Source organism: Poecile atricapillus, chromosome 3, assembly GCF_030490865.1.
Source record: "Poecile atricapillus isolate bPoeAtr1 chromosome 3, bPoeAtr1.hap1, whole genome shotgun sequence".
NCBI lineage: Eukaryota > Metazoa > Chordata > Aves > Passeriformes > Paridae > Poecile > Poecile atricapillus.
The window spans coordinates 57215557-57329302 of NC_081251.1; the positions used below are offsets into that span (position 1 = coordinate 57215557).

General features: G+C 36.6%; 1 protein-coding gene across 3 annotated transcripts; it reads right to left on the reverse strand.

The window, feature by feature from the left end:
• Positions 1-11870: 11870 nt before the first annotated feature.
• Positions 11871-102619, reverse strand: AHI1 (Abelson helper integration site 1). 3 transcript variants are annotated; one of them, XM_058836447.1, is made up of 27 exons: positions 102477-102561; positions 101572-101624; positions 100228-100263; positions 98030-98101; positions 96379-96500; positions 89946-90556; positions 89223-89380; positions 88684-88897; positions 87455-87644; positions 85880-85975; positions 84217-84402; positions 83144-83281; positions 82006-82138; positions 80895-81018; positions 78478-78707; positions 77343-77446; positions 76421-76539; positions 73257-73387; positions 71852-71992; positions 69787-69989; positions 57687-57801; positions 36419-36477; positions 30908-30973; positions 28444-28606; positions 26921-27021; positions 16522-16601; positions 11871-13035 (listed from the first exon to the last, which is right to left on the reverse strand). In XM_058836447.1, the coding sequence occupies exons 4-27, from the start codon at positions 98037-98039 to the stop codon at positions 12798-12800; spliced, it is 3732 nt and encodes a 1243-aa protein (XP_058692430.1). In that variant the 5' UTR covers positions 98040-98101; positions 100228-100263; positions 101572-101624; positions 102477-102561; the 3' UTR covers positions 11871-12797. The 3 variants fall into 3 exon arrangements, with proteins under 3 accessions (XP_058692430.1, XP_058692432.1, XP_058692431.1); XM_058836449.1 differs by lacking the exons at positions 101572-101624; positions 102477-102561 and adding an exon at positions 100680-100696; XM_058836448.1 differs by lacking the exons at positions 100228-100263; positions 101572-101624; positions 102477-102561 and adding an exon at positions 102574-102619.
• Positions 102620-113746: the final 11127 nt, after the last annotated feature.

Below are 113746 nucleotides of genomic sequence, written 5' to 3' on the forward strand. Positions count from 1 at the left end.
TTGCAGCAATGTTAACAGTAACAACAGATAATTACCCTCTAATGAAATGGAATGGCATTTAGAAATATCAGCCATTAGGAGACTTCAGCTGAAAGGGAGCGGAAGTATGACAAAACCTGCTCTCTTAAGTGTAATATTTCAGGACTTAACTGGATTCACACTGTTAAATGGAAATTCCACAGCAAATGGAATTCTAGGCTTGCAAAACAACTTCCTCCCATTTATAAATCGTATCACTTTGCATATATTTGAATGGTCAAACATCTATTTAGTCCCTGGAATTATTTGTTCTTTCATTAATGGAGACTAGATGAAAGCTGCAGATAACAGCTAATAGTGATTGAACATAAAGTAAAACCTCTTTTATTGTACAGGCTCTGCAGCCCGAGCACCATGGCAATAATCTAATGATGCCAAAACTTGGATGCCCTTCAAATGCTCCAGAACAATAGGTGCTGCCAGCATGACCTACACGAGGCACCAGTGGCTGAGGAGCCAGACTCCAAAGTTGTGCTTTGACTCTGCGGCCCTGGCAGCACGAGGGCAGCGCCCCAGGGGCACCCTGCAAGGGCTGTGCCTGCACAGAGCTGGGCAAGGGGCCAGTGCTGCTCAGACCCAGCCTCTTGGGGATCCTTCTGGTTTACACCCTCCAAAGTCTCACCTCCCAGCTGCCAGGACCCAGGCAGAGGTAAAGTGGAGTCCTTGTTCAGGGTATTCCAGAGCAGGGGAGCCCAGCAGCGCACGTGGACTCCAGCAAGGCTTGCCCAGCAGTGAAGCTCCTAAACAACTCTGCAGAACTTCTACATTTTAAAGTTGACAGGGGCTTGGTCTGGGTAAGGTGTGTGAGATGAAAGTTGCCCCTAAAGCTACGCCAGCACTTTGGAGCCTTCTCAGGGACAAGCGTGCAGCACGCTGTGGACGATTAAATGCACTGATTGTGTGCACTCAGCTGTGCATCAGCAACTCCTTCAGAAAAAATGTCCAGCTTCCGACATTTGACACCAAAACCCAAATTATTTGAATGGTTGGTGGGATTATTCATTGTATGTGCCATAAAATCCACACGTACTCTATGCAGCATGAAACTAAAACACTGATGGAGAAAATACATTTTACTAGCAAGCAAAAAGTCATTTCTCAGACTAACACCTGGAGTAGATTTGGTGCTTTCAGAGAGTTTGTGGGAATGGGAGAGGGTAGGGAAAATAACAAAACCAAAATATGGTAACATAGTGTAGTTAATTTCCTGGCTATTGTTTCCCTCTTGTTCACCAAATGGTTGTGTTCACGGACTACCTAATTTCCTGAAGAGAAACCTTCTTAATTCTGAGTTGTGGAGAAAGAGTCCCCCACAAAGAAAAAATGTGAGTACATAAACAATTCACCAACTGGAATCACAAAAGAAGAGAAATGGACAGGGAAAAGGCCAAGTTCTTCAATAGTGAGACATTTCCCTGTGGTAATAATGTACCACAGTATTATTTTCGTTAAAACATATGGTTCAGTGAATAAATGAAATGAAGGTGCAGAGGTCAGGACCCACCAGAAATACCATCCTCTATCTGCTGTCATCATATAAGTCTGCATATTTTTCAGAAGTCTGCGTGGTCACAGCTTCTATTGGTCCTGTTTCGAAGTAAAGATACTTCCACTCCTTAATCAGAGAGTGCTTACAATTGAGATAAATACTGGATTTGCAGCACAACCCCCCTAGCTATGGATAGGACATTATTATCTCACGTTCTGTAAAATAATCAGGGTCTCCTCAACTACTTTTTAACACATTTCTGTTCTGTTATCAAATGGAGACACCATCATATGCACTGAGCAGGCATTCCTGTTTGTAGAGGACAGAAACTTGGGTCCTTTTCTTGCCAGCTTATCCAGCATTTATCTTTCCTCTCTGTTTAGATTGTAATTATCACTTTTGGATGCATGAAACCTTAGGGGATAAGTAACCTCTCTTTCCTTGCCATGGAACATACTTCAAGGCTTTCAGTTTTTCTGGCCAGACTCCCATTCCAGATTTTTTGAGCTCCACTGGAGCTTGCTCTACTATTATAGCTGCCAGGAGAGTGTACTGTAATAAGTTATAGTGTCCAACTACAGCTGAGTAATCCACCTTTACAAACAAAGGCCTTTTCCAGAGCTTTTTCCTCTCACGCCTGGTAGTGCCAGCACCAAAAATAAAATAATCAAAATTGCCTTTCCAAGCCATAAGACTGAAAAAAATGATTTTGCAGAAGTACTTAAAAAAATCCTCAAACCCTCAAAACTTAGTCCCACCATAAATACAGACTACCTTTCAACTACTGAGTCATAGGTATGTGACAGCTAAAATTTTAAGATTCTGCTTGAGGACTGGACATTGTCAAGACAGTCGTACACAGATTAACTCTCAGGCTGTCCACAGGAGAAATATTGGTATCTTCAGCTAAAGACAGCGAAATTGAGGTGGAGGTTCAATTTACCCAAGGTCATGCCATAAATCACTGGAGAAGCACTATTAAAACTGAATAGCCATGGGCTCATGAGTTCTGGAGAAAGATTCAGGGTCAGGACTTTTGCTCCAGCTAGAGATTTATGACAGAGGAGATAATGAATAAAACATTTTCACTGCAATTTTCCTCTCAAAGAATGGTTGTTATGAACCAACACTGATCTAAGTGAGTCTTACAAATGCTATTTTAGAGGAAGAAGAAGGCATCTAATAATAGTAGATGTAACAAAGAGAATGAAAGGAAATATATGATCATATAATTTAAATAAACCCAGAAATGCATTTTTTTGCTCCATGACACTGTTGCAAGATAAAACTAAACTTTTCCATGAGAGAGAAAAAATTATAAGCTTTGTAATGAAATAACATGGGCAAAGATTGTACTGAACAGAGCTGCCTTACTTCCTGCTTTCTGTAAAAACCTTAAGCACCCCTATTATGTGTCCCAATCCTTTCCTCTTCTACACTAACAGTTCCAATCCCTTGCACATTTTTTGTAGGTTTCTGAATCTCTTGTCATGCCTACTGCTGTTCCCTGAACCATATTCAGCTTGTTTGCCAGCTCCAGTATGCAGCGCCCAAAATTAATGCCAAGTATTCCTGTTGAAGCTTCATCAGCATAACTTGGTAAGAAGTAATAAGCTTCTGATCCTACACACTTCACCTCTGCTAATATCACTCAGGTGACCTTTTTTTCCAAACAGACATAGTGTGTTGATGATTCACTTAGTTTTCCTTTGAACCTGTCACCTTTCACATTTTTCTGCAATGAAACTGAAAAGTCACTTTACATTTTTGTCTTTGGTTCCTTCTTCCTCTAGCACAAATCTTACTGCCTCCTATTTTATTGATTTGCACCATTACTTCCATTTTCCAACATAATTTTTAATTCTGTTCATGTCCTACAAACAGCCTGCAAACTCCTGGTGTCACGCACACATTTTATAAATACAACTACATCATCCAGCTCATTAATGGAAATAGTGAATAGAAGTGACAGAGAACTGACCTCAGGGACCTCACTTGCAATATTTCCCTGGTATGATAACTAAACTTGGATAACTCTTTTTTGAATACAGCTTTTCTTTCTTAATTAGTTATGCATCAACTCCTTGTGATAGTTGACCATGTTTCCCTTCCTTTGGTAATAAAAAACATCATATAAGACTACGAAAAATCTTACTGAAATCAAGTCATGTCACTTATTATGTACTCTTATTCATTTAGACCAGTTTTACTGCCAAATAAGTGAGTTCATTTGAATATCCAACATGAGTATTTTTCATAGGAAGACTTTTCCCCAAAATGGTCTTTAAATAAGCACAGAATTTCTTTGTGAAAAACTGTCAAAAATATTTTCAATATCTCCTATGACAATGTAATCCTATTCTTTTTAAAATTTGTAAAATCACTGCTGGTATTTTTTAGTAAATACTGATAAAATATAGCTAATGAATTAGGTCATTGAGTATTTAGACACAAGTTTCAGATTAAAGTTAACTAATCTGATTTCAGTTGAAACTCACAAAACCAGCTGTAAATTAAACTCAGCAAAGTGGAAACAAATAATCATTTCAACATCTTTTGACAGAGCGTTTTCTTGGTTTTCAGACAGCACTAAGAACCCAGGCCACAACTTTAAATTTAACTTTCCAAAGCATTTCCAAATGCTTTTCTTCCTAGAGCAAATACTTTAGCACCTTAGGACAGAAGAAACAAAACTTAATTCTACTCACACCTGTCTAGTCAAAAAAAGTTGTAATGACAGAGGCAAATCAGCAGCCAACCTGCCTACACAAAAAAAAAGGCCAGCCTTCAAAAGGGCTGAAAAACAAGGCAGTGATATCAATATTTGCACAGATTTTTCCAGGAATGAGTTCTTTGAGCTACAGGAGGCACGAGCGCCTGAAGAAGCGAGTCACCCCGGGGATGGAGGGCAGGGCGCCCGTCAGAGAGATAAGCAGCGCTTGATGCCCGGGCAGCTGGCATGCTGCCACCCATCCCATCTCTCCATTTCAGCTGGAGCTTTACACAGGAGGCAGGAGGCCAGCAGGGAACTGAGGGCAGCTGGGAGGGAGAATGGGAGCAGCACCACAAATTGCATGTCCTTCCAGGAGTCCTTAATCCCGTGTGACATGTGCCACTGCTTACAAATCTGCATAGAGCCAGGCCTGTTTTCCACACTGCTGCACTGTGCAGAGAGACTGCCAGTGCCCTGCTCAAGCACTTCTCTGCTGGCACTGCACAGGTTCAAATGGCAGCAAATTCTCTTTTCCTCTCTCTGGCTGAGTTCTTAGTCAATTTACAGGATTCAGTCTGACCCTGTGAGACATATTCATGACAAGAAACTCCACACCTGAACTCTGCAAGTGAGGTTAACCAGCCTCCAGCTACTGTTGCAGGCACAAACACGTGCATCTTCAATTTGGAAGCTGTGCTGGTCCATTGCTGGGTCCTAAGAAAGCAAGTATCTAAATTTAGCTAATTCTAGATCTAGGATAATATGCTCTGGAAAAACATACCAACAGTTCAAATGAATGAGGAATGAATTTCATCAATTATATAAATTTCCAATGTTTTACCACACATTTAAAACAAAAAAAAGAGGAACAAAACCACTAAAAAAAAAAAGAAAAAAGATAAAACAAAACATTCACAGATGTTACAGCACTGATCTTAGTGTGGGAAACTGGTGGAGTTCAAATGACTCAATGAAGAAACCTCTGCCTACAAAAAGACCAAGACTTGACAGTGTTTGACCAATATCAGCCCCAATGTGCTGAACTAGTCATTCTTTTCTCTCCTTGCAAAATGTGTCCTTAGAACAAGCAACCTGAGCTAAATATTAGGTTTATCACCTTTGGTGGCAGGCCTTGTATGTACATTTAGGCTGCAAGATATTTGAGTCATACAGCTTTCTTCTCCTAGTTATCAAGGCTCAGGAGAAATCTTTGTTGATAGTGATGTTGGTAATGGCTGTCAACATAACTTGTTCTATACTGCCTTCTGTTTCTGGCATGAAAAAACAAACAGTGCTAAGCACTGTTAAAAATATTCACTCTCCTGACGAAGCAAACTGAATCAAGCTGTTGCTAGATGATAGCCCAAAACCATCAGAAAATTGCATCTTAGACTGCGTCTACACAGGTCTCTTTCTCCAACACAGAACTTGACTAACAATCAGAACCTCAGAATTATCAGACAATTTTCTTCCTTGTGAATTTAGACTACTCAGGGATCTAACTGGAGGCAGCCAAGTCTCTAATTCTTGTCCCACAAACCTGATGTCAAAAACACTGCCTCAAGTAAGTCTCAGCAGAAGCCAGGTGCCCAGGTTCCCAAAAATGACTTGAAAACCCATACTATTGTGTTGACAAAGAAAGGGCAAAATGCCAGAGACACTGAGGCTTTTCTCTGCTTTCAGAGAAAATCTAACCTTGACTGAAAGAATAGCAAGAAAAAAACAACTATAGTTGCCACTTCAACCGAGTGTGAGGCAAAAGTGCCGTCTAGAGCTTCACCCTCCTTCCCAGTGCTGGCTCTGTGACTGGCACTCATCCCTGGGGAGCAGGAAGCCTGAGCCCTGGCCCTGCTCAGTGCCAGCCCCTGGGGAGGGTGCCCTGGGTGCCCTTGCTGACCCTAAGGGCAGCCCATCCTTCTCATCCAAACCTTTGGATACAGGCAACAAATTAGGAGCTTTGGGCTCTAAACTAGGAGTCCTGATTCTGGGAAGTTTCTCATGGAAAACATCCTCCCAAGGAGAACAGGGCCTGCAAGGTCCAGTGAAGCTGTACCCTTGGGAAGAAAGCCAGGGAAGGGTCATGTGTTGCTCCACACCTTCTGTGTGCCTGCGCACATCCACGGTGCATGACCAAGGAAAGCCTCCCCGGGACGTTCATGGCTCTGTAGCTCAGCCTCAGATAACAGAGGAGACATTTTCAGTCACCCTCCATTGCAACCTGGACCTGCTCACTCCTATTCACAGCTCTGCTCATGCCGTTGCTGAAGGAGGAGGGATGTCAGGAGCCCTTGGCCACACTGCAGAGCACATTTACTGCTCCTTCTGCCCTTTCCCTGATGTCACTTTTTTATTATGACATTATACCAAACCACAATGGGGATTAACCACCCCCGTATAAGCTTATTATAGGCTTATGCAGGCTGCTAGAGCTTGGCTTTGGATGGCATTTATTTTAATGAGCCTCGGGCTGATGTCACTATTACACCCATGATTGTATATCCCCATCAAGCGCTAAAATGAATGCGGAACATAACATGAAGTTGCTTTATACAGTGTTTATACAAAGGTGTCAAAATCCTGATGACATACACTGAAAAAAGTGGGTTGATGATGCAATGGCAAAATAAAAATGTTGGGGTGAAACTACAGGGAATAATTATGTGCCATAAAAAAACATCACTGCCAAGTGAATAGCACTTGGTGACGTTAACTACTTGCGTGTACTCTGCACTGCTCACTGCAGCAATGGATATGCAAAAGTTTAACTTGTGCAGATTATAACACACAGTGCAAGCAACAGAGCAAACCAGTCTATTCTACTTATCAAAATTTGGAAGGGGAGAAAGAGGATTTCTTCAAATTATACAGTTGCACCGCGCTGAATTTGCTATGTTTAGCTGTGGATTAATGGCAGGATGTTCAACACTGAAGATGATCCCAAGAAAAAGATGAAATTCAGTATTTATTTTACTTGAGAGCTGAGGTAATGAATTTAGGATAAGCAGCTGAATGGAAGGACAACCTGTTCTAGTCACCTCTGTAAGAACAAGAGACATTAAAAAACTGCCTTGTGAGAAATCGGCACTAATTCTCTTTGCAACCCACAGACAATTTCATTGGAACACTTTCACTATTATTTAACAAAACCAAGAGTCTTAAACACAGGCAGAAAAACAAATATAGACTGACCAAGAAGAAAGTTAAACCAGCACTGAGTGTCTCAGCTTCACTTACTAACTTCATCACCAAAAGACATGGCTAGGCCTGCGCTGACTCAGAAAATGTACAAAAAGAGGCTCCTCAGTCAAACATGCCCACAGAACTTCATTAACTCTCCTTCTGATCCCAGAACAGTAGGATCTAAGCCAATATATTCTGCAACCATTTCCTTCCCAGCTAGTGCAGGCAGAGCACTGACTCTGCCACATGCACTCCAGGATGCTGGTGAATGTCAGTCTGGTGAAAAATTTCTATATAACGGAGAAATGATGGTAATACTGGGCTACCTTTTTTTTCTTTTTCATTTAATACCTGCATTTTATGTGACTACAGAGTTTTCAAACAGCTATATCATAACAGTCTGTTGCAAGCGTATTGGGTGTTTCAGTTTGCCAGACCTGTCATAAGAAATTAATTACAGGATGTTGCAGAAGTGGCTGAGTTCCAGCAGCATCTTGCACAGTTTAATATAGACCTATTTCCCCATTTCGATGTATTTGTGGTTAGATAAATCCTCAGAAAATTTACAGCTGCTACACACTAGTTGATTATATTCCCTGCCTTTGCAGGCAATATAAATGCAACAAAAATTTGAAGTCTGCTCAGAGCATAGATTTTACTGATATTGCTTTACTGGTGTGGAAACATTTTTTCCCCTAAAAGTGGCATCTGCAGTTTCTGCTGATTGTTTGCATTTGAGCATTACACAGGACCTGTAAACTTGCTTGTCAGCCAAACACAGTGAAAATTTGTTTGGCTTGACAAAGTCCTCACAATCAGGTGGACGAAGTTTTATGTGAAGTGCAGAGCTGACATCTACAACTGCGAGAGAGAAAATGTTTTCCCAGCCTTTAAAGTCAGTATACACTAATTGCAGCCATGATGTTGTGGCTCAAAGCCTGTTCCTTGCTGATTTTGCTGGAGCTTTGAGTATAGGGGTCCATCTACTCCAAGCAGCTTGCAGGATGGGACTCTACATAAACATCCCAGTGCTGGTAAGCAAAACCTTCTGAAGGGGAGGGCAGCAAGCAACCTGCATACAACAGATGAACAAAAGACAAAACTTTTGTCAAAACCACTGTGAGCAGAACACAATTTCACATAAGAAAGTGATCATATGACATTAAATGTTAGAAAGAGCAGCTTGATTCTTGAAGTTCCAATCTCTGCTGCAGCTGTTTTGCACCAGATGAAGTGGCTGGAGAGGACTGAATCAAGGCAGAGGTGCCTATAACAACGGACAAATCCAAAGTTGCCCCCTGAAAACCTGTACCAGAAATCAGGGAATGAAAGCTTCATCTCTCCTAAGAGCTCTGCAAGTCATAGACTACACAAAACTTTGTTGGCTGTATCTCAGAGTTAGAACACCAGAGAGCTAAGTTACTGGAGAGACATAGAATGTTGTTCATGGGTTCTGAGAGTTCATCCAGAAAGTTTCTGTAAATGGCACCAAACAAATGTTTTAAAAAGTGAAGTGGTTAAATATCTGAATTTCTAAAGTCTAAAAAACATGACTGAAGCAACCAAAGCTCTGCTATAACACACCTACACGCTATCTTCTGTTCCTTCTTCTTAAGTTCCAATTTCTAATTGCCACATTTTTGCAAGTGTCCCCCAAGCAGCAGCTTTCTTCTCAAGTTGCTTATTTCCCTCTCTCAGACCTCCTCTTGTTTCTATTCCCTACACACAGTTTTGTTCCTAAAGCATGTCTGCTAAACTCCAAGCAATAAACCCCCTTGAACTAACAGAGTATATTTTCACAAGCCCAGGTGTACAGCTATAAGTCAATTTGTTTGAAATACGCTGTATGGACATTGGACAGAATGCTAAGGGAAAAACCCTGGAGTACCAACCTTTACATGAATCTTCCTGGCCCCCCTCCACTAGTCAGCAAATACTTCTTTCCCCTCCCAGTTTCCACATCCATAAAATAGGTTGCACTGCATACATACTAATTTCATACGTGCTGGAAAAGGATCATTAAAAAAACCCATCACTCTTTGTGTTTACCAAACAAGTGTTTTTGCTCTAGCCTGTTCCCGCCTTAAACGAAGTATTTCCTATTCACCTGAGTAATTAGAGCAGAAGGATGTAGTGAATGAAGTGCCTCATTATCAAGTTTGCATCCACGGTCCCCGCAGAATGACTACCATGCCGGCTATTTTTCATAGCTGTCTGCTTTTGCTTGTAATGGGCCATTGTTAACCCTAAATGATCCTGACATTCAATTCTCTGTCAGACAATTGCGTCCAGCCGGCAGATTTAGTTCACTAGTCAACAGAGACTTTCGGTTGTCATGTTCCTCTGTGTTCTCATTAGCCCTTGTTTGACTGTGATCCATCCCCTACTGCCTTCTGAATTAAGTGATGCTACAAATACACTTATTATGTTTTATGATGTCTGTTCCTCAAATTATTTTAAGGAAAAAACTAAATGCAATTTGATGGCTATTGGGAAGCACAGGAAAAACAGGGCCACACATTTTCTTCTGCGCTGCTGATTTACACACGGTTCTCGATATCTCTGCTCTATCATAAAAACATAATAGCAACTCTATGGTGTAACCACACACACAAAACCTACAAACACCAGAACAATGAAAGACTCACAACGCTGCTATCGCCAGGCAGCTATAAATATCTAATATTCCCACTTTTTAAAACAACATTTTATCTGGTTTGTTCCAGCAATGAACTTGTGTCTCCCTCTAAGGAAGTCTCACAGAGACTTTCATAACTCTTGCATTTTAATTCATACATTGTAGCTCAAGGAGCAATTTTGCAGGACACTCATAATGCTTCATTTAATAAAGAGGAAAAATTTTCAGTAGGCAATCTGGATCCTTCTGGAATTCTTTTCTTCCACTGAAATTTAAGTCCTCTAAGTACTTAGAAAATATTCAGCAAATGTACATGATATTCATTGTAAAGTGATTTTAGAAAATATGTAGATTGCATCATAGAAACAATATGCAATATATAAAGTTTTTTAATTAAAACCTTATTTTTAAACCATTATACTAATCTAAAGTGTTTAAAAGTTTTATCCTTTTTTGTAAATTTAAAACACCAACAGCAATGCCTGAAGAATAGACTACTAATACCAAAAAGCAGTTTTTCTAAAAATGAATGTATCAACCGTATTTCTGAATAAAAGGTAAAAACTGTCTTTGACATTGTGCCATGCTCATAATTTGTTAAAGAGATTTTAGGGTGAAGGCTCTAATTTTAATACTGAAGGATGATAGACTTTTTTAAATTTCAGATATTTTTGTTCCTTTTCTGTTCAGAAAACTAGCACCACAGTGACACTGTGTATAAAGGAAAAGAAGTCTCTAACCAACCTTGTGGTAGGGAAAAAAAATTATAGAAGCAAAACAAAAGCTATTGCAATTACAAGAAAACATTATGAAAAGTTTATTTTCAACTCCTGCATTTTCATGTTTGGCTCTTATCTGATTCCTTCTGCTTAATTGTTATTTGGAACTGTGCCTTGGAAGACACTACTGCTGCCTCTCCTCTCAATTTGGAAAGTGTGGCAAAGCAGCTCTATTCAGCTTCAGAGCAGTGAACATAATTGGAGCCCTAGTTCGCAAGCATGAAAGGAGGTGCTGTGCCTTTGATTAGAACTTCCATCTCTCTGTGGTGTTTATCTGAAGTGTTATTTCTGTCTTCAGTGTCGACAATGGCAAATTAACATTTTACAATGCTTTCCAATGAGCTCCCAGATCTTGGCTACTGCTCAGCTCTCCCTGACGTGGAGCCTGATGTCACACTCTGCCCTTGTTTTAAATGTGACCCAGGACATTTTAAGAAATGTAAGATGTCGAGATTTTTCCCCTTTATAAAATTCCTAAATGCCACATGTCACAGAGGATGATGAGCTGAAACACACTGCAGGGACATTAGAGGTGGGGAGTATTGACAGAATCAGGCAGCCCCAGGACTGAGGTAATTTTACACCACCTCTGACCGGGGAAAGAGACATTACTAAGTTTCCAGTACACCTATGCAAGCCCTGTTTAGGGCAGGGCTCCCTGCACACACTCCAGGCAGAGCAAAGTTAGGACTGCTGGCAAATAACAGCTACCAGTGGGGTGAAAAGAGATGATTTGCTGCTGGGCTTTACTTGAAAGAAAAAAGTTTACAGATTTTTCTGGCTTCAAAACACGTGAAAGGAAGATATTACAATATACAGCAACTAGTCTTCTGCATCTGGGTGCATTTCACACATCAGTGCCCACCATTGTTATTTTCACTTCTTTTTTTAATGGAATCAAGTGTCCTGTCTACTAAATAAGGGCTTTCTAATTTTATGTTATTTATTGCTTCAGAGGGGGAGGAGAAAGAATTTCCTAGCAGAGTAAAAATAAACTGGACATCATCAGCCAAAAAAAGTACCAATACTAACTGATAGAAAGTGTTTTGTTTAATATAAAATATAAATTATTTAACACCATAGATAATTAGTGAAGTCATTCGTAAAAGTTCACAGAATAATACTCCAGTAAAAAAATAGATTAATGACGCTTACAAGTGAATAAGGACTACAAGTAAAACAAACAGCATGGCTGGACATGAAATATTTCATTCAGACAAAAGAAAGTATATTTGGCAAGACTGCTGCCAAAGCAGCCAGGAACTCTGACAAAACTGCAATGAATCTTTACTATGTGCAGTACACCTCATTTGAAAAATACAACTGCCTGGAATTTGCAACACTAATTTATTTTGATAAGAACAAGTAGTCCTACTGAAGACATAGTTGCATAGGTAGTTACTCCACAGTTCCCTTCAGAGCTGCAAAATGCAGTCCAAACAGATTTTTGATGTCAGGAAAATATTTTTTGAAAGCTTGTGTTTTCAGGTAGACCTTTATGTCAGCACTCCTTTGGTATTTTACCATTGTGAATACTCTTCTATTTTACTTACAGCACATTTTAAAATGCAAATTTAATAACTTACATAGTGGTTGAGCTTGTTTTGCTCTAGATCACACTTTTTCACTTGATTCTTTTCTCCCAATGGATTGATCTACAGCCTACATAAATGCCTAAGAGAAGGTTTAGTCAGATACGAAATTAGGAAACATTTTATTTGACAGTTTCAGTTTTTTTTCCAGTCCAGTGAGGAGCTGAACCTCCACGTTCTGTTGATTTCAAGGAACCCAGGGCAAAAGTCATCCAAAACAGGTTTGCACCATTGATAAGTCACAACTGGTACCATTTTGCATATTTAAGTATTTTAATTTCTTTGTTTGTTGTTAATCCTAGAAGAGAGATCATAATTGCAGCCTTCAACGCATGTAATGAACATTGCCCCAGTATTCAGAAATAAATTATGCCTCTGCGTCATGGCACTCGGGCTCAAAGGCAATATTTGTCCTTCCATTTGTGCTTAAGTTTGAGCCTCTCACTGCCTTTTTCTTCTTCTTCCTCAATTCCACCCCATGGGATGTAGGTTCGTTTTCAACACCATTAGTTGTAACTGATGACAGAGGAGTATCGACACTCATTAAGTTGTGCTGATTTTCTCTCTCATTCCTTTGTATTCTTTTCTTCTTTTTCTTTGTACCTCTAGAGGAAGGTGGATATAAAAAGAGTAAAAGAAACACAAAGTTAGCCCAAATTTAGAGCTTTTTCCACCTACAGCTGATGTGTTAGAGCAATTGTCTGCCTGTCCTCTTGAGCACAATGCTGAAACAACTACAAAAACTACTGTTCCACAGCAGAACAAAGACAGAAAAACCATGAAGACAAAATATCAGACCACTCCACTAGTCTACTTTTTATCATAGCATTGCTTTGAAAAGAACAGCTCATGATCTTAAAAATCAGTTTGTCTTGATCAATAGACAACACATGTAATTAAAAAATACAAATTTCCAGTCTCCTCCTCTCATAAAAGCAATTGCACTTGTTTTTTTTTCACTTTCCTAAGCTCAGACACCAAAATGCTTACAATTAAGGAGAGATTCTTGGTTTATTTATGCAACAAGAATGAGACAGGCAAAGTACATAAGATTAGTTTTTCCATTTTAATTTACCTGAATGAGGACAGTCAGAAATCACTTTAATGTCTATTTATGCTACAGTGCCAAAAGGACCAGCCAAGCTCCTGTATCCCAGCTGATGCCTCTAACTGGTCTTGCACATAATGGCAGAGATTTTGCAGATGTTACATCACGTCTACCATGAATTCCCACTCTTGGCAGAAAATGTAACTTTATTTAATTATAAATATAAATATGTAACAATACTTCAACTCTAACCTTTCAAAGGAAGGTATTGCCTTTGCTCGAAATTTGCTTTGTGCCTAGCACAAAAGTGTCTTGGCTTATGACCTGAACTGTTTAATGCTGCTGAAACACATAAGCAAATGGATGAATCAAGACTGAAGAATGTAATGTGTGTTTTTTCCACAGAAATGGTGTTACAAGTTACACTGCTGATGACACTGTCCTAATTTAATCAGATTTTATAGATGAAAATGCTTACACATTAGCCTTGCTAATGAACTGATGAATATCTGCCTGTAGTTAGAACTGGTTTTTAAGCTAAACTGTATACTTATGAATATGGGGATTGCTGCAGCTCTAGTACTGGAACATCCTAAGGAAAAGGTTTGGGAGTCTAAGACTCTCTGTGTAAGGATTCCTAGAACAATTTGAGGAGTATTGCTGCATGAGGAAATTAGGGTACAAAGTCATAATTATTCAGTGTTATAAGTACCAATGTACCAAACCCAGTTTTCAGCTGGGTCTTGTGTAAATTTATGCAGAGCACTACCTAGTGCAGCTCAAGAAAACTGTAAAATAGGAACATACCTAAGGACATATTGGCTGTGCTGACAAGTAGCAGCTAATCATTAATATTCGAAGGGTAAGGTTACTACACTATTTCCAACATAAAGCTACTCTAATTTTGAGAAGCAGTTTTCATCTTTTTATTATTTGAACATCAGATGTGATGATGTATCAAAACTTAGATTAAAATCAAGCAACATAATTTCTCTGTTTCTTCTAGAATCTGCAGAAGACACATCAACTGCTTGGCTAAGATAAAAGTCTACTACCATCTTGTATAAAATTTGTTTTCCTATTGCAAAACTGTACTTTGCACCCAGAAGTTCTCAAAAAATAGACATTTCATAAGGAACTTGCCATTCATGTTCTTTTACAGCAGGTATTGTGGCTGTAGCTCTAACTAGCAAACCAGCAATCATTCATTTGGCTTAGTGAGTTGTGCAGGAGTTAAAGTTTCACTTCTCCATACTGGAAGTGTGTACTTGGCAAACTCTTAATTCTTAGGAATAATGCAGTAAATAAATTTCGTGTCATATACATCAATGTGACATGAATATTCAGTGTATTTTCATAGAAAACAGGAAAGTAACAGCATGTTTTAGGTGGAACAACTATAAGTACAGATTGGACTGGACCTCAAGTCATGTTGATATTGCTGTTAGATACTGAAATACAAACTTTTTTCCAGTTAAGATGGCAACACTTGCATGTATGTAAATTTTTAAGGATATTTCAAGACACATTGACTGCAGTGAGCAAGAAAACCAGAGTCCTGGCAAGTCATGTTTTGGTAAGAGTAAAGTGAGAGTTTTCAGGAAAAAAAGGCAGCCCTGTTTCTGAGCTGTTTTATTATCTGATGTGTGCTGTATAAATACCTATAAACAGAAATACTGACATCAGCAGTGTCAGAGGATTCTTTCCTAGCTCTCAAAATAAGGCAACAGCTTGTAGTCTTTTCTGAAAAAAAACCTGGTACATTTGGTCACTGCTGAAGAGCTATGACACAAAGCATGAATGAATGTAGACTGGAACGTCCATGATGCTCCTGCTCCCTACACCTCAGGATGAAGGAGCACATTCCAGTGACTGCATGTAGATGTCCTCTCTTACCTTTTTAAAATGTAACGGAAGCAATTTTTGGGCTCTGTTCCTCCAGTGTGACATTCTCTCAGGATAGCCCTAGTTTCCATTAAAATGAACATGTGTATTTGGTATGAATCAAAATTCTTAAATTTTCTTAAATTATTTGTGATTTCACATTTTAAACCTGTGGTCCCACATTTTTCAGTGGATGCCCTGGAAAGATCACTCAAAATAATTGTTTCCTGAAGTCCTACCAATGGGAGTTGAGTCATCCCAAATTTTTGATACTGACTTCTAACAGACTGTATCAACCGTCACAGCAACTGTGCTTTCAAGGCATTTCCTTCCTTAATGTATGTACAGCTAGAATAGTTGTGTCCAAAATTCAACACTGAATTTTGCCAATGCGTAGTTGTACAGCTCGCTCCTCATCATACTTGAGGGTTAAACTTTCCACTCACAATTTATTTTCAAATCTAGATACAGCTGGAGAAACTAAATTTCAGATTTAAAGGCAGGTTAAAATGAGGTATGTATGTGCATCTTCAGTGTAATGTACAAACTATTTATATCAGGAAGGAACCAGTCTGGAAAATGATCAGTGAAATAACTTTGGTTAGGTGACAGATACAATGGCAAACATGGGAAGTATTTTCAGATATCAATTTTTGAAGCAAAAATGATTGCAAAAGTTAAAGATATTGTGGGAGCTCCTGTTCAAAATGCTGAGATCTAGTCTGATTACAAATTTCATGCACCAGAGAGCTATGATTTTTAAGAAATGCAAGTGCCACCAGCAAAGGTGCTGCTGGCATCTTCTTAGAATGTGAAAACCTTTTGGAATTTACATTAATTAACTTTCAGAAGGTGCAAAAATAGCTTTCAGTCACCAGCAATAAATCCTAATGCATAACTAAGGGATGCCAGTGAGCAACCACATATCCCTGAGTTTTGACTGTCATGTACATTATAGTCCTTGCTCTTCTGGGGATGTACATACGTATATGAACTGTTACTTTCACATTTTGGGCCTGAAGCAGTCTCTCATTGAACACCCTAAAGCTAACTTCTTGTTTTGCTTGAAAAAAAAATAACCCTTCCAACATTTGTCACAGTTTTCAAACAGCAGTTGCAGGAGTAACACTGCAAATTGTTTTAAGCATTGCTTGCTTACTGTGTTGCAGGTGAGTCACTATCTGTGTCATGTTTGGAGATAAATTTCAGGTCCCCTGACTTACTGGTGACTGGTGACATCTGTAAAAGAAACAAAAAAAGCAGGAAGGTAAAAAGACAACAGACAACAGGGCCAACACATGTGCATAGAAAACCCACCAGCTTCCTGAATAAGGAGAGAATATACCTCATTTGAAAAAGCATGTCTATCAGCCATAAAATGTTAACTCCTATGTGGTTACAAAGAAGGAAACAGTGCCCTGCTTTAAAAAAAAAAAAGCTACTTGCAAATAAAAGACAGTTTTCAGGTATGTGTAGAAACAAGAGGTTATGAATCTACTTGAAGACAGCTTAAAACATACATTGTTTTTAAAGAATTGCTATTTGTGCTACTACAAGTGAAAAAGCAGAATGCTATAAAGCCTTCTTATTGCATAGTTTTCACAAGAAAAACTTGTCCTTTTTTAAGCCTGCAAGTGTCATTCAAGAGCAGTTCAAATCACTCCAGGTTACTTTGTAAATCAGAGCTAAAAGGATTTCCCAAATCTGGAAAAGTAAATTCTCTCATTTCCATAGTAATTAGAGGGTCTCTGTACAACTTGCTCCCTCTACAAACAAACCTAATTCTAACAGGTCTCAAACTTGATGAAAGAATTCCCATAAGGAAATGTGAATGTCCTTCCTGAATCTTCAGGGACAGGTTATTTTATTAGTTTAACATTCTTTTTCTGCTGACTTAGAATAAACAGGATCAAGCTCCCACTGACTTACTGAATTCATACATTCACACTGCCCACAACAACTATGTTCAAATATTAGTCATTAGAATTAGTCTGCTGTAAAAACACAAGATTGCTGGATTAGTTTAGACAAAAGTCAGCCTATTAGAATACAATAATGTAGCACTGGCAGGGCTAGGAAGAAAAATCATCTACTTCACACAGAAAATCCTCGTTAATACAGTAATAAACTTGAGACTAAGTCAATGGTAAAAGTAAACACAAAAGAAGGAAATACAATACCACTGATATGAAAATACAAGGGAGTGTTGTAAAGGGAATGACTCCAAGTAATTAATACTTCCATCAGCATTTATAACCTTGTGGTTCCTTGCCATACACAATCATGAATTCACTCTGCTTGCAGTCAAAACAAAATCTTTTTCAGAAAATCCTGTGTGAATGATGTTGAACCATTTTTACCCACCTTTTTGAGCAAATATTACAGAATCTTCTCACTGTAATAATACTATAATCAAATATGAATCATCTCAAAGAATGGTAGAGTAGAATCCACTAAAGTGCTACTACAGAAGACCGACCTCATAAAAAATAGACAAGATTTTTTACACTTTCAGACACCTAAACACAGAAAATTATCCTTGTTTTACAGTTAAAAGACTAAAGTATCCACTAAATTAAGTTGCTTAACTGAAAATTCTTAGGATATTTTAAAAAGCGCTCATCACATAGCCTTTCATATATTAAAGCACAGCTTCTTAGTATGAGTACCAAGGAAAGCAGAGCACACAATTGGAGACATTTGAATAGCTGTTCATCTCACATGGCAACTCATGAGAATTCCTAGGTCTGTGGAGACAGACTCCCAACACTTACAATATTGTTTATTTTATTATTTATTTATTTATTATGTACAGCTTTCTTACTTCATTCCTACAAACTTTCAAGCACGTTACAAAGAAGGAACTAGATACTAGATCTTTTTGAAGCAGACTAGGTAGAAACTGCCACCACCTCCTTTTGTCTGTCCTACACACTTTTCTATCCTTCAGTCTACTCCTTGACCTTTTCCCAACCTAGTGATGTAAGAAGTAGCAGTACTGAAGAAATGAGGGACCAGTGGCAAATGCAAGGAGGCCGTGCAGGAGCTGGTGAAGCAAGGGGATGAAGCATCAGGAGGAAGAAGTGGAGGCTGGCAAAACATGCAGGAGATATTTGGCAAAGAAGGTGTGGTAATGCATATTGGGAACTCACTAAGGATACATCAACGTAAGGAGCAAGCCAGGGAAGGCTGCAGTATGGGGGAACTGAGAAGGCTGTTGATCTCATCTTTGTTCATTCCTAAACCTCTCGACCACTTGTTATGCATAGGCAGATCTCCCAGGAAGCTCCAAAAAGCTCTGCACTATCATCATTGCCTCTGTACTAAGATGCAGTAAAGCTGGTGCTGGTGTGAGCCATGACACTCCTCCAGCTTGCAGAGCCCAAATATTCATATAGCATTATTAGGGCAGTGCTTGCTTTAAAGAAATACACTCTAACATTTCAGATACTTATGTATATTTTTCTGTTCACAAGAACAAATACTGAATACAGTACAAAAAATTAGCTCATTTGTACAGTGCCACTAATGGGTGTTCAATTTTGTTGCCATGATCTAATTTTCTCCCATTTTGTGAAATATAGCCCACCAGAATAAGAGAACATTAGTTCATGTCAGCTGTAGAAGCTTGGATTTTTCTCAAGGTTTTCTAAAGGTTTTTGCTTTATGACCATATAAATGAAAGCTGTAATAAAGTACATATTCTCCTTTTCTAAAGGGCTTGCTTGCTTTACAGCTCTTTTGTTTTATATTTAACATTCTCTCTTGCTGCCACATAATAAGCAACCAAGGCAATATTAATAAAGGCAAAATACACAAAAGCATATCAAGTTCCTGATTCCTGCTGTAGAATCCACAGCAGTAAATCAAGCACTAAACCCTTCCTGTGCAACTTGTGGGAGCAATCAGGTATTTCAGAACACACTTTCTGAAAGAACCTGGAGCAGAGGGCATCTGAAGGAAATACTAAGGACATCATCTCATCCCAAATCTATGTTTTTGGTAGTACTTTCCTCTAGGCTGTGCAGAGTTGTCCTTAATACTGATGGTCTGCAGAGGTTCTCTGGCACACTAGTAGGTAGATGGACAGAATGGAGTGCTGCAGGAAATCTATTCAGATGATTCAAGCCATGACAGTAAATGAGTTTGCTCTATAACCTACAGAGGAGCTCTCATAGAAGCTGTTTCTACAGAACTTCATCTAATTAACAACTCATTGGATCACAAATGGCAAGAATGAACATGTCTCTGTGCCTTTTCAGACTCGTCTTTAGGACATTACACTCAGTACTAAGTCTGCATTTTGTTTTCTATTACGCAGTCCATGGATAAAAGATTCACAGCCATGTATTTAACTACCCAACACTATGCCAATGCCTGCTGTCAAAATTGTTCTAACAAGTCAAGTTTGGGAGAAATGCAACACCACACCTCACTCATCATTTTCTTCCCTGCTATTCTGCACCCATCCACACATTTCCCCATTAAATGAACAACTGGCAGAGACCTTCACTAGCAGAACTGCATTTACTTCTTTTGCCATTATATTCCTATTTAAAATGCCATTAACTTACAGTTGTTTTTTCCTCTCTTTAGTGCTTTTAAAGAACAAGCCTATCTAAATCAGACTGACCATATTCTGGCTCTTATATCTAGCAGTATTAGCTTAGTTGTGAGAATCTAGCAGAACCATGGCTCTGTATACAAGACAGACATTGGCATGAATTTCTCTCTTTTGCATAAAAGGGTAAAAACTGTAGTCATGGCTGAACACCAGCAAATACTGCATCTCAGAAATCAAATCCACTATGTGCGTTTTTAAGGCTTAACAAAAGGAGAAGGAGGAAGAGTGGAGACAAGATACTTTAGATTGAAGCAGTATGGCTTAGAACACCTGTTTTCAGTCTTGACAATTTGGCCTCTGGGAATTTATATGGGATCACAGCTTTGCATTAACATTTGCATAAAAAAAGTTCAATTCTCTTCAGAAAGAGGCTATGAGGACCCAAGGAGAAAAATGGGGAAGGGAGAAGTTAACTTGCTCCTGAGATAATATGTGTTAGACAATAGAATTTTTGGTTCTGCTTAACCAACTCAGTGGCTCAGCCTGATTCTTCCTATGTTTAAACAGACTGGTCACCTACAGTAAATGTCTATGCATGAAATTTCAATAAAACAGGTATTAATTTGCTTATAAACCAGATACCTTCTCTTTCAATTGCTCAAGTAATACTATAGACATAGGCGTAAATATTTTTTGAGATAGAACATGTAGCTACCAGCTTACAAATAAAGTAGCACCACAAATGCTTAAGAGAGAGTAATTCAACTTGCACGTGCAGCTGACAGGAGGGAAGGGATGCCAGATGGACCTCGAGAAGCTTGAGAGCTGGGTCTATGCAAACCTCATGAAGTTCAATGAAGTAAAGTACAAAGCCCAACACCTGGGCTGTGGCAATCCCAGACACACCTACGGGCTGGGCAGAGAAGTGATTGAGTGCAGCCTTGTGGAGAAGGATTTGGGGGTAATGGCTGATGACAAAGTCAACATGAGCCAGCCATGTGTGCTCACAGCCCGAAGGCCAAACAAATCCTCGGCTGTACCCAAAGGAGTGTGGCCAGCAGGTCATAGGAGGTGATTCAGCCCTTCTACTCTGCTCTTGTGAGACCCCACCTGCAGTGCTGTACCCAGTTCTGGACATGGAACTGTTAGAGCAAGTCCAGAGGAGGGTTGTGAAATTGATTAGAGGACTGGAGCACCATCCCTACAAAGATAGGCTAAGAAAGTTTGGGCTGTTCAGCCTGGAGAAGAGAAGGTTGTGTGGAGACCTCACAACCTTTCAGTATCTGACAGAGGCCTACAGAGAAGCTGGAGAGGGACTCTTTTTCAGTGTCCTGATTTCAGCCATGGCAGGGTTAAACTTCGTCCAATAGCTGGGAGGGGCACAGCCAGGACCCAGATGTGATACATCATTGTATGTGATACATCACATCATTGCCAGAGGTGGGGGAAAAAGGATTCTCTTGAAGGATTTCTTCCAGTCAGAAACTTGATGGCGGGAAGCCATCAAGTTAGTAATTTATTGTAGCAGTCTCCACAGAGAGCATCTTTGTATGTGAATCATTCTCTCTTTTGTGCACTTTTGTATTTAACATTGCTGATGTTACTGTTAATTTCCTTATCTCATTGCTGTTTATGGTAAACTGTTCTTATCGCAACCCACGATCTTCACCTTTTGTGCCTCCAATTCTCAACCTCATCCTAGCATAGTGGAAAGAAGGTAGGAAGCAGGAACAAGTGAATGATGTGTGGATTGGGACAGCCTCGGTGGGGGCACTGGATTGGGGGAGTACCATTCCTACAACAGTCTGTAATGACAGGACAAGGAATAATGGTACAAACAGGGAGAGGGGAAATTTAGGTTACATATTAAGAGGAAATTTTTTACTGTGACGGAGGAGAAATACTGAAACAGGTTGCCCAAGGAAGCTGTGGATGCCCCAACCCTGCCAGTGTTCAAAGCCAGGTCAGATAAAGCCTTGAGCAACCTGGTCAAGTGGTAGGTATCTCTGCCCATGACAGAGGGAGTTGGGACTAGATGACCTTTAAGGTCCATTCCAACCCTTTCACATTCTATGATTTTATCTTGAGCAGTGCAAACTGCATTTTAAAGGAAAAAGAGAGTACCAAGAAATAGGAAACTAAAGAACTCAAAAGCTAAAATACGTTAATGTTGGGTAGATTAAGAAAAATGGCCCATTCCTCATAAATGGTGCCATAGTAACATTTCCTTTAGATGAATGATTTCTTAAAGAATAATCAAAGTCATCACTACTTCAAAAGTAGAATTTGTAAAGATATATCTATTTTACAATGCTATTTAACAATTTATGTGGAAGACTACACAGTAGCTTTGCAGATTGACTCTAGAAAAGCATTGTTTCTTTCAGCCCAGATGTCAATACCTTCAGAAAGAGAGACCTGTAATCATATTAGCTAGGAATGAAGCCCAAATTATGAACTAAACTATAATACATTCTACTTCAATTGAAAAACACTTTTTTTGTATGTGCTATCTCTCTGAACCTTGAAAATGAACACACTTCATGATGTGTCAAAAGTCTTCAGCTCTATTCACTGCAAGAGTTTCATTGTATTAATTCTTAGTGTTTCCCTCATCAGCATAATCACATCTTCCTATTTCCCCCTCCTCGTCCTAAAAGATAACCAGTCTCTGAAATGTCCCCCAGTAACACGAAGAAAGGTTGGAGAATGGAGAAAATAGAAACAGTACAAACAATAAAATAAAAGCTTTTGATGAAACTAATAGAAAAATTTCTAGCTATTATTTTTGAAATATGGAACAAGCTATCCATGCTTTTTAAATTTTTAGATTCAATAAATAAGTCTTAAGCCCACAAAATCACCCACATGTAAATAGCTCAAGCCCAGGGAAAAAGCACCAATTGCTTGGCAGGTTAGTTTCAGACACACTGGGCTAAGTATTCACAAAGTCTGACAACAACTTCCTCTAGGGGAAGAAGAGTGAGACCATGAATTATTTATGTGAACAGTGATAATCCCTAACTTTGTTTAAATATACATGGAATCAAGTTTTGATGACCTTTGGGTAGATTATTCAAATTGTGCAATAATAATGTGGTTCTTGCCAGTAAGCCTTTTCTTTTTTTCTATTTTACATCTTGGCATCATTTTCCAAAGATAAATATACCAGAAAGAATACCTTCCTACACTTTTAATGGAAGTTTTAAATGTATTGTTTTGTCTATTACTACTTCCTAGAATTCTCATGTAACATGGCATTGCATATTTAATATTCAGAATCCAGTTACATGTATTTCATATGGTGAGTGGCAGGCCATTGAATTATAAAACATGTCCACCAGATCTTATAGCCAGTAGAAAATTTCTGGAAAAAAGAAAAAAAGACATTCTATCGACTTTGAAACATTTCTGATTGGCCAAAATTTTGCAAAACCCACATTCTGGTTTCTAATAGAACGCTATCTGAATTCCCGTCCTTTCCACCTTCATCTTACGGAACCTGAAAACAACACATCAACTGCAGTAGCCAGATGATAAATCCATCTCTATTTCTTGGAATTCTTCACCAGTGCAGTGAGAACTTCACTCCATGAAATTTCTATTGGCAGTTTACATGCATGTTGTAATTTAAGATGATTATGACCTAATTTTGTGGCTCAGGAGTTAAGTAACTCATAAGGCAGGAAAACAAGGTTTGCATAAAATTATTATGTTATGAATGCAAAACTGATGGCAGAAAGTATTTTGAAAGAAAGTTCTTTGAACTAAAGCTTTTCAAAAAATTATTTGCAAAGATTAATATTGGCTCTTAAGTATTACGCCCTCTTCTAATGTTAATAATTCCATTTTATTCACTCATAAAGCTCTGACGATTAGCTAGATATGCATGTGTAATATCTGCAGTTGGAAAGCAATTCTTAATTAGACTATCTGGTATTCTCAGTAATTAAGACCATAGTCAGCATTTAAAGTGCCTTATTTAGTCTTGAACAGTAGCAAAATCTCACAAGTAATTACTAGGATGACTTTCACAGTAACAGTTTTGAAGTCTCAACAATGCTAAACATTTGACTAATCCTCAAAAAACCCCAGAAAGAATAACAGATATAGCAGACCTAGGTATGACTAAATATTTGGGGAAATATGCTTGCATCCAAAAAACAAACAACTAAAATATTCATTTATATTTTCCTGCTCGTGTCAACTAAAGCAACAACTTATTTATGTACTCAATAAATATTTTTGGATTAAAAAATAAAAGCTTTTCTTCCAAAGCAAAAAAAAAACCACCAAAAAACCCAAAAAACCACAGGGTTTTACAAAGTAATAGTTTTACTTATTTCCCATATAAAGGAAATTGGCATTTCCCTTCATCAGGTTTTGTACTGAAAAAAAATGAAAGGAATAGGAAGAAAAGTTGCTGTGTCACTGCTGCAAGACAGGAACTGCCATAACCGATGAGCCCCTTCAGTGGTCATCTTAGCAGTTTTGTCTCGGAAGTCTCTGGTGTTGCCTAAAGCCAAAACCCTGTACAGCTTTCATTCATTCTAGCAAACAGCTGAAAGACAAATTGTTTCTTCTACATAGAACTCTGCAGCTTTTGTAAAACTATTATACTTCAATGCATCGTAAGTCTTACAGAGATTTGATTCATCATTTGGTTCAACTCACTCTCTTCTTGATGGTTTATACGGTGCTGATGTGACTTGAAATTAAAAATAATCCTCCACATTGTGTTTCCCAGTCATTCTGATGCTTTTGAAATCTCAGCCATTACCTCAGCCTAAAATGTGTTATTAAAGCAATTAATCCCTAAGTACACACATTGAAGAGTATCTTATAGTGGCTGAGTTCACCAAGGTAACTAAGCATAAACAAAAATTACGTTCTACTGATAGTAGATGTGTTCCATCCCAGCTTAATGCTCACTGACCTTGTTTAACAGCAGAAGGAAAGAAAAGTAAAAGAAAGAAGAGTGCATTGACTTCACACCAGGTACTTCTTTGTATGCTCTCTCCAGTGCTCATTCTTTGCTCATTTAATCTCATATATCTCCTTATACAATTTTTTTCCAGGACCTGTTTCATAACTTTCCTCTAGACTCTGTACGATTTTGTACTGCCCTTGGCTGCTGAGCAAGACGATAAGCAATGTATTTGCTTGGTTTTGGACTGTTACTGTACATTTGATTCATTATGTCTTTCTTATGTCTGTAGGTACTACATAGTAATACTACTGTAGACTACTACAAAACTCCAGCTAGTTATTAAATATGTAGTTAATTTAACTCAAGGTACAAGCAGAATTCAAGTAAAGAACATTTTAATTATATATTACTAAAACTGAGTGTTAATAAACCAAGTACTACTAGTAATACAAAAACTAGTGCTAGAAAAATATGTCAACCATAGACACTTGAGAAATTCTAAGCAATCAAAATGAATCAAATGTTGCTTCTCACAAAGCTGAATAAAACATATGTGTTGCAAATGTTAGTAACAATAGTTGGTGTACATGAAAGCATTGTGATATAGTAAATTGACTAGATTCCTACCAGATTAAAACACTAAAAACTATATGGGTAACAATAACCAAGTCTAATAACAATAGGTATCTCAGTGCTTCTCTCTCTTCTAATCCAGGTATGAGTGAAACTGGGTGATTACAACAAAATCCTCCTTGCCCCTAGCCATGTAGACAATAAATTAAACCAATCTTCAGTAATGTAATTTTTCCTATATTTATTCTAGTCTGTCTTTACAGAAGTGTCTGGAAGTAGTGCACCCTTGTCTTTCCTGGACAACAGTTTGGCTAGGAATTTCTCAGCTACAAAGAGGTGAAGGATACTTCAGAGTAATTACTACTACTCAGTGTAGTGATTAATTCCATTTTCCAAGTACAGTTAGGAACAAAATACTTAGTAATTTGATTTATAGCTGTTGGCTTCAAGAAGACAGCTGGCTTGAACAAGATTACCAAATGAGTAATCTGTACTCAGTAATTTATTAAATGCTACCTCTCTATATTCACCTACTAAAAACAGAAGCAGCACAAAAAAGGTCAATAGAAATAGTCTTGAATGTTTTTACCTTGAACACTGCAATGTCTTCTCCAGCCTAAATAATTCTATGATGGCATACACTATGGAGCAAAGATTAGATGAATCACCTGAGAAGAAGCCCCGAAAAGTTGTAACTAAGCAACACAGATTATGCTTAGAGTCTTCCAAATCAGACACAAAATATTAGATTCAATTTTAGAAAAGTACATGGAAAAGTCAAATAACCTGAAAGAAATTTGAACAACATTTTTAAAGTAGCTGTCTTAGTACAATTTCAGTAAATGAGCAGTTGTGGAAAGTACACTTATTAAGGATACAAACATTCTGAAATAAAAATTTCTTAAATTCTAACAGTTGTTGAACTAATTTTCATTACTTTTTTTTTTTCCTAGAAGATATCCCATATTTTAAGACAATCATCAATCTTACTTCACAGAAGGGGAACATAAACATGTAAAGTTTCTAGTCCCCTGGAGAATTGAGAGTCAATTGGCCTGCTTTGCATATAGTGGAATCTCTAAAATTCAGGGGAAAAAAAACCCAGTCCATAAAAATCAAATGTCTGTTTTTTCTTAGACTAAAAACAGGGTCTTGTTTCTTTGTTCTTCTCTACATACTGTATATTCTGACTAACAAAAATCACAGAAACAGGAATGCTTACACACACATAACTTGTGTAAACTTGGAGTCAATGGGGGATTTGCCACCCATTACAATGGTGGAAGTAAGCACGATATTTAATTGCCACATCATGGAGCAACCAATTCTGCAAAAGATAAATATTACACTTCTGTTGAAAATACACCTGCTTGCCTGGAATGAGATCTACACATAAGAATTTTTTACATAAAAACCAAAAATTAACACAGTGCATGTGGCACACAAAAGACAATCTACCACTACTTACAGAATCCTTCCTTCTCAAATTACCTTAGCTAGTGTCAGAGAACATTCCTCTGTTTCTGTCAGTCCTTCTGGTAGGAGAGGAGCAGAATCTGGTACTAATCCTGAAGATTGTTCTTCATATTCTTCTGAAAAGAGGAACCATAATTCGCCATTATTAGACTATGAAAGAATTTGTGAACCACCATGATATTACAATCTAGTGAAAAACAGGATATGAACAAAAACAGGTGAAAAACGTTTGAAGGCAAATGTTGCTTGAGAATTTATGAAAATTTCTCACATAAACCTTTATTTATACTAGCAAGTTTAGATTTAAACGTGATTTATATATTGGTTATTGTATAAAAACATTCAAACATTTACCTAAGAACAAAGTCCATACATTAGGAAGCAGCTGATACTTAACAAATCTTACACATTGTTTTTGATTCAATAAAATGATCACCAACTGCAATAGTAAATTATTTATCAGAGATTTTTTTTTCACAGTTGGACAACTGCCTCAAAAAGTTTATTTAGGTTTTTTTTGTTGTTGTTTTTCAGAACATTTCTTTAAGGCTCTCACTGAAGACTCCTCCTTCAGACTTCTCTCTGGGTTACCTTGCAAGGAGGAAAGGCAGGGCAAAATGCATAAGATGTAGAAGGAGAGGACAATAGGGAAGGGCATAGTAAATCTAACTTTAATTAACCTCATCAACTGAGCACAGTGTTATGTGGAAGTGTTTTTTAGGAAAGAGGCTTAAACACTAGATTTCCCTTCAAAGAAACAGGGAGGAACTAAAAAATGGGAGAAACCATCTTGAGAAATGTTGGGTTAAAATATTTCTAAATACCAGTATAACTTATAGTTTGATAGTTTAGGAAGGCAAATGAATTTCTTGTAGTGTGCAGCTACATGCTGTGTCCACAAGCTGAGTATTTACAACTGACAGGACACTGAGCATCTTTACAGCAGTGGACTAAATAGGATGGTTCCTGTATTATTTGTTCAAATTCATCTAGGCTTGTCTGTATCAGTTTAATCAAAACTGTTTTAATGAAAAGGACCTGGTAGCAAGTTCAATGCTTGCTTGCAGATTTAACCATTACTGTTCTTTTAAAACTTCATACTGAAATCCAGATATTTGGGAACTGAACATTCTCCATTAGAGCAGGGGAAAAATTAAGAGTTTATACAGAAGCTAGATTTAATGGAAATTGCCTAAGAAAAACCCCAAGGTGTTTGCGAAATGCTCTGATGTGTCCTAAAACACTGCCAAGCTGGGACCTGAATTATGTTGCTCTGCGTTAGAAGAGACAAGGGACCAATCCAGCTGACAGATAATCAAGTCAGTAATAAACTGACTTATTCCATAAGCTGAAATGCTTAACCAAGTGCAATGGTTAGCTAACTTTATACAGCTTTTGCACCACAATAAGTCATCATTATGCCACGTGTGTACTACATAAATTCCTATCTTCAGAACAATAAGCAGAACAGCATGGTAAAATCTTGGTGCATCAGTTAAACCCACACCGGTATACCAGGAAGACAGCAGTAAACTTACTTTCACCAGCCACATAATTAGCTGGAAAATAGCCTTGCTGTCCATTTGCTAGGCTGCCAAACCACCAGTTATCATTATCTTTGTATAACACTTGGATAATGTCACTGCGATGGATGGTTAGCTCATCTGATCGATGCGCTGTGTAGTCATAAAGAGCCACTACCTAAAAGAGAGATAAGAACACCACAGCTTTATCACAACCATGCCACAGAGAAAAAAGCACAACATTCACTTCCTCTTGCAGAAAAGCAGCTGAAACCAAAGCTGCACTTTGGTAAAAGCTGAGGCTGCCTCAAGTTTTGCTAATGGGATCAGGGGTGGTGGGAAAGCAGCAGGAGAGGCAAGATAAAGGACTGTGGGATTGCAGAAATGGTTAAGAACATTCAATTCACTAAGATTAGCTTCAAAACAGCAGCTGTTAGTTTTATAAGCAATTTGCTTGTGAAGCAAAAGGGAAAAAAAACTTCATACAGTCACTTTCTCAGAATTGTTATACCACCTTCAGATCCCATTCTCTGTGTGCTCATGAAGCATATGTGTTTGAATAAATACTTCAACAGTATGACAGCTTTATCCAAGGAAAAATTTAATACAAAAAGACATTGCAAAGTTTTGCTTTGATCTCTCCGTTTTTTCTTTTTTTCTTTTCTTTTTTTCATTTATTTTGTTTTGTTTAGCAATAAGCATTTGATATAAAATCATGTGAATATCTGCAAAAATACTTTTATATTCCATTTCGCATAATAAATCTATTTTGACAGTGAAATTCAGTGCAGCTATAGTTTTATGAAAAAGAGTACTAACACTCATCAAGAGCATGCATACTACATATAATAAACTACCAGAAGCCTGCTTTCTACCCTGAATACGAAAATAACAATTTCTTATTTATTTTCTATGCCCTATGAACAAAAATCTGTCCTAGTGAAGTCTGAGGAGAAACACATGAAAGGAAAACAAATGAACTGAAAGAATAAGGGAATTGCTCACTTCTCTCATCATAAGCGAAGAGCAAAATTATGACCTATTTTACACACAGAATGCTGCTTCCCTACCTACAATTTTCACCTCATATTCCTCTACAAAATAGTAAGTAGAGGTCAGAAACAAGGATCATTAGGAGCAATAGGATGGTTAACAGGATTGAAGGAGACAACAAAGTTATCATGATACAGATAGGAAAAAAAACTTATTTTTTATTACTCATGAATGAATTTAAATTTTAAGACTGCTCAATTCTACAGTGTTTTTTATATTTGCATTTCTGCTCTGAGCAAGATAACCTGCGAGTTTTGTCTATAAAAATATAGCCAAGGACACTTGTATTTTCATAGTTCCATGTCACCAATTAAAGAGATTAAATCAGTTATGAATGGTAAAAAAATGGAAGTGATTCTACCACTGTAAATTTTATGTAGCAATTTGTGAGCTGGTCAGCACCAAGGAATTAGTATCAGCACAGTTTTCAGTAGACAGGAAATTTACCTAAATATGCATAAAGTATTCCTGAATTTACATAGAGAATTTAAACCATGAAATGTGTTTTATCATAACTCTCCTCCCTGCATTAGGAAAACTAACAGTAATTACAGGTGATATTGGCAGTACAGAAATAGGAACTGTAGAACAGAACAAAACTAAACCACACTATTGAGAACCATGAACATGTCCAGCAAGATGTGTTCTAACAGTGCCCATTTCAGTTAAGTGACAATCTCATGAAACTGTGAGGTCACTTAAGGTAAAAAAGTCCAAAACCCAAAAAGGCATGTAGGAATGCAACACTAATTACTTGGCAGAATGAAAAACAATGAAAGGCAGAGTAACAACGACTTGGTTTTGCAGTGTCTTTTGCAAGATAATTCTGGTGCAAATGTGTTTTTTTGAAAAAAATTACAAAAATTCAGTCACATTGAAACTGCCACAAACAGTTCAAACCAATCAAGCAAGTCCCACTATCTGTCTCTCAGAAATAAGAAATTAATATACCAATGCATTCTGTAATACAACTGGTTTAGTAAGCATGACAATTTAAATAAAATGTGGAAATTGCCATTATATTCTCTGCAAACATATGATCAGGAAAATGACCATAACAGGATATAAGAAATGCACCTCAGAACCAAAGAAGAATGTAAACCACTCACAATTACACCTAAAGCAATGGACTTCTTCTCTGGTTTGAAATTTAAAGATTTGTCAAGTTCAATTTGGCTCAAAGTTCAAGCAAAAAATAAAAAATCTATATTCAAGAAAATGTTGCAAAATTGTTTTTCAATACTGATATAAATCCAGAAGTAATGTAGTTTTACAGTTATGAACCTCTTTGTAAGAACTACAAAATCTACAGTTGAAAAAAAAAAAATTTCTTGGGATCATGATAAAAAAGAAGGGCATGCTTTCAAAAGCCGATACAGTATAACAGGTACAGAAGATATTGCAAAAAAAATTACATAACACTTACTGTCTCTTGCCTGGGTGGACAACTGTTTCCTCCTCCCGTTCCCAGTGCAGTTAGGCTGTCCCCATTCTAGAAGAATAAGTTGTTTCAAATTTTAATATGAAGCATTTTGCTAAACTATGATTGTATTTTCATTTCTCCTGTAAGACAATAGGAATTATCTGCAACAAAATGCTTTTTTCAAAAAAGAAAAAGCAGAAGTGATGTTAAGCAACACTGAGTAATATTGGCTATAGGCTGGTAGATGTTTAGAAAAAGATACTAAATTTTTCAAGTATGTACACCACACTAAAGACACAACTGGATTGATGACTATGCAGTCCAAGCTTGTTTGCATTACAAACACTACAGCAGATATTTAAGAAGTTGTTGGAGTGAAATTTACTTCTGAACCACTAAACAAAAGATGTCACTTCCATATAATCGAGAATTTTAGGTTGGTCTTAATCACCAGTACTTTAATTCTGAATGTTCCGTCCTTACCACTTGCTCTTCAGACTTTCAATGAATTCAAAAGAATAGTAGGTATATCTTGTAATAATCAGGATAAGCCTGTATCTTAAAAAAATGGATTTCTGTAAAATAATCAAATGCTTAAGCTGAAAGAAGATTTAGAATAGAAAAATTATGAAAAAATAGCAGAGGAACAACAAATTAGGGAAAAGAAAGGAAGAGCTGGAAGTCCTTTCTTGGTGTTACTTAATTTTTTTTTCAATGGTCTATCTTCACAAAAGGGAAACCAATTTCCCCTTGATTTTGTGTGCATCAAAGGATACACACTACCATACAGAATAGAAATATTACACAATTACACAATATTACACAATTACAGCAATCATAATATTTTAGAAGCATCAAATGTGTGCTTTGTGAAGCAAACATTTCCACTTCTAACAGATATACTGCCTTATAACCATTCAAATCTGAAAATTTTAATCCAACATATTTAATCTCTTTCATATTTTACAGCCACTCCTTTATATATCTTTTACACTAACTTTTTTCTCTTCTGCTTTTAAAAAATATATCTAAAGTGTATTGTTCTTTTTATTTTCACTGTTTTAGGGTTCTTTTACTTTTTATTATGGTGGTCCAAGGAACATCATTACAAATTACAGAGAAAATCTTTGCAAATCCTCAGAAGAATAAATGCCATTCTTGGGGACAGGGATTCTTGCCCTCAGTGTTGTTTTCATAATTCAGCTGGGCTTATCCCATATGGGAAAGAAATCACTGACTATCTGAACTCTATCCAGTCTCCAGATTGTTTTGGTACTGCCACAGTAGTCACAGACACACACAGCAGTTAGAGACTAACTCAGTGTAAAAGCGAACACTTGCACTCAGTTCTTATCATCTACCAGAACATCTAAGCCTACCACCTAAAGAGTTCTGAATAATTATGTACATGCACAGAAGGGAAAAAAAAAAAAAAAAGTGTAACTGCCTGATTTGATAAACAAATTTTGAACAAAGACTGGTGGAGTTGCAGTTCAGAGTACGCTGCTTGTTCAGTGGTCTACTGGTAGTCAGCACTGCTGTTCAGGTTTCAGCTAATTCTCATTTTCCATTCTCAAGGTTAAGAGAACTGTGCAGGCAATGTGCTTAGCCTGTGGGATGGGAGTGCCTCCTGTTGCTCAAAAATGATTCATCAGAATTATTAGCAGTATTATTTAGGTATCTAGTTCAGGTACTCATATTGCCCCATTATTGTGTCTCAATCTGTCTGTCTCTCTTTTTTTATTAAGGTATTTATGTAGCTCTCAAACACTCGAGAACAGCTCAAAGAGAGCAAGCTGTGTGGAAATAACAAGCTAACATCTATGAGTCACCCCGAGACTATGCTGAATGTTCTCAGACACTGCCTTAAACTTTTACAGCAACAACAATCCAAAGAGGTGCCTCTTAAAGAGGTACTCTGAGTACGTCATCAGCTGCACACACCTCTACCCCCAGCTGTCCAGGGCAATTGCCATGGCTGCCTACCACACACACAGAAACTCAAGGCCGCCTCTAGTGTGCTGTGCCATCCCTCAGGTAGTGCTGAGCCATTCCTCAAATAGTTCCAAGTACCAGTTACACCACAAGAAACACCCAACGAAAACTAGCGGCCTTTCAGCTTAGAAAGGCCGTTCATCGTTTTTCAAATGCCGTGTCACAAGATTAAGGCATGTTTTCAGGATTTCAAAAAAGCAACAGGCATGCTGAATGGTATGAATACATAATTCTTAATACAATATTAATGTCTCATTTTTTTTCATGCAGGATGGAAACTAGCTAATCCTCTTCTTGCACTGGAACAGATGTGAAGCTATAGCTATGTTCTGAGGAGTTGGTCTTTTTGGGAGGCAGACCATCTGTGAGGAACAGAAACAAAATGCTTGCTGAAAAAGCTTGCCATGTCACACTGATTGTGGTTGAACAAAGCTGTTAGGAGCTTTCAGCTTTAAAGACCATCCTCAAAGAAAGATAAATAGATCAATCAGCTGATGCAGCATTCTAGACCATGGTTTATCACGCTGGTTATCCATGACTAACCCACTTAGACACCCTTGACATTTCCAACTCAAAACCAAACAAAAATGTTTTGAGATGCTGATACAGAAGAGAACATTGCACCTGAGAGTAACTCGATACATTGTTATATCAAGTTTTATGGATTCCTGATAGTAGCCCTAATTAAAATGTTCATGTCTTCCTTTCAGTGGATCAATTTCAGTGACTGCTCAAATGGAGGTTTTGTTTTTTTGATGCAGAGGTACAGTGGCCAACAGGATTTGGGCATTACATAGCGCTCATTCCCTTAGGAGAAGGAGCGCTCAGAAAGAACAAGTGGTATCTTATTGCTGCCTTTTCTGTAAAAATGTCAGGAATTTAACTTCTACTATTGAACCAATACACTTCAGTTACCACAATATCAAAATTTAAAGAAAAAGAGAGTAAAGTCTAAGATTCATATAGTTTCATGTACTTCTTCTTATATGTAAACATATTCATTGTAACAGAATAAACATATAGATTAAGTCCCACTTCTAATTAGCCATTAACTCTTAATAATAACACTTGGAAAATAAGCTTTTCTAACATTAATTTTAGGCAGACCCTACACATTCCAGGGTGAACCCCATTGTGTATGCACACGGGGCCAAAGCCCCCTCCCTCCTTTTCCCTTCAGTGACAGATTCAGGGACATGAAGAAGAACATCTATTTCCTGGATGTTTCACAGTAGCACTGCTTCCCTCCACTCCACCCTGCTATACCTGCTATTTGATGCAGTGTAAGAGAAACTGGGACTATTACCTATGCAAACACTCCAGAAAAGACACAAGGAACGTGTGTTACAGATTCTCTTGTCTGTCCAGTAAATCTGTGCCTAAGTGTGTAATAGCCAACATTCTGAGGCTGCTTTCATAGACTTCTTTTGTTGCTGCTTTTGGGTTTCTTGATTAGTTTTTTTTAAAGAAGAAAGAATAAGAAATTAAGTTAAAGAGCCTGATTGAAAACCCTTGGTTGGCTTAAAAGATAATATGCAAAACATTAAAAAATTCTACAGAATAAATCTGAGATTTTACTGTTGCTCCATTGTCTTTCTTCTTCCTTAAGATCCTAAAGGTTAGAGATCTACTTAATTGTCTCTTCCCTAAAGAACTCTATGCAATCTCTTTACTCCAGTAAGTGAAATTTTAAATTAAATGCTATCTAAGATGAGACTTAGAAGTAAACAGCTGGATACTGCTAGCACATTTTTATCGTTCTCTGATCCTAGCTCAGGACCAGTAACTACAAATTTAGTATATGGGAAAAAGAATTACAAATACTAGTATTAATATCTAAATTAAAATTATGCTAAAAGTATCAATTGGCAAGAATGATAAACTCTCCTTCAGTCAATTAATCTGTCTGTAGACACTGTAAAGTTACTTCCTTAGGCTTCAGATGACTACAATCCTGATTTGATTAAAGCCCTTCAATATTTAATAAGCACAGGAATCTATAATTCGCCTAGAGGAAGAAAGGACCAATACTGTACCAGGCTGCACTTTATTGAAACCTGCAATGTACAAACAGAAATCAGAAATGCAAACACAGCTGCTGCAGTAAAACCTACAAGGATTTAAAAAAAAAAAAAAAAAAAAAAAAGAGAGAAAAGAAAAAAGGGAAAAGGATCAATTCAAAAGCATGTGAAATACTCCAGCTCCTGAAATGATTCAAAACCTCTTCAACTATTTTGCCATTTCTAAAAATGCTAGTTTTTGATATTAATTACTCGGTTAACCTGCACTTATATATATTAATGTGCTTATAATAGAAGTAAAAATTATATTCAAAACCTTAATTCAGCCCTCTCAGAAAAAACTATTTTAAATTAGCTGTTACCTAGTAGAGGTACTACTTCTAAGAGATTCTATTTCACAAAATAGTTGGTCCTGCAAATGTTTATCAGGCTTGCTGTGGTGGAGAACATTACAGTACTGGTTGAACAATATATATTTTTCCCTAAAAAATTACGTATTGATGGCTAAAAATTTGAAAACATGAAAACAGGAATCATTTAGCAACTAACACAAAATCAACATAAAATCACACTTTCAAAATTTCTTAGTAAAACCTGTTTATCTTACAAGACTTCCACAACTAACAGATTCTGTTAAAAAATGTAGGTCAAAAAAATCCTAAAGCAATCCAAACAAAACCCCAAACTGTAACTGTAAAACAGATATAAATTACTCATGTAATTTATGTCCATTTGTAACACTTCTGTCAATAATCAAAATTAGTGCAATTAAAACAGAATATTCAACCATGGCATTCTGTCCATGAGAGCAAGAGGATTAACATCTCCAGTACAACAGGCCCAGCTTCAAGGAGACACAAACACGTTCAGTATTCAGAAGTACCACTTGCTCTTCACTAGTTTCTCCACACATTTTGTGAATACAGGTTCATCAAATGTATAGTTGCAATTAATGACATTTACAGATTCTGTTGGATTTTTATTATGGTGATCAGGAAACCAGAAATCAAGAAAAGAATGAATATAATTAGGAGAAGCTTACAATCAATATTTAATAGATAAGCAAATAAGTAAACAGAGGATAGCTGTGATTTAACTTGTTACAAAAAGATGAAGTATGAGTAAACAATGAAAACATGGTGCTGCAATGAGAGTTTCATTCCAAGTTAATGTCTTAGCTTTTCTCTCAGCTACTCATCAATGCCTGTTTTCTTAGTAAAACCAAAAAAACATGTGAGTGTGATTTTATTTTACTTCTAAACAACAAAAATTCAAGCATGAAAAAATACAAAGCTTTTGATTTGCAGATAACTGATCTCACTACCAGCTGGTCACAGCATAAGCTAATTTGGCCCTGTAGACAATTGGTTTGAAGATACCTCTTTTTTGAATAAAGACAGGATAAAAAAAAACACCTCTCTACAATGAGAACTTGTGAATAATGACATTTTATAGTTAAACATCAATTTAAAAAAAATGCAAAGAGAGAATCCCTTACCTTCTGTAGTCTACCCAATAGTGTTTGACTAAGAGGATTTCCTACTGGGCTGAAGCACCCTGTGAAAAGAAAAAGCTGTGAATTTTCTGCTTGTTATCCTTTTCCATCGAATAAACCATTTTATTTTAAAATCATTATGTTAGCAGGGTATGTTTGACAAAATTCTAATGAAAAGCAGCAGCATCTTTCAGTCACAACTATGCATCCTTCAGTCAGGAACAGTTGGAGGGTTTATTTAACTAACAGACCTGACACAAGGTTAACTAATCCAATATTTCCATTCAAATGATTTGGAGAAGTAGCTCAAGCTATGTCCACATGCCACCTCGTGCTCAAAGCTGACACTATTATCTAGGCTGTATTGCTTTTCTCTTCATTGAATTTCCAAGTAATGCATACAAAGTTTTCCAACAGAAATGATCACAAAAACTCACAAAGGAATTACTTCCTTATTTTATCTGAAAGAATAACTATTCCTATTCAGTAGTCCCCTTTGATCATCTGAGTTCCTATCACAACACATCTTGCTGTTTATTTTATTCACTCTCTACACAGAACACTTGAACAAGTACTTGTAAATTCTTTTCTTTTCAGACTATTATGTTAACTACTAAGCTCAGGAAAATCCTTTTATCATCTATGGATTTATCTTTTTGTTATTGGTCTCCTCAGCTGTATACTTAAGAAAACATCTTAAAAAGAAAAGATAGAAAAAATGGGAAAATCGTTGAACACGACAGTGAAAAATACTACCGCTTCACTGGAGAACAGTTTCTCAAGTACAGAAATGCCAGGCAACACAGAGTTAAGCTCACTGGATTTTCCCTGTGAGACACTAGCTTTGAAACAAGTTTTGTTTTTAAAGAAAAATAAGTTCAGAAAACTCATTTTCATTTGCCACACAAAAAACCTGCTTTTGAGGAGTTCAGTATCTGAATAAAGAGGACTTTTCAGATTCAGATTCCCATGTACTGGCAGAGCTCCATAAGGAAACTTGCGCAACTCCACCTACAGTATACTTTCTAAAGCCTAGTAGCTTAGACTTTCACAGGAGATTTACTCATAAATGTACAAACATTAAGATATTTTGATTTTTCTAACTAGAATAAAAGTTTCAAGCTCAAGAAACTGTAGTTAAACAATGCTCCTGAAAATTTTCATGTAACTAATCTCCTGCTTGTGAGAAATCCTAAAAACATGCAATAATGGATCATTCAGCTTCATGTATGAATTAAAAACATTTTGATCTTAATAATTTTAAAAAATCTGGTATAAATTCTGAAATACTTTATTTTGAAAGGCTTACTTTACTTTTATTACTTTTTTCCACCTCTTTTAAGAAGGTAGAGATGAGAATGTAAACCATTTTCTGAATTCAACCCATACTTAAAGACAGTAGTCCTGAAGGCAATCTTTTTTCAAATACGCTATTTGCTAAAACATTGTTCAGCACTAACCAAAAGCCAGTGGGGATGTTACTCCTATTAATATTGTTATCTACACACTCACAAAGTGAGAAAACCAGATGCTACAGAGACAATACTACATATAGATATACTGTCACATACACATGTTGTATCAAGTCTTTGAATGTAAAATGAACAAACTGAAAACCAATAAAACGTCTGCATGACTTTTTTTTTTTTTTAAGACATCAAATTTGAGCATGGGAGTGTTGTGCCAACTCACACAAACCTATACTAAGATAAAAGATATAAAAAATATTTGAGAAAAACAATTGTTTGTCTGCAAAAATATTCAAGTTTTAATTAAAAACAACACTGATCTGCACTTTTATCAGTAACATTATTGACCTTCATATTTTTCTAATGAAAACATGCATTACTTCCAAGTGCTCCTGAACTGAACATTTATGCACATCAGTACTCCTGTGCAGCCTCTATATTCAGCTGCTTATTAGGTGAAAACTATATGGTTAGACCAATATTCCCAACTAAGCCCCAATAAAGAGCAATGCAGACCTGCTATGCTGCAAGCACAGGACAGACAGATGTGTAACTCAAAGATATAAGGAGTGCTGTACGGAATTCTTGAAGCTGGCACTGGTTCAGACTCAGGGTTTTCCATGAGAAGAGACAAAACAAACAGAAAATTCCTATTACTCTGCTTGAGGTGTAAACAGACCACAGCACACCTGGGCACAAATACTGTGATCATGCCTATTGGTTACCATAAAGTAGACTTCAGTGTCATCTCTTACTTGTTTATAGTTATCAAGCATTCCTTTAGTAGCCCCTACATTCAAAGTGATCATATTAAAAAATGCCAAGCTTACAAAACAAAAAAACTTGTTCAAACCTTCCTCATTCACAAAACAAGCTCCATTTAGCAAGCAAGTGAATATCCATCCGTTCTTCCCCAAATGAAGCAGTGGAATTTTAAAGCAATGTTCCACAGCTATGGGCTTGATATAGTTCCATGCTTGATGAAGCATGTAAATGACATCAAGCAGGTGTGACTAACAGCCTCAGCAGTGCTTGCTTTGGTTCTCTCTCATCCAGGCTGTACACGCTTTTCAACTACTATATTGAAACTGAGGTCTGGATTCCAGAAGGACATTTCCACTTGATCTAAAAATTAAGTTTACAGGACACCGTGGCCTGCTGTGACTCTCGCTTAGTCTGAGCTTATAGAAAGGTCATTAAATCCCTTGTAAGGTCAAACGCGAAACAACCCCAACACCCAGGGTAATCTAGACTGTCCTATCTTAACACTGCTTCAGAACCTCTAATGGAGAAGCATTTTTATTGATGCAGATGTTTTATTTGTTCTCTCTAACAATCTTCTTTCTTATCTGCTGCCTTCGCCTTCAAAATCACATACATCTCGAGAAGCTAATCTTCCCCATGTGAAAGTATCAACATTTGAATTACTACATTTCCTATTACTCTGCATTGATTCTTCAGTAGTTTGCTTTACATGGAACTTTACATGAAAACATATTACTTCTAGGAGAAATTACTGCTAAAGTCTAGCTGCAAATAAGTCATCTCAAAACAACAGATGCTAATCCTTTATCTCAAATTACCAGAATTTTCACATCAACACAATTTAACAGCGGGACAGCTCTTCTTTAGGGTCCACGTAATCCTACTGTTACAATTATGCCCTGAGCTTATCAACTAACTGGTTTGAAAAACAGTATATCTGCCTGCCTTGAGAGAGTCTGAAACTGCGGTAGTTTCCTGTACAATTCCAACATGGAACTGAAAGGGCACCCTCAGTTCCCCTTGGTCACTTCTGGCAATTTATTCTTTGCCAGTATAACTGCAACCTAAGAGGAAAGAAGCCAGAAGCCAAGCAGTTGCCCTGTCCAAAATGTGGCTGTAATACCAAGTCCCCACTTTCATTGCATGCTTTCACTGAAAAGCTACCATCTGCTCTAGACAAACAGATCAGTGTGAGGTGATCAAATTCTAAGTAGTTGGACTGAAATGCACTAAGTAGATGAGTTCCCTATCAAATAGACTTGACTTATACAGAAATTGATATGACAGCAGCAACAGTGCCCCAGAATAGTACTTGTAATAATTAAGAACAGTTCATTTTAAGTAACAGCATCTTTAGTGATTTTGTTTTAAACTAATAGCATAAGAGGCAGAATTGGGAAAGAAGTCTTTCTAGGTAGTCACATAATTCCACTCTTATCCTACTGGACTGTCTATAACCACCCAATGTGAAATGTTTCTGTGAAAAAATGCTCTTTCAAAAAAGGCTAAGAGTACATTCATTACTGAAGAACTCCTGTTTTAATGAACTTTTCAGAAGAAGGCTTTTTCCCACTTTCTGAAAAGATCTTGATAAATTAATTTTTTAATTACTAAAAGTATTTAAGCATAATAAATCTTTAAAGATTCCAGTCACATAGAATCTACAGCTAATGAAAGCATTCAAAGTTTATCCTGGAAAATTCTCAGAAAATCACAGAGCAAAAGACAAATATATACCTATGAAAACTGAAATATTTTAATATTCACACATTTCTGTGACAAACACCTCTAAAGCATGCAGAGAGAAAAAAAATCTTACCTACTGTAGCTACACATTATTCTATTTTTAACTGAGTTTTACTTTAGGTTTACACTAATTGCTAATGTCCCAAAACCCACATAAAAATCCTGGAAGACATGAAAATAAACAATGCCTCTAGGAAATGGTGTTTCTTACTGCAGACATTCTTATGAATTATATCATGGTCTCTTGCAACAAAGTGTAGTTAAAATACACCCAACTAAATAAGAAACACTGGAAAAAAAGTCAAGTCAGATAAGAGATGAATATGTGTACATCAGCTCATTCCTCTTCCTTCTCATCTTCTCATGAAACTGTTTCCAGTAAAGAAAACCATGTTTTCAGCACGGTCACCTAGTGTAGTATGCCCAAAAGTATAACCTTTGTGACCAAAGGATGTTTTAGAATGCCATATAATCTCTACTTGAGGTTACAAAGGTTTCAAAGGAAAGTTTTGAGGTTTTTAAAGTAAAAGCTTTCAGCTATTTCTGCAACTTCATTTTTCAAACTATATATAATGTAAGGGAATGAAGATAATTTTGTAATTATCTAAATATATATTAATCTTCCCTCAAAGGCTTTATCCTCAAACCAATTATGCTCTAATAGATCAAACAGAATTCATTACATAAAAAGACTGTTTATATATTGGGTAAGAACCTGTTTTCCTTTATTTAAAACACAGGATCACAAATACATTTAAAACCCACCACAAACATTTTCAGATGCAGTTAACACAAAATGAAAGGAGTAGATGCACCTACCTAATACAAGCGTACCTTTTTGTTTTACCAGCAAAGCAGATGTTTCGCTAATATCCATTGCTTTAGGTGAAAATCCACTTCCAACTCTGTTCTACATAACTTAGTCTAGCACCTATAATTTTGAAGATACTCCAGACTGAACAGGAGAATTGATAGGACCAAAGTGTATTGAAAACTTTCAGTGAATTTAATTTGTATCATAGTGACAGGACAAGAAGAAATAGTCTCTAACTGCATTAGGGGAGATTCCAGTTAGACATCAGGAAGAACATCATGGAAGAGGTTGTTAAGCGTTGAAATGGGCTGCCCAGGGAAGTGGTAGTCATCATCCCTGGAAGCGTTCAACAAACGACTGGATCTGACATTTATTGCCATGGTCTAGTTGACAAGGTGACTCTTGGTAAAGCTTGAGATCAGTGATCTTGTAGGCGTTTTCCAACCTAAACAATGCTGTGATTTTGTAATCTTGCAAACCACTTAAAATGAATGTGCTTAAAACAGGCAGTTCTCACATGCTGTATATACAAAGGTGCTGTGATGGCAACATTACTGAATGCAAAGGTCTTCTGCAAACACCCGTATGATTCTTGCAGTGTATTCTGCACTGACAGAAGTCTACTCAGTGTCATGCCATTCCTAGCATTCTCCTTGTCTCTTCCCCACCTTTTTCTTCTATCAAAGCATCTGGAAAAGGCTGAACTATCTCCTCAATGTAATTCTCATTTTCTAAGTGAGGCTGCAATTTATTAACCTAAATCTATCCACTTAAAACCAAAACTCAAAATCTACAGGACAAATAGAATCCCTCTTTGTTTACAGTCTCACTTTTTATAAGTTATATAGAGAAATATTATTTTGCCCATTTAGTATAAGAGCTGTTTACATGCTATATATCCTTCAGTAAAATAAGAGACAAAAAAGCTCTGGCAGCTCTACTGCTGCCAAACATCACTCCGCCAGTTAGTGGAGATTGATCTAGATGGCAGGCATAAAAAAACCCAAATCCACTCCTCCTTAGCCTCTCCAAGTTCAGCTGAAACAGCTATGCTGATAGGTGGAAAAACATAACTTATTTTTATTTTCCTTTCCCATCCCTATAACTACAATGAAAACTTGTAAACTAACAAAATAATCTTACGAAATTATGTCAATAGATCGAGCTTTGTTTGCCATTCAAAATACTACACTGTATAGAAAAGTCTGTACAGAAGTATAAGCTTTCAGTGAAAGAGTAAGTAATGTTTACCTTATCAAACAACTGTTTATAGAACACTGGTATGAAAAAGAGTTATCTAGGAAAAACCCTCTAGGGAGTTACACAATTCAGGACCATGCAGTTCCATATATCGCACTGCAGCTTCTTTAACACAGCATGTGACTTCCCAGTGGATGTCCCAGCTGCAGCTACAATGAGAACCCTGGGTTCCCAAACCATGAGCAAGTCAGTTTTCCTGAAGTGAGAGACACAACTACTCCAGTGTGCTTTAACATAGTAACTTCCTTACCTAAGGACTGATGCAGTTACCTCTAGCTAATGCATCTGGCTGTCTGATTCCACAGCTCAAGTGACCAGGTAGTTTGTCCTTGCAGCAGAGTTAAATGAACACTGGAGAAGTGGAACAGAGTAAAGCTTAAATTCACACCTGTAGATCCACAGAGAGATACCTTTGCTGTAACATCAACCAATTCCAATCCTCATATAAGAGACCTCGGAATTAGACAGCACCAACATGAAAACTGCTGCTGGCAGTGCCAGATCCCACAACATAATTATATCTCCCATCAGCCAAAAGAATGCATAGAGATATTCATTCAAGGTTAGCCATAATTTTCATTCCTGGTTCAAGGTATACAAGGGCACATACATGTGTTTGCTCTGAGAATAATCCTCCACGAGGAGAACTATAGAGACAGTCTGTTTGTCACTGGCTTTAGGTTGAATTTGAAAACATTTATTCTGTATTTAGGCACAATGAAGAGGCAGAATTTGGCCCCTATTTACAAAAAGCATAATGAAGTAAAAACTATTGCATCACAAAAACAATTAAAAAATCCAACTTTTTAATTAGAGATTAAAATCAAATACATTTAGCAGCCTACACACCCACCTAATTATTTCTGAGTAATCTTATCAAACCATCATCTTACATTTTTCTTGCAAATGTTAAGTTTCTACAGTACCATATATAAACAATGCAAGTAGTAGCACGTGTCCCAAGCATTCTTTTGAAGTAAAGAACATTTATTGAATTCATGCTAATCAGGAACGTGCTAATTTACAACAACTTCTAACATTACATCACAATGGCTGCAGATATCACTGAGAATGAGGAGAGGTTATAGTACCCAGTTGTTTCTTTCTACGGCTTGGAGAACAGAAAGCGTTTCTACAGCAAACATCAATAAGCCTGCACAGATAGCATCAGCTTTCTGAAATCAGATTGGCAGCATTATTTACAATTTTAAATAGCAGATAAAAAAAGATGTAAGGAAAATACAGACTATGACGCATTCTATGTATTAATAAGTTATTTTTCTTCTAGTGCTGCAGATATCCTGAGAAAGCCATTATTGGTTTTGCTAAGCTCACCTGGACTATTTAAAAGCAAACAAACTAAAATAAAATAATAAATAAACTTATTTTGTATTTTATTACATGCAATTTGTGGTGCTCCCTATCAAAAAACACTTCATGAAATATAAAAACTGCAGTCCCTTGGAGCTGTAGATGCTCAACACTGAAGTAGCAACCTTCACTTTTGGATTTAGTAATACTTTTGCTTCTACTTTACTTTACCCTCCCTGAATCAGAGGAAACGGAGCTCTTAAGCAGGATTTATTATTATCTGTTTTCTAAAAATACGTAGAACAGTTACATTTTATTTATTAATATAGGTAATTCCTATGTAATACGATTAAATAGAATTTAACTCTATCCACAACTCTCAAATTTATCTGCAGATAAAAGACAAAGAATGAAAATTATGCGAGGAAGAAAAACAAATTTTTTTGCATGGTTCTTTCCACAACGGGAATTCAGCAATGCCTAGTTACTCACTGTTACTTAAATCAAATTAGCTTGCCATTCTGCAAGTAGAAAGCTGTAAGAAAATACGTTTAGAATACCATAAATATCTTTTAAAATCAGCCATTAACACATTTTTGCAATGTAAAGTCTTGTCAGCTAGGTAAAAACAACTAGTTACTACATAAACTACTGAATTTCTAGTTACCCAGTAAGCCTCACAATGTCAAATCATATCCTGACTGGAAAAAAAAAGTCTAAAAAAATACTCAAATCTTGTAACTGTTTGAAGAACTTAAGTAGCATTTTCCTAACATTTGCATTCAAGGGAAAATAGTATCACCAACATCTTGTGCAACATTCTGGAAAAAATAAGTCAGCTTGATATTTCAGGTCTTTATCATGACCAGAATAGCCACTACTTTCTCTATGCCATTAGGACTTTCAGCCAGTGCTGAATATTAATTTTGACAAAGTATTACCAGAAAATTCCACAAAATAGCCAGATGATTCATACATTATCAAACCTGAAACATGCAGGACCATTGGCAGATACTGTATCAGGAAACCATTATATAAGATTTTTAAATTGGTCTCAAATCAAGAGAGTAAGAAAAAAGTTCATGGAAATCTATTTCTATATTCAGAAACTGAAGATTTAAAATACACCCCCCAAGTTTACTTTCCATTTTGTAGTTCAGAAATTAAGACTGATCAGATATTTCATGGAAGTATGTGTGTGGTGACACCAAACTATTCCGTGACAGCTTTCCCACATGCACATTTTTGAGTTTTCAGAAAATTTATGAACATACTTTTAGAAAGAGTTTTTCTACATATCAGTGATTGGAACATGTATGAATAAGTAAGCCCTTTCTAATTAGTATCCAATTGTATAGGAAAATAAAATAATGGCTGCAACCACTTTGGAAACAAAAAATCTGAATATACTTCCTTGTAAATAACATATGAAAAATCACTTGAGACTAATACTGGTATCATCTGTTACAGAGGAAAATATACTGAAATGTTATGTCCAACATTAAAGCAACACACTGGAGATCCAGCTGGGCACAGATTTCAATGATGTTGATTTTTCAGTTTCCTTTACCTACAAGGTCTGCAAAATTTTTTTAGAATGCAACAGCCACCTATTCCTGCTTTACAGCAGTGGATTTTTGGGTCTTAGGTTAGGGATGTGCAAAAAAAATAAGTATGGAAAATGTTTGCAATGAACATAATTAGGAGGCAATACTCCTTTAATTTACAACAGTGGTACCTGATCTAAGGAGAGGTGAAAGAGGCAAATCAAGACAGTCAGATTCATAAAGGGTGGCCATGCCCAGCTTTAGGCTAAGACCACATTTCTAAAACTCTGGATTATCCTGGACGGAACAGAATTCTCTCCAAGGTTGAATCAGGAACACAGTGCTACAGCTGGAATTAGAAGACAGTAACACTTTTCCCTATCTCAGTGGCAAGGCAGAAAGTAGAACAGTCCTATCCAGTGAATTAGTATCTTGTCTACATAGGAATTCTGCAAGCAAAGCTATTTGCACATCAAATCTAAAGATGTAAACAAAAATAATAATGAAAATTAAGTTCTGAATGAAGAAATACCTTTTGACTAAGTATTTTTTATAGTGACATGAAATACAATTTAAGTACTTTATAGAATACCATACATAGCTTTTTTCACATCATCAAACAGGTAGTGCCAAACTGTTAAAAACTACAGTACTTTAACATGTAAGCCTAATTATATGACCCATCCTCTCTGGTTTGACTACCAGTTGCAGCTAAAATCACTACTGACTATGCTCATAAGGCATCTCCAATAAGCCAAAACACAGACAAAAGCAGCAAGTGCTAAGTTTTCATAATCTTAAAAGGAAGGTGATTAAGGTCTGAATATTCAAGGACATGAAATTCCTCTCCATAGCCTTTTCTAAAAGGAACCACCCACTTTGTGCATTATGAATGATATTTGTGTTTCTTCAGAACTGATTTCATTACCAACTGCTAAGAACATTTGCTTCTTCAAAAGGACCAAACAACTGAAAAATCACAGAAAATTGTCTAGTAACACTCTTGAGTCTGGAAGTCTCAAAGCATATGTTTAAATAGCCTTATTCAGTAAACCTTCCTAGATGGTTTTTGCACATCTGCATTTACATGCCAATTATTAACTCAAGAACTGGTGATACAGACAACCCTGGACACACCTTGCTCTCTTTGAGTGATTCCTGGAACTTACTCTGAAAACTGTTTTGGTAAGAAAAGCTGATTTGCAGGAAGAGTCTTAATTGAAACCACAGTTTTAACAGCTGAAGATCCTTTACATGTGTGAATAGCAAACAAAGATGGAAGTTTCCTTTATGCTCTGTACCAGAAGCAAAACAAATTTCCAATGAAGTACTGTTATCAAGGTACACATAATGCGGTATATTATAGATGTGCATTAGGTGGGAATTACACTCCAAATCTTGTAAATAACAGTAGAATAATTATATTTCTTCTCCTCTTGTTGCTGTTTTTTATGCAGAAGTAGCCAAATCTGAAGCAAATATAATTCAGCAGAACACACATTATATTAGATTGAACTGCTGGACACAAAAGGTGAAAAGTTGTCACTAATTAATCAACATATATATTCCAGAACTTGTGTATAAATTATTTTGAAAAGGAAAAATTCCAAAAATGTGCTTGGAGTCCTTATAGGAAAGAAACACCACCTTGGTTTTAGCTAGGACCTGGCTCACAACAGAAGTTCTTCAACTACCAACATGTGTAACTCTGTTACAACATTCTCCCCAGCAAGTAGAAGAGGTGAGATACCTCATGGTACCTCCTCTGTATTGAGACAGTCACAAAAACCAAAACAAACACTTTAAGGACAGATCACCCCTTTTTACTACAAAGGTGAACTCTGCTTAAATGTGACTATCCATTAATGAAAACTCAAAGATGGAAGGAGTAGGAAAATGAACATATTCAAGGTCTTCATCTGAAAATACAACACCTCACAAAATGAATCTTATTATGCTCTGCAGGTGCACAGTGATAACCAGAAGTTAGGCAAATGAATTCTCATGACATTTCATATTGCTACTAGGCAATTTGTCACACCAAAAGATGCTCAACCCATATTTTGAAAGAAGCTCCAATTTTCTGCATTTTATTATTTGGTATATTAGCTGCAGCAGTCTGCTTCCTTTGACCAGTCAGGCCTGAAAGGATTCCAGAAAGACCTGTATCAACATATGCCACTGCAACACCCTTCAGCTAATCTGTAAAAAACCCCAATCAATGAGGCACCAGAAGCTCTAGCATAGATAGCTGTAGTAGAGACTAAAAAAATAGGAAAGGGGGATGTTCTGTCTAGAATATGGTGATGCAGTCTGCTGGAATCAATCTTTAGATGAGATGCAGAGTATCGAATATTTTTGATATTCTGTTACATGGTGGCGTAAGAGCCTTCTGCAAAGCGACTGTCCAGCAAGCCAAAACAAAGCCCAGGGTCAAGTGAGCACTAAGAAGAGTTTTTTTGAATTTGCCTGTTTGTCACTTCTATATTTATTCTTTGCCTGAGGAAAAAACTGAAGAAACTGAGCCGTAATGGTGAGAAGAAAACATGAGAAAGGAACCTCCGCAATCTCCTCCTTCACTGCATGCCATAAGGTTGCAGAAAACACCAAATACAAGTTTTCAGAAGCAGAGTTTTGAGAGAATTCTAGTCCTTCATATGAGGCCAACAAGCAAAGAGTCACTGCTCCTTACAACCTCCAGTGAGCAAGAAAGCAAGCTAATAATGAGCACACAGACTCCAGTGCAACTCTCATTTCATCTGGATCAAGGTAGCACATTTTGGCCAGCTCTGTATATAACCACAAACTACTGTGTGACAACAGCAATGCCTGAGTTATACACCCAAAGAAGCCCTCACTTCTCTCTACCTGCCTTCTGCTTTCTTAATGCTCTTCCAAGCCACCATCTTCTATCATTAGTTTTTACAGGACCAACATGATTCATATCAAAATACAATGACCAAACTGCATCAGTACCACAACCTACTGCAGAGCATACTACAGACCACATACACCCAAAGTTAACTTTAAAGGTGTTATATTAATAGAATCAATCACGTCAGGGAAGTTTGCTCTCAGGAACGAGAGTAACAAGGTGCATATGAATCCATGGAAGTTTAATTTCTTCACACATAAAAATCTATCAACAAAATTAGCAAAGACTTTTTAAGCAGTTGAAAAAGTATGCATGGTACCAAAATGGGATGGATAATGTATGTTTAAAACATAGATCCTTTTTATTTTTTGATGCACTTAGGTTTTGCTAACTTGTCAAAATCAGTGATGAAGTCAAAGTACTTTGGTCTCCTCTTGGGAGATGTCTCCCTCCTGTGCACCACGGCTGCTACCAGGAACAGAAGGATTTGAGCAATACAAGTAGAGATCAATCTCCTCATTTTATTCACTCATGTTTATTGCTGTACAGACAGCATCTTTGCTGATGTGGGCCTTCTGTTGGATGAGAGAACTGATACTTTATGGCACAGTCCTTGGCAGAAGGACTATTTCCCCCTCTGTGACCAGCTGAAATTCCAATCAAGCATGTTGTCTCATGACTCAGTAGCTCAAAGTTACAGACAAGCTCAGAGTGAAAACAGTTAACAGGACCTCTATACTTAGGAATTAATTAGACTCAGTTGTTTTAGGATCCACATAACTGAGAAAGTAAGGGCACACTTAGGCCAAATCACTTTTGGCAGAGACTTTCCACAGTTCTACGTCACACCCTGATTTTGCAATCTATATCCACTGCTGCCAAACAGAGAGTAATGCTTCATTTAATCCACACCCTTGTATAATTTGGCTGAGAGTACTTCCTTTAGCCTGAAGGCTCAGCAGTAATTACCCTAACATACACCAATTTCAAGTAAATATAAATGGTGTTCTTTAGATAAAGTTTTTGGAATCTTCAAAGATTGCTGTTATTGTGCTCTGTATTTAGTGTAATTTTTAGAGAAATATTTTAATTAACTTACCTAGAAGAAACATGAAAAAGAACATATAATAAAGGAACATGTGTATCTTTGATCTCAGTATAAACAATTCTAGCAAGTTTAACTAAAAATACAAACTCTTCTGACATTTATAACATCTTATCAATCAGATAGAAGAAACTGGATAAGCAACCTTTTACAATAGAAGAACTAGATTGTCATTAATGTTAATGGTTATGTCTCTGTGTCTTTACTATTCTGTTGGAACCCATTTGTGGTCAGATGAATCTATTTATACAACTTATGTTTTCAAATTAAAAATAATTTTTACTATTCATTTAGTAAATGTAAATAACCAAGTCTTCTACCTTAAAACAAGGTCCTGTATTTGTGCCTGGAGCCAGAATTCTGACATTGTCCAGTGATGGGGACAGTACAGCAGGGTTACAGAGCTCTGAGAAGTTCCTTCCACTGCAGAATGGTCTGAGCTTCTTGTAAGCCATGATGAAGGCACAGGTGTGTCCTGATACTCTTAATTTTTATTTACTGCCGAAGTCGGCTGTAAGCTGGAACATCATGAGCCCTTGTAATCTATTTGCACTGAAGAAACTGAGTCACAGCTACTTCAAAATGTAAATGCTATAGCCAAATAGGTTATAAAAGAAGGAGGTATAAAAAAATAACAAAAAACATCTTATGATAGATGTTCCTATTTTTTTAAAAGAAAACTAACTTTGAGAAAAATATCTGTAAGCTGTATTTTTCAGTTCTTCCATCGTGTTATAAGCAAATAATAACAAAAAAAAAATTTTCTTTCTTTCTTTCTCCTTCCCTTCTCTTACACATTTCCCTCAAGTCAAAGTGAGAGAAATGAATATCTTAAAATGAATGATCATTTTCCCCAGGGGAGTTCCCATTCAAATTAACAGACATAAATAAAAAGTTCTTTAGACTTAATGCTCTTTTGCTTATGGTAAAAATACTTCCAGAAAACATCAGCATAATTACGTCAGTTGACACTTGCTGAGAGCTGATCTGTGGTGTTGAGCTGGTGATTTCTTTCTACTGAGTTCTCCTACCATCTTTCGAAAAATAAAGAGAAAATCTGCTAACTGGATCTAAACCTTAATTAATTATAATAAATTCTCAGTGGCTATGCAGTAATCTTTAGTTAAAACAAAGGCTTGTAATGACTGTAAAGGTATGTTTAACTTTGGTTAATAGGAGGAAAAAAATCCCACAATAAAATAATATACTCAAAAACCAAGGGAATAAATTAAGTCAAATTTACTCATTTAAAAAGTGCTAGTATTCTGCATTATTGTTACCCAGACCAAGTGGTGTTGAGGATGTTTATGATTTCCAAAAGAAAGAAAACATATATATTTGATCCAGCCACAGAGTTAAAATCAATTACATCCTACAAATTACAGAAAACATGAGAATTCTGCAAATTTGCAATAAGTTATTTCATGTAATAACAGAAAGAAACTCATGCTTCTACATTTAGGAATGTAGAAGAAAATACTAAGCAAAATTTTTAATTTTTTGCCATCAGTATCCCACTAGAATAATGAAATGAAAAGGATAACATTTTTAAAAAAACCCAAACATCCCCATAAAGATATTAGAACAATTCTCTTGAAAGTTTTTTAAAGTTTCAATTTCTGAAAAGTGTGTCAGGCAGAATTAGTTCTTCAGATATGAGACAGAGCAGGAAGACAGCAAACTGCATAAGAACATAGAAAAATAAATGAAAAGTGAGAAACAAGTACTAGGCACTTAATTCTTTCATCTTGATGAACATTCCCCTTTTTCAAGCGCATGACATAATCTACTAGCAGCAGATTGTAGCTTGCAGGAAGCTAACCACTCTGCAAGCATTTATTCTCATGTATCACTTCCTGTGTTGGCAGCACCTCTACAGGACAAACTAAGTGTTCTGCATTTCTGTCCAGTTCCAGACTTAATGGGTTGCAGACTGCTAATCAAAACATATTTCGCCCACTGGACTGCCTGTTCGCATCAAGGCCATTGAGGACTTGCATTTCTCTCTCTGAGAAGGAGGGAGTAGGAGCAGTAAGAATAAATAGAAAAGATAAACAGATCAGGCAACCAATACAAAGACTACAAAACCATTTTGCATAGGCCTCATAACATCACTTCATTATTTTCTCAATCAGTAACACAAAAAAAATGGCCAGCAGATTCACCAATGCTAATGAAATTGAGAAACTTTGTGAAATTATTATACATTACCTACTTCCCTTTTTTAAGCTTTGTCATAAATAAAATGAAGTAAAATTAGTTTCCTATCATTAGCTATTCCTACTAGCAGATTATACTACACTCAAACTACTTTCAACTAATAGTGTGGGTTCTGAACCACTTTTAGGTGTGTATATGGTTCTCCTCACCATAGTATGCTCCTGGCCCAATTTTAAGAAGATGTGGGGATAAAAAGAAAAATGACAATGGGACTTAGGCATTATGGCAAATTGCTACACCATTTCCATAGCTCTGATCTGTGCAGCCCTGGAGGCTTAATTGCTTTCATCATCACAGCAAATCTAAATGAAGCTACTGGGTGAGCTAATGAGGTAGCATACATTATAATTCAATAGGGAACAGATATACCAAGATTCTTTCAAAACAAAATTGAGTTGTTTTCTTATGTTTATATTCTTGGCAAGAAGTCTTTTACACACACTCAAGATATTTCTCTTAAAAAGTGAATAGGAAGATATTTCACTCCCATGTTAAAATTTGATGTGTTAAAATACAGTGTTAACACAAATATGCTAGGATTAAAAAAAAAGTATGTGTTCGGTGATCTATGTGCCATTCCATTTGTTGGCATGGATTGGATACCAGTAACAGATTTCACCAATGGGCACTCCCACTGACACACCCTCTGAACAAAAATGTTCACCCCCAAGGTCAAAATTACACATTTTCAACACAGTAGTGCAGGGAAGATGACAATGCTGCTACCTGTGCCACATGCCTTCTTTTAATCATCTTATGTCTTTCAATCATTTCTTTCAAGAGTCACTACAAATATTGTATTTCATCTTATACGTGGACTATATAGTACAAATACATGCACCCTTCAATCAATATATTCTGTTGCATTTTTTAGTATCTCTTTGGAATATCTTGTTCATGATTATTCTCAAATTAGAAAAAAATAAGTTGTTAGAATAATGAAATTGAATTCAATTGTTAATTTGATACATTTTCATTTACAGTTTGTCTAAGTTTTCTATCCCCTGAAAGTTTCTTAGTAAGAGACAAAAAGAATGAGGCCACACTGAACAAACTTTCTGCAGACATTCTTCCTTGAGTGGCACAAATTACATGAAAGGCATATATATACCTGCCAAAAAACATAAACAAACCCATCCAATTCCTCCAGGGCTGTTGCAGTATTGAAGGATGGATGTTACAGAGTTGGGGAGAAAGTATGAAATACTTGGGGGGGGGGGGGGGGGGGGAGAGCAATGATTTAACATACATATGAGACTGCAACTTTTGCCATGTGTTTCTGCAGCACCTCTGCACAATGTGAATTTTTCTACTTGGTGTACCTCCTTTCTCTGATTCAAAAAAAAAACCCCAAGAATAAAAATGGTATTTTAAGAACATTTAACTGATATCTTTGATGTAGAAATCTATTTCACCATCTGCTTGAGACCTAAAGAAGAAGTTTTAAATAGTAGACCAAATGTAACAGAGGACTTAAATATGAAGTCAGTTTTGTTAATCTTTAGACAGCAATAAAGAGTGCTTTGAAGCTTTCCCTTTATATAGGTGGAAAACACCTTTGACTGTCAGTTGTGTTAATGGAGAGAAAATTTCCAATTGTTCTGAACCCTGCCAAAATGTTGTGCTTTTTGTTTCTGAGATTTTCTTTAAAGATACAAGAACCATCACGTTTCTAGCACATATGTAATTAATTTTTAAGAGCAAGTTTAATTAACTGGTTTTATTGAAGTCCAACTTTCAGTGAACAGATCTGTGTAGTATTTATAGTCGAGCTTCAATCTCCCACATAATTAACAATTAGGGTCACTGTTAATTACAATGACTTGAAACCTAAAACTTATTTTAGAAAGCACGTCCTGAACATAGTGGTAGTTACTGAACAGTCACTGTTGAATAAAGCCCAAAGATGCCAGATATTTCTTTCATGGCATGCCACAGACTGGCAAAACAGTGTCTCATAGGAAGGTGATTTCATTGTCCAAAGATGCTCACAGTCTTAAGGAGGAAAGGCAAACAAAACCAGAGGCGATTTTAATGTCTGTCAGATAGAATGAGCAATTGAAAATCTGGAGCTTTTGTTATTTCCCTATTTGTTTAAAAAATAACAACTAGGAAATGGTTCATCCTGGAAGAAGTTATGAAAGAGAAGCGTATGAGAAGAGACAGGAATGTTTAAGACAAAGTCCTGGATAATGCTACAGTGCAGTACTGCAGAACAGCACTATTGGCCAGGTATGATAAAACCATCACTAAGCAGGAGTGTAGCCAGAGCTATACAGCACAGGCAAGGTAAAACCTCAATTCTCACTATCAAAGACACATCTTAATCAAACTGCATTACCAAGAAAAAAAAAATTTGATTACGAAGAGGAAAAGAAGTTCAGCAACCTTAAATATAACAAACCTTTTAGGGACAGATTCCTTTCAGTACTGAACACCCATAAGACTTCATGAATCTAAATTACAACTTCAAAACTCAAAGAGGATGACTTTCTCTAAAGACAAACATCTAGCAAACTTTTCAAATTATTGAAATAGCTAGGAGTGCAGCTACAACTATATTGAAGCAGGCACAAAAATTATCCTGATGTGGTAAAATGAGTCAGACTCTTGATGAAAAATTTCAGCTAACAGGCTATCATGACAGACAGCAAGAAAACCTAAGTTCCATGCCTTTCCCTCAAATTTCAAACAATCTTTGTGAGAGGAAGGCACACAACACACATCTTCATTAATTAATTATGCTAAATCTGAAAATCTGATGAAATGTCTCTAATGAAGTGCTTTATACACAATACATAAAAATAAGTGTATCCATGTTTTCTACCTGCTTTGTGGCACTTCTTTTGCTAATTACTGTTTGAAATAAAGTCATGTTTTTCTGTCTTGCTCTTGACAGAACTATCTCTTGAAAAGCACTGCATAGAATCAATGGGAAAGCAGTAGATGTTGTTAACCTTGAATTTGGCAAGATTTCTACACTGTCCCCCATAACATTCTCACAAAAAACAGCTCAGGTGTGCACTATGTAAAACAGACAGTGCAGCAGACTGGAAGTTGGCTGAGCTGGAGTTTAGAAGTTTGTAACTACTCACATGCAATCTAACTGAAGACTTTAGACCAGTGGTGCACTCCACAGGTTGATATTGGAGTCCACACTTGAAACTTCTCCATTAATGATATGGATGATAGGACTGAGTACGCCCTCAATGAATTCAAAGATGATAAAACTCTGGGAGGAGAGGCTGATAAAGCAGAGGGACATGCTGCCATTCAGAGATGCCTTGACAAGCCACACCTTGGGCCAACAAGAACCTCTTGAAGTACAACACGGGGAAATGCCAAGTCCTGAACTAAGGGAGAAATAATCCCACACACCAATGCAGACTGAAATACACAAAATACATTTTAAAGGTAATTAAAAATCCTTTCCTGTGAGAATAGTCAAATACTGTAATAGGTTGTCCAGCAACCTATTTTGGAATTTTGGAATCTCCATCCTTAGAGATACTCAAAACCCAAATGGACACAGTCCTGAGCTCTAAACCAATCCACTTTAAGGAGGAGGGTTAGGCTCCATGGTCAATAATATCATGATCTTGTCTTTACTCATCTCACAAAAAGAATATTCTGTCATTGAGAAAGATACTGAAGCTGTCTATCAGATGATTAAACAATTAATTACTTAATTTAGAGCAAACTGGTTGGAAACAAAGGCAGTCTTGCCTCAGCATCCATATGCTAACTGATCTTGAGGGAAGTGGGGAAACAGCAGAATAAACAGCAGAATAAATAGCAGAATAAATAGCAGAATAAGACTGGGGCTTCATTAAAGCCTACAAACCTGTGAAATTATGCACTTGAAGAAAAGCCAAAACACACGATATGTCAGGGTACAGAACCCATTTGTCAAAATGAACACACATATTTAAAAGCCATGGCAGTGAATATTACTTTTATTTGAAGTATTATATTACAAAGTCACATACAGCTAATTCTGCAAATGTATCTGGATATGAAAAGAATTACTGCTACTGCCCATATAGCACATAGATGGAAACACTGTTTTTCTACTGCTTCCTACTTCAGGCAAGACCGAGACAATTAAACTGTCTTTTAAAAAGAAAGGGCTGCATATATTCAGGCTACTACACTGCTCATACTACAAGATATCAGCTCCCACCTTACCAAACTACTAGAGCATTCACATACACCAGTTATGTGTTTAAATATATTAACAGAGGTTTACGCTAAATGGAATTCTGTATTTTGCCCCAAGAAGCACTGAATCCACAGCAAAAGGTGACAGAACTGAACTGTCAACATAACCTTCAGGAATATGCAACCACCTGCTGGATCCCTAGTATGGACAATTATAACAATTCAACATCCCAATTAACTTAAGTACAAAATGAAAATATATTTTGTACATAAAACCAACACAGAAAATAAAGGTTCTGTCCTTCCAGAACAATCAATAAATCAAGAGATGTGCTTAAGTACAGACTTTCTGTTATTCAAAAGCAAAATATAACTGGCAGTTAGGCACTATGAACACGAGCACTTATCTTCACAGTTTATAACCAATGGGGAATGATGAAACAGATGAGTAAATGCTTTTCATGTTCCACTGAAAACAAATCTACCACAGTAGAACAACTTGAAGGCCCAAAAAATGACAGAGAAGTAATTCACAATTTTAAAAGACTTTCTTACAGTAAAATTGATTTCAATTGTAGCCCACTAGCATTTTTATGGTTGTCTTCCCTTAAATATCTTCCTGTTCTCATGGCTTCTTCTTTACTGTATTTCCTTTTATACTATGCTTCCCTTGTATAAATACTATCCTGTACCCGTGAATCATCTTGGAAGTACCGGCCAGTTTTGGAAACAAAAACACAGAGTGTTCATCAACAGCTGTAACATACACCTATGTTTGCTCATGCTATTTAGGAAGTCTCCATCAACACTTCTATCTGTGCTTCCACATAAAGTAAAATTCAAGAAAATAAAATTGCTTGGTTTGAGCAATACTAGCAATAGCCATGTAGAACAACTTAAAAGTATTTGTTAATGCTCTTTAAAGGGTTAGTCCACTTATTTTAAGTAGTCACACTATGTAAGCATATGCATTCTGCCTCTGTAAGCTTTACACACTGCGAAATAACATGCATCTGTTGAGCAACAGAGGAATATTATTATGGCTCCAAGCTCTTTTCTTTAGGTAGAAAATAAAAATACTTAAGTTAATTGGTGTATGGCCATTTGCATTGTGAATTAGTGACTAAGAGTGATTCTGAGACCAGTGGTCAATGTTTTAGACCATGCTAAGGACTATTTCCCCAGCTGCTCAGAAAAAGTAATCATAACTTCATTTGCGAAAAAAATTGTCTGCCTTTAGGAGATAATTCTATATAATTATAGAGATTATTCCTATCTTTACTATCTACATTTTAAATCTCTATTACCTGTTTTTATATCATTATATATTCCACCCTCCCTCTGGAATTCTTTTTACTCTTCTCAAGGATACAAAATAAAAACACTTTGAAATTAAGGTGCCAATATTCTGTCTTATTTTACAGGTGCCCAGAAAAAAAGAAAATGGCATGAAATTATACATTTTATTATTAAATACTGTGATTAGTAATGAAACTGGTATTATTAGCAAAGTAAGCAGCACAAATGTACATGATTGCATTGCTTAACTTTTTCTCAAAATCTTTCAATAAAAAATATCTTTAGGAAAAAAATCTAAAAATAGATTAAAAACAACTTCAAACAAACTATCAAGCACTATGGTTCTATAGTAGTATATATGCTTTTAAATTTATTCTTTTTGAGTGACCATGTTTAAGATACTTTAGTAAGCATTAAAATATTATCCAAATATTAAGTTAAGAAAAGCTGGCAATGTCATCCTCTTACAGCACTAATAAATAGGTGTACAGCTTAAAGAAAAAAGAAAGTATTACAAAGAAACATGCATCAGCATTGGACTGTATCACACCGCACTTAATAAACAATATCACTTATAACAAAAATGCGTTAGTGTCTGAAAGAGCTGCATAGTGAAATTTTAAAAGGCAGAAAACAAAATAATCCTCATAGAAGATATCACCCTCTCCCTACAAAGAGTGAAGAAGTAAAGAAACTTACCACTTTCAGCAGTGAAAGAATACAGAGGATTCAGTGGAACACTCAGAGAGCCCGGCAGTCTTAGCTTGGAGTGTGGTGACAGAGATGATGCAGGAAGCAAGAGATTTGAGTTTGCCTGTAATAGGAAGACAAATCAGAAAGTAAAGTGTAATTTCCTGGGTCACTTACTGATGCAATAGTTAGTACAGAAATATTTGCTTACTGTAAATAACTATTAAATTCCAGGAAAAAAATAAAACTCAAGTTGATGATGACTAACAACTTCAATATTTATTTTTTCTTAATATTTGGAGATACAGACTTGGAAAAATTACTGGCACAGCTATAGACTGAATTGTATGTTCATATATGGACACTAACTCTCAAGCAGTGCAAACAATGAAACAGAATTGTTTGAACCATTCTGTTTATACATCTTCATGTATAAAAATAAGAGGACATGTACATATGCTCATAAACTTATAAATGTAAAAGAATTTCTCATTTTTGAGTACTCAAACTACACTACATCCATGAGAGATATTCACCATTATTGAAAAAAAAAATCTTAAACCAATTCTAGTACAGAACTGATTTCTGCAAAGCAATAAACACCAAAATCCCAGACACTTCCTATATGTAATTGATACATAATATAATTCCAGTCCTAATTTCCACAGCAACAAAGATAAAGTAGATAAAATCAGTTTTCCTATGGACTTTCTTGAGATACATGCAACTATAACAAAGCAAAAGCCCTTCCCAAATTCTACTCTTGTCATATTATCCAGTACAGTCTATGAAAAAAAATTTAATGATCTTAAGTTTTTGGTTGATCCAGTTGAGAATTTTACTGTTTGTTAAATATATTTTCACTGCCTTAACACACCAAAGCCAAAGCAGAAAAAAAATAGGACTTAAATAAAATATGTGTAGCTTTCTTCAAGCAAGATATTCATATGATAAAATTCTTGACAGCTATTTACATAAGACAACATAATCCTTGGCCCTTTCAAAAGTCAAGCCTATTTCATCTTATAGAATAAAAGCATATGGTCACTTAATCCAACTAAAAGCTCCCAATTAGTGGAGCACTACCTTCGGCCTCAGTAAACTCAGATCAGAACCTTAAACTTCAGTTGTGGGCCAGTGATATTTTGTAAATTTTCCAAATACTGGCTTGCAAATTCTATTTGAAGAAAAGAGATAATCACTGATTCACTTTGGTTTAACTACGTAAAAAATTATATATTTTACATAATTATTATTTATGTAATTAAATAGATATTATTCAATTCAATAATGAATATTTGGGCATTGGCAGGTCTACTGGACTGCAGGTAATATAGAAGTAAAAATGCATGTTGAATACTTGACTGGGCCAGAGGGTATCTGCCACCATCTGCTCTTCACCACTACACCTGACCTTCATCTTAATGTTTGTTTTTTGTGCAGGAATATGGATTTAATTCTAATGAGGAAAGTTTATAGTAAAAACTATCTTTGACTAACATGGAATCTTGCAGAAAAAAGTGCACAATTGTAATGACTATACTGTAAAGCTGACAGAAAAAAAAGACAGAAAATCAGATTAGTCATTGAACATGATTTTTAAAAAGCATTAAATCTGCTAGATTTTACTACAGTGTACAAATTTAAATGAATGATAGTAAACACTAGCTGGGAAATGTTATCAGAATGGAGGCCTGTTTTTCTGAACAAGTGCAACAACAAAATCCATCTGCTTTTCCTACATTTACATATACATTCAAGTAAGCTTCATTAATATGAATATATCTCTGATATAAAAAAATGGTGGAAAGCCATGAGCTTACATAATTACTCAAACATAGAAAAAATAATCTGTTCTGCAAATGTTTTGAGCTTAGCTTCCCAGCTTCTACTGTAAACTCTAGGGAGAGCCTTTCTCCCCAGATAAATGAGATCTCCCCTTTGCATGAATTTCTTGCTAAGTACACACTACACCATAAGACAAATGGAAGTCTCTTTCAAATCTGCTATCAAAAATTAGGTTTCAGATAATACCAGGAAATGAAGACAAGTTGAATATACTGGCCTTTGGAAATCAAACTAAAAACAGGATAGCGAAAACTATTGAAAACTAATACTTAATAGATGCCTCCCAAGTTCATCCTGGTAGGAAGAATTATGTAGCTAAGCTTGTCTTGATTCTAGTCTTTGAACAAATTATGTAAGAGATATGGAACTCTATGTAAATTATTCCTGTACAACAATTCATTTCTCTTTATTTTCCTGCTGTATTATGCAAACACTCTTACTATACATGCCAAATAGCACGCTTTGAAATCAAATGCAAGAAGACACACACATGAGAAGACTGAATGTACAGTCCTGAGGATTTAAGAAAATCACTCATTCTAAAATGCAGCGTAAGTTCTCTTAGAATACTTCCTTCCTGTCCAAGGCCTTAAAAAGAAGATAAAAACTTTTAATAAAAGAGATATTAAAAATTAAGTTTTAAGTCTAAGCAGTCTTACAGGAAGTGACTCATTCCTCCCATTGATGGCAGTGAAGCTGAATTCAGGTGAGCTATAAAAGACTGCCCATCCAAAGTAGAGACAAAACTAGAGCCTTAATGACCTTTGTGTCACTGGTTCTTAAGCATTATTTAAATCTCTAAGAGGCCCAAGGAAGAAACAACAGCACAACATTGTAACAGAAATGGGAAGCACTCAGCTAATAAATGAGGAATAGTGTTTCAAGCACAACTGCTTCCAGGTGAAGATCACTGTTCTATGAAAAACAATCAATTCTCCTACAACAGGCAGACATAAGACTACCCACAGAACAAAATGAAGCAATCCTTTTTTAAATTTTTTAAATTTTTTTTTTAAGCTGTAGGAAATCATTGCTAAATACATTTACAACAACGATCAAAGTTGGCTAAGATAGCCAACCATGAATTTACTTATTTTTCACAACAGGCTCTGCTTTCTTCATGCATAAACTACAGCTTTATCAAAGACACAGTTTACTACTATTGCGAATTGAACAAAACTAAGAATTAAAACTTTATTGTTTCTGTCACAATAAAGATACCTATGTAATTTTTGCCAGGCTTAAACAAATGATTAAACAAGATGATTTGCGTTTTCTTTTTTTGTGTTAGAGCAACTCTATGCAAATTATGCAAATACACATTTTCAGTGAAACTAGTTTTCACATTAAAAATGAATTGCACGAGACAAAACATAGAATGCCTTAAGACTTGATGAGGTGGCAAAAGCAATTTATTTTTTTCCTAAGAACACAATTCTATGACCTTTGCAATCAATACAGCCAATATTTCCATATATACTTGCAAACTAAATCACGTTGGTCAGCTCTATATTACTTCTGAATCTTTTAGTTTTACGTTTCTCTTCTGAAAGCTTATGTCTCTAGGACTCTACTTTTAAAGACAGTTTAAAAGTATTATTAAGACATTATTCTTTAGAATTTAAAAGCTGAATCTGAAATAAAAACCCCCACAACACAATCTGATATTTTTTTCAATGTAAGAAGAAAATACTGCTTAAAGTAGGAATACAGCACTACAGCTTTTAAATTTGAAATGTGAGTTTGAATCAAATTTACATCTACATAAAAGTACAATAATTTCTTTGACAGTACCACTAGAAGGACTCAAAAGAAAGCTGGGATTCTATTGTGGTAAGGTCCTGCAATCTTAGATTTAGCTCTATACTAAAGAGAAAAGCCAAGCACAGTTAAAATGAGGTATTATCCACACACACAGGCAAAACTGAAACAGATTTACTTTGCTTGTCTGAAGCAAGTATGTTCCTCTAACATTTCCTACAGTGCTCTTACTTGTCTACCTGGCAATATGGTTTCCTTGTAACTTGAGTGCTTAACTGTTCTTTCCTATAGAGGCCCAGAAGTGACCAGGATATACAAATGAAAATTGACACTAACAGGGGCTTGATCCTACAGTTCAGTCACTGTCTACAGATGCTGCCTCATTACAAAGTAATTATGTATATTCAGTTTCTTAGTTCTGCCAGAGCCCTGGAATTTCAATTATACATTACTTCAAATTATTTCTTCCTTTTTTTTTTTTTGGTCTTTAAAAATGTTGAGGAGAAACACTTGCAATAGTAAGCTTATTTCATTTAGCTACAAGGAACACTAAGTTTTTTGCACAAGACACAAAACGTTAAATAAACGCTCAGTTTTACACAGGACTTAGTCATTACACACAAAGAGAACAAACTTTCCTGGATTGGATAAAACTGGCATTTCAGCTTAGGAACATGCCTAGATATACACATCCTAGCAGAAATGGGCAATGTCACTACAAATAACAGTAAAAAGTAGATCTGTCTTATTTAGTATGAGCCAAGTAGATTACTATATATAAATTGTGACCTCATGTTACAATTAGCGCTATCAAAAAACATATGACCAGGGGGAAAAAAATCCATTACTTCAGTAGTTAATTTTAAAATGTCTTCTTTTTTTTGTGCAAGTGAAAGATGGATGTAACCCCAATAAAAAATACACCCAAAGATACTTTGCCTTCTATTTCTCTATTACAAAAAATAAGACACCAGAAAATCTTTTAACTCACATTTTGTCAAATACATATAGAAACCTATTCCTTTGTACCTGCTGGTAAAGGACATTAAAAAGAGTACAGAGCTTCAGGTAATCATGTAATCACTCAGATGTTTTCAACCCCACCCCACCTACCGCATACTGCCCCCAATCCCCCTTATATTTGGTTATACTTTATGCTTAATGTTGTGTATCATTCTTTAACTCTCATCTATAGTCTCTTGGTATCTAAGCCATGATCCATTTCCTTTCTGCACCCAACACAGAATCATTGAGTTGGCAAGGACCTCCCAGATTATCAAGTCCTGCCTTTGAACAAACACCAACTTTTCAGTTAAACTACAGCACTAAGTACCAAATCCAGACATTTCTTGAACATTTCAAGGAATGGTGACTCCACCACCTCCCCTGGACAGGCAGTTCTAATGCTTAACCACCCTTTCAGTGGAAGAAATTCTTTCTGATGTCCAACCTGAACCTCCTCTGATCCATCTTAGGCCATTTCCTCTTGTCCTGTCACTTCTTGCCAGGGAGAGAAGGCCAACGCCCACCTTTCCACAACCTCCTTTCAGGCAGGAAGAATGTTCATGTTGTAAGAAACTCTATCACAGCCCCAATAACTATTAACAAAGCTGTCAACAATGTAATTAATTGACTCAGTGCCCATTTACGCTCTTATTAAAAGTTTCTAATAAAAGCTGCTTTCTCAACATCTTGGTTGTTGAGACCCAAGCCAGCTGGCAGAAAGAGAAGTAATTTGCTGGGTTTTAACATGAATGAATCCAGCTTTCTCTGCTTTAAAATACTATTTGAATAAACACAGCAGTACTCAGAAAGCCCTGTTTAACTTTATTCAGCAGGGACAAAATAAACATTGAGTTATTAAACTTTATAACTTTACCAACATTTATGACAAGACAGGTAATATGGTAAGACCGGAAACAAAATTAAAGAATCAATCAGTAAAAACCATACACAGTAAAAATGCTTTACCAGTGAGTAACTTCTCCTTAACTGTACAAACTTTCACGGCAAGAAAGCTAATATGGTAAAACCAAAAACAAAATTCAAGAACCAACCCAACCAGTAAAATCCTCACGCAGTGAAAATTCTTAACACCATCTTACTTTGCCCTCTGATACAATTATTATAGTGTATTATTGTGCTTAAAATAAATGCAATGCATTTTCTGGCTGGCATACCATTTATATAAATCATAAACCACTGGGAGACATACAGTGCTGAAAGAGGTCATGTTTTGACCCTAAGCCAGGCAAAACCAGGACACACATCAATTTTAACTGTGTTGTGTCAAAATTCACCTGGTGGTTGCTAAAAATGAGGAATGTATTAAAAAAAAATCTTATTAGGCAAAAAATTTCCTAAAATAGAAAAATATAACAGATTTTAAGAACCTGACCTGCTTTGTAAGATTTTCAGAGGGCAGGAGAGAGGGAATCAAGCAACAACAACAACAAATCACAGAGAAAAATCAGCTATTTCTCACCTTTTACTAACACAGGGAACTTTATTAAACCTAGAAAATTTAATGAATTGACAAGAAAAATCCATAACAATTTTTAAAACCTTACTTTATAATAAAATATTTCTGAAAGACATACAAAATAAAATTCGGGCAAAACTTTTATATGCTATTAATTATTTTACGTATATAAAGCTTCCCATACTGATTCAGCCACTTCATATCAACAATCAGTTTATGAAATCACAATGATTCAACAGTATCCTCTTGGCAAAGAGAAAAGAGCTTTATAAAAATTATTGTTACATAGTAAATGAAATATACAGGTTTACAGAGTATCAGATGCATCATGGCATATAAAATACATGCTTAGAAGTCTGCAGCTGGGAGTAGATTTGTGCAAAGTAATAATTGCAATAAAATTTCTTAGAGCATTTCCTAGCATTCTAAAGAGGAATACAGGAACAGGAGAAAGCCTAAGTCACTATTAAAAAATCCACCTATTTAATTTAAAAGCTCTCATCCAGTGAGATGCATTGTCCAGGTCATACAGAAAATGACTGCCTGTGTTACAGGATCATTACAGGAGCTCTACCAATATGATAAAAAAGTAAAAAAGAGGTTTTAAAAATACTTCCCATTTCTTATACATGATAAGATTACAGAATACCAGGACCTTCCCATGTAGTTTGTAGATAAAAATTTGTATTGCAGGCATGATCAAGTGAAACAATTGTTTCAGCCTGCAGAAGCACTGCAGCATTATCTTGTACTAGGCCAAGAACGTTCACAGAATAGGCAATGTTTTTGAAGAGTCCTCAGTACTTCATGTATTATGATGTCTGGTTTTCCATCTCCAGGTAGAAGTTGTAGTAAGTAACTTTAGAACTTTGACCTTCCAGATCTGCACTAAACCCCAGAGGTCAAGCATGGTATTTCAGAATTTACCAAAACTAAGAAGAACCAAGGAAAGATTCTTCTGAGACTGAAAATGGTAGCATAAAAACAAACACTTGGGCATCCAGGTCTGCCTCTAGGTCTTTGTTGCAGACAAAAGCACAAGTTTGTCTTCTTCCACTTGATAGCTCAGTATCATGTTTATGTGTTCCCCAAAAGGTTTGCACATTTTTTTCTTAAAAGTGGTGGCTTTAAATTCCATTCTGTTTTAACATCAAAAGATGTATTTTGCATGTCCACTAAATTCTAAAAGGAATCTGAAAGGACTAAACAGTATAGTATTTGATGTACACTACACCAAAGTATCATTTATGAATGTATTTTATAGACATACAGCTCAATGATAGAAGTTAAGTACATCTCATGCAATCCAAGATATAGGCTTCTGGATTCTCCTCACAGTACATACTTCTTTATGGATTATGCCACAATAATAAATACACTCAAAGACCAAAAACCAAACAGGTGTAAATATTCCTGTACACAGGAAAGAGTATTTTACATTCTACTTGTCTAACATCATATTTGATACGCTTAGAGTATCAGAATTTTGGTAACCACTTTGATAATCTTTTAACAACACTTTTCAGAAATACATCATGAAGTAATGGCTGGAAAAGCTAATCATACTTTAACTTAGAAGCATTCATATGTTGAGTGATAAAGCAGCCAACATGTAATTGATTCTAAGACTAGTACTACACAGTATATATAGATGTTATTCCTAAGTGCTACAAAGGGGTCAAACATCTAAAGGCCCATTTTCAGAGCTAGAATACTATATCTTCAAAGAAAGCCCCTCTCTCCATACCTACAAAATATATATCATTCCCTTGTTATGGATAGTTATGAACAGGTTTTTTCACTGCTAAATGGAAATGAAATTTAAAAGCCAGAAATAGTAACATTGAATGAAAAACATTTATTAGCACTTCCAAGAGCCAGAGATGAGTTAAATGCTTTCCTATCAAAAACTTCCATGAATCATACATTAGTACTAGTTCCTTGAGGTAGAGATAAATAAAAACTGCTGCCAAGAGTCACTAGTCTGTAATTTCTCTGTGTGGTGCAGAAGCTAATTCTGCATTCTGTTTTCATACACAAATTAATTTTTATCTTTTGTATCAAAAGGTCTTAGCTTTTGTGAATTGCTAAAGCTTTAGCACAATAGTCAACTCTTGGTCCTAATTTCTGGGCTAATAAGAATGGCAATACTGCAGAAGAGAAAAAAAGAAACTTCATCTATCTATCATTCATTAAAGTTCATGTTTAGGTAAAAAGAAGAAAAACAGAAAAATAAAAAAAATATTGGTTCTAATGGGACCTGGAAAGGGGGCACAGGTTATAAGACAAAGAATTTATACAGTATCAGAGTATTCTCTCTATCTAGCTTAACCCAAACTTTGATGTATTGACATCACATTTTTCAGTCCTGTCTCTAAATCACAGAACTCCAAACTCTACACTTTAAAATTAGTTTTAAATCCAGCAGCTATGCTGTTGACACACATTAAAAGCAGAGACCCCCATGTTGGCAGATTGCTGTTTGTATGCTCCAGCACCTTTCTCTCATAAAACATGACTCCAGGTGTGACCTTAGGCCGGGTCTACAAGGTATGCTGCCACCACGCTTGTCCCAACATGGTATTGCCTACATGTCTGTGACAAGGGCATGCAAACATGACCCAAAGACCAGGACTACTCTGCCCTGGGGCAGACTCACCTCGAGTGCTGTGTGCAGTTTCAGGTGCCACAATGTAAGACAGATGTTAAACTATTAGAGAGTGTCTAAATGACAGAAACAAAGATGGTGAAGGGCCTGGAAGGGAAGCTGTACAAGGAATGGCTGAGGTCACTTGGTCTGTTCAGCCTGAGGGGAGACCTCATTGCAGTTACAGCTTCCTCATGAGGGGAAGAGGGGCAGGCACTGATCTCTTCTCTGTAGTGACCAGTGACAGGGCCCAAAGGAATGGCCCGAAGTTGTGTCAGGGGAGGTTTAGGTTGAATATCAAGGAAAGTTTTTTCACCCAGACGGTGTTTGGGAACTGGAACAGGCTCCCCAGGGCAGTGGTCACAGCACCAAGCCTGAACCAAGAGTTCAAAAAGTGTTTGGACAGTGCTCTTGAGCACATGGTGTGACTCTTGGGGATGGTGCTGTGCAGGGCCAGGAGCTGGCCTTGATCTCTAGGGGTTCCTTCCAATTCAACATATTCTATGACTCTGTGAAGTACATACAAGCTAACATCTGTGTTCCCATCTGGATTTTTAATGTTCCAACTTGACCACAGGGCAGCAAACTACCCTATGTGTGGTTTCCTAAAGCCATCTTACTCTATTTTCACTTGTCTGTTCCAAGAAATATTAGCAAATTCTCACACATGTGGCTGAGTGGCAACTTTTAAGAGTTCTACTTTGACAAACACTTTAGCAAACCATTCATGTGAGTGTGCATTCTAATAAGCCTTCCAGCAAAGCCTGCACTTACATACATACATAATTTTTCATATGAGAAAGAGAATTGCACACACATTAAAAACTAATTCCCAGTTACAAATTAGTAGAAATTTTGAGTTTTAATGTTGTACATTTTACTCTGGGGCTGTCCAAAACATCGTAAATCAGGCAGGCAATACTGCAGCCATATGCAAAAAATGATCCTATGCCTGCTTGTTAAGTATCTACCACTGTCCCCCGGTCTCATGTTGGATCACTAAAAAGATTAGCATCAAGACTCCTTTTGAAGAAATCTCCTCTCCAATATCTCAGTGGTTCATAAAGCCCTGCAAGGAAGCACTCTTGGTGTTTACAATCACTACTGCTATGTGACAGATATCAAACTGGATGTGGATTCTTTCAACCACCATTCTGTACTGTTTGGAAACTCACACAGTGAGAAGACTCAGATGAACTTTTTGACATCTCCCACATGGGTAAAGGGCTTAGAGGATGCTGTCAAAAAGACTCATCATTACTCTGCTCACAGTGGACTTCCTCATCCCAAACTAGTCCTTGGAATTCTAGGGTTACAAAACTCCAGTGGCTGAAAGTTATTCTCTCAAACACAGTTGTAGGCTTATCTATTTCATCTACTCACACAGTAATACGGAACTTCTACATGCTTCTGCTAAACCAGATTTGTCTTCCACAGTCCAGAAGCACTGGTTAATCTGGGAGTAAACAGTTGCAGTGATGAAGACTCAAATTCTCTAACCCTGTCTTTTTCTTCGTATGACCAGACATCCAGAACAGTAAAAATTTATCTTGGAGTACCTTTCTGGAGTACTTGTCCCAGACACAAGGCTACATGCTCCATTCTGTCCATGTTGTGCCATTCTCTGATAAACAACTTGAGGATACCAGCGCTCCCTTTGTAGGTGAGCAAGAACAAAATGAGCAGAAAGCAGAAACAAGGTTTGCTTCCTTGTGTCAGGCCACACATAATTGAAAGGTAGAAGGAGCATGTTACTGTTATCCATGAGAGCTACCATGTGGTGTTTCATGAAGGGGTTCACTCGGAGTTCACAGTTCAGAAATCTGTGGTCTGTGTGAAGGTCTGTGGGATAGCTTTCTTCCAGACAGTTTCAAAGTTCAGACCTAATGGGGATGCCAAAGCTAAGGAACCAGACTAAATCTAATCCAAAGTAAAACCCCTAAAGCATGATGACAGTAGTTACAGCAACCTCAGCAACAACTGCTTTCATCTACTCATCTGTTTCTTTTGTGATTCACTACTCATTAATGCAAACAAAACCTAAAACCTTAATTTAATACCTTAAAAAAAAAAAATCTACATGTAATAAAGTACTTCAAAATGAAAAACAGTAAATGCAAACCCAAATGTGGTTCATGTCATTGTGAAAAGTAATTATAACTTCTCAGTACTATTCAGGAACATTCTGCATCCTTGTTGCATGCAAAATTGTCTCAAGTTGGGGAATTTAACTTAATTAAATTTATTGCCAATTACAAAAGCTATAATTAGTGATTTGGGTAGTGAGAAACGAGACAAATAATAAAACATCCAACCAAAGAAAACACTTTTTATCCCTCTTTTTCAGTCTCCACTTCAGGCACCTCTTTTTACTCCTTTCTAATCCCCAGTCTCCTTGATTTTGACATTATATTACACTCAATCCCTTTGGAAAGGCAGTGGAAGAGTGGGGCAGTAGAGTGAGGTTAGCACATAGTGGCCTGCTCTTTTTGACTCTTCTATTTTATTGCTCTTTTCAACTGCTTTAGTATGGATCCTCCACCAAACATCCCTTTGGGTATTGTACCAGCATGGTACTGTCCAGTTTGGATTCTTCCATTGTTTGCAACCCATTCAGAGGTGTGCCATTATCTGTGCTTTCTTTCACGTGTTCTCATGTATTTCTTGTCTTTCCCTTCAAACCTACTTGGTTATTTCCCCTGTACTTCCATTTCTGCATTGTTTTGTGTCTTGCATCACCTTTGTGCCTTCTTCTGTGTCTTCTTTCACATCTCCTCATTTCACATGACTCCTCACACCCCTCCTCCTGTATCTTCCTTTGTGCCCCCTGACACATTTTCCTTTGCATTTCTGTTCTGCTGTGGTGTTTCCTGTCTCATGTAGGTTCCAATCTTTCTTAAGTCTGTTTTCTCAAAGGTGCCATATTCTGTCTGGTTCCAGTTTAGATTTTGCAGTGGATCCATACTGTCCTTCACTGAGCTGGCTTGAAGCAGCTGTGCCCAGCACAGGGCATGCTCTCCTCTCAACCCTGCAGCTCACTAAAACCCCTACCATTTATGCCACATACAATTTTTAAGGTGGATAGGAATCTTGATCATCTATGGATCCCTGATTTCACATAAATGGACAAACAGCAATGGGCACTAGCACAAAAAAATCCCTTGTCATTAGTACTTGAAAAACAAAATTAAGTTTTTTATGATTGCTCTTTTCTTAAGAGCTACTTACCCCTATATTAGTATAAGTGAGAGATGTATTAATTTCTATTAATTAATAGAAATTAATGACAACATATACGGGTTTTTTTAAGTATACCAGTTCCAGAATATGGGAAGACTATACACTACTGAAATTAATTAAATTTTACTTACCATAACAGAATCAAGCTTTTGTTTCACTTTCTGCATTCTCCTTGATGCTCTTGCAACACTGACAAACTGATCTGCTGGAGATATCACTGAATTTTTTTGTACAGGAATTTCAGGAAAGCTGCTAAAGAAGTGTGGCCCTCTTGGTGCAGTTGTGGTAAGTGATGAACTGAGATCTCTTACAAGTTCAGCTTCTTGTTGTGCAACTGTAGGAATAACCAATGTTAATGTCTCAGGTGAAACCTTACATTGCCAAGGGGAAAAAAATTGAAGTATCACAGTCATTTTGTCAGCCATGTCTTCAGTGAAACACCATCAGAAACTATACCAATAGTGCTATAGGGAAAACCTGAAAGTGACAAGAAATTTTCCCCTTACTACCCCATTTTCCCCCTAACTCTTCTGATCACAATATCTCACTTCAGTTACTTGTGTTCAGTAATCTCTCAAACAGAACTGGTATTTTTGTATTGCTTATAAACAATAGTGTTCCTCATGCAGAAATATTTGCATTGGGTAGGGGGAAGAGTAGAAGAAAAAGGAATTTTTCAAAGGCAATAAAGTTATAAAGCCTGCACTGAGTTCAAGTCAGTGACATTTCACATTTTTTCCAGCCTAGTTCAAGTGAGTTTATGATGCCTGAGAGCTTTATTATATTATACATGCATAGCATACATATATTATACAGGCACAGGACACACTGCCTGACAAGTTGACTTTTGCAATTCTTTGTCTCAAGATAACAAAGGTTAAAAGAATTCTTCATGGAAGTTCTGCCCAGGATATTAATAAAACTGTTGGTGTATCTAAAACACATGCTGTCAGAGCCTTAAAAATTGTGTCAGTGACTAAAATTAGTATTACTATATGTTTAACTATTTCAACACTTATGGTAGTATGACTGTTTTCTGAAACCAAAAAAGGTGCTTTTAACCAAAAAGGAACATAAAGATAGTAACCAATGATACAAAAAAAGACCACAACCTATGCAAAATCTTACTGCCAGCAGTTAAGCAGTCAGAAGACACAAATAACTACCACTGTACTGTGTGATCTCTAAATGCCTATGCACACACATATATATTTCAAACTAATGTGTTAAGTTTTTTAAGACTCACTGACCTCTCAACAATCAAAAAATTCAGGAGAAACCCTTCATCCCCCAAATATTTCGTTGTTTTTTAAAATACTGATATCCTACTTAATTGAAGTACAGCACTACATATTGACTGCGAAGTCATTCCACTTAGTGCTCCTGCAAAAGTCAACCAATTCAACAACTAACCTACACTGAGATTTTATAGGAGTAATCCTATTAGTACATGTTACTTAAAAAGCCAGTGTATAAAGACAGGATTAGCTTTCCAGATCTATGTCACCTGTGAATGTAATTCATATCAAAAATTACTGCATAATTCACATTAACACATTAACTCTCTAGATGCAAATGTCCTTAACTGAACACAACTATCAAAAAAACCTGCAAAGGACAATCTGAATTTTATTTTGTATACCATAATTTCAAAGTTAGCATTTATTACTATCTTCTCTTCAGTGTAACATAGGGAATAAACATATCTTGGACATAATCACATCACAACTATAACAGCTATTTATAAGAAGTCTACACACTCGCATTCATTTCTATACAGCTCCTCTACATTATTTTGTAACATAGCTGGCACAAACTACTCAGATTCCAATTTAGCTACTAATTAGTTTTCCAAATAATTGTATTTTCTGGCCCCATAATCCACCTTGATATTGCAAAAAGGCTTCTGTATGATGCTGCCTATATATGATAAAAGGCTGCAAAAATCACACAGTATGAAATATAAGAAACTTAAGGGACCTCTGGTGATTTTGGCACAGCCAAAACTCTTGATTAAAGCAGCATCACAGAGAACAGGTTGTGCAGGATCATGCTCAATTCAGTTTTGGTATCTCCCAGAAAAAAGATATGCATTATCATCAAATTACTATTTCTCTCAAAAGAAGTACAAATACTAACAGATCGCTTCTAAAAATAAAATACTAATAGCAAGTATCAAAAAAATTTGTACTGTACCTTTATAATCATAAATGTATACAAGTATTGGATGGTTTTGACCAAAGGCACAAAAAGACACCATATGTTCGTGTGGATGAAAAGCAACGTCACGAAGTGGAGATGTGAAGGAGAGTTCAGAATATATGGCCACTTGATCTCCTGCAGAAGTGAAATAAATTTATTAATGCCATGGAAAAACACTTGAAACATTCAATACAGCAAAATAACAGTGGGTTAAATCTTGTATTACTGCAATGTTTGCCACCGTAAATAAATGTTCTTCAATTTCCTGATTGAAAAGTATTATTTTGGCATAAGACAAAGGAAATATTGCATGCTTTTAAGTTTTTCAATAAGTCAGAAAAGTTAGTGCTGTTGCAATAGCTGCAGGAAATGCCAGAGGAGGATGCACCGGGTTAGATGAGTTCTCTTGTTCTGATAAGCACGTTCTGGAAAGGTGGCGTTCCACAGTATTTGTTTGCGCTTGCATTGTACAAAGATAGCCATCTTACTTGTGGATTCAGCTACATAATACTGATTACAGGAGTAAAAGTTGAGCAGAGAATTATTAAAAATATAAATAAAATTAGCTCTTCAGCTGATAGCACTATAAATGCAAAAACAGTATGCAAACAAAAGTCAAAATCCAATAAAAGCATACTAATGACAAAGTTCCTCCTTCCTTTAAATTTTTTTTAAGTTTTCAGGCAAATTATGTAGCTGCAGAGATGCAAGCTAACGTAGTTGGAAACATGGAAAGAAATTCCAAACAGAACTGTTAGTTATCTGCCAGTTACTTTTTTATTTAAAAATTATATAGATTACAATTACAGACAATATGACATCATCAAATCCAAAATGGTATTCTGCTACTTTGTGCTCTTATTTTTGTCTCTTACCTCCTGTACAAGAAAATCTACTCTGCATTTTTGTCACATTTTTTCAGAAAGGTTTTGGTAGCCATTTTAAAACTCCTTGGCGACTAATTCACAGAGAAATCTTATATACCATACACCAAAAATATTCAGTCTCTGACCACCCACCAGAGAGATGAAGTGGTTTTGAACAAGAGCCTGATTCTCAAATCTAAACAACACAACAGAAAAACTAACCTGACCTAAAACATTTTTTGTGCATTCCATCTTAGGATCCTCACCACAAGTAAAGAGTTGCAGTATACAAAAATCTGAGCCTCAGGTGCTCCAGTCATGCTGGATATTACAAATGTTACCTCTAATTTCCTCTAGAGAATTAAATCTCAGATATTAATAACAGCTACTTAAAAGGTGGAGCTAAAGCTCTAGGATTTAAGAACGTCTTACTGAAGTTTTATTCCATATCAAAAGTGTTTCAATAAACCTTAAAATATCCTTTCTCCTTCAGCTTTGATAATTCGGCTTAAGCTCATAAAATAATTAGTTACCTGTTTCTGGATTCCAAACATAAGCCTTTCCGTCTTCACTTCCTGAAAACAGGAACGTACCACATGGTGTTAAGGTGCTGTGAATTTTTTCTCTGTAATTTGTAGCACCTACATATTTCTTTGTTGCCAAGCTAAAGGTAAAGAAAGTTTGTAAATATTGAAGATACATTCAGAATAGACAATGTAACTTAAGTTTCAGTTCCCCCTCTATTCCTCAGAAAAATCAGTACACCTTGCATCCCAAACAGATACGCAAGCACACTTTCTGCAGAGTGCAGTATTTATTTACCCTTTATTTTCCCTAACCTTCATAATGCACCTGACAGTATAGACGAAAATGTACATCCTTGTCTTTCGGCAGAAAAAGGAAATCCTCAGATCTAGAGAATAGATAGAGATGCAGTAATTTGCACTATCTTGATCCTGGGTTTTGCATAAAACAGGGAAATTGGCACTATGACTCCAAGCTCTGTCAGAAAAGTTTTCATAATGCTTCTTGAGTTTGAATTATTAAACTTACTCTCTTCAGCTCTTCAGACTAATGTCTCCTTGGTCAGAAAACTAGCAGTAGAATCAACAAATTTCAGATGTAAGTGCTGACTTACTATTAATATGTTTAATGTTATTTTGCAACCCAGGCATCCTATCTTTTTTCAGTGAAACACAGTCAGCACAGTAATAATGATCCACCATCAAACAGTCTGTAGGCATCAAGTAGGAGAGAATCCACAAAAGGATGGAAAGAAGCATAAATCAGTTTGTGTGAGGGTATTTTAAACATGAGGCACAGCCTGGAAAAAGATATCGAAGTTCAACATGGAGACTAACCCAGCAGGAGTATTACAATGCAGAATTTGAGGCAAGAGTAACAGCAATAGGCCACCATAGCCCTCAAGGACAGAAGACAGTATTATTTCATATTTGTTACTGCAAAAACAGTGGAGGTATGCAGGGAGAAGTGCAGTATATTTAATACGAGAGGAAAATCTTTTAAACAATATTCCAAATAAATATACCCTAGATGACGTTCTATTTGGCTAGTAAGAGAAAAGGAAGCTTTAATGATCCCAGTGCAAGACCATATTAGCCCAAATAAGAATTCTAGCTGTGTGAATAAGAAAGATAGTATCTCTGAGATGTCAGTAGAAGAGCCCTGCAAGATGTAAAACTAACCTTCATACGAAACCCTAAGGAGAGGACTGAACCAAAACAAAATCCCTGATCACATACCTAAATGACAGGACAGCAGCATTATCCAAAAAGATCAGAAAAAGCAAGTTGAAAGAGGAAAGTTAAGAGCAAGTAGCTGTCAATCAAAGTGAATTGTGTTCATCTGTGACCTCCACCCCCTCTTTTCTCATGCAGGGAATGAACAGTTAATGCTGACGTGTAAAATTATCACTGCTGGGTATCTGACCCTGTGGTTTATTGATAGACCTAAGTCAATGTAACTGTGGGCTGTGGTCAAAGTAGCAGTCCTGGTGGTGTCCTCTCCACCCTTATTTTCCCAGGCTCTCCCTCATTTCTTCTAGTGTTTGGGCAGCGATCAGATGAGTTTGATCAGATAGTTGATTAAAATGAAAATTAATAATTTGTATTTGTAGGCTAATTTTTAGTTGGATCAGCTCACTGATCTGACTTAGCCCGCATCAAAAGATCTCTATAGATGATGAAAAAGGAATGCTAGGAATACACGGCCAAAGGTGTGGAAGATTGCAGGAGCTGGTACGTCCTATGGATAAATGGATTTGCTTAAAATAATTGTGAAATTGCACCCCATATTAAACCCTTTCTTAGAGATTAATATGCATGCTCATCTTTCCCTCTCAAACTAAAACTCTCTGAATGTTTTAGAAAGAGAAGCAACAGAAGAACACTGCCTCAAAAACTACAGGTTCCCTCTCTTAATCCAGTAATTTCATGCTTTGATTAAGTGGATAGTTTAGCTTCTAGCATGACATTATAATTTATCACTTGCAGTAAAAGATAAAAGTGTACCATAAACCAGTAGAGTCCTCAGCTAGTTCAATGCACTACAATAACAGAATTGCTAAGTTTGGAAAAGAGCTTCAAGATCATTAAGTCCAACTGTTAACAGAGCATTGTCCTGTCCACTACTATGCCATGTACCTAAGGGCCACATCTACACATCTTTTAAATACCTCCAAAGATTTTCTGTGTGGTGAGGGGAAGAAACAAACCTATGAAATTAAGGATGAAACATTTTAGAAAAGTTATTTATATGTTTAATGTGACTTTCCAGAACAGAATGTTCAAGTGCATCTTATCAACGTATGTGATTGGTAAGACACACTGCTCACTCCCACCCAATGGAAAGACAAGAGGGAAAGGACATAAATTGAAATATAGCTAATTCTGTTTAAAATAAGAAAAAAGTCTTTTATTTTGAGGGTGAATGAACACTAGAACATGTTGCTCACAGAAGTTGTAAAATGGTCATCCTTCAAGATATTAAAAATCCAATTGCATAAAGCTTTGAGTAGCATGCTGTTGTGATTTGATTCTTGGGTTGAACTGGTCATTCTCCAATATATCAAACTCAAGTGACTCTATAATCTCTCTGCTTTTTATTTTTGTTTGTCATTAAAAAATCATGCTTATGCCAATTCAGAATGAGAAGATCATCAAAAATTGCAAAACTATCTCACAGCCTGCTTAATAAACCACAGGATGTACATCACTGCATTTTTTAGTATTTATGATGACAACCATCTTCCATTTCATCATCAAAATATCCTTCCCAGGATATTTTGAGTCATAAAAATGCAAAACTAACACACAAATGTTACCACTTCCAAGTCCTTCTCATACTCAGATTGCATTTTGAAAGGCATTTCAATCTTTAGAAGACTAACATCGCATTCTTCATGCCACTTTAGGCTTCCAAGTAATCTAGTAATTTTTAGATATTCTATTCTAAAAGACCCAATATCACCCAAAAGGTCTGCAACACAGTAGTGTTTTGAAATCATTTCCTAACGCTAACATTTCTATCCTTCATTATTAGGACATCTTTCTTCTCCCCAACTACACAACTAATGCCTTTTGGTATATATAAAATAATATAAAATAATGGTATTTTATTTCCCCATGTAAATTTTAAAACATAAAGGAGATACACATTTGTCACCAAAATTACGAACATTCTGAGATCCATAATTCTCAGGGTACTGTCTTTGGCGTGGATTAATAAATGCCTTCCATTCGGATGCACTTCCAGATGATTTATTGGCGTTCCTTTAATATCATTTTCTTTTATTTCCTACAGAAGGATGGAAAATAAAGAAAATTATATAACTTTGTGTTTTAAAACTCATGTTTTTACACATTATTGCCCATTTTTCTCTTGCAATACTCTTTTTCTGCTCAATTCATTTTATTTGGTTAAGGAAAAGCTTTGTTCCTATATTAAGGCATTACACCTAAACATCAACTTTTTACAACCATAAGGCAGATTCTGTTGCGACTAAATTTTAAAAAAGGTAAGCTGACTTAATTAAAAAGTCACCAGAAATACTGACTGAACATTAGGGCTCTAAGGTAGGAACAAAGGTGTTTTTTTAAGTCTGTGATCTATTTAATTTTTGTCTCTAGAGAACAAAGCATTTAAAACTGTTAAAACTGTGCTATCAAACCTCAAGTATTTTAATGTTTTATATAGAAAAATGTTACAGAATCACAGAATCCTATAATATCCTTAGTTGCAAGGCCCCACTAGGAACACCAAAGACCAACTCCTGACCCTACACAGCACAGCCCCAAGAATCACACCATGTGCCTTGAGAGTCCAAATATGTCTTGAATTTTCTCAGGCTTGGTGGTGTGATCACTTCCCTGGGGAGTCTGTTCCAGTGCCTAACCCAATTAAGTTGCAAAAGAATTCAAAAAAATTAAGAACTGAATCACTGCATATTGTATCAGTTCTTCTGCACCAATCTTTAAAGAAAATACACCTCTGCAATTAAACAAAAGGTAAAGTATTAAAAAAAATTAATTCAAATCAGATTACTCATTTTAGAACAGTTCACATAAAAATTACAATGCTAGTTTAAGAAACCTGTTTACCTTATTGATCTTCCAGTGTTGAAAAAGGTGTGGAGAACTTTCTTTGATAGGTGTATTCCAAACCATTATCAGTCCTGAGCTATCTCCAGAGAACATGTGGTGTCCTGAGAAATAATGTCTTGTAAGTAAAATACCAACCACAAAACCGTAATACAGAAAACAAGAAACAACGTTTTGTTCTCTCATTTTTTTGAATAGGCAAATACCAATTCTTCCATCTCTTTTGCTATAATACACTCATTACAAATGCATTTTGCTCATATTTCATTACATAAACCAACTCCATAAATCTGGATGTAGCATATACATTAAATACTGAGATGCAGAACATATTTTTTAATGTTATAAGTTTTTATTCATATTCTAAAACCATCAAAAAGTGAACATTTACAGCTCAACAATCTTCACATGATAGCTCAATACTTACTTATACATTCAGTAAGACAATTTTGAATGAGAACAAATAGTTTCTCAACACTTGTTCTTTAAGCAAAAATATTTATTCTTTTAAAAATACAGCTTTCCTCTTTGTAGTACCTGCTCCAGTGACTAAAATGGACCATTAATGATGTCACTAATACTAGAAAAACTCAAACTTTAATTTTCACCCATCTTCAACTCTTCCTCCACTAGTAGATGTCAGTACAACATTCACTTTCAGCTGTTAATCTACCAGTTAAGAGGCATGACTCACAATGGTCAAACCTCTGTCCTTTTCTCTCCATGCTTCCTATTCTCTGTCAAAATTGAAAAGTTCATCACCTTCCTGCTTCTCCAGTCTAGTGCTAAAATTCTCACAATCTAATTACTACTACCTCATTTTCTTTATCAAAGAGTCATAGATAGATTTGTGTTGAAAGGGACCTTAAAAATCATCTAGTTCTGACTTCGTGAAATGAGGAGGAACACCTTCCACTAGAACAAAACCCAGACCAACATGGCCTTGAACACATTCAGGCATGGGGCACCCACAATTTCTCTGGGCAACCTGTCTCAATGTCTCAGCACTCTCCCAGTACATAATTTCTTCCTAAGAAGAATACACTGCCTCCTTGAAATAAAGAAAACTAATAGCACTCAAGTTGGTCTTCAATTTGAAAGACAGCTATTTGCAAATGCAATATTAGCAACATACCTTCTGCATCAAAACAAAGTGTGTTGATGAAACTTTTATGGCCATCAAGCTCCTGTAGCAGTTGCCCATGGATTTCTTTCACATTTGCATTCCAGATTCTAATCACTGAGTCGTAACATCCTGTCACAACCAGCGAGTCAGTAACTGGGTGGTATTTGGCCGTGTACACAAATGAAGGATGAGGGAAAACTCTCACTGCAGATGTTGCCTTCATTTCTATTTTCCACATTCTAAAAGGAAACAAAGTTAGAATTTCTACTGTATAAAGCAGTCACACACACACAGGTGTAACTGATGCCATGTTTTGTGCTACCGGTTCTAGAGGCAAACACTTGCAAATACTTAACAATACCTGTTTATCCCACCAATTTGTTCCACCTCTATCTAATCCTTTAATATGGTACTTTCTAATAAGAATTAAGAAAAATTTACTACTTTACACAGTATTTGGTCTTCAAAGCAAATGAATGACTACTTACTCACTTAATGGATACATTTCTCATTTTAAAATACTCATAAAGAATTCCATGGAATGAATTTGTTTCTTTCTTTCAGGAATTACAACCAAATGAAGCTTTTCTGGGGTATCATTCATTTAAAACAATATTAGAATGAGAAAAGCCATAAAGGAACATTTAGACCCACTAAATATAAATAAAATCCCAGAAAATTTTAGAATAATAATTCTCAGCCACACAGTGATCATGATCACAAGGATGTTTGCATCACATAAATTCACTTCTTACTATTAATCTATTTTCTATCCTTTGCTACCCACAGCTCTAAGATCAGATTTTTCTAAGGGTTTCCTATTTGATGGTATGCATTTTATTAGTGAGCCTTCCCCAAATATGAGTCCAAAAAGAATAAAACAGTATCTGGATCACTAAATACAGGTGGGCAGCACATTACACCCAGTATTCAGTTAAAAAATGTTATTGAATTGTTTTAGTGGCACCCTTCCAGGTGAGGCAGCCACTTCTGGTGGCTATTGGAGAATTCTAAGCTTACTCAGAGGTGACTTAATTACAAAATTGCAACCCTTTAGAACACAGAAATTAATTTGCAATTTGATGCGGAAAGGCCACAAGGAGTTTACCTATCTTTTAGAATGGTTTTAATCAAACAAAATAAAATTAATTTATTGCTCACAAATAATGTGGGACTGAACCCTGAAGGCCTGAGGATAACAGGGAACACTATATAAAGAATTCACATAAGTTTATGAATTTACCTTCACGTTGCCTTAGAACTCAGTATGAGATAATCCAAATAATAAACTGATAATGACTTTAAAGCAGTAGGGTGCTGAGACATTTTAAGAAGCTGAAGGCAACTCACAACAAATACAGGAACTAATAACTCGTACAGCGACTGCACATAGTACACAGAAAAGGCAGCAGACCACTGCAGTTTCAACTTGCTGCCATGAAAGTTCAAGAATTCAAGAACTGAGGAACAGCTAGGCCTTCTTATAGGAAGCATAAATTACTGAAATTGATATTTATCTCAATATAAAAAAATCTTACTTAATCCACTCCCAAATTAAAAAAAAAGTGCTGAACTCTCAACACATTCTTTTTATGCCTACATACAAGCAGCAAAAAAACCCTAAAACAGTTCCACATGTACAATATATCATTTAACAATTCTTCTGGTATTTCAATTATGCAACTGCCTGTAGCATTACTGAGTTGCATAACAGAAATAATAGATAGGGATCTGAAGGGCTAAAAAAATCCAAAAAGCTCTACAAAAACCAATGAAGTTGCTCACAATAAAACTGTACAGTGTCCCAGCAATATTTCCATGTGTATCTACAGCTTTGAGGGTTTTGGATTTTAAATCTGAACAGACCACACTAACATTAACACTGAAGGGAAGTACACTTTAATTGTAGAGGATTCGATTTAAGAAATAACAGTATCAAAATTCGTTTTTATCAATTTAATCCGAATTACTTTACTAAGTGTAAAAAACCAAAAGAACACCATCAATATACATATATGCAGTTTAGTAAATTTACACACAACTTGAATCTTAAATTTTCGATTTCCTGCTTAGTGCTCAAATCTGCTAACTTAATACTGCATTCAGAGTATGGCAATTTCTCCAGGAAAAGAATATTACAGCTGTCTCAGCATCTTCTTGAAATACAAACTCTTCTAGTTTTTTACGGCAGTGTAGATTTAGACACTAGAGTTTTTGGAATAGCTTTGGCTTCAAATACAAACACATTAGAAATACTAAATATAGCGTAAGTGCTTAAGGCAATCATAATTTTTATATTATTTTAGTCACACAGTAACCAAATCTTTATTTATAACATTATAGAATAATTTGTAGTAAAACACTGAATTGGACCACTTTCTTTTCAACTTCTGATGGTATATGCCAGAATGTGTCATCATACTGACCTGACAGTGCCGTCAGAGGAAGCAGTAAGAAGGTACTGATTGTCTTTTGACCAACAAAGATCATACACTATGTTAAGGTGACCATAAAATTCTCTCAGGAACTGTCCAGAAGGAATTTCATACACTAGGGAAGTTGAAATAGAAAAATAAAAGTTTTTTAATTATTTGCAGTCAAGCAGATGTAGCTACTAGAGCCAAAGTTTAGACTAATCTCAGGTTGATTTTCTGCTAGCATAAATCAACTCATTTTCTTCTCATTTTGAGGCAACAGGATAAAATAATTGTTAGATATGAACAGACAGCAAGCATCTACTTCCATCTAGTGGTTCATGGATGTCACAAATGTCTTACCCCTTAAACACCTTGTCTGCATTAAATTATTAAAACCAGATTAGGATTATGATGTGTTTTTTAAATTTTGACAACTAATTGACCAATCTTAGAAATATTTTAACACTGAGATAATTTTCTGGGGCTGTTTAATAAAGGAATCTAGATTTACTGTTTCTTGCATTTAAACACTTACTTTGTGTAGTCTTAAAACACTGCTCTCTCTAAATCTCGAAACTTTTATGCAAGGTTTAAGCACTATGCAGTTGAAGCTACCATGATGAAGCAGTCAAAAACTTGAGTTATAAGGAATGTTTATACTTTGACTGAACTGGACTATGGAAGACAGCAGCTTCCAGTAGTCTGTCTGGAGATAGTAACATTCTGGTATCTAACTTTCAAGACAGGTTAGGAGAAAAACTTACATGAAAAGTGTGTGAAGTGGAGGCTTAAAGTGTTATTTCCCTTAAAACATTATCATCAGAAACTATGTTCCTTCTGCAAACTGATTTAGTATTTCCATTAGGCCTCTGGGCAGATATGGTGTCATTTCATACCATTAAACTGAGTATATGTAACCATCTAGGAAAAGCTAGTTCCAGCCCTATCAACACAGAAAGAGCATTTTCCTCAATGCTCTTTAAAGCACAGAACCATCTTGTAATCACAACTACAAACCAGAAACTCTAAAAAAAGCACAATTTAAAAATTAACTTCCCTTAATCTTTCATTTCCAAATAAATGGATTATAAGCAAAAAGACAAAATGTACATAAACTTACAAGCAATGGGATAGCCATTCCTTCCTGCACATGCTGCTGCCAGTGTTCTCCCATCGTGAGAGAAGCGGATACAGAAGCAGCCCATATCTCCACCTCGCAGGGAAAACAGGTGCTTGTTGGGTATGTGGCAAGCCTGGCTTTTCAGGGAACAGTTGGTAGCAATATTAACTATCCAATGCGTGGAACACACCCCTAGCTCCTGACATGCAAAAGTTCTAAAAGGCTAATAATATCTTAATGGCATTCCACAGTAAAATTCAACATATTATAAACAGTCAGTTTTGCAGCACATCCTAGGCCCCATGAATGTAAATCTCTTTCTGCCCCATTATTACAAACAATGAGCAAGTTTAAAAAACCTAAAATAATTTTAAATTGAAATAAATTCCTTAATCTTAAGAAATGCTTAATAATGCCTACCATCAATGATGTAAGCTGTGGAGTTAGACTGTAAGTGAAGCTTGTTTAAGCAGTCTAAGCACAACTTTTAGTAACCTAATGACTGCAGTGTGAACTCAGAAACCTAACTACAGGCACTCAAACTTTTGGTCTTCTACCAAATCATTTTAACATTCCTTATCTGTATTTAAATATCTGACTTTTAAAGACAGAACCAGAGATGAAACATTTCAAAAAACTGAACTGGTATTTTAGACCCCTTTCCCTTCTCCCAACATATTTCCTCTTTTTGAATGGCTTTTTCTACAAAACTAAATTCAAGTTTAAGGTGAAGGGCAACATCAACTAGCTAAGTGCTAATGCCCCTTCAGTGTAAGCTCTTTCTGTCATAGTTTAAAAATTTCTTCAACAAACAAAAAGAAAAGTCAAGGAAATATATTTCTAATCAAGCTGAAATCTGTAAACTGGCTTCCTCTCTTACTTCCATTACCCAAATTACCCTACTATCTCAAACTCTTAGAGAATTCTTCAGATAAAAATACCTGGCTGTTCTGGTGAAAAAATGGTTCAATCAACCATATTTGCTAAAGTTAAGCCTCCTCTATGATCTGTGAGAGTTTTTTGTTTTGTTTAATATCTTTGTTAAATATTTTAATTAATTGCTTGCTTCATTATACTTATAAAAATATAGTAAAAATTTAAAATATTTTCATTTAAATTTCAAAGAAAAATGCTTCACCTGTCCAGGCAATCTTGACCATTTAAATGGCTCTTTTTTCTCCTCTGAAGGTTCACAACCTTCTCTCTGGAGCTGAGACAGTGCTGTATTGTTTTGTTCCTGCTGAACAGCTGCCATAGAGTGAAAAGAAGGACCAACCTTAAGGCAAACAAAACTAAGTATCAGGGAAAAAATATTTTTGAAGTGAACAAAGTGATTTCTAAAATGGTTAAAAGGTACTTTTAATTTAAATGTCTTGCATTTTTATATTTGGAACACAGAGATTGGAAAAGATTAATACATGAAAACTGCATTGCAAAATGTCATTTAAAGTAACCAGGAAATGAGAAGTCAATCAAATGGCATCGCAGTTTTTTTAAATAATCAATAATCTCCTATTTTTAGTAACTATCAAGGTCAGTGAAAATTAGAATTACTCCACTATTGTACTGTACTACTGAGAAGGTGCACATCTCATCAGGCTTCCACAGACCACCCTTCATAGTAAAAAAGTGACAGGAAGAAAGCATTATTACAGCTCTAAATACAAATGGGAAATTATATAATAGAACAATATGGTACTTGCATCGGAGAAAATGACATATTTATCTTGCATGCCCATCCCAGCACATACCAGTGCAAGCCTATTTTTAAAGAAGCCTTCATTTGTGAAAAAAAAAATACAGCTCAATACAGCTAGAGGGTGCAGGGAAGCAAAGTTAAGTAACTTGCATCTTTTCTCAAAGACTTTATACACCTGTATGAGTTCAGCGACTTAAAAATGGCATTTCTGCTAATAAGAAGGAACATTAATCTTCAAGAAAGTACTCTGAAAGTTTTATGACTATCAGTGACAAAATATTCCAAGTTGCAGGTAGAAAAGCCTATTTTTCAAAGATACCTATGAAGGGCTGAGTTTGAAACACCTATCTTGATATGTAACATTCTTATTATATATTTTATATAATGCATATAAGCATAGCTTTTATATACATGCATACAAAAACAAACTCACATGCTCTATCTAGGTACTAGTTCCTACAGAAAAGCCTGCATATTTCCAAATATATTTATATTTTACATATTTAACTTACATGATCTGGCAGTTTTAGGCCTTTTACAGTTACATATAAAGTTGATGGGTAACGATTTCTAGGACATTTTGCCCACCAGTCATAAACTTCAACAACCTTTGAATGTGATTTGGTCCTTGAAGGTGGGTAATATAATTGCAAACGAAGTTTTCCACCAATGTTTAGAACTCCATTTGCACCTACAAGCTGGAAGGGTGATTAAAAAGACGAAAGAGGAAGAAAGATGAACACAAAAGTAATTGATAATTTCTAATATCTTAACTACCAGTATAAACCCTTGAAATCCACTTCCCACTGCAGAAATATACTAATTCTAAAAGTGATAATGAACTAAGCATGTATTTAATCCTCCCAGGATCAAATCATGAAGACTAAATCTTAGATGGCAACCTAGTTTCAAAAGACGCTTCACAGTAGTAATTATCTTGAAAGCAGGGGGACCTCTGCAGTACCTCTTTTCTTTTTTTATCTACTACTTGCTAAAATCAACCAAATCTCAAAGGACTGCCAATCCATGAACAGCTTCTTCCAAATCTGTCCTCTTTGAATGCTGTAATGAAGGACATTGGTAAGGCTTTGGTTCAGAGCAGAAGATGCAGGAATGTGACCTCTCCAACTTCAGAGGAGACAGAGTTCTCTCTACTGAACGGAAAAATAACAGAAGTACCTCCTGCCATTAACACTGATCACTGTTGAATCAGGACATTTCTACATCAACTGATACCAATGAAAGGATAATGCAAGGCAGGTGCAGTAAGAATGAAGAACAGGCAACAATTTTATTCACATTTATGAGCTGAAAATTTGTTCTTCCCTCTGTTCAGGAGTAGGCTGTACTGAATGCCTGGATGCACAGTTCCTACAGCTCTGCTAACAGACACGGGATAGCATACCCCTGATTGTGGTAGATTTATCCTGGGCAGAGCTAAGGAGAATCTCTGTATTGAATTGCTATGGAGGCTCCCATCCCTTCACTTATAGTGGCAATCCATTATCTTCTCCTGTATTTTTCACATTTCCTCCATGTTGTGGACTGCTCAATGATTGTCAACGATTATCACACAGGGGTAGGTGTAAATAAACAATCCTCAGGGAAATTGCAGTTTGTGCCAATTAGTTCTCAAAGAACTAATTGATACATGCAAGTCTCTCTTAAAAGGGTAGAAAGAATGTGCTGGCTAAATTACCCACATCTCACATTTGGCACGTTTGTATCTCAATTGCCACAGCATTTAAAACCCTGCTACTGAAAATGAGCAGCATTCTATAATTAAGTTAGAGAGTCTTTTCAAAGACTGGACAACTGAAAATGCCACTAGAATACAAAACAGCAGAGGTACAGAAATTTGTCATTTTCTTCACAATCACATAAACACAAAGAAAATCTTAAAAGGAAACAATCTTCTGTACTTTACGAAGAAACAAAAAAATCTTACAAATTCTATCCTTTCTTGAAAAACACATATTATTTAATGCAAAGCCTGTTACTGTGTTGATTCCATGGAGTGGAAGAAGAGGAAAAGGAGAGAACAAGCAAACAATGATTTTTTTCCCATCTCTGTTGCTGAAAATATTTTAAAATTCTTTCCTACTTTGTACAGTTAGAGATTTTCAGCTAAAAGGATTTATGAATTTTGTTTCTTTATTTAAATATTTACAGTACCTTTAGAAATGCCCAACAAATTTTTCGGTAACGACCTTCCTGAATTTTTACATCAGAGCTGGCTCTCACTTCATGTGTACTTGAAGAATCAAGGACCTAAAGTATCAGCAGGAATATAAATGTATTTCTAATGAATGTATAATTCATGGTAATTTAAAAAAAAGTGCTAAAAATATGCTTGGTCAAATTCATTAAATTAACAGATTTTAAAAAAACAGTGGTTTTTCCACACAAGTATGAAATTAGAAATAACAGTTCCTTATGCATTTATCTGATGATTATTTATGATCTCCATTAAAAAAGAACAGAAGTCTAGTCTTAAAAAAACTTATTCTTGCTCCCCTTACATCTCAATAAAAGAGAAAAAACAATAATATGTAATTTTCTTAATAATTCAGAAATCATTTAGATCACAAATCTGACAGCTAAAACCAGCTGCATATTAATCTAGATGGAAAATCGCAGTCAAGAATTTAGTTTTCCTTTCCTAGCTTTATCAGTTTTGTCATTGAATCAGTCATAGAACACTTTGGGTTGGAAGGAACCTTCAAAGATCACAGAGTTTTGAGCCATGGGCTTGGACAACTTTCACTAGATCTGGCTGCTCAAAGCCCTATCCAACCTGGCCTTGAACACTCCCAGGGATGCCTACAAGTCTTCATTTTTCTGTCAGGGACCTGAGTTTTCCCATATTTCACTACTCCTGGAAGTTTACCTGGTATACAAAAAACCCTTAGAATAATACTTTTTTCAAACTCATATTTCATAAACCAAACTGAAGTCAAACAGCCTTTTTTCATACTTTTGGTTCCAACATTATTTCCATGAAGAATCTTTACATAAAAACACAATTAGTTTTGTGTTAAGCAATTAATGATTCTTAATTCTATGAATATGTTAATTTACAAGCATCACAAAACATTAAGAAACATACAGCAATAATTTATATTCAATCTATTTGAAATAGGAAAAAAAAAGGAATAAAACATATTTATTGTATTAGGTTTCCATTTTTATGTTAATGCTACAGAATCTTTATGTACAAATATTGAAATGCCTAATCTAAAAATTACATTGCATATATAACCTAAAATTTTTCCTTTAAACATAATTGTATTAGAGGACAAATAAATAATTTCTTTATGAAGACTAGAACAGTAGAGATAGATGTATAAAATGTCAACAGAAACAATGCAATTGCAGTTTGCTTATTGGTATAATGAGGTGCTGCTACATGCTGAGAATTCTACCTTTGAGTTTCTTGTACTTAAACCTCTCTTCAAATTTCTAGAATGTGAAAAGAATGATATCCACCATACCTTACCAGCCTTCCCCAGAAGTTTGAGACCTGATTTTATAAGAATGCTTCATACTTCTTGTTACCATAAGAACAGGATCCTTTTCTATAGAAAACCCCATTTTTTGGTATCTCAGCTTGACCTTGTACCATAAAGCTATGCTATGAACCCAATTTAACTTAAATAAAACACTTGATTCAGTCAAATATATACTGCTGAAGACACAAACCAAAAAAACAGAATGTGCATAAATCGGATGCAAAATATTTCATCTTACCTCAAAAAACAGGATAACGTGAGGGTTTTCCTCAGTGTTTTGAATAAAATAAGTAAAACGCTCATTAAATATTACTTGTTCTTCCCACTCTGGAATTGTTGATTTAGACTTTCTAAAGTCACATGGTTGTGTCATTACAGGAAGAATGTGCTCTATTTCTTCTGATTCATAAGATGAATCTTCCTTCTTGCTGTTTGAAGATTTCCAAAGAATTACAATTGTTAGAGCATTTAAAAAACAACCTTGAACAAAACAATATTTTTAGTTACTGAAAGCTAAGAAACATGCAAGATACTATTTGTCTGATTCTAGAAAAAAATTTCTAAACTCACCAAAAATTTAAGACAATTTGCAATATATATAGAAAAACTACAGGCTGAGGTTGAAAATCCTAACCATTAAGTTACTGTTAGTAAATTAATGCATAATGATCATGGTGGAATCTACTGCTTAAGCCCCAATAAAATTTGGTTTCAGGAAAATAATGGATAATGACAGCAGAAACAAGCAACTGAAGTAACTAGAAATGAAAAGAACTAAACTTCATTTAAGGATTTCAAAAGTTCTTAATATAAAAGACAGACACTATTTATACTACAAGAATTTAGCTTACATGTTCTTGGCTTTTATACATTTTTGACACTTAAGCAATTTTGCCTCTGGGAAGAATATAGTTGTTGGAAATGTCACAGGTTCACAGAATAAGCTGAGTTGGAAGGGGCCCACAAGGATCATCAAGTCCAACTCCTGGCCTTGCAAAGCACCATCCCCAAAAATCACACAATGTGCCTGAGAGCACTGTCCAAAAAACACTTTGAAAAAAAAAAAACACTTGAAAAAAAAAAAAAAAAAGCTTGAAAACACTGCTTGAACTCTTGTCAGGCTCGGTGCTGTGACCACTGCCCTGGGCAGCCTCAAGAGCAATACAGCAGTGCAGAGCATTTAAAAGTGCCAAAAGGAAAAGCAAAATATCACCCTCATTAATTGTGTGTATATATATATGTGTGTGTGTATATATATGTGTGTGTGTGTATATATCTATATGTATATATGTGTGTATATATATATACACATATATATCTAACGTATTATCATAGATGTAGAAACTAACAAACAGCTACACAAGCTTATTTTTTCACACAAACCGTTGTTTTAATTTTAATTTTGTAGGGAAGAGTACACCTATTTATTGTAATCAGTAATAATAGAAACAGATTATTAAAAGTCACCTATAATCCTTCTTCACATATAAGCCACTTCTCTGATCAACAATATGGATTTTAACCACAGGATGAGATACCAAGTGGTCAATTTTAAGTCTATCCGATCGATGGATATAAACTCCCAAAACAAGATCATCGCCAAAACCAAATTTAGATTGAGCTGAAATTTCTGAATTCTTCATTTCCTCATCATTTTCTGCAGCAACTTCCATGGTTTCTTCTAGAAATTGGAGCAAAGTAAACAAGCTGTCACTAATGGGACATAGTAACTTCTGTCTCAACTTAAAAATACTTATAGTAAATGTATTTTCAAGATTTTAGATTGATTTATCAAATAAACATCCTCACATAAAAGCTTCAGAATTGGAAGAACAGAGGTACGATTGAGTAACTTAAGAAATATAAGTAACTCAAACAGCACAATCAATTCCATGTTACTGTTATGGACAAATATATCTGTAGCAGCACACAAAAAAAAGGGCAGCAAAATAGTACAGTATTATAATAGTATAATAGTACAGTATTACATATATTTGTTGGCAGACCTTTTCTGGTTTTCTTCTTAACTTTCTTGGCTTTAGATTTCTGTTTATCCATGCTTTCCTCCAGTTTCTGTCCTTCTGAGGTAAATAGCCTTTCAGGTGACTGACTTTCATTGCCACCTTCTTTTGGATGATGCTGCAGCTCAGAAAGGGACATTGCACTGCAAGGTAATGGACCGTTGTCAGCAACTACAGTCTACTGCACATATTGATACAATTACACATTGCCATTATTAATACACTTGAAACTTTGCAATTCATCATCTATATAAAACATCTATTGAAAACAGAACAGCCCCCAGCCCTATTAGCATCTTGCCTTTTTCAGTGCTCTCCCCTCTTCCTTTCTCCCTAATTTCCAGACAATTGCAGAACCATTTATGTGAAGAGTTAAACAAATACTCTTTTGCTGGATCAGGGCTATCACTTATTATTAAAAAAAATCATGCACAAAACAATCTTAAGTTAGTTAAGAGTGAGTTCCACAGTAAAAAACCATCAAATAGCAATGAAGACTATTTAAAAAAAATTAAAAAGAATCCATGAGCTAAATATTAATCATGACAGCCTTTTGAGAAAGGATTTAGTACTATTTTCTTCAGAACAGAATCAGCCAGTTAATCACTTAGAAAATAAGAACCACTTATCAGAAAGCTGCTGCCTATCTTAAAATGAAACATTTTGTTTAAGATTCACAGACACAATGTGTACAGTTTGTCATGTTACCTTGTTTCAGCTTCACTTAAAACTGCTCGCTCTTTCTTCTTTTTCTTCTTTTTGCCCGCTTCACTATTCAACGCAACTTCATGCCTTTGAACAGTGGAGGTAGATTCAGACATCTGTTCTTTAAGTTTCTTTCTCATTTTCTTTTTAATTGCATTTGCTTCCTCCTCAGCCACATGCAGCTGATAAGCTTGAATTAGCTGCTCTTCCTCTTCTAATTCAGTTACATTTCTCACTTCAGTCAAGGAATTTTTGATCTTTCTATCACCTTCTTGATGAGGTACATCTGTTTGTGATTTACTTTTTGTTTTCTTCTTTGGAAAATCATTAATCTTTTCTTCAAAACTCCCCAATTTAGTTTCATATAAATATTCCTCCTCATTAAATTGTTCTTGTAACAGTGATTTCTTCTTCTTCCTGATTGACTTTGGCTGCTCATTCTCTTCTCCACTAACAACATCATTGTTTATTTTCTTTGCAATTGACGCTTTCTCTCTCAATTTATTTTTTGTAAATCTTGGGCTCTCTTCTTCAGGATTATATGTGTTGTTTATAATTGCTTCATCATTCACACTTTCCTTAGATAGATCAATATTATTTCTAAAGGTATCAAGCTACAAAAATAAAGAACATGAATAATATTTGTACTAAAAACCATATTCCAAGGATAAACACTGCACTTCATGTTATTCCTTCAGCAACATTATTCAATCTTAAATTAAATCAAATATCTAGTTACTTTGTTGTTTCAATTTGACAAATGAGAGATTAAAAGTCAAAAGAAAATTCACACTGAAAAAAAACATTTGGTGTTTGGGCATCTCATCCTCAATGTTATACTATGTTTTCATACAACTTTTACATACATTCATTAAAAAAAGGAAATCAACAAGTTACTCCATAAATAAATGCCAGTGTTTCACAGTGCGGAGGATGAGAAGACTTCATGTACCACAAAAACAAATACTTTCATCCACTGAAAATCCAAGTTAGAGAAAGGTTTCAGGCTCGGTTGTTTGTAGTCTCTTATACCGAAAGCTGCTTGTCAGAACTAAATTTCAGCTAGTGCATTTGTTTAAGCATTTCTCAATGGTTTTACAGAAAACACATTGAAAAGTTTCCTGTCCTTCAAGTTTCTATTTCTGGTTACTAAAGATTATAATGCCACTTCCCTGCCTCCTTGGATATGTTCAAGGTCCGGTTGGAAGGGGCTCTGAGCATCCTGATCTAGTTCATCATCATCAAGATGTTCCTGATCATGACAGAGTGCTTGGGTTAGATCACCTCTAAAGTTCCTTTCAATCCAAACTAAGATTCTATGATAATGGCAAAGAACACAGCAAATAACTTTAGTCTGATTCTGTAAGGTCAACTCAGAATTAGATTTCTCTTCATTGTATGTAACTTGTATAAAGTTACTGAGGTTCATTTATGCTGTTGTTTTACCGAAAACTCTTAGAGCCTCAACATGAAGCATTAGAAAGGGCTTTAAAACACAGCAAAAGCAAATTAAAAAGTTTGGAAAAAATATACATATCTGCTTACAAAGTTTTATTTGCCAAGATCTTCTTCCTCAATAAACACAGACATTGCTCCCTTCTAGTCAGGATACATCTCCCAGTTACAGAATCATGTTTGTCTCAGAGATTTGTAAAAAGGGACAATATGTATAATAAGTATTAAAAAATTGTCCTTGTATTTTCATCTTATACTTGCTTAAAGAAACCACTAACATCATATTTATTTGTAAGTCAATGATTCAAGAGGATATGGAAAATTTCATATAAATAACTTGAAATACAAAACAGAGTAAGGAAAATGAAAGAATTAAAGAGCAAGCTTTGTATAAACTAAGAAAAAAACCTCAAACAGAATAATGTTCCTAACAAATTGGTCATTTCCTTATCTTTATTTCTGTGAATAGCTTTAACTGTAGAGTATTAGAAATGAAGATTAAAACACACTGACAATTAAAACCCAACAGTGGCTGAGGTCATGCTGATTTTTGTCTTTGATAAAACATCAATCCACTAAGTGCAAGTAGTAGAATTATTTGAGAAATCCTAAACAAAAAGCCCTCTTCTATGACTTGGTCAAAAGTTTCTAAAATAACTCTGATATTCAAGAATAATCTCCTTAAAGGAATCTACCTGTTGCAAAAAGTGGCTTGAAATACTTACTAGAACTTGTTATTTATTATTGCCTAAAAACAAACAAACAAAAAAATCAGATTCATAGAATCACTCAGGTTGGAAAAGACCTCTAAAATCATTGAGTCCAACCATTAATCCAGCACCACTAAACCATATCCCCAAGTGCCACATCCATATGCCTTTTGAACAGTTCTAGGGATGGTAACTCCATCATTTCCTTGGGCAGCCAATGTCTGACTCTCAATGGAAAAGTTTTTCCTAATATCTAAGCCTCCTCTGGTACAACTTGAGGCCATTTCCTTATAATGAAAACAAACCACAGTCTCAAACTACAGCAAATTTCAGGAACATTAATAGATAGATACTGCAGGCAGCACAAAGCTGCTTCAGCAGTTCAAACATAAATTCCTCAGATAAACAGCCTGTATGATCTCAATTCCGGCCACCTTTCCCACATGCTGTAATTACATGACAATTAAACAGAAAAGAAAGATGCAGAGAAGTTACAAAACAATGAAGTAAAAGCCAAGGGGTTCAAAAAAACCTTAAGATTAGGATTCTGGCAGAGGTGGGAATATTGGTATAGATTCTCTGAAATACAGTACTGAGAGATATCAACTAAGAGCAATCATCAATACATAAACACTGAACTGAATTAAAGAAAGGATTTAGGATGGAAAAGCAGCTCAGTAAGACAGGCCTGTCTCTGGAGTAACTTCAGAGGGTTGCTGACCTGAACCTGACTTTCTCAAAATACAGAACAAATAAAGCTGTTTCAAAACAGCTCCGTGGTCACATTACACCAGGGTAGAGGAAGCACTCCTCCCTGAAAACAGCCTTGCTTGCTTGCTGGCTTTAGAGGAGCAGGGGATGGGCACCAGCTGGGATGCACACACATGGGCTGACACTCAAGGCTCACACCACAGTAAGTCAATCACAGGTCACACCACTGCCATTAATGCCCCAGAGCTGAGAGCAGGGACAACGCCTAAGGATCTCACACCTTTTCAAAAGGACTTCTCAAATACACATGAGTGGAAGCTGGCAATGCATAGAGGGAGTTTGTCATGGGTATTTGGAAACTTGTGTAACCTGATTTACAGAGGGACCTGAATTTCCACCCATAATAATACAGGCACACCTTGAAAAATTAGGGATGGACACTGCCAACCCACTGAAGCACTGATATGTACTGGTTGTAAAAGACCATTAACCTACAGTTGAATTGCTAATGAATGTACTTGTGATGGCTTGTTGGGTGGGATGTTTAAGAAAATCTTAATGTACTAGGAAACCAATTTTACTGCCATTGCTTGTGTGAGGCTATAAAATATAGACACTCAAAGCAACAAGAACTTTAATTTACAGATAAAATGGTGGGTTTGGAATTTTTTCACCAAATCTAACAGAAAACATTGAGAAAATGTGTGGATCAATTATATAGTCAACTATTATCAATTCTCCTATTTCATGCACAAGAAACAAAGGTATAAAATCCAATGGAAATCTCAACAATTATCCAGTGCCTTTCAGCCTACAAGACAGATAAATCTGTTGCAGCTCTGCCTTGAAGTTACCAATGCCTGTTCATGCCAGTATTGTAATCTGATCAGACTACAGTCTAAGAAACAAATTTTTGCCTCCATAGAGGGATCTAATCTTATCATCTGGTAGAAAATTCTTAAACATCCTCTTTTCAACCACAGAATTTAGATTTAACCAAATCAATCATTTTCATGATGAATTTAGACAGATCCATGTACTTGGACATTGCCTGATCTGCAGCTTGCCTCATTCTAAATTGTAATAGGAGGCACAGTTGGTAAAAAATAAATATGATGACAGCCCTAGAAGGGATATTGGCAAATTCATGTTCTGACTGTGTCCCAATTGCTTGTTTTTTCCACTATGCCTCTAGGCCTCACACCCACTGCCCCAGTGCCTATTTGTTGAACAGCAAAGCAGAGCTTTCACTGGCCACAGCTGATGTGTATTTCCATCTCCATTACAAGCTCATCATTCCTATCAGTTGTGGCTTCAAACTCATCCTGTCCTGCAGACATTAACCTTTCCTCTTCCAAGTAAACTCTTTCCCTGCTGTCCGGTAGATTCTCCAGGCAATAGGCACACAGATCAGAGCAGGCAAGCAGGCAGGCACTCCCCTTATCCTCACTTCTGTCATTTAAGACCACAGAAACCCCCTGTAGCTCCAGAACTCAGGTTTCAAGGAAACAGTGGACTATAAGGGAAAAAGTCTTATTAATCTTTAAGAAAAGCTAGAGTAAAGACAAAGGAAGGAAATAGACTGGAACATTTCAAGTGGAAATAGGCTCCCTACCATGACCTGGTTTTGATCAAAGCTGGGAGACCATTTATGGGAAGTGCTTGACACGAAGCCAACCATCACTGACAAATTTCACGTTATTTCAAGATATGTGAAACTCTGTACAGTTAAATCATATGAACTGAAGAAAATGGGAACAAAACCAGCCAACCTCCTCCATCTACCTACTCTTCTACTCCCACACACATTTATTTTTTTACAGAGAAATGACTGTTTATTTGCTGAAGCTTTTACAGAAACTTCTATTTGAATGCAACCAGCGTAGAAAATACCAACCTGAGCTCCTCCAACTTTGCCATACTTTAAGGAAATACTCCTAATGGTCAGTAACAGGTTTCAATACAAGCTCTCCTCAAGTCCTTAATTTTCAAGTAGTTTAATTTGTAATATTTATACCTTCAGCACAGCTAGAAATCTGGCTTCCACACTGATCCTAAAAATGCATCTTAATTTGTTTGCATAGCACTGAGTTTTCATTCAGGTCATTGTGATATTAAGTGTTTCTACATAACTCCAAAACACTAGTGTTTTGCATCAGAGACCTCTGTAATGGAAACCAATTCTAAAACCAAAGCAAGTTTAAAATATTTATGAGTAATATGTAGTTGCATATGAACATACAATTATGTGTTCAAAAATACTTACATATTACAGAATTAAAAATTCACAATTCATAAAAAGTGAACTTAACTGAGGAGGAATTTAGTGTTTTTTTACATACGTGCCAGTAAATAAGGGAAAAAACCACCTTCTAACTCTCTGTACTATTTTTAGACATCAAGTTGATTCTTTGTATAAACTATTGACTAAATAGCATATACATCAAAGAAAATTAATTTTTAAAAGTCCATACAAAATCCAACTTCAAAGTGTCAATCTAAAACCAAATATTTAGCAATATTAAGTTTAATGTATCTATTCTGAATATACTTAATATATACAACTACACATAACATTTATGACATTACATGAAATACCACTCATTTGTCTTAAATGAGTATTAATGAAGGAACATTAATTTCCAGAATCTGATATAGACACATTTGTAAGAAAAAAGACTGAAAAAATAAAACCTATCAGGAGGAAAATAAAAAAAATAGAACATTTGTCTTCTAAGCAATTCACTTTCTTTCCAAATTCCAAATCTTCTAAGTCAATAATCAGGTATATACAGAACAAGTTCATATTGAACACTTATTCTCCTCTTCAGGAAAAAGACTACAATGTGAACCATAACTCAGAGGGATTTCTGAGGCTCCTTTAGTGACAGATATGCCACAAACAAAAATGTCATCTAAAGTGTGGGTGATAGAATCCTTCCTAAGCTGCAAATCACAAGCTAAGGTCAAAATCTTTAAAAAGTTGACATGGAACCTCTCAAGACACAAAGCTCAGCGCATGCAGAAACTCAGATTACTGAGATTAAAAAAAAAAAGAGTAGAAAATTGAATCATTAATTATTGTGTCTAGTATTATTATACTTTCTCATCAGTTCTCAATTCACAGCTGTATTAGACAGACATACCTGTATTACACAGATGTAGTACTCTCAAAATTAAATACTTTCACAGCTGTAATTCTACTAGCCCTCAAACATGTAATTAACTCCCAGTAAAGTCAGTACTGAATTTGAAAAATTTTATGAAAAAATGGTATGGAAAAACAAGTACTGGTGGACATTAAGGAGTGTACATCGGCATGTGCCACTTTCTTTTCACCAGTTGATATAATTTTGGCATACCTCCAAGTTAGAAGGATGCTTTTGCAGGTACACAAAAAAGAAAATAAAACCCACACCAAAACCAAGGGGCACATGCAGAAACATACTTTACACTTAATTTTTTTAAAATGCTTACATCTCCTTTCTGCAATACATTTTCCTGATCTTTTTTCTGTTAAGGAAGGCAACCAAACAAATCCTGAATATGTTGAAACTCACCACAATGCTCTCTTGAGAGTCAAACTTCTTTTTCTTTGATTTCTTTGTGTCTGCTAAGTCAGCATGGCGTCTGAAGATCTCCTCAAAGCGGACTTTGGTTTTTGCCTTTGCCTCACTTTCAACTGCAAAAAGAAATTGAGAGTAATATTTGCTATCTCAGTAATCACCATTGCTAAAAAGTGCATAATCATGCTTTAAAATCACAAAGAATGAGAATTATTTATCAAGGAAAGTTTACCAAGAAATTCACTTTGTATTCAGCTAAGAATTTCTACTGGTAATATAACCCATACAAGGTTAACTCAGCAGCTTTGCACAGACACCCACACACCAGTCTTTCTCTTGTTGCTGAAGTCAGCACCATCTACTCTGTCTCCTGAAGAAAGCACACTTGGAAGAGAACATGCATCAGGATTGCTGATGCCTGGCTCTGAAATCCAGGAGAACACTGAATTTCATACATGAAACTTATGGGCATGTTTTCATGGTGTTACATGAAAACAACTGTTGAAGTTAGATAGAAAAGCTAAAAGTGTGTGTAGATCAGAGAGTTTTCTTAAGTCACTGGGTGAAAAAGGTAGAGTTTAAACTAGTTTAGAAAGCAGAAGACAAAATGGAGGATTTAGAGTGTTGTCTCTTCTCCTTTCTTCTTCATGTTCTTCTTCTAGAGGTTTTTGAGTAATAGTAAGTGATTGGATAGAAAATTCCACAGTGCAGTACACAGGTGTTGTGTCATCGGGTCATTAATAAAAATAATATATGTGTATACTGTTAATTGGATAAGAATAAGTATAAAGATAAAAAGGCTGCACAGTTTGAGGCCATTCTGTGCCATCAGAGCCGAAATGTGCCAGGTTGCAGTGAATCAAACTTGTGCAGAAAATCTGGAGAGACCTGCCAAGTTTTGTGATAACATCGTAATAAACATGAGAAACAAGATCCTAACAGGCTTTGGAGTTTTCTTCCTGACCCATAAACTGAGATAAATGGAACTCCCCATGAAGGAGTTCAGCTCAGAAGAGACTGAGAAATCCAGGAGTGAAAAGCACAGCAGAATCAAGAGAGAAAAACAGATTAAAAAAGTTATAAAGATCAGCACAAAACTTGGGCTAGCCAAAGCAGAGGACAGACTACTTCCAGGAGAAGCAGCAGCTCTGGGTTCTTACTGGGTCTGGAAACCAGAGCAGCACCATCCTGAGACAGATCTGTAAGAGCCAGAAGCTGGCACTCTTGCCTTTCTATGAACCTCTATACTGCCTTCAGCAGCATTTCAACCCTTGAAGTAGTAAGTGTTCTAGTTCCCCTCAGGTAATGCTTAATTTATAACGAAGAATTCAAAATGCAACCTGGCACAACACTGAAAACTTCTGTTGAATCCTCAGCTACAGCATAATTACCACTGTCATGACAACTTTTATAAATATAAATTATTGAATAATAATATTGAATTATATATATATATATATAATTCAATAATAATACTGAATTTAAATTTAAAAAATAACACCATTTGGAAAATCAGCTATAGTCATGAACTTAAAAAGGAGCCAATGGAGCATTAACGATTTATATATGACAGAAATAACTTCTATCATTTGCACCTAGTTCTAACTATAAAATATGTACTGGAAATCAAACAAAGTATCCTTACCTGCTCGCATTTTCAGTCCTCAGTTAGAAGTGGCTCAACACAACAGCTGCTTCTTCCTCAGAATTCAACATTCTATTTAAAGTATTTAATAACTGTCATTAACATAAGTGGTCCATAGACTTCAAGTTAATTAAATCTATGCTAATTAGTATCAGGAATGAGTACATTTTATTTAGAAATAAGTATTTCCCTATTTGACTAAAGTATTAGAAGTTTTCTGCTATCAAATCCCAGTTCTGATGCTTATTATTTGACGGGTAAATAAAAAACATTACAGCAATTTAATTAGTTATATTTCTGGGTAGTAGCCAAATAATTCAGGACTGTAGTCCTCCAATCTTCTAAAACAGCTAACAGTTTATTTAAATAATAATGACCCATAAAACCATTTATGTTGAAGCCTTTCAAATCGGATTCCTCTCCTGAAAGCATCATTGAGGAATCCAGATGATAGTTTTCAATGCAAAGGTTAGTATCTGCCAGCAAATCTAACTTTATTACAAATCTCTAAATATTTATGCTTATATAAAGCATTTGTGTTTATTATAAAGCAGACAGGCAACTACATGAAACTCATTTCTCTCAAGAAAAAAATTGTTAGGCCCTCCTGGTCATGGAGAAAATCCTGCAAACGCAATCCAAACAAAGCTTGAAGGCAAATAAAAATATTACACAGGTTTATCTTTTCATCAAAAAAATTCAGGATGTTCTACAAAAAACTTTAATACAAAGAGCTGTTTTATAAACAGTGGAACTAATGAAGTTCCTATGAAGGTGTGATGTTCCCCTTAGCCTTCCATGCAAGGAGCTCTGCTACCTACGTCCTCCATAGCCCACCAGGTACCAGCTCCAAGTTCTCCCCAGGTTACACCTCCTGTTAGACACCAGTAACTCAAATTCACTGCACACCCAGACTACACTGATCCTAACAAATTAAGACTTAGCATTAAGCACTGCCAGGATGTGTGGTTGCATTATTCTCACACCATTTTGGTCCAAGCCACCTAACACTCACCCAAACTATGCCTGCATACAGTTTAGGAGTTACTAGGGATTACTATAAATCAGCAGTTTGCATGCAGCTACTCTGATTTGAGGCTGAGAGAGCTGATTAGCAGTGAAGTGAGCCAAACACAGCACTCAGCCTCAGCACTAGAATTCTCTCCTGGGCACACATATTTCACCAGCACCGGAAGGAGCTGAGGCTATACTTGGGTCCCCAAGCATCTGCACCACCCTCCTCTCACATCTCTCATCTCTTGCACAGCGTTACTTGCACAGGCCTGTTACTTTCAGGTCCTTTCACACTCATTACTTACAGAGCTTTGGTCTGCTGGCTATCAGAACTAAACCAAATTAAGGGAAAAAAGGCAGTGTTCAGGTTGGTTTGGGATTATAGATGAGCCGATTAGTCAGATGCCCAGAGGAATTAGTTTGCTTCCTTTATGTATATGCCTTTAGCATTTATACTAAGTATCCAACAACCTAAGGATGTTTCAAAAGAGCAAGGGCAGCCAAATGGACCTCACTGGCAGTAAGATGTTTAGTTTTGCGACATGCTTGAAATGACACTGATGAGGTTGCAATATTTTCACTACCTAAACATGTTCTTACTCCTACAGCGAAGTTCCACTGTCACAACTAAACCAGTAACTGTTAAAAATAGCACTTCTTACTATAAATTAAAAGAGAAAATACCATTGAAAAATAAAACTGCTTTTGCAATTTATACTTGGCTAAACCAAGTGGGCATTTTAAAAGTACTAGTTATTAAATGCTGCTTTGCAAGTGGCCAATTCACAACTGACTAGAAAACACATAATTTAGAAGAGTAGAAAACTAAATAAATTCAAAAAATACAGCAGATTCTGTCACTTTAATAATTGACTGAGGATCACAGAAACATGGAAAAGTACCTTATAATAAGCTGATGATTTCAACAAGCCCTCAAAAACCAATTAGAAACAAGAAACGAAATACTGAAGGGCTCTTAAATTTAAAGCAAAATATATGAGAGACAATATAGTACACAAAAGCAAAATGAAATAAGTGCATACCCATTCTAAGAATGGAAATAAGTTTCTGGTCAAAGGATAAATAAATTAGTACACCAGAAAAAAAAAATTACCAACCTATAGGTTGATTAAAATATCAATTTTGCAGATAGGTTTTGATTTTAATGGAACCAAACATCTTACCAAAGGCTAGGCTCACTTCGTGTCTACAAGCACTTTCTGTAAAATGAAGAATTAGCAAAGTTCACCAATGAGTGCATCCCTGTTTATTTATTCAGTGTTTACCTGTTGTGGTAAGGAAACTAAGAGATAAAGGCCTCTAAAGACAGTGCAATTGTTTAATAGGCATTTCCAATTTAGAACTTCATGGTCTTTGACATGGTGCATTAAATCAGCTATCATGCTTGTGTAAATATAGATCATTAATCAACAAGGATAAGAACAAGGCTGTTTACTTAGTGTAATCTCACCTTAGGAGAGAATTAATCGTAAATCAAAGTTGAGCAACCACCATGCCCCAATCTGAGCAAGCTCAGTTATCATTAATTTTGTAAAACGTGGTTTTTGCCTGATCAGATTGGATCTCTTCCATGTTAGTAAATATAAGAAAATCCAAGACTGACAAAAGCACGTACTTGTAACAGTGACATAGTCCAGTCACCAGGAATAAACAGCAAAACAAATTCATAAAGCCCAAACTTCCAATTACTATACTTCCCTGAAAATAATCTAGTTTGCTCTTTTCTGACTATTTTACAATACTCATTGAGTTGCTATATTCTGCATCTGTAATACAGGGATTCTCTATGCTAAACATGCCACAATGGTCACTTTTACTGACCACTAATAAAAGATAAATCAAACCCATACTACAATGAGCAGAACACACAGAATTTGCACTATGCAATGTGAAGTGAAAAATTTCCTACCTAAAACTGGGTAAAAACTTCCTACCTGGGAAACTGACCTGACAAAATAGTTGAACACTTAGGATTTTTCTGAACTAAATTCCTCTTTTTTATTTTTTTTCACAATAAGTGAGCATAAATTTCTGTGGCTGAAAACAAGCAGAACATCAGGCCTTGTTTATTTCTCATCTTATATTTCATAAAGGGTATCTTGTGTTTTACTAGTATGTTTCTAATTGAGCTACATGTAGGGATCATTACCCTGAGGTGTGAAAGAGCTTTAGCTCAGAATTATACAACAAAATTACACTGAGATGAATCTGTTCCTCTTCACTATTGACAAATCTGATATCAAAAAACAATGTAGTTTTATTAATGAAAATTCAGTATTTAAGTACAGAAAACTAACAGACCAGGTAAATTATGTAAAAACTAATAAAAGTGCAGTAGTTTTCTACCAGTTTAGATGTGCCTGTAAAAAACTTACGCTCATAGTAATAAAAAAGATGTTTTAAAAAGCTGGTGCTACCCTCAGTTTTCTAGTAGTAAGTAACATATCAGAAAGTTTTTGCTTCATAGGAATCATCAGGTTGGGGTTTTTAACCCAGAAATTTGTCACCTTTCATCAAGAGAAACTTGCAGATTCTGATGGCAAAATTACAGACTTCAGTTCTATGGAAGGAAATATAGAAGACTTTTATTGTTTATTAAGTTTTATGTTTCTGCTTTATCTTAGACGGTAATTATGAAAATGTGTTCCCAGCAGAAGTATTTCCATACCAATAGCACGGATATTTTTACGCCCTAAGTATTTCCATTTCCAATGTAACATTCTGCTTTGCCTGGAAGAACTGTGGTAGATTTAAAAGGTATAAAGGGCCATTCAGACCACACACTAAAACCGGACTAGCCGATGGAATTATACAAGGAGGATGTGAAGCGCATCCAGATGCACATCCCCCGTTTGGAGCCCAGGGTGCCAGGCATGGGGAAGCACTGTATGTTCACTACAGCTACCCACGCATGTCAGCCCGGTGAGCTACAAAGCTCGTGAGGAGCGGAGGGGTGGGGAACCAACACCGATCTGGGGATTAGGGCTTCCCGCGTCTCTGCCCCGTGCCGCGGCGCCGGGACCAGACGGCGGCTCGCCCTAGGCCGTCTGTTCCGCCCGCCCGGCAGAGCCACCGCGGGGCTACTCCTGGCGGCCCCGCCGGCTACGCCCCCCGCTCCCGCTGCCTGCTGGAGCCCGCCCGCGCACCCCGGCCCGCGCTGGCCGCCGCCCAGCCCGCTCCCGCTCCCGTTCCCCAGTCCCGCTCCCGGTTCCTTCTCCCCAGCCCGCTCCCCTTCCCGTTCCCCAGCCCAGTCCCGCTCCCGCTCCCCGCCGGCGCGCGCCAAGGCCCGCGGTCCCAGCGGGGCCCCTGAGCGGCTGCGGCCGTGCCCAGCGCCAGGCTGAGCCCCCCGCCCCGGGGCGGGAAGGGGAGCCGGGGGAGGGAACAGCGGCGGGGAGGAGTTACCCAGCCCTACTCGCCCCCGGAGCCGCGCCCCGGGACGAGAGGCGGCACAGGCCCGACAGGGCCCGTCCCGGGGCGCGGCCCCGCTCCCCGCCGAGGGCATCACTCACGTCGGCCCCGTCCGCTCCCGTGGCGGCTGCTGCGGCCGCCCCGCCTCCCCCCCGCCCTCCGCCAGTGGGCTCTTCCTTGCCCCCGCTCCCCCCTCCGCAGCGCCGCGTGCGTGGTTCCGCCCAAAACAATCCCGGCTCCCAAGGAAACGGCGCGCGCCGCGCAGGCGCGCGGGGAAGCGCGGGGAGGGGGGAAAACAAACAAACAGAAACCCAAAACAAACAAAAACCAAACAAACAAAAAATGAAAAGGCGTTGAAACGCATTAGAAACAGGAGTCCTCCCACTTCGTGGTGCATTGGAGAAGAAAAGTGTCGAAAGTACGTCTTAGCTCTCGGAGTTCAGACTAACAAATGTTGCTTGCGGAAGAATAAAGTCTCTGGGTAGTGGGCTCTGTTGGGCTCAGGAGGAAAAGTGATGACAGGCGTCTGGGATGCAAGTGACACGTGTTTGGAATGCACACAAGGTTTCTGCAAATAGCAGCACAAATGGATGTCCTCGAACTATGCAGAGGTACTGGAGCAACTTTTATTTGTTGCCTGATTGAGTAGTTGATTTGAGCAGTGTTTTGGGGGATTTTATTTTTCCCCACTTAGGGATAATTACCTAATAAGCACATTTGTCATTGAAAAACTGTATATTCATTTCTTCTGTGTTAAAAAATATTGATTAAAACTGTACATGTCGAAGGTCCATCATGCACTAGATAGTTTGAGAAATCAGTGCAAGGTTTTCAATGAACATAGCTAGTTTTTTCAGAGGTGAGGTAAAATCAGCCTTCAGATGACAGCAATTTGCACAAGCTAGAGGTGAGCAAATGCTTGTGGTCCTGAGTTCGTGACATAGTTCCCAAGCATTGCATCCTTCAAAATCTGCCAATGAATTACACTGGCTTCCAAAAGAATGTACCTTCTGAAACCTGGCTTCCCTGTTCCTCATGTGTTATTAGTGGCAGACGCTACTATCTCTCTTTGTACTTACCTTTCCTCTGCTTTCTCAAATGTTTGTGTGTACTCAACTGCTAGGCAGGGATATTTCTTTTTTTCATAAGGCAAGTGTCTTGGGTTGCCTTGGCATAATACAAACAAAAACCAACTCCTCAGCATTCTTGTGCTCCTCTTTATCCTTAGTGTATCTCCATTCTTTTATCTCTTTGTCCTTCATAGTACCCCAAAGTCCATGAAATAATGGCCTTGAACAACCTTGTCTCACTTTCAGGTTGGCACCTTGCATTGAACAAGAGAGTGGACCAGAAATCCAGATGTTCCTTCCTAACTTCCTGGCAGCTGAGAGGCTCTGTTATGGCAAACTCAAAACCAGTCATTTTTAATCATTAACATAGAAAGCAGATTTGATATTGTCTAATTTGACCAGAAGTAATGGGCTATAAAGCCTTCTAAACAAGCCTGGCATGAGACATCAGGTTTTCTATTACTACTAAAAGCTTGTATCAAGTTTCCAGGAACACTTGTTTTGAAAGAATGTCTTTAAGATTTCTGTGACCATTACACCTTTGACAAACACGAGGTATTTGTGCCATCTGAGATCTATAAGCAAGTAGTGGTCAGGCCCATTTTCCATGTCAGGGGCGAATAAATCTGACCTCTTTAGCTGACTTGTTTAGTTGGGTTTTTAAGGAATAGAGACAGACGACAATAGTGCAGTTCTTATTAATAATAGATAAAACAAGTAAGTCTGCATTAAATTTGTTACTTTCATCCTGGACTAGTTAAAAATCATTATTCTGGAGTTAAGAATGTTTCATATAGAAAGCTACTATAAGCCAAACTAAGATGACATGCTGATATAAAAAATACTTTTTTGTCTCATGTTACCTCTTACAAGGTCCTATGTCTTACAGTTCTGATGTACGTCGCATAGTGCAAAACACGACCTGCTGATATTGAGCAGTTCTTGAGGCTTCTAATCACACTTTTATTAGAACTAAAGATGCTGCAATGTGTGTTGCTGTGTCATTGTCACGAATATATTTTTTTCCATTTCCTGACAGTGAATTTTTGTCAAAAATATTTGGACTTTATTCATTATTGCAAAAGCAGTGCAAGTCAGGAGCATCACCTAAAGAATGCAGGGGAACCTGTACAGCCCCCAAAATGACAGGATGAGTTTTGTCTGTACTTTGATGGCCTGTGGAACAGAACAAAGAAAAGAAAGCATACTCCAAACACAGAACATCCTGTTCCTAAGCAGAGGTAAGTGTGCAATCCCTATTCTGCTAGAAGGAGAAAAGCAAGGCTTTTGAAAAAGAACATGTATGCAAGGAGTTTTTCAATGGCTTCAAAAGCATATGCTCACTTTGTTCACCTGATTTTTCAGATGCAGGGGCTTGTACAGAGAAAGCTTTCCATTATTTTACATTTGGGATGTGAGGGAAGTAGAAAGGGACACAAACTAAGGGGGCATATTGTAGATTACAGGTAAATAGTTTGTAGATACCATATGCATTCTTAGAATCTCACAGGAATTCCAGGATGATGAAGAATGGATCAAGGTTCTTGTCTGAGCGTAACTTTCAACGAAAGGTAAAATCTGTCACAAGCAGGGACAGCCTCGAGGTGTCACTCAAGTGCACAAAATAGAAACAAGATCTGGGGTTGGATAACTCAGAGAGCACTAAAAGTGCAGTGATATTTTGGCAGAAGTTAATTGTTTAACTGATCAGTGGCCTATTTTCTCTTGGTAGCAAAATATCATCAGCTTTCTGGTATTTGGCATTCTGAGCAAATGATTATTTGACATAAATTGAAGCTTTAGTTGGGGCAACTGAAAGAAGAATTTTACATATATTGATAAGAAAAAGAAGTGTCAAAAAGTTAAAGTCAATAATTAATATCTTTAATAATTAGAGAAAAATTGTACAAGATATTCTGCATCCTGAGATTATTGCATCTTGCATGCTAAATTTCTAGTGCTTTGAAAGCAAGTCATAAGGACTAACTACAGTGGAAAGCTGGTGTGCCCCAAATATGTGGATATTGGTAGTAGAAATGCCTATATGTGCTTATTTGGCAGTCTAAATTTCTGTGGCTGCTTCTCAGAGATCTGAAAGTCTTTGAACTCAAAAGATTTCCCTGGCAGTTTAGTCCTTGACTTGCCTCCTAGTCCTTATGGGGGCAAGTAAGCAGTCCTTTCTCAGAAGAGAGTTTAAGAATGTTCTTTATCCTCGTTGAATTTGTTGAGCCCCATTTACCTTCTCAAAGTTTTCTCCAGAGTAGGTACAAGAGCAATTGTGACCACAGATTTTATTATTGTTGTGTATTATCAACTTTTTGTGGGTGGCAGTTCTCCCAAAGCTAAAATTCTGTATTAAAAAAGCGATTTTTCCACAATCTACTACAGTTTTCACTTTTAGGCCAAAACCAAAAAAAAATTTTACATTGAATTCAGCAAAACATTTAAAGAAACCTAGTTTATTTTTTCTTTTTTTGAACAAAGGTATGTATTCTATCACCATCTGTTAAAACCAGGTGGGACAGTGTTCTTTATCTCTTCCATGACCCATCCCTCATAGCTCCAGGCGGATATCTTCTGTTAATTGGCCATTGAGTCTCACTGCATGACTGATAAAATTACATCATCCCATTGTGATTAAATTACATCATCCCATCAACCCATCCCTGCTCCACCCCGCGGGAGGAGCCAAGCATTCCTACCTGGATGTAATCTGAGGGTTGGAGCACCGCAGGGGGCCTTTCTCCACTGGATTCCCAGAGGAAAACCGGACCCATCTGGACCACCAATGGACCTTCAGAAGAAAACTACACCCTTCTATAGGATCATTGCTTCAATAGATCCACATCTGTCACTGCAGGAGGACTGCAGTCACCATTTAATTGGACTGCTATCAACACCCTGACCAACCAGGGTGTCAAATTGTATTCTGATTCTGTCAGTGATTTGGTTTTCTGGGGTTTTTGTTTTTTGTTTGTTTGGGTTTTTTTTGTTGTTGTTGTTGTTGTTGTTTTGGTTTTTTGTGCTACTGCATTTTTGTTTAAGTTTTCCTAGTAAAGAACTGTTATTTCTATTCCCATATCTTTGCCTGAGAGCCCTTTGATTTCAAGATTATAATTTTGAAGAGGGGGGGAGTTTACATTTTTCCATTTCAAGAGAAGTTCCTGCCTTCCTTAGTAGACACCTGTCTTTGCAAACCAAGACAAGGACTTTAAAATGTTTTAAGGAAATCAACTCTTAATCATCATATTAATAGAGAGACTTGAACAAGTCTGGAATTATAAAGTGGCACAATCCTAGGCATCTGGTATTAACAGGGAATGTAAGACTCCTAAATTTTTAATAAGTAATTTTATTTTTCATTTTAAATGGGATGAAGTTATTAGGAGAGTTACATGAATAATCCCTCATATTTCAATATGTTCACCATACTAGAATGTCTATTTATTTTGCAACATGAAGAAAAGAAGGTAAACACATTGTATTTCACTGCCAGAAAGCTACGTTTCAGAAGCCACAGGTTCAAATTGTATGTCCAGACAATGAGATCATGAGCCCTCTGAAGAAAATATTGTGTTTTCAGTATTAGTGTTTCTTGAGCAACATCTCCTGAGGTATAGCTAAATCTCTACTGATGTTTTCCTGTCCTCAGAACAACAATGCTAAGTCTTTCTGAAAGCAGGGGATCATCTGGGAAACCCTTGTGTTCTCAGAAAACTTCGGGTACTTTGCCGCAGGATGGCAGCGTAACTGCACACGACATTAAGTCTAGTTTTTGTGAAGTCTGGAAGCATTGGATATTGGAGCTAGAATTTGTCTGTAACTAAGTGCAGCATTGTTGCTTTTTAACTTTTCAAAATACAGCTGTTTGCCTTGTATGGTTAGTGCATCTTTGCATATGTTTTAATTAAATAATTTTCTTTTTGTGCTGCTTATTAGCTATGCAAGAAATTTTAATTGAGTAACAGATCGCCTGAATATCCCTATTGTATCCCATGGTTAAGCTATTTTATTTGTAAGCTAATTCCCACAATATTTTTTTCAGAAAAATATTTATTCTTTGAAATGTACTTGTTTTGTTTCAGAATGTAATTGTTGATGTGGTTAATCAGATTTCTTTCTTCTAAAGGGTTGATTTTTTAATCAAGTCAGTTTGGAGACTTTAGTTTGCAGTCCTTCCACATGTTCTTATATCTCTTTTTTTTCAAAGTCTTCAAGCCTATCTTTTTAAACATTTTTGTTTATCTCCCTGGGATCTTTCATTTTTCAGTACTTTATTAAAGTTCATTTCTTTCCCTGCTTCCACTGATTTATTCAATAAGTATCGCTATTGTCAGCAAACAAGTGGCCATTTTTTAACTTGGGAAATACTTTAATAGTTCTATTGCGAATATGGTGTTCACACATCTTGTTCACAGTCTAGCATTAAAAATCAACCCTGTGGTGCCCTGCTGCCCAGCTTTACTCCACCTGTGCTGAGGGTTGAGAATACCCAGTTGTCTTTGAGTGGCTTTTGCTGCAGCAGGAGGCAATTCCTCGTTCCTGCAGCTTCCAGCAGTGATGCTGTTATCTGTCCTCATTCAGTCCCATCTCCCGCAAGCACACTTGGCCTTGCTGAGCTATATGCAAGGGATGCCATTCGCACCCCTTTTGCCAGGCCCACCTTTTTAATATTCCACTGTAAAACAAAAGGATTCTTCTTTGTTTGTGCATACAAAGAATATGGGAAAAAAAAGAGAATAAAATCTGTTCCTAACTCTGAGTTACACCATAGATCTTCCAGAGGTTGATGTACTTTCTTCCCCTTCTCGTGTCATTTAGAGACAAAATTGATGTTCTGAAAATAAACAGAAGAATAGTCACTCTAATGTTTGTGCAAATCATCAACATTATTAAGAAGTGCTTTTCTCTAGCATACACAGTAATTATTTGCTTTCCTCTCACCTTTTTCTTCTCTCTTGCCCTGCAATTTTTCCTTTTTTTTTTGTTCAGCTTGTCACATGGTGGCAGCTGCTTCCTATCTTCTGGTGATTACAGCAAAAAAAAGAACATTACGGGCTAGATTTCTTCTGAAATCTATTAGGATGGGAAAATCAACACACCATTTTTGCATTTAAGCAGTGGGAAAGAGTCCTGCTATGTCATGAAGCTTGGTCACAAAATCAGCATGGGAGGAGGAGCAGAGACAGAATTCCACATCTAAATAAACTATATTTTTGGAAAATTTAAGCTTGGTTTCACAAAATCTTGCTTGTCTGGAAAACATCTTATGTTTGAAAGAGTTCAAATCAAGGTAAATCTAGGCTAACTCTCCTGCAGGGAAATGGAGAAAGAAGCACCCATAGGTTAGTCAAGCCTCCCAGAGCCATGATATCAGGCCTGGATGCCTCCCAGAGCCATGGAAAAGAACTGTCACTGGAGGTGTCAGGAAATTCTGGATTAGTCCTTCAAGCAGTACTGCAACGACCAAAGGAAATTGAGTGGTGCATGTTCCAGCAGCAACAAAAAATCAACAGAAACACACCTGACCCCTAGACTCCCAGTCAGTAACCAAAGCTAATTCCAGAATTTTTAGCTGTTGTTCTAGTTTTCAGTGTCACTTAAAAACATGCCACTTCCAAACAAAATATCTGTTGACCTACATATGAAAGAAATGTACACCTGCCCAATAGAAATGGACCTCTAAATCTGAACAAGGATATTTATATTTTAATATAGATATAGATATATATATATACTGATGTAAAGTATATTATAAATCTATATCTAGTATTTAGGTATTTTATTATTGCTATAATGAACCCAATGGAGATCAGGCTCTGCAAAAACTCATTTTGGGATTTTTAAAAGAGCTACAGCTAAAAACAATAAATATTTGCAGACTCTCTGCTTACTCCTTAATACTCTTCATCAATGATTTATGGCTTCCATTCTGACACATTAATCAATTTATTTTGTTTGAATAGCTCTTCTATAACATTCTTTCTAGACAGCACCTTTTTCTTGGATTCCTTCCAAGTCCTGAATATTGTTCCTGTCTCCAAGCTCCTGCTCTCCTATTCAGTCTGTACTTAGTTCCATATCCCCACCACAGCCATAAGAAGAAGCTACTTTTTCAAAGCATGTGGCCCTTAGTGTGGAGTTTCTCCCACTACCACAGACCCCTGTACTCTCACCCAGGGATGCTGGAAATGGTGGTGACTCTCCTCCACTTTTTCCTGTGTGATCGTCTGAGCAGGCTGTTACAGGGGACTGTGCTTCAGCCTACAGCCACTTCTGCAGCCTGCTGTTACCATTTCCCTCACTAATCAACCAGTGGGACAAGGTCAGAGAAAAACCTGAATTGTGAACTCAAAACCAGCCCCCATTGCTCAGGTGTAGTACTCAGTATGTCTCTCCCTGCTTGTCCTGTTGTGCTACAGCCCCAAAGGCTTTTCTTGAGCTTCATGCTCAGTAAATTTGGACGCTTTCAGAGCCTGTTGAGCACAACATTTCCCAGAGCACACAAAAGGCTTGCTGCCATCTGGCACTTGCTTTCTATCCCCCACGTACTGTTGGCTTTGAAAGTTCTGCCAACAGTGCTGTTCTTTAAAAAAACATTGGCACCAATTCTCTCGAATAACTGGCCAGACCCAAAAATTGTTACTGTTCCTTTTGGTTCCAGTGCGACATTCTGCAGGTCCTGCAGGCAGGGTGTAATGGAAATTTCTGGTATTTGATACTGTCTTTCTCTAGCAGATGCTGAACTGTGCCTGCTGGGGATCTGCCCCCCTAGGTGATGCTGTTGCCTGCAGAGGCCTTGAACAGTCTGCCTGGAAGGCACAGATCACAGCAGGACAGACGTGCAGCGTCCCCCCCAGGGAACCCAACAACCCCCTGCCTTTGTCACTGAAATGCTGCTGCTGCTTCATGTAAACCAAAGGTTGCTCTTGATTTTAAAGTTTAAAAAAGGCTACTATTCTCAGACACTTTTGTCGCTGTAACTCTCAGTTACCAAATCTAACCAAATCTCTTTGGTTAGATTTGGGGTGACTTGTCAGAATAACAGTTTTCATGTTATTAAGCATCACATTTGGAAATCAGGTTTCTTTTCCAGAAATCTGTCTGACTCATTAACAGCCCATGCTCTTGCTATAGGATGTTCTCAGGAGCTAGAGTGTCAGGCCTCCACTTTGCCATATTCTGTGAATCTTCTTTGTCTCGATTCCACAGTTATTTGAGCCTTTTCTATGTGTTTTTTTTTTACTTGGGATATTTATTTGGCTTTTGTGAGAATACAGTCTAGATATCTTGCATTATTTTCTCACCTGAGAAAACAGTTACAGTTTTATCTGTTCTCTAGCAGCATGGGAATTCTTGATTTACTGTCAGTCATCTGTCCTAATTCAGGCACCTATTTAGGTGATACTTCTGGCAAGATTTACTGCATTTTCCAGTCTTTGATGTGCCTAAATAATAAATCTTTTTTCATATTTACAGTTGAATACTAGGACTGTGTCATTACTACTAGGACTGTGTAAATACATTGTAAATATATGTAAGAACTTGGACGCTGATTCTGATGATAACAGCAGCACTTTGTCATGTGATAGGACTCTGCATCCTTGGCACACAAGTACCATCCTCCTCATTTCATCTGTCTGGGTCTGCTTTGGTGATCTGTATGTCTTTATTCTGTCATGTTTTCAAATGTAGTACCACTGGATATTTTTTGTTTTCCTATATCTTAACCCTGTAGACAAGTGCAACACTCCAAAGCTTTCTGAGTGCTAGAAAATAATTCCTTTTTTTCAAGAAGGTATCTTACACAAGATGTCAGAAGACTATTGGGTAGTTTGTGACTAGGAAAGGTGTTGCAGTGTTTGAAAAACAAGTTTTGAAAAAGTTATTAAGGTAATTCCAGTTGCTGACAGCATCATCTGTTTAAATTTTTACCCCACTTCCATCGACTTTGCACCCCACTGTTTGTGATGACTCATATTTCTGCATTTTCTATGCCAAAAATACAGTCTTTGGGACACACAGCACATGTAAATGGCATATCTTATAGAAACATACTTTGAATTAAAATATAATAGGATCAAATGATAAAGCTGATCAGCAAATTTTGTATGATTTCTAATGCAAAATTTCCTGATCTCAACTTTGGAGCTTACATGAGAGTCAGGAAAAAAAAGAACCAAGCAATTTTTCCAATGTTGTCTTCCGCAAAAGCAAGCTGTGGAATATAATGACAAGATCTTTTTGCATAGGGACAGAAAAAATATTAAAGAATGGAGGAACTTTGTACAACATCTGTTGAACTGTCAAAAACACTTTTATTAACTGATTGTAAACAAAGATGTTATAGTAGGTTGTATTCACACACAAACACTCACACATATGCATGCCCACACACACATGCAATTTGTTAAAATATTAAGCTAAACCTGAAGGTAATATTCTCACTTTGCTGACATATTGTTGAAAATCTCTGACTCAAGTGTCTTGAACTGATCCCATTCCAAACAACCCTGAATGGAATATTAACATCGTTTTCTGCCTTATGCTTTTAAGACTTACTTTTGATAAGATTAAGCTGGTTAGAACATCCCTCTTTTATGCAAGTTAATGAGCCAAGAATGAGCATGGAAATAAACCTACACGTAAGTGACAAGAAGAAAATGCACTTGGAAATTTCAATATACACTTTGTGTAGAAAATGGGGGTGGCTTGTCCCTCTTTTCTGAAACTGTCACAGATGTAAGGAACTATAAACATTTATCTTATTTCAATGACGTTTCTAGACAGTTGATTTCATCACTAGCTGGAACCATCAGTTAGGAAAACACTTCAGCACTGATCATTATATAAAACTGCCTAAGTGTGTAGAAAAAGACCAGAACAGCACCTTACAAATAGCAGGCATTTGCAGGGGTCTTTGGAAACACTTGGACAACTGTTTGGTAAAATGAAAAATTTCTCCACACAGTCTCTCCTCTGCTTTTCTAACCAGGAGTGGAATAATCATTATGCTTATTTTCCTCATTTTCTCATCTACATTCTGCTACCAAATTGCCCTCACCCTCGTCCAAGGACTTCCCAGTAACTCTAAACATTTTGAAGAGGTGGTCAAAGGGTCAAGTTGCACCATGAGGTGTCAGAGGAAGGACTGATAAGAGTTCAACAACCCTCCCTCTGCATGGGCTCCAGAAGACAGCTCACAGCTGAGTCCTGTGACTTGGAACAGCGGAGACAGGAACTGCTCGCCTCCTAATCACGAAGAAGTGCAGAAATGACCTGGCATGCACCAGTCTTTGAGGAGCCTGAATATAAAAAGATTCTCACTTTCTTACAGACTCTTCCAAGAGGAACAGAACTAAAAAGAAAATCAGACATATGGGTTGCATTTCAGGCCCTATTATGTGCTGCTTCTCTGTGTTTTGCAGCCCCACATGTAAAGAGTGGGTAGCACTCTTTAGGCAGGGTCATGACAGCAGTACAGCAGGAGAACAACAAACCCAAAGGACAAGTTTGGCTGCAGGACAGGTGCCCCCCCTGACAGAAATGTGGAGCAGGCTAAAGCAGATCACCACAGCAGTTTTGCTGAACTTGCTTCCCAAAGCAGTGATAGTGCTGGATGTTACATCCTGGGATACTCAAGCAGGACTCAAAGCTGCACAAACCCTCTGCTGTCCACAATTCCTTAGCTTAGCTGTGGTTTCTCTGATGTTCTCTATCTAGGAAATGAAGAATGATTTTACCCTCTTTTCTAGCAGCAACATGATGCAGTTGTCCCTCATGTGCAAAGACATGTAGCACACTGTGTGCTAAGTGCTGGCTGTCAGATTCTCTATGGCTTTGATGCTCTCCAAAGCTCTGTTAAATGCAGTTGCACGGTCCCTGTATTTCCAGATTCTTTTTCAGCAGTGCAGAAACCTCACTAATTAATTCTTTAGATCTTTCTGCTATAAAGGTAACATTCAGTTTGCTCACTTCTAGATTCTCATTTGTCTGACTTTGTTCTGCTGGTTTCTTACATTTGGCAGCAGCCAGAACAAATGCACATTTCAGAGACAGAGGCTTTCACTACTGGAAAAACATCCTCTCTGTATCTCCTTACTGTAATTTTCCTTACCTTGGATCCATTAGCATCTGTGGCCAGAAATCACAGAGATGAGTTCATCTACCAGATCTTCTGCCCTCTGTGTTCTTTCATCTGCAG

Coding starts and splice junctions, on each gene's coding strand:
- AHI1 (XM_058836448.1), bottom strand. Junction 81,019..82,005: donor GAATGGCTATCCCATTGCTT/GTAAGTTTATGT, acceptor CAACTTCCCTAG/TGTATGAAATTCCTTCTGGA. Junction 13,036..16,521: donor AGTGACTCACCTGCAACACA/GTAAGCAAGCAA, acceptor ACCTTCCTCTAG/AGGTACAAAGAAAAAGAAGA.